General features: G+C 46.7%; 1 protein-coding gene across 4 annotated transcripts; it reads left to right on the top strand.

Moving 5' to 3' along the window:
- Positions 1–19281: 19281 nt before the first annotated feature.
- On the top strand, positions 19282–112919 carry mbd1a (methyl-CpG binding domain protein 1a). 4 transcript variants are annotated; one of them, XM_064922007.1, is made up of 21 exons: positions 19282–19350; positions 21645–22022; positions 22543–22763; positions 26282–26468; positions 29588–29680; positions 30391–31108; positions 44889–44926; positions 46848–46934; positions 47627–47686; positions 47994–48116; positions 48236–48280; positions 48733–48786; positions 53187–53255; positions 53369–53521; positions 57461–57886; positions 59120–59200; positions 61375–61479; positions 68899–69219; positions 69832–69945; positions 108159–108329; positions 108706–112919. In XM_064922007.1, exons 2-21 carry the CDS (start codon positions 21849–21851, stop codon positions 108874–108876), a joined length of 3411 nt encoding a protein of 1136 aa, XP_064778079.1. In that variant the 5' UTR covers positions 19282–19350; positions 21645–21848; the 3' UTR covers positions 108877–112919. The 4 variants fall into 4 exon arrangements, with proteins under 4 accessions (XP_064778079.1, XP_064778076.1, XP_064778078.1 ...); XM_064922004.1 differs by having other exon boundaries at positions 69832–70050; XM_064922005.1 differs by lacking the exon at positions 19282–19350 and adding an exon at positions 19524–19659 and having other exon boundaries at positions 69832–70050.
- The last annotated feature ends 1781 nt before the right edge of the window (positions 112920–114700 follow it).

Genomic DNA, 114700 nt, shown 5'->3' with positions numbered 1-114700 from the left:
TGGAGACTATCTGTCATTACAGGCTACCTGCCACTAGTATCAGCTGTTCCGTTTTAGAATAGGAGAAATTAAAATTGTTAAAATTATTTTAAGATGGTCATATCATGGTCATTTAGCTATTTGATTTGAGCTTGGTGGGGTGGTACCAGCGGTTCATTCCCAACTTCTCAGACCGAGCTGCTGGTCTCACTGGGCTGACCAGGAAGTCAAGCCCACAGAAGGTGAAATTGGTCCCAGAGTGCGAAGCAGCCTTTGAGCATCTGAAACAGTGCATGTACCAGAAGCCAGTGTTGCGGAGTCCTGACATCTCACTGCCTGTGCAGTAGATCAGCCGGACGTTGTTGACAAGACAGACAAGGTATTCAATGACTAACAAGGTATTCAACAGCAGACAAGGTATTCAATGACTAACAAGGTATTCAACAGCAGACAAGGTATTCAATGACTAACAAGGTATTCAACAGCAGACAAGGTATTCAATGACTAACAAGGTATTCAACATCAGACAAGGTATTCAATGACTAACAAGGTATTCAACAGCAGACAAGGTATTCAATGACTAACAAGGTATTCAACATCAGACAAGGTATTCAATGACTAACAAGGTATTCAACAGCAGACAAGGTATTCAATGACTAACAAGGTATTCAACAGCAGACAAGGTATTCAATGACTAACAAGGTATTCAACATCAGACAAGGTATTCAATGACTAACAAGGTATTCAACATCAGACAAGGTATTCAATGACTAACAAGGTATTCAACAGCAGACAAGGTATTCAATGACTAACAAGGTATTCAACATCAGACAAGGTATTCAATGACTAACAAGGTATTCAACAGCAGACAAGGTATTCAATGACTAACAAGGTATTCAACAGCAGACAAGGTATTCAATGACTAACAAGGTATTCAACAGCAGACAAGGTATTCAATGACTAACAAGGTATTCAACAGCAGACAAGGTATTCAATGACTAACAAGGTATTCAACATCAGACAAGGTATTCAATGACTAACAAGGTATTCAACATCAGACAAGGTATTCAATGACTAACAAGGTATTCAACAGCAGACAAGGTATTCAATGACTAACAAGGTATTCAACATCAGACAAGGTATTCAATGACTAACAAGGTATTCAACAGCAGACAAGGTATTCAATGACTAACAAGGTATTCAACAGCAGACAAGGTATTCAATGACTAACAAGGTATTCAACAGCAGACAAGGTATTCAATGACTAACAAGGTATTCAACAGCAGACAAGGTATTCAATGACTAACAAGGTATTCAACATCAGACAAGGTATTCAATGACTAACAAGGTATTCAACATCAGACAAGGTATTCAATGACTAACAAGGTATTCAACATCAGACAAGGTATTCAATGACTAACAAGGTATTCAACAGCAGACAAGGTATTTGGCCAGCAGCATACCACCCTGCATCCCACTGCTGGCTTGCTTCTGAAGATAAGCAGGGTTGGTCCTGGAGGGGAGACCAGATGCTGCCGGAAGTTGTTTCCAAGACAGACAAGGTATTCAACGACAAATAAGGTATTCAACAACAGACAAGGTATTCAACGTCAGACAAGGTATTTGGCCAGCTATCACTAACCTCGATTTGGACGAGTCGGAGGCATATTGATTATCCTGGACCAGGCCCAAATCCTCGACACCCGTAGAAAAAAAAGGGCCCTATAAAGGCCGGTGCGGGGATCCTGATGAGACTATGGCGGCGAATGAATAAATCGCCTCTACCCTCTGTTCTATTGGTGAATGTGCAATCACTGGAGAATAAACTGGACGAGCTCCATTCGAGAATATCCTACACTCTTATAAAAAAGGGTTCTTTGGGTGTCCCCATAAGAGAACCCTTTGAAGAACCACTTTTAGGTTCCAGGTAGAACCCTTTTTAGTTCCAGGTAGAACGCCCTGTGGAAAGGGTTGTGCATGGAACTCAAAAGGGTTCTACCTGGAACAAAAAAAGGGGTTCTTGAAAGGGTTCTCCTATGGGGACACCCAAATAACCCTTTAAGGTTCTAGATAGCACGTTCTTTTTTCTACGAGTGTATCACTGGAGCATTAAGAATTGTAATACACTTCTCGGAGTCATGGTTGAGCAAGGACATGGTTAATACAGCTAGCTGGTTTTTCTATCGGCGGGACAGAATAGGAGAGTCCGGTTAGATCAGGGGTGGCGGTTTGTTAACAACAGCTGGTGCACCATCTCTAATATTAAGGAAGTGTCGAGGTTCTGCTCGCCTGAGGTAGAATACCTTATGATAAGCTGTAGACCACACGATTTACCAAGAGATTTTTCATCCATATATTTCCTAGCTGTCTATTTACCACCACACATCGATGCTGTCACATAGAACGCACTCAACTGAGTCGAATAAGGACATAAGCAAACAAGACAAGGCTTATCCAGAAGCGACGCTTATAGTGGTCTTGATTTCAAATCTGTTATATCTCATTTCTACCAGCATGTCACCTGTGCAACTAGATGTGAAAAAAAAACTCTAGGTCACCTTTACTTCACACACAGAAATGTGTACAAAGCTCTCCCTCTCCCTCCATTTGGTAAATCTGACCATAACTCTATCCTCCTGATTTCTGCTTACAAGCAAAAAGTAAAACAGGAAGAACCAGTGACTCGCTCAATACAGAGGTGGTCCTAAGAAGCCGATGCTAAATTACAGGACTGTTTCGCAGCACAGACTGTAATATGTTCCGGGATTCATTCAAAGGCATTGAGGAATACACCACCTCAGTCATCGGCTTCATCAATAAGTGCATCGACGACGTACATCGTATCCCAACCAGAAGGTACGTACATACCCCAACCAGAAACCATGGATTACAGGCAACATCCTGCAATCCATGAGATTCCTCTCTTACTATGTAAGTGTATTGAGCATCCTGAAAATTGCTATATCAATCAATCAATCAACAGGGTAGCCTAGTGGTTAGAGCGTTGGACTAGAAATCGAAAGGTTGCAAGTTTGAATCCCCGAGCTGACAAGGTACAAATCTGTTGTTCTGCCCCTGAACAGGCAGTTAACCTGTTGTTCCTAGGCTGTCATTGAAAATAAGAATTTGTTCTTAACTGACTTGCCTAGTAAAAAAAAAATCAAAGTGATTTAAAAACATGCACATTTTTGATACCATTCCAAAGTGTTGTTTATAATATTGTTTCATCTCTGAGGCAGAAAGGGTACTTGAAGTTTGGTGCACCTTTTGTGAGTGCGAGACAGAGCAGCAAACTTTGGTCCGTTTTGGACTATGGCCAGCTTCACCACAACGTCCGCAGACAGGCGACTCACTCTGCCTGATGAGACTCTTGTCAGCCCTACAACTAGACTGCGGGGTCTGGCCGCGGCCATTCAAGAGGCCTTTTGCCCGTCTCAGGTATGGCAGAAATATGGAACATTACAACGTAGTGATATTTGTAGTTTTGCTTTGAGCAACAACAAAAAAGATGTTTTACATCTCAAAAGCATTAGCAGCGTGGTGTTCATAGTCAAACATACTATCATTCTCATGTCATTTTTGTAGATGTTTTTAGCTCAGTGATCTTTATGGCATTTTGATAGAAGGATGCTTTGAGTTTCCAGGCTCCCCAACATGGGGAGAGTTTCCAGGCTCCCCAACATGGGGAGAGTTTCCAGGCTCCCCAACATGGGGAGAGTTCCCAGGCTCCCCAACATGGGGAGAGTTTCCAGGCTCCCCAACATGGGGAGAGTTCCCAGGCTCCCCAACATGGGGAGAGTTTCCAGGCTCCCCAACATGGGGAGAGTTTCCAGGCTCCCCAACATGGGGAGAGTTTCCAGGCTCCCCAACATGGGGAGAGTTTCCAGGCTCCCCAACATGGGGAGGGTTTCCAGGCTCCCCAACATGGGGAGGGTTTCCAGGCTCCCCAACATGGGGAGAGTTTCCAGGCTCCCCAACATGGGGAGAGTTTCCAGGCTCCCCAACATGGGGAGAGTTTCCAGGCTCCCCAACATGGGGAGGGTTTCCAGGCTCCCCAACATGGGGAGAGTTTCCAGGCTCCCCAACATGGGGAGAGACAATTTAATTCAAATAGGAAAGAAGATTCCTGAAGAAGAGTTACCAAAATATAAGTATTATAACTTTAAATAAGTTTATGTTCTTTGCTCAACATTTTCAACCACTGCAGAAAAATCCTCTTATCTTTGTCTGTACCGGTCTTAACAAAAGCTTATGTTGCTCCCTAGGGATGTTCAAACTGGAAGTGCTCTTCGTTAGGATTGACAGGCAGGCATGAGACAGTAAATGGAATACCTAACTGACAGTAAATGGAATACCTAACTGACAGTAAATGGAACACCTAACTGACAGTAAATGGAACACCTAACTGACAGTAAATGGAACACCTAACTGACAGTAAATGGAATACCGAACTGACAGTAAATGGAATACCTAACTGACAGTAAATGGAACACCTAACTGACAGTAAATGGAATACCTAACAGACAGTAAATGGAACACCTAACTGACAGTAAATGGAATACCTAACTGACAGTAAATGGAACACCTAACTGACAGTAAATGGTATACCGAACTGACAGTAAATGGAATACCGAACTGACAGTAAATGGAATACCTAACTGAAAGTAAATGGAATACCTAACTGACAGTAAATGGAATACCTAACTGACAGTAAATGGAACACCTAAATGACAGTAAATGGAACACCTAACTGACAGTAAATGGAATACCGAACTGACAGTAAATGGAATACCTAACTGACAGTAAATGGAACACCTAACTGACAGTAAATGGTATACCGAACTGACAGTAAATGGAATACCGAACTGACAGTAAATGGAATACCTAACTGACAGTAAATGGAACACCTAACTGACAGTAAATGGAATACCTAACTGACAGTAAATGGAACACCTAAATGACAGTAAATGGAACACCTAACTGACAGTAAATGGAACACCTAACTGACAGTAAATGGAACACCTAAATGACAGTAAATGGAACACCTAACTGACAGTAAATGGAATACCTAACTGACAGTAAATGGAACACCTAACTGACAGTAAATGGAACACCTAACTGACAGTAAATGGAACACCTAAATGACAGTAAATGGAACACCTAACTGACAGTAAATGGAACACCTAACTGACAGTAAATGGAATACCTAACTGACAGTAAATGGAATACCTAACTGACAGTAAATGGAATACCTAACTGACAGTAAATGTAATACCTAACTGACAGTAAATGGAATACCTAACTGACAGTAAATGGAATACCTAACTGACAGTAAATGGAACACCTAACTGACAGTAAATGGAATACCTAACTGACAGTAAATGGAATACCAAATTGACAGTAAATGGAATACCTAACTGACAGTAAATGGAACACCTAACTGACAGTAAATGGAACACCTAACTGACAGTAAATGGAACACCTAACTGACAGTAAATGGAACACCTAACTGACAGTAAATGGAACACCTAACTGACAGTAAATGGAATACCTAACTGACAGTAAATGGAACACCTAACTGACAGTAAATGGAATACCTAACTGACAGTAAATGGAATACCTAACTGACAGTAAATGGAATACCTAACTGACAGTATATGGAATACCTAACTGACAGTACATGGAATACCTAACTGACAGTAAATGGAACACCTAACTGACAGTAAATGGAATACCTAACTGACAGTAAATGGAATACCTAACTGACAGTAAATGGAACACCTAACTGACAGTAAATGGAATACCTAACTGACAGTAAATGGAATACCTAACTGACAGTAAATGGAACACCTAACTGACAGTAAATGGAACACCTAACTGACAGTAAATGGAATACCTAACTGACAGTAAATGGAATACCTAACTGACAGTAAATGGAACACCTAACTGACAGTAAATGGAATACCTAACTGACAGTAAATGGAATACCTAACTGACAGTAATTGGAACACCTAACTGACAGTAAATGGAACACCTAACTGACAGTAAATGGAACACCTAACTGACAGTAAATGGAATACCTAACTGACAGTAAATGGAACACCTAACTGACAGTAAATGGAATACCTAACTGACAGTAAATGGAATACCTAACTGACAGTAAATGGAATACCTAACTGACAGTAAATCGAACACCTAACTGACAGTAAATGGAATACCTAACTGACCACCATAACTGTCTGAATTCCATTTTATAAAATATCCATTCAGTATTTGGACCTAATCTTTAAACAACTTCTAATCACGTGTCAAGCTCATTCCACGGCGGGCAGAGTGTTTGTGGGTTTTCACTCCACCCTTGATTGATGAATTAAGGTCACTGATTAGTAAGGAACTCCCCTTACTTGGTTGTCTATTGAAAGTTAAAAAAACCTGCAGACACTTGGCCCTCCGTGGAATGAGTTTGACACCCCGGTCTTTAATGGTCATAGCCATGGAGACCTAGGAACCCTGTAGCCAACCCACTGAAGAACACTCTACCACTCTCCGCCTTTACTGTTGATGTGAGATAGGCTACATTGGGCTTGTAGTTGACTTATGGAGCCTCCCGGCAGCCATGTTGGAAGACCACAGCATTAATTCTTCCCGACAACAACAGCCGAGTTGCATGACAACAGTTTCTAAAACCAGTTGATTCATCACCATGGCCTTTTACTGTGGATTATCATTATATCTAACACGGCAGGAAATATGTTTACAGATTCCCCACAATCATGAAACACCAATGAGAGTAGATTCGACAACTGTCAGGAAAAAAAATAAACATTTTTGCCCGTACAAAAGATGTGTGGCTTCTATGTCTACTGCTTCCAGAATGTAATCTGTCAGAGTACCAATATTTACGGTATATTTCATTCAATCTGGATTATGAAAGCAAAGACTGACAGTTTTAAACATATGGCTATGAGCAATACAAAAGATTTACAGCTCCACAGTATTGGGACATTGACACCTTTTTTGACTCTGTACTCCAGCGTTTTGGATTTGATACAATGACTATGAGGTTAAAGTGCAGACTGTCAGCTTTAATTTGAGGGTGTTTATGAGACAGCGTTTGGTGGAGGTACTACTCTTTAATTTGAGGGTGTTTGTGAGACAGCGTTTGGGACCATGTTTTGTGGAGGTACTACTCTTTAATTTGAGGGTGTTTGTGAGACAGCGTTTGGGACCATGTTTTGTGGAGGTACTACTCTTTAATTTGAGGGTGTTTGTGAGACAGCGTTTGGGACCATGTTTTGTGGAGGTACTACTCTTTAATTTGAGGGTGTTTATGAGACAGCGTTTGGGAACATGTTTTGTGGAGGTACTACTCTTTAATTTGAGGGTGTTTGTGAGACAGCGTTTGGTGGAGGTACTACTCTTTAATTTGAGGGTGTTTGTGAGACAGCGTTTGGTGGAGGTACTACTCTTTAATTTGAGGGTGTTTATGAGACAGCGTTTGGGAACATGTTTTGTGGAGGTACTACTCTTTAATTTGAGGGTGTTTATGAGACAGCGTTTGGGAACATGTTTTGTGGAGGTACTACTCTTTAATTTGAGGGTGTTTGTGAGACAGCGTTTGGGACCATGTTTTGTGGAGGTACTACTCTTTAATTTGAGGGTGTTTATGAGACAGCGTTTGGGAACATGTTTTGTGGAGGTACTACTCTTTAATTTGAGGGTGTTTGTGAGACAGCGTTTGGGACCATGTTTTGTGGAGGTACTACTCTTTAATTTGAGGGTGTTTGTGAGACAGCGTTTGGGACCATGTTTTGTGGAGGTACTACTCTTTAATTTGAGGGTGTTTGTGAGACAGCGTTTGGGACCATGTTTTGTGGAGGTACTACTCTTTAATTTGAGTGTGTTTGTGAGACAGCGTTTGGGACCATGTTTTGTGGAGGTACTACTCTTTAATTTGAGGGTGTTTATGAGACCGCGTTTTGTGGAGGTACTACTCTTTAATTTGAGGGTGTTTGTGAGACAGCGTTTGGTGGAGGTACTACTCTTTAATTTGAGGGTGTTTATGAGACAGCGTTTGGGAACATGTTTTGTGGAGGTACTACTCTTTAATTTGAGGGTGTTTGTGAGACAGCGTTTGGGACCATGTTTTGTGGAGGTACTACTCCTTAATTTGAGGGTGTTTATGAGACAGCGTTTGGGAACATGTTTTGTGGAGGTACTACTCTTTAATTTGAGGGTGTTTGTGAGACAGCGTTTGGTGGAGGTACTACTCTTTAATTTGAGGGTGTTTGTGAGACAGCGTTTGGTGGAGGTACTACTCTTTAATTTGAGGGTGTTTGTGAGACAGCGTTTGGTGGAGGTACTACTCTTTAATTTGAGGGTGTTTATGAGACAGCGTTTGGGAACATGTTTTGTGGAGGTACTACTCTTTAATTTGAGGGTGTTTATGAGACAGCATTTGGGACCATGTTTTGTGGAGGTACTACTCTTTAATTTGAGGGTGTTTATGAGACAGCGTTTGGTGGAGGTACTACTCTTTAATTTGAGGGTGTTTATGAGACAGCGTTTGGTGGAGGTACTACTCTTTAATTTGAGGGTGTTTGTGAGACAGCGTTTGGTGGAGGTACTACTCTTTAATTTGAGGGTGTTTATGAGACAGCGTTTGGGAACATGTTTTGTGGAGGTACTACTCTTTAATTTGAGGGTGTTTATGAGACAGCGTTTGGGACCATGTTTTGTGGAGGTACTACTCTTTAATTTGAGGGTGTTTATGAGACAGCGTTTGGGACCATGTTTTGTGGAGGTACTACTCTTTAATTTGAGGGTGTTTATGAGACAGCGTTTGGGACCATGTTTTGTGGAGGTACTACTCCGAGGACTGCAGCATGACAATTGGCTGCCAAGTCTGTCCCTCGGTCTGTCTCCCTGCCCGTCCTTATGTCCCTCCTCCCACCAGCCATATCTGTAAGATATTGCCCCAGCGAATACAGTAGCCTCCCTGTATAGCTCATGTGTCTCTCTCTCACACCCCCCTCTCTCTGTTACCCCCCCTCTCTTTCTCCCAACCAGTCGTATCTATAAGGGCACAAGGCGAAACCCAAATGCAGACACAGGAGGCAGATGGTTGAGCGCTGATATTTATTATAACAAAAGGGGGAGGCAAAAAGCAGGTCTGGGACAAGCGAGAATTCATTAACCCTGTCAGAGTCCAAACAGTACCAGAAGATAGGCAGGCTCGAGGTCAGGACAGGCAGGGGTTCAGTAACTAGGTCAGAGTCCAAACAGTACCAGGCGATAGGCAGGCTCGAGGTCAGGACAGGCAGGGGTTCAGTAACCAGGTCAGAGTCCAAACAGTACCATGCGATAGGCAGGCTCGAGGTCAGGACAGGCAGGGGTTCAGTAACCAGGTCAGAGTCCAAACGGTACAAGATGATAGGCATGCTCGGGGTCAGGGGCAGGCAGAGTGGTCAGGCAGGCGGGCTCAGAGTCAGGACAGGCAAGGGTCAAAACCAGGAGGGCGAGAAAAAGAGAGACTGGGAAAAGCAGGAGCTGAGACACAAAAACGCTGGTTGACTTGACAAACAAGACGAACTGGCACAGAGAGACAGGAATGTGAAATGCTTACTTACAAGCCCTTAACCAACAATGCAGTTTGAAGAAAAATAAGAGTTAACAAAATATTTACTAAATAAACTAAAGTTTAAAAAAATAACCCAATAAAGTAACAATAACAAGGCTATATACAGAGGGTACTGGTACCGAGTCATTGTGTGGGGGTACTGGTACCGAGTCATTGTATGGGGGTACTGGTACCGAGTCATTGTGTGGGGGTACAGGTACCGAGTCATTGTGTGGGGGTACAGGTACCGAGTCATTGTGTGGGGGTACAGGTACCGAGTCATTGTGTTGGGGTACAGGTACCGAGTCATTGTGCTGGGATACAGGTACCGAGTCATTGTGTTGGGGTACAGGTACCGAGTCATTGTGCTGGGGTTACAGGTACCGAGTCATTGTGTGGGGGTACAGGTTTCGAGTCATTGTGTGGGGATACAGGTACCGAGTCATTGTGCGGGGGTACAGGTACCGAGTCATTGTGCGGGGGTTACAGGTTTCGAGTCATTGTGTTGGGGTACAGGTACCGAGTCATTGTGTGGGGGTACAGGTACCGAGTCATTGTGCGGGGGTTACAGGTACCGAGTCATTGTGTGGGGGTACAGGTTTCGAGTCATTGTGTGGGGGTACAGGTACCGAGTCATTGTGTGGGGGTACAGATAAGTTGAGGTAATTTGTACATGTAGGAAGGGGTAAAGTGTCCATGCATAGATAATAAACAGCGAGTAGCGGCAGTGTAAAAAACTGAGGGATCAACGCAAATATTCCGGGTGGCCATTTGACTAACTGTTCAGCAGTTTTATGGCTTGGGGTAGAAGCTGTTAAGGGGCCTTTTGGACCCAGACTTTGTGCTTTGGTACCACTTGCCATGCGGTAGCAGAGAGAACAGTCAATGACTTGGGTGGCTGTAGTCTTTGACAATTTTTAGTGCCTTCAACTGTCATCGCCTGTCACCGCCTGGTACATAGGTCGTGGATGGCAGGAAGCTTGGCTCCGGTGATGTACTGGGCGGTACGCACTACTCTTGGAGGCCGAGCAGTTGCCATACCAGGCAGTGATACAACCGCAACAATGCTCTCGATAGTGCAGCTGTAGAACTTTTTGAGGATCTGAGGACACATGCCAAATCTTTTCAGTCTCCTGAGGTGGAATTGGCATTGTCATGCCCTCTTCACGACTGTCTTGGTGTGTTTGGACCGTGATAGTTTGTTGTTGATGTGGAAACCAAGGAACTTGAACCTGCTCAACTGCAGCCCTGTCGATGAGAACGGACCTCCTTTTTCCTGAAGTCCACAATAATTTCCTTTTGTCTTGATCACATTGAGGGAAAGATGGTTGTCCTGGCACCACGCTGCCAGGTCTCTGACCTCCCCCTATAGGCTGTCTCATCGTTGAGGGAGAGGTTGTTATCCTGGTACCACCAGGTCTCTGACCTCCTCCCTGTAGGCTGTCTCATCGTTGAGGGAGAGGTTGTTGTCCTGGTACCACCAGGTCTCTGACCTCCTCCCTGTAGGCCGTCTCATCGTTGAGGGAGAGGTTGTTGTCCTGGTACCACCAGGTCTCTGACCTCCCCCCGATAGGCTGTCTCATCGTTGAGGGAGAGGTTGTTGTCCTGGTACCACCAGGTCTCTGACCTCCTCCCTGTAGGCTGTCTCATCGTTGAGGGAGAGGTTGTTGTCCTGGAACCACACTGACAGGTCTCTGACCTCCTCCCGATAGGCTGTCTCATCGTTGAGGGAGAGGTTGTTGTCCTGGAACCACACTGACAGGTCTCTGACCTCCTCCCTGTAGGCCGTCTCATCGTTGAGGGAGAGGTTGTTGTCCTGGTCCCACCAGGTCTCTGACCTCCTCCCTGTAGGCCGTCTCATCGTTGAGGGAGAGGTTGTTGTCCTGGTACCACCAGGTCTCTGACCTCCTCCCTGTAGGCCGTCTCATCATTGAGGGAGAGGTTGTTGTCCTGGTACCACCAGGTCTCTGACCTCCTCCCTGTAGGCCGTCTCATCGTTGAGGGAGAGGTTGTTGTCCTGGTACCACCAGGTCTCTGACCTCCTCCCGATAGGCTGTCTCATCGTTGAGTGAGAGGTTGTTGTCCTGGCACCACCAGGTCTCTGACCTCCTCCCGATAGGCTGTCTCATCGTTGAGGGAGAGGTTGTTGTCCTGGTACCACCAGGTCTCTGACCTCCTCCCTATAGGCTGTCTCATCGTTGAGGGAGAGGTTGTTGTCCTGGCACCACCAGGTCTCTGACCTCCTCCCTATAGGCTGGCTCATCGTTGTCGGTGATCAGGCCTACCACTGTTATGTCATCTGCAAACTTAATGATTATGTTGGATTCGTGCTCCAGAGGATACAGAATTGGCATCAGTCGCCCTGTATAGCCGAGGAGCATGCTCCTGAAGCGGACCAGCAGTCAGCCCGCCTGAGACTCACGGACATGAATGAAACTCCTCCACGAGCTGGAGGGGATCACCACCAAGTCCAAACAACAGGTGGTACAACAGGACAAAGAGGTGAGAGACGGAGAGAAAGAAAGCGACACACACACACACACACCTCAAAAGCCCAATCATTCAGTGCCAAACCTGTGTATTACTTATTACTTGAATGAATTGTTTTATTTGTTTTGTTTCTCTCTTCTATGTGAATGAGGTAGAGGGTGGATATATTCTCTCTGTCCTGCAGTTTCTATTGGGCAAATTCAGGTATGTTTATCCCCGTAAACAGTTCACTTTCATAGCAGCCACAAACAACACACCACCATCAACCCCAAGGTGGCTCTAAGACACATAGAGAGATCCTATGCCAGGTCAGTAAGAGAACTGTGCTCATGGCCTTATTTCTATTACAGCATATTGGGCGACTGATGACAATACATCAGCTGTATGTGACGAGGAGAGGAGAAAAAAATCCAAGCCGAATTGCTACACACAGCCTACATCGTTGTCACCATATTAGTAACGTCCTAGTCAACATAGCTACTGGAACTAACGTGTTAGTAAACACGCTACAATCATGTAGTTTGGGCTCCCGAGTGGCGCAGCGGTCTAAGTGCATCTCAGTGCTACAGGCGTCACTACAGACACCCAGATTCGATTCCAGGCTGTATCACAACCGGTCGTGATTGGGAGTCCCATAAGGTGGTGCACAATTGGCCCAGCGTTGTCCGGGCTTGGCCGGGGTAGGAAGTCATTGTAAATACGATTTTTTTTCTTAATTGACTTTCCTAGTTAAATAAAGGTTAACAGTAAGCAGTTTCATCAGTGGGCCCCGGTAACAATACGTTAGTAATATTAAAAGATTACCATGACTTGGAAGAGTTCCAGTGTTGTGTTGGATAGTCATAGCCAGCTAGCTAAGATAGCATCCCTCTGTTATAGCCAGCTAGCTAACATAGCATCCCTCTGTTATAGCCAGCTAGCTAACATAGCATCCCTCTGTTATAGCCAGCTAGCTAACATAGCATCCCTCTGTTATGGCCAACTAGCTAACATAGCATTCCTCTGTTATAGCCAGCTAGCTAACATAGCATCCCTCTGTTATAGCCAACTAGCTAACATAGCATCCCTCTGTTATAGCCAGCTAGCTAACATAGCATCCCTCTGTTATGGCCAACTAGCTAACATAGCATCCCTCTGTTATAGCCAGCTAGCTAACATAGCATCCCTCTGTTATAGCCAACTAGCTAACATAGCATCCATCTGTCATAGCCAGCTAGCTAACATAGCATAACTCTGTTTGAGCAGGGTGTTTCAGTAGGATGCTAAAACTAGCTAGCTGCATTTGCTAGCTAAGTAAGTGAAACTAAAAGTGGGAAAAAATGACAATCTCTCTATATTTTTCTCTTGCGTCTCTTTCATTTTGGAAGAAATGTATTTGTTCAAACCGGTTCAAGTATTGTCTTTCGCTCTCTTTGAGTCATCTACTCACCACATTTTATACACTGTAGTGCTAGCTAGCTGTAGTCTATGTTTTCAGTACTAGATTCATTCTCTGATCCTTTAATTGGGGGGACAACATGTCAGTTCATGCTGTGTTGAGGCACAGATCTGGGGAAGGACCCCAAGAGTACAGTGACCTTCATCAGTCTTAAATAGAAGAAGTTTGGAACCACCAAGACTCTTCCTAGAGCTGGGTGCCCGGCAAAACTGAGCAATCAGGGGAGAAGGGCCTTGGTCAGGCAGATGATCAAAAACCCGATGGTCACTCTGACAGAGTTCCAGAGTTCCTCTGTGGAGACGGGAGAAACTTCTAGAAGGACAACCATCTCTGCAGCACTCCACCAATCAGGCTTTCATGGTAGAGTGGCCAGACGGAAGCCACTCCTCATTAGAAGGTACATGACAGCCTGCTTGAAGTTTGCCAAAAGGCACCTAAAGGACTCAGACAACGAGAAAAAGACTCTCTGGTCTGATGAATCTCTATGGCCTGAATGCCAAGCGTCACGTCTGGAGGAAACCAGCAGCAGATATTCTGGAGACTAGAAAGGATCGAGGAAAAGATGAACGGCGCAAAGTACAGAGAGATCCTTGATCAATACCTGCTCCAGAACGCTCAGGACCTTAGAATGGGGGCGAAGGTTCACCTTCCAACAGGACCAGCACACAGCCAATGGGCTGTGCTTTGGCAAAGTGGGTGAGGTTATATCCTTCCTGTTTGGCCCTGTCCGGGGGGTATCATCAGATGGGGCCACAGTGTCTCCTGACCCCTCCTGTCTCAGCCTCCAGTATTTATGCTGCAGTAGTTCATGTGTCGGGGGGCTAGGGTCAGTTTGTTAAATTTGGAGTACTTCTCCTGTTTTATCCGGTGTCCTGTGTGAATTTAAGTATGCTCTCTCTAATTCTCTCTTTCTCTCGGAGGACCTGAGCCCTAGGACCATGCCTCAGGACTACCTGACATGATGACTCCTTGCTGTCCCCAGTCCACCTGGCCGTGCTGCTGCTCCAGTTTCAACTGTTCTGCCTGCGGCTATGGAATCCTGACCTGTTCACCGGACGTGCTACCTGTCCCAGACCTATTATTTGACTATGCTGGTCATTTATGAACATTTGAACATCTTGGCCATGTTCTGTTATAATCTCCACCCGGCACAGCCAGAAGAGGACTGGCCACCCCTCATAGCCTGATTCCTCTCTAGGTAGAAACCTAGATGTGCAAAACTGATAGAGACATACCCCAAGCGACTTACAGCTGTAATTGCAGCAAAAGGTGGCGCTACAAAGTATTAACTTAAGGGGGCTGAATAATTTTGCACGCCCAATTTTTCAGTTTTTGATTTGTTAAAAAAGTTTGAAATATCCAATAAATGTCGTTCCACTTCATGATTGTGTCCCACTTGTTGTTGATTCTTCACAAAAAAATACAGTTTTATATCTTTATGTTTGAAGCCTGAAATGTGCCAAAAGGTTTCAAAGTTCAAGGGGGCCGAATACTTTCGCAAGGCACTGTACATTTGATTTGATTTTGATTTGAAGACAACGCAGGAGTAGCTTCAGCACAAGTCTCTGAATGTCCTTCAGTGTCCCAGCCAGAGCCCGGACTTGAACCCTATCGAACATTTCTGGAGATCTGAAAATACCTGTGCAGCGATGCTCCTTATCCAACCTGACAGAACGCGAGAGGATCTGCAGAGAAGAATGGAAGAAACTCCCCACATACAGGTGTGCCAAGCTTTTAGAGTCATACCCATTGTGCTGACACAGCACAGAGGAGATGCAGATTTTGCTCCAACTTGTCACTCAATCATTTGAACTTTTTGCTATTTTTATAAAAGGACATAAAACTAAAACTGAAGATTCAACTGAAGGGGCTAATCCCATTTTTTTTCCCTCTGGTGGAGCTGGACCCACCTGGACCTCTCCACCTACAAGGACAGACAGACAGACAGACAGACAGACAGACAGACAGACAGACAGACAGACAGACAGACAGACAGACAGAGTATTTTAGTTGTATTTGTAAATGTTTATAAGGATTTGGACAGTTAAATAACTTGCCTAGTTAAAAAACTGCATCAATGACTGTTGTAGGAGTGGCGCCACCTGTATGAGGACAGCGGTACTGCATTACAGTGTTGCATTGTGCTCTGTTTTATCTGAATAACATCCCCCCCCCCCCAAGACACCTATCCAAATAATGTTCACTACAACCGAGTAGAAAGACTGGGTGTAGGGGTGAAGGATTTTCCCCACTAATGGTTAATTTTTAGGTTTGGGAGAGGGATAGCTGATCCTAGATCTGTACTGTAGGGGAAACTTCAGCACAAAGACTAGGCCTGCACATAACAGGACACAAAACAAGAAGCTGGAAACCTAGACGTTGGATGTTCAACGGTATCCACATCATGTCAGATACTTCACCTGGGGGTGTATTTATAAGGAAACAAATGCAAACAAACAGGGAAAAACGGTGCAAAAAGGGGAAGGACCTACCTGAATTTGTCCATTAGAAACTCGTTTTCATTGCAAAACATTTTGCTACTGGTTTTGTCACGTTCTATACTTATTGATGTTCTGGTCTCTGTATGAGACCTTGTTATCGGTTCTCTGTCTCTGAGAACTAGTTCTGTGTTCTCTCTCTCTGAGAACTAGTTATCTGTTCTCTCTCTCTGAGAACTAGTTATCTGTTCTCTCTCTCTGAGAACTAGTTATCTGTTCTCTCTCTCTGAGAACTAGTTATCTGTTCTCTCTCTCTGAGAACTAGTTCTGTGTTCTCTCTCTCTGAGAACTAGTTATCTGTTCTTTCTCTCTGCGAACTAGTTCTCTGTTCTCTCTCTCTCTGAGAACTAGTTATGTGGGAACACCAGCTGTAGGTAGACCTATACATTTCACATGGGTTACATCCCAAATGGCATCCTACATAGAGCACTACAGGCCCTGGTCAAAAGTAGGGCACTATAAAAGAACAGGTTGCCATTTGGGACACATTCGGTTGAAGTCGGAAGTGTACATACACTTAGGTTGGAGTCATAAAAACTGTTTTTTCAACCACTCCACAAATTTCTTGTTAACAAACTATAGTTTTGGCAAGTCAGTTAGGACATCTACTTTGTGCATGACACAAGTCATTTTTCCAACAATTGTTTACAGACAGATTATTTCACTTATAATTCACTGTATCACAATTCCAGTGGGTCAGAAGTTTATATACACTAAGTTGACTGTGCCTTTAAACAGCTTGGAAAATTCCAGAAAAGTGTGTCTTGGCTTTAGAAGCTTTTGATAGGCTAACTGACATCATTTGAGTCAATTGGAGGTGTACCTGTGGATGTATTTCAAGGCCTATGCTTCAAACTCCCTCTTTGCGTGACATCATGGGAAAATCAAAAGAAATCAGCCAAGACCTCAGAAAATAGATTGTAGACCTCCTTGGGATCATCCTTGGGAGCAATTTCCAAATGCCTGAAGGTACCACGTTCATCTGTACAAACAATATTACGCAAGTATAAACACCATGGGACCACGCAGACGTCATACCTCTCAGGAAGGAGACGCGTTCTGTCTCCTAGAGATTAACGTACTTTGGTGCGAAAAGTGCACATCAATCCCAGAACAACAGCAAAAGACCTTGTGAAGATGCTGGAGGAAACGGGTACAAAAGTATCTATATCCACAGTAAAACGAGTCCTATATCGACATAACCTGAAAGGCCGCTCAGCAAGGAAGAAGCCACTGCTCCAAAACCGCCAGACTACGGTTTGCAACTGCACATGGGGACAAAGATGGTACTTTTGGGAGAAATGTCCTCTGGTCTGATGAAACAAAAATAGAACTGTTTGGCCATAATGACCATTGTTATGTTTGGAGGAAAAAGGGGGATGCTTGCAAGCCGGAGAACACCATCCCAACCATGAAGCACGGGGGTTCCTTGCTGCATGAGAGACTGGTGCACTTCACAAAATAGATGGCATCATGAGGCAAGAAAATTATGTGGATATATTGAAGCAACATCTCAAGACATCAGTCAGGAAGTTAAAGCTTTGTCGCAAATGGGTCTTCCAAATGGCCAATGACCCCAAGCATACTTCCAAAGTTGTGGAAAAATGATTTAAGGACAACAAAGTCAAGGTATTGGAGTGGCCATCACAAACCCCTGACCTTAATCCTATGGAACATTTGTGGGTAGAACTGAAAACGTTTGTGCGAGCAAGGAGGCCTACAAATCTGACTCAGTTACACCAGATCTGTCAGGAGGAATGGGCCAAAATTCACCCAACTTATTGTGGGAAACTTGTGGAAGGCTAACTGAAATGTTTCACCCAAGTTAAAACAATTTAAAGGCAATGCTACCAAATACTAATTGAGTGTATGTAAACTTCTGACCCACTGGGAATGTGATGAAAGAAATAAAAGCTGAAATAAATCATTCTCTCTACTATGTTTCTGACATTTCACATTCTTAAAATAAAGTGGTGATCCTAACTGATCTAAGACAGGGAATCTTTACTAGGATTAAATGTCAGGAATTGTGAAAAAGTGAGTAAATGTATTTGGCGAAGGTGTATGTAAACTTCCGACTTCGACTGTACACAGGGATTCATGGTGTGGACAAAGCAACACGAGGAGCTACATGTGTATGTTTCCTATTTTCCCACAAACTGTCGAAGAGCGTTTTCAAGTGTTGTCTGACATCATGTTACTGCCGGTGTTAAAGTGTTTAATGGTATTTTATTGCCGAAGTCAACATTACATATTTTTCTTCTTTTCTTCGTATTGGAATGGAGTTTAGGAATTATGTGACAAATTAAAACATGCCAATGAGAAATTTGAATGGATATCCTATTCATTTTACAGCATAAATGGTTGGGTGTGATGGCCTACTTCCAGATATTGGTTCATCCATATTTGTTTTCGAATTGGCCCCTTTTTCAAGATCTACAATCAGTTTGCTCCTCGTCAGTTTTGCTGGCTTTTCTGATTGGGGTGGCAGGGTAGCCTGGTGGTTAGAGCGTTGGACTACTAGCCGGAAGGTTGCAAGTTCAAACCCCCGAGCTGACAAGGTACTGCTTTCTGTTCCTAGGCCGTCATTGAAAATAAGAATTTGTTCTTAACTGACTTGCCTGGTTAAATAAAGGTAAAATAAAATTTAAAAACTGACTATGACATGGACTGGGGTTGTCTCGCCTAGCTATCTTACGATGAATGCACAAACTGTAAATTGCTCTGGATAACATAGGCCTTGAAATACATCCACAGAGACATTAAATGACTAAAATGAACAAATCGATTATCATACCAGATAATAATAGTAAAAATAAACGGTATAGGTCCGATTCCATTCATGAGTGTGACCCCTCCCCCAATATATACTATACAACAGAGACCGCGTTTTCTAACGTTCTCACCGACCCTCAAAGGGATTGCGTAGAAGGGAAAGGGTAGCAATGTTTGATCATGGGGTCGGCTAGTTAGTCTTATTAGGGCATTAGTCTTATTGAGTCTAAAAATGTTCGTGATCCTCTGCCATCATTCTTCACTAAGGTAACAACATTTATAATATTCAGAGACATATTCAGAGAAGTCCCATCATGCACTGGTCATAGTGCACATAACTCGGTCACCATTCAAAGTTGGACTCGATGCAAATTGGCCGATACTTTAATTATTATTATTATTATTTAAATTATCTTGCCGATCGCCGTCCCTTCCCGCTCGTTCTGCACATGCCCAGTTCAACACATTAGTCTCCTGAAGAAGAAAAACGGAAACGAGAACAGGAAGACGATCGAACGTGATTTCGGCCGCGATGGAAGAAGCTTTACTGTGTGAGTATTTTCAACGAATTTCTGTCCATTTTAGAGGGTTTGTTTACATTTGTTGCAACGTTGCAAATTAGTGACAAAGATTGGCGCTACATCGCTGACCAAAAAAAAAAATCACGAATGGAGTTTTTTTCAAAACAGAATCATTATAACATGAGAATTAGAAGAAATAAATCTGAGTAGCTCATAACATTCTCCTGCAATGAGCAGTTTTTCAGTAGTAGCGCCGAAGGGAAGACACACGGAGCCGTGGACGGAGAACGGAGAGAGGGGGAGTGAGCAGCAGAGGAGGGTCCTACACAACGAGGAAGGGTATATTCATTACGTTGATTCTGCTGCAAAACGTTTTTTCTGTGGAACAGAAACGTTACTTCAAACGCTTTTGAGTTCCGTTTTGTTCTCAAAAAAATAAGTTGTAGTTCAGTCGTGTCTCTTTAAAAAATAAATAATAATAAATAAACGTATGGAAGAGGTTGAAGAAACCCAGCACCGTGGTCCTCACTTCAGAGACAGCACTTCGCAGACTATTCCGATTGGAATGGCAACGCGTGGAAACCATGCCATTTCAAAGTGAACTACAACTTCCGTTTAAGTACCCAGTTTTTACGTGACGTTGAAGAGCGTTTGCGGGGAGAGAAATAAAAGCGGGTTTCACAAACGTAAACGTTATGCAACAGAATCGGTGTAATGAATACATCCCCTGTTGTTGGGAGTCACATGGATCCGACGACCAGCCTGAATCATGGCGGATGGAACATGAAAGTGTTTTTTTGTTGTTGCTACAGTTCTTCGATGCACGCCTACCCATGTTAATGACTAGCAACAACCAGGCCATGTTTCCAGTTGTTGTTTTTAAGAGTTTGGTAGTTAACAGTTTTGTGGGTCACTAGCTATGTATCAAACGTGTTGGTAATGTTCATCAAAACAACACTACAATCTGATGAAGTTGTAGTGATTTCATTGCTGCAGTTCGAAACAGCTGGCCGTGCTACTAGCTAACTACAGTGTGTTGAGTTTGTCAAGGCAAAATACTGTAACTAACAAGGAGGAGATCAGGCACTAGTCAGTCTTAAATAGCCTAGCAGATAATATTATTACAATAACCCAAACACATTTTCATGATGATAGAGGTTTTTCTCAGTTGTATTTGTATTTTGGACGTCTTAGCAGACACTTTTCCAGGGGGACATAGTGCATTCCTATGCACTCCTGTATACAAGGGGCTGTGCTTCATTGTGATTTGAGCACAGTGCTGCAGTCATTGATTCAGTGTTTCCCCTACCATTCTGTAAGGTAGGGCGGCCCCCCCATTTAAAAAAAAAAAAAAAAAGTTAGATTTGAATTTGACCGTTTATAATGCCAGAAGGTTTGGCTCTTGCTTTGGAGACCGAGAGAAAGTTTGATTTAGGCAAAGACTGAATTGATTAGCAGTGTTGTGAAAAGACACCATACAAACTATTCTGCAAAGCACGTTGACAAATGACTTTTGACAAAAAAAATATACCAGCCAGTTCCCACCTTACTAGCACTGTGTTTAACCTTACTAGCACTGTGTTTAAAGCTTGATGATGTGGGGTTCCTTGTGAGTTTTGTAGTTTCATTAGTCAATATGACTAATTGATTAATTTAAGCCGCCAGGTGATTGGTTGGATTTAAAACATGGGCAGGGTTTAAACTTCAAGAGCAACCCCAAAGGCCTGTAATATTCTAACTCTGCAGGTGTAGGCTTAATAATTTAGGTATTACATTTCCCACGCCCTCCCTGGTAATTATTTTCTAATAAGCTTGTTTATAAATGATCCATTAGGCCTTTTTTCCACTCATGTCCTGTTATCTTGGAAAGTGGTGTCAGCATTACGTTATTATGTTGCTGCATTTCTGCAGACAATTGTTTTTGTTTTGTTCTGCCGGCCCGCCCTCGATCAGTACGCTGTGATCACCATGGCAACCACATTAAAAAAAATATTCTTCTCCAGTGCTAAACATATTGCCAAGGCACCAGCGTGTAGCCTTGGAAACCCACATGGGTGAACGCCAAGCTCCAGATTGATGGTTTCAATCGAGCCAATGTTCATGGTTTCTTGTTGTTTCTATGTTACGTATGCCTTGCATCTTAGTTCACAGTAAATTACCTGTTTAGTCCTAGCAATCGTTGTCAATGGTTGAGATTTTTTGAATTAACAATTTGAATGTAGGTTAAATATTGATAATTTCAGAACTGTCCATTTGTTACCTCGTTCTTTCTATATTATAATAAATAATGATACCGACTGACCTTTTTTGCCCCCTTATTTTAGAGTTTTCCAAACATCAGCTGACCCCACCCAAACCCCTTACCACCACAAATGCCAAGATGAAGAGACTAGAGACTTTGTGTATAGACCTTCATATGTCGTAAGGCTACAGGCGATAACAGGACAGTGTTTGCTGTGAGTCAGTAACGTTACTGAACATGGATGATAAACACTGAGTAGCCTTAACTAGATTACATTCGACCCGACATGGACAGGAAGCGCCCTAAACTGCTCATCCTAAGGAGAGACACAGTAGAGGGTAGGATGGTGGCACGACACATTGCTCTGGAGGAGGACACACCCCTGAGCCACGCGGCCAATCAGGCTCCAGACCTCGGAGAGGGAGCCAATCAGGGAGACCAGGGCGGGGCTGAAGGAGAGGTGAGTGAGGGGTGTTTTCAGTGATCTGGAAGACGGTTTTGAACATTGCAGAAAAAAAAAAAAACAGAGCTCACCCCAGTCCTTATTTTATCCAACAGACAATTGTAACTTTAAAGAAAAGTATTATATATTAACATATGCCATTAGGCAGACACTTTTATCCTAAGCAATTTACAGTCATTTACATAGGAATGACCTTGTATACATTTTACACCATAATTTCAGTTTATTCAGCGATAGCGGGTCTTTTTTTAAAAAAAAAAGTGTTTTTTAAAAAATGTCATCAAATGATTCCAACGTACCTGCAACAAGCCAATTTTTTTCTATATATTTTTTAAGCTATGCTAGCATTTTTTCCTATTTTTAGACACTCATATTTGTTGTACACCCCATTTCTATCTGAATGTTCTGTGGCATTAAATCCTCCTGAACAGTGACTAGAGTTGACACCATGTCCCCTTTTCTATCTGCCAAGACAATCTGTTGTACATTTCTATCTGAACGTTCTGTAACGCGACAGACCCGCGGTGAAGAGGCGCTGATCCAGCTGGAGAGCGACATGCTCCCTCTAGGAGCAGAGGTCCAGATGCACACGGTCTCCAGTGAACGACTGGTTCTGACCCGGGGGACGAGGGAAGGAGGGAGGTGTCTGGATGGGCCGCCTGGAGCCTGGTCTGAGCCCCTGGGGGAGGACGACATTGACAATGGGGAAGAGGTGGAGGAGCGTGATAATGAACAGAGGTATGGAATTTAATTTCTTCACTCACACTTGATCTTCCTGGTAACTGATGTAGCCGATAGTGGCTACTTGTAATGGCCGAATGCTGGTTGTTTTCCCCACTAAATTCTCTGGATTTTTAGAGCGTCTACTAAATGACTAAAATGTAAAATGGTCATCGTTTTTAATTATGGTTACATTTGTTAGTTGTCTGCATTCTGCAACTTTCTTTTGGTTTTTAAGAACAGTTGTGTCATTAACCGAGCATACCAGAACCTGACAGCTTGTTACTTTTTCTGTTCAAATAAAAAGGGATGAATGTCTCTTAGAGCTTGGCCCTGTGATATTTATTTATTTTACCTTTATTTAACTAGGCAAGTCAGTTAAGAAGAAATTCTTATTTTCAATGATGGCCTAGGAACAGTGGGTTAACTGCCTGTTCAGGGGCAGAACGACAGATTTTTACCTTGTCAGCTCGGGGGTTTGAACTTGCAACCTTCTGGTTATAAGTCCAACGCTCTAACCACCAGGCTACCCTGGGCTACCCCATACATGTGTCTGTGTGTGTGTTTTTCTGTGCCACTCAGCATTAAGGAGCTGGATTAGGGGTAAGGGCCAGAGAGATCTAGTCTAGTGTCCAACGCTCTAACCACTAGGCTACCCTGCCGCTCCAGGTGGACTGGTACATCAAGCTGTCTCACTACAGAAACAGGAGACAGACTAGTGTCCTGTCCAGGGGGTGTCCTGGTACATCAAGCTGTCTCACTACAGAAACAGGAGATAGACTAGTGTCCTGTCCAGGGGGTGTCCTGGTACATCACGCTGTCTCTCTACAGAAACAGGAGGTAGACTAGTGTCCTGTCCAGGGGGTGTCCTGGTACATCAAGTTGCCTCACTACAGAAACAGGAGATAGACTAGTGTCCTGTCCAGGGGGTGTCCTGTACATCAAGCTGTCTCACTACAGAAACAGGAGATAGACTAGTGTCCTGTCCAGGGGGTGTCCTGGTACATCAAGCTGTCTCACTACAGTAACAGGAGATAGACTAGTGTCCTGGTACATCAAGCTGTCTCACTACAGAAACAGGAGATAGACTAGTGTCCTGGTACATCAAGCTGTCTCACTACAGAAACAGGAGATAGACTAGTGTCCTGTCCAGGTGGTGTCCTGTACATCAAGCTGTCTCCCTACAGAAACAGGAGAGACTAGTGTCCTGTCCAGGGGGTGTCCTGGTACATCAAGCTGTCTCACTACAGAAACAGGAGATAGACTAGTGTCCTGTCCAGGGGGTGTCCTGGTACATCAAGCTGTCTCACTACAGAAACAGGAGATAGACTAGTGTCCTGTCCAGGGGGTGTCCTGTACATCAAGCTGTCTCACTACAGTAACAGGAGATAGACTAGTGTCCTGTCCAGGGGGTGTCCTGGTACATCAAGCTGTCTCACTACAGTAACAGGAGATAGACTAGTGTCCTGTCCAGGGGGTGTCCTGGTACATCAAGCTGTCTCACTACAGAAACAGGAGATAGACTAGTGTCCTGTCCAGGGGGTGTCCTGTACATCAAGCTGTCTCACTACAGTAACAGGAGATAGACTAGTGTCCTGTCCAGGGGGTGTCCTGGTACATCAAGCTGTCTCACTACAGAAACAGGAGATAGACTAGTGTCCTGTCCAGGGGGTGTCCTGGTACATCAAGCTGTCTCACTACAGAAACAGGAGATAGACTAGTGTCCTGTCCAGGGGGTGTCCTGTACATCAAGCTGTCTCACTACAGTAACAGGAGATAGACTAGTGTCCTGTCCAGGGGGTGTCCTGGTACATCAAGCTGTCTCACTACAGAAACAGGAGATAGACTAGTGTCCTGTCCAGGGGGTGTCCTGTACATCAAGCTGTCTCACTACAGTAACAGGAGATAGACTAGTGTCCTGTCCAGGGGTGTCCTGGTACATCAAGCTGTCTCACTACAGAAACAGGAGATAGACTAGTGTCCTGTCCAGGGGGTGTCCTGGTACATCAAGCTGTCTCACTACAGAAACAGGAGATAGACTAGTGTCCTGTCCAGAGGGTGTCCTGTACATCAAGCTGTCTCACTACAGAAACAGGAGATAGACTAGTGTCCTGTCCAGGGGGTGTCCTGGTACATCAAGCTGTCTCACTACAGTAACAGGAGATAGACTAGTGTCCTGGTACATCAAGCTGTCTCACTACAGAAACAGGAGATAGACTAGTGTCCTGGTACATCAAGCTGTCTCACTACAGAAACAGGAGATAGACTAGTGTCCTGGTACATCAAGCTGTCTCACTACAGAAACAGGAGATAGACTAGTGTCCTGTCCAGGGGGTGTCCTGTGCATCAAGCTGTCTCACTACAGAAACAGGAGAGACTAGTGTCCTGTCCAGGGGGTGTCCTGGTACATCAAGCTGTCTCACTACAGAAACAGGAGATAGACTATTATATATTATATATTTATTATTATTATATTATTAGACTAGTGTCCTGTCCAGGGGGTGTCCTGGTACATCAAGCTGTCTCACTACAGAAACAGGAGATAGACTAGTGTCCTGGTACATCAAGCTGTCTCACTACAGAAACAGGAGATAGACTAGTGTCCTGTCCAGGGGGTGTCCTGTGCATCAAGCTGTCTCCCTACAGAAACAGGAGAGACTAGTGTCCTGTCCAGGGGGTGTCCTGTACATCAAGCTGTCTCACTACAGAAACAGGAGATAGACTAGTGTCCTGTCCAGGGGGTGTCCTGGACATCAAGCTGTCTCACTACAGAAACAGGAGATAGACTAGTGTCCTGTCCAGGGGGTGTCCTGGTACATCAAGCTGTCTCACTACAGAAACAGGAGATAGACTAGTGTCCTGTCCAGGGGGTGTCCTGGTACATCAAGCTGTCTCACTACAGAAACAGGAGATAGACTAGTGTCTTGTCCAGGGGGTGTCCTGGTACATCAAGCTGCCTCACTACAGAAACAGGAGATAGACTAGTGTCCTGTCCAGGGGGTGTACTGGTACATCAAGTTGTCCCTCTACAGAAACAGGATATAGACTAGTGTCCTGTCCAGGGGGTGTCCTGGTACATCAAGCTGTCTCACTACAGAAACAGGAGATAGACTAGTGTCCTGTCCAGGGGGTGTCCTGGTACATCAAGCTGTCTCACTACAGAAACAGGAGATAGACTAGTGTCCTGTCCAGGGGGTGTCCTGGTACATCAAGCTGTCTCACTACAGAAACAGGAGATAGACTAGTGTCCTGTCCAGGGGGTGTACTGGTACATCAAGCTGTCTCACTACAGAAACAGGATATAGACTAGTGTCCTGTCCAGGGGGTGTCCTGGTACATCAAGCTGTCTCACTACAGAAACAGGAGATAGACTAGTGTCCTGGTACATCAAGCTGTCTCACTACAGAAACAGGAGATAGACTAGTGTCCTGTCCAGGGGGTGTCCTGGTACATCAAGCTGTCTCACTACAGAAACAGGAGATGGACTCCTGCTATATGGGTTGTTCTGGCTCAGACGTACGTTATCCTTTGTCCAGTCCGGCTCCTAAGCGCAAGTGGAGGTGGAAGGTTCCGGTGCAGGCTGACGACGACTGGGAAGATTGCTCCTCTTTAGGGCCGGGCTGGAAACGCAAAGTGGTGTTCCGGCGCTCAACCACCCAGCCCGCTAAGAGGAAGTGGGACACGTACTACTGCAGTCCTTGTGGGGACCGCATGAGGAGCAAGGTGAACACATCTAAATACTTCTACAGCGAGAGAAAGGGTAGCGGTCAGTTATGAATTAACGTTTGAAGTGGATTTAACAGGCGACCTCGGTAAAGGGATTCATAGCTTTCACCTGGATTCACCTGGTCAGTCGATGTCGTAGAAAGAGAAGGTGTTCATCATGTGGTAAAGAGTCCTGAATGCTGATTGGCTGAAAGTCGTGGTATACCCAGATCGTATACCACGGGTGTGACAAAAACCATGTCTTTTTTTTTTTTTTTTTTTTTTTTTACTGTTCTACTTACATTGGTAACCAGTTTATAACAGCAATAAGGCACCTCGGGGGGGTTGTGGTATATGGCCAATATACCACCGCTACGACTCAACGCAGAGTGCATGGACGCTGCCATTAGCCGTGGTATATTGGCCATATACCACAAACCCCCAAGGAGCCTAATTGCTATTACAAACTGTCTACCAATTTTAATAAATGTTTTTTTTTTTTCATACCCGTGTTACAAAATGCTGATATACCACGGCTGTCAGCCAATCAGCATTCAGGACTCGAACCACCTAGTATATATTAATATTCCTAACTCATTACGATGTCTTCTTTCTTTTCTTTTTTTGAACAACTTTTTAGGATTCTGTGTGTGTATAGTTATTTATATTAGTAGATATTGCTACACTGTTGGAGCTGTTGGAGCTCTGCACCTGCGATAACTTCTACAAAAGGGTGTATGTGACCAATGAACTGATTCTTAAACTCTGGTCCTTTAAAACCCTGCATTGTGTAAAATATTGGGTGTTATAGCGTGTAAACATACATGCATGTGGTTTTGAAGCAAGGAGATACTGGTATGGTGATACTGGTATAGAGATACTGGTATGGTGATACTGGTATGGTGATACTGGTATAGAGATACTGGTATGGTGATACTGGTATGGAGATACTAAGAAGTGGGGTGATACTGGTATGGAGATACTGGTATGGAGATACTGGTATGGTGATACTGGTATGGTGATACTGGTATGGAGATACTGGTATGGTGATACTGGTATGGAGATACTAAGAAGTGGGGTGATACTGGTATGGAGATACTGGTATGGTGATACTGGTATAGAGATACTAAGAAGTGGGGTGATACTGGTATTGTGATACTGGTATGGTGATACTGGTATGGAGATACTGGTATGGTGATACTGGTATGGAGATACTAAGAAGTGGGGTGATACTGGTATGGAGATACTGGTATGGTGATACTGGTATAGAGATACTAAGAAGTGGGGTGATACTGGTATGGTGATACTGGTATGGTGATACTGGTATGGAGATACTAAGAAGTGGGGTGATACTGGTATGGTGATACTGGTATGGTGATACTGGTATGGTGATACTGGTATGGAGATACTAAGAAGTGGGGTGATACTGGTATGGAGATACTGGTATGGTGATACTGGTATGGTGATACTGGTATGGAGATACTGGTATGGTGATACTGGTATGGTGATACTGGTATGGTGATACTGGTATGGAGATACTGGTATGGAGATACTGGTATGGTGATACTGGTATGGAGATACTGGTATGGAGATACTAAGAAGTGGGGTGATACTGGTATGGTGATACTGGTATGGTGATACTGGTATGGAGATACTGGTATGGAGATACTGGTATGGTGATACTGGTATGGTGATACTGGTATGGTGATACTGGTATGGTGATACTGGTATGGAGATACTAAGAAGTGGGGTGATACTGGTATGGAGATACTGGTATGGAGATACTGGTATGGTGATACTGGTATGGAGATACTGGTATGGTGATACTGGTATGGTGATACTGGTATGGAGATACTAAGAAGTGGGGTGATACTGGTATGGTGATACTGGTATGGTGATACTGGTATGGAGATACTAAGAAGTGGGGTGATACTGGTATGGTGATACTGGTATGGTGATACTGGTATAGAGATACTGGTATGGAGATACTGGTATGGAGATACTGGTATGGTGATACTGGTATGGAGATACTAAGAAGTGGGGTGATACTGGTATGGAGATACTGGTATGGAGATACTGGTATGGAGATACTGGTATAGAGATACTAAGAAGTGGGGTGATACTGGTATGGAGATACTGGTATGGAGATACTGGTATGGTGATACTGGTATGGTGATACTGGTATGGAGATACTAAGAAGTGGGGTGATACTGGTATGGTGATACTGGTATGGTGATACTGGTATGGAGATACTGGTATAGAGATACTGGTATGGTGATACTGGTATGGTGATACTGGTATGGTGATACTGGTATGGAGATACTGGTATGGTGATACTGGTATGGAGATACTGGTATGGTGATACTGGTATGGAGATACTAAGAAGTGGGGTGATACTGGTATTGTGATACTGGTATGGTGATACTGGTATGGTGATAGTGGTATGGAGATACTGGTATGGTGATACTGGTATGGTGATACTGGTATGGTGATAGTGGTATGGAGATACTAAGAAGTGGGGTGATACTGGTATTGTGATACTGGTATGGTGATACTGGTATGGTGATACTGGTATGGAGATACTGGTATGGAGATACTAAGAAGTGGGGTGATACTGGTATTGTGATACTGGTATGGTGATACTGGTATGGTGATACTGGTATGGAGATACTGGTATGGAGATACTAAGAAGTGGGGTGATACTGGTATGGTGATACTGGTATGGTGATACTGGTATGGTGATACTGGTATGGAGATACTGGTATGGAGATACTGGTATGGAGATACTGGTATGGTGATACTGGTATGGAGATACTGGTATGGTGATACTGGTATGGTGATACTGGTATGGAGATACTAAGAAGTGGGGTGATACTGGTATTGTGATACTGGTATGGTGATACTGGTATGGTGATACTGGTATGGAGATACTGGTATGGAGATACTAAGAAGTGGGGTGATACTGGTATGGTGATACTGGTATGGTGATACTGGTATGGCCCATGATACTAAGGAGTAGGGTGATACTGGTATTGTAGGCTGCATGTGTATGATCTGTGTGTGTGATGTTTTACATTGATGCTAAATAACGTTGTCTTGCCTTGGGTGGTCAATAAAGTTATATTCTATATTCTAAGGTTGAACTGGCCAAATACCTCCGTGGTGGCATGGACCTCTCTCGTTTTGACTTCCAGTCAGGACTCTTCTTGGATGAGAAGAGCAGGTTGAAGGTAAAAACACTTCCTTACTTCCTGGTGCCATTGTTATTCCTGGTGCCATTGTTATTCCTGGTGCCATTATTATTCCTGGTGCCATTGTTATTCCTGGTGCCATTATTATTCCTGGTGCCATTATTATTCCCGGGGGCCTTACTTCCTGGTGCCATTGTTATTCCTGGTGCCATTATTATTCCTGGTGCCATTGTTATTCCTGGTGCCATTGTTATTCCTGGTGCCATTGTTATTCCTGGTGCCATTGTTATTCCTGGTGCCATTGTTATTCCTGGTGCCATTGTTATTCCTGGTGCCATTGTTATTCCGGGTGCCATTATTATTCCTGGTGCCATTGTTATTCCTGGTGCCATTGTTATTCCTGGTGCCATTATTATTCCTGGTGCCATTGTTATTCCTGGTGCCATTGTTATTCCTGGTGCCATTATTATTCCTGGTGCCATTGTTATTCCTGGTGCCGTTGTTATTCCTGGTGCCATTATTATTCCTGGTGCCATTGTTATTCCTGGTGCCGTTGTTATTCCTGGTGCCATGTGTCTTATTCATTAGTGAATAAGGAAGAACCGTCCCTGTTTTCAGCCCGCTTGCTTCTGATTGGTTCCTAGTGATCAACCCTGGTTTCCACCCCCGATATTGCTGTGTATGTACACAGTAGTTATGTAAAAAAACAAAACAATATATATATATTTAGGTTTATTTCCTCACCACAGCATTTGAACCACTTGGAGGAAGTTCACTCCTCTAGTACGAGCACCTCCAGGGCTGGTACCCCTATGACCGACACCCCCAGGACAGGCACTCCAGACCTGGACCGGAACCACACCCTCGATGGCTTCCCTGGAACTCCCCAGCGCACACCACAGAGTCAGGTCAGCTTCCCGCACATCACACAGTCCCCCACTGCTGTTATCCACAACAGCCTCCCCACCACCCCTAAGCCATCCCTGGCCAGTGGCTCCCCCTCTCTCCGTCTGGAGCAGATCTCCCCACAGAGACTCGGTGCCGTGGCCTCTTCAAGCCGAGACGTGGTAATCCCTCATCTGTCTCAGTCTCTCCTGCCTCTCAGCCCGACCAACAACCAGCTCCTTCAGTCAGGACTACAACCACCTAGCCCAACCAAGAATCCGCTCTCTCAATTAGGACTCCAACCCCCAGAGAGGCACAGGAAGGTAGTAGTGATCCATCGGCCGGATGTGGATTTGGACCCAATCACCTCCCCTCCCCCTCAGCACCGTTCCCTGGTAACCCAGTGGACCCAACAGTGGAGTGGATCTAATATTGTGCTGAATGGACACAGAGAAATGGACACCGAGAAACCAACTTGTACAGGTAGACGTGGACAGGCAGAGTCAGTGGAAGTAACGTCCCTTAGGCCAGGCTCCTACGGTGAGAGGATTCAGCAGATGAAAACAGCCAATGACAAAGATGGTGAGTCCTTTTTTTTCTTCTTTTCTCTCCATTCTTTTGTATTCAACAAGCCAGGATAGTCCGCTCAGTAACACTGGCTTATCTTCCTCAGAGGGCTAGACTACAAAACAGGATCAAGGAGTTAGCCAGCCAGCTTCCCTGAATATTCTGAACAGAGTGGCTGCAGATCAGACTTTTCCCAGAACCCCCCTCCAAAAAAACCCTCAAGATTCCGAAGCTTCTGCACACGTGTTGCTTCTGTACTTTAGGCGGTAGAGGGCGACTCTGGTGAATGGTGCTCGTTTTAATACAGTTTTATAGAAGCTGAGATCACATAATGATAGGCTTCTACGTAACAGAGTGAATATAATAGCACAGTATAACTGTCAGACACAAAATAAAAAAACACACGACAGCGCGTCCCACTAGGCATAATACACAGGTAGGCTATGCTACGGTCTGTTAGCAACGTAGCTCTAATGAGTTCCGAGAACCAATCCGTTACCCAACAAAATAACATGAATATATTTTATTTAGCCTAATTGCTTTTATGACTACAAGACAGTAGGCTATTATTCCTATTTTTTTTCCCTACGTTTCATTTAAATTGTCTGCATGTCTATTCAACATTTTGGCTAAAAAAATAAACCAACGCATGCATGCAATGAGGCACATTTTGACAACTCAAATCGCATTTTAAAGAGCCTTCTAATATTAGACAACAAATAAGTCTCTGCAACCACACAGCCGTCCATAGGTTTATCCTTTAGAACCAGGTTAGAGGAAATGAACAAGATTCATAAGTATTCTTTCACAGTAGCTGGCCTCGTGTTCTTTCACAGTAGCTGGCCTCATGTTCTTTCACAGTAGCTGGCCTCATGTTCTTTCACAGTAGCTGGCCTCGTGTTCTTTCACAGTAGCTGGCCTCGTGTTCTTTCACAGTAGCTGGCCTCGTGTTCTGTCACAGTAGCTGGCCTCGTGTTCTGTCACAGTAGCTGGCCTCGTGTTCTGTCACAGTAGCTGGCCTCGTGTTCTGTCACAGTAGCTGGCCTCGTGTTCTGTCACAGTAGCTGGCCTCGTGTTCTGTCACAGTAGCTGGCATTGTGCTCTGTCACAGTAGCTGGCATCGTGTTCTGTCACAGTAGCTGGCCTCGTGTTCTTTCACAGTAGCTGGCCTCATGTTCTTTCACAGTAGCTGGCCTCGTGTTCTTTCACAGTAGCTGGCCTCGTGTTCTTTCACAGTAGCTGGCCTCGTGTTCTGTCACAGTAGCTGGCCTCGTGTTCTGTCACAGTAGCTGGCCTCGTGTTCTGTCACAGTAGCTGGCCTCGTGTTCTGTCACAGTAGCTGGCCTCGTGTTCTGTCACAGTAGCTGGCATCGTGTTCTGTCACAGTAGCTGGCCTCGTGTTCTGTCACAGTAGCTGGCCTCGTGTTCTGTCACAGTAGCTGGCCTCGTGTTCTGTCACAGTAGCTGGCCTCGTGTTCTGTCACAGTAGCTGGCCTCGTGTTCTGTCACAGTAGCTGGCCTCGTGTTCTGTCACAGTAGCTGGCCTCGTGTTTTCTGCAGTTTTGAGCTGCGACGTCCCACTGGTGGATAACTTCCACTCTTCTTTACGTAATGAGCTGTAAGGCACAAGTATCCTATTTTTCGAAAATCATCAGTCCACATGTCAAGTGTAATTGCGCCATTTTGTATTTACCGAAGTTCTCTCTCAACTCTGGGACGACCCGCCAGCTGATGTTTTTTGCCTGATGCAGGACTCTAGTGCGGTAGGAGAGAGACTGACTGAAACATTCACACCTCCAGTAATTTTACAAAAGGATAGTCTGATAGCTCGGCGTGGAAAATCCCCCAATTTTTGTGCCACAGTTCAGGCTACTGATAGATGCTGCGGTCAGTCCGAGTTGAGTCCTATTGTAACGTGTAGCATAAAGGTTAAAAAAAGGACAAACTTCAAATCAAACCTTATTTGTCACATGTGCTGAATACAACAGGTGTAGACCTCACCGTGAAATGCTAACTGAAATGCTAACGTGAAATGCTAACAAGTGAATCACTCAGCCCTATGCTGTTCCTGCTTCTTTTGACTATTTGAGTGTTTGTTTAATATCCTACTGATTCTGTGATCACCAAGCCTCACGCAACCGGAAACAGTCGGGATAAAACAATTTCTCAAATCCGTCTGTTTTTCAACTTTGCTGTGCTCTATTATAAAAGGCTTCACAAATGTTTTTCATTAGAACAGACTCACTGGTATTACTTATTTAGTGTTTACACTGTTCCAAACAGGCAGATACACCTGTTTGTCGTGCAACAGGGTCTCTTGCACTTTTGACAATGATTTGACATGAGGCCTAATTCACATAATATTTCTAAAATACTTAATAAATAAATAATAAAAAATAAATCCACTAATACATAATCACCCCCTCCCCCCCTTTTTTATGATTTAATTAACTATATCATGTTATCCCTTTTGGAGCGCATACAAACGCGATTTGGAGTCGTTGAACAGGAGAGACAAAATGTATTACATTTGAATGAACCGAATGATGAGGATGAAGAAGAAGGTGAATGAATTTAAAACAACAGTGTAAGAATTGCTCTTCCTCTGTCCTGTGTGCGCACCTGTAAAAATACACTTTTTTTTTTGCTTTTGTTGATTTTTCTTTGTCACAAGAATCTGTAACTGAACCAGTAGCTTTTTACTTACTAAAACTGTTACATTAAGGTTTTTTTATTCTAAGAGAAACTAAAATGTAATTTAAAAAAAAATATTCTTAAAATATGTGTTGACTGAAGTGATGTCTGCTAAATGAACATGTTGCTGGTGAAGCCACCTCCGCTACTGAGCACAGACAAAAGGGCTTCACGTATTTTCCAGATCTATTTAATGTATGTTTTATTTATTACATTTACTTGTGGAATGTTACCAACTCGATAACAACAATCGAAAGAAACATCTGGTGGCTTTGGTAGATTTAAAGCAGTAGCAATGTTTCGCCCTGCTTTGAGATTATCATGGTGACTGGTCTTGAGAAATCAAATCAGTTTTTTGTAAAAATAATAATTATAATATATATATATACTTTTCACTCTATATATCTGGATATTGGTTAGCCTACAATTACACTTTGGAAATGTTAGGATTATTTTGCTTTTCACTCGCAGTCGCTTAGTAGCCTTGGCCTACTCCCGACCGGTCACGTTGTACAGCGCCATATTTTCCTAACGGAAACCCTGAGGAAACACAGACTAATGTAAAATGCCTTTTCGTTTTTCTTGGAATAGAAACACCATAATACTAATCAATTTAATTAAGCTACATTTCTAACTGTGTAAACAGCACAACAAATACAATCATTTTAAAACACATAATCAACCCTATGTTCTAACAAGAAAAGGTTTAAAAGTCTATTCCAGCCAATATTAAAATCAACAGTGGCTTATATTATAAAAATGTGCGCAGTCTCTTTAACCAGTAATGACGTCATTCATGAGGCAAGGGGGGGAGCCGTCTGAGCCTTAGCTATTTACACGCGCACACACACATACTCAGTTTGCTGAGGCAATATATAATCTTTCGGCGAGATGACAGAATAAGTTAAAATATAGTGGTGAGAGGAAGCCCAGTGGCCGGCAGTGGGAGAAGGGAGATGGATTTTGGCCGACATTCCGCTCATTTTCTCATCGACAAGATCAAAACTGTTTTCTGTTTTCAAAACTAGAATCTGTTACGAACAGCGTGCACCAAGTTTTTGTAGACTTTGCTAACGTTTAAAAAAAATGGTGTTCATCAGGAGTGAAGGGACTTAATTGAGTTACTGCCACTTCAGAGTAGGCGTTCCCTAATGGAAATATGGAAATGCATGATAGAACGGACCAATAGCCTGTCGCCAGCTCGTGTTTGGCTCTGCCCACTATGATCAATTTTCTCCAATTGGAAACGACAGGTTGTGGTCTATCTTGGGTTAATTATGCAAATATATTAAAATAAATTAATAAATAACCCATCTCTAAAGCTTGTTAGGGCTAGGGTTTCCGCTAGCGGGCATCCGCTAAAAAGGCAGAGCACGAAATTCAAGTATATATATTTTTAAATATTTAACTTTCATACATTCACAAGTGCAATACAATAAATGAAAGCTTAACTTCTTGTTAATCTACCCATCATGTCCGATTTCAAAAAGGTTTTTCTGCGAAAGCACACCATATGATTATGTTAGGTCAGAGCCTAGTCTCAAAAAACACACAGCCATTTTCCAGCCAAAGAGGGGTCACAAAAAGCAGAAATAGCGATAAAATTAATCACTAACCTTTGATGATCTTCATCAGATGACACTTATAAGACTTCATGTTACACAATACATGTATGTTTTGTTCGATAAAGTTCATATTCATATCCAAAAACATTGGCGCTTTATGGTCACTAAAGTTGTGCCTCGAAAACATCCGACAAATATTCAGAGAGCCACATCAATTTACATAAATACTAATAATAAACTTTGATAAGAGATACAAGAATTATAGATATACTTCTCCTTCTCCAAAAATTTAAAAAAAGTTTCACGGAAAAAGCAAACCATGCAATAATCTGAGTACTGCGCTCAGACACAAAAAGAAGCCATGCAGATACCCGCCATGTTGTGGAGTCAGTAAAAGTTATAAATAGCGTTATAAATATTCACTTACCTTTGATCTTCATCAGAATGCACTCCCAGGAATCCCAGTTCCACAATAAATGTTTGTTTTGTTCGATAAAGTCCATAATTTATGTCCAAATAACTCCTTTTGTTAGCGTGTTTAGTAAACAAATCCAAACTCACGAGACGCGGGCAACTCCAGGCGAAAGTTCAGACAAAGTTCAAAAAGTTATATTACAGTTCGTAGAAACATGTCAAACGATGTATAGAATCAATCTTTAGGATGTTTTTAACATTAATCTTCAATAATGTTCCAACTGGAGAATTCCTTTTGTCTTTAGAATTGCAATGGAACGCAACTACCTCAGGTGAGTGCGCGTTATCAGCTCATGCCACTCTGGCAGACCGCTTACTCATTGGTTGCAAGAATTTTGTATAGTAATTTAAATTAAAAAATGTGCAGTTTTGAATACGGCATTGTTTTCCATGTCAGTTCATAAACCATGTGCCATGGAATGGGTACATCGCAAGTCTCTTCCCAACTATTTTGCAATTTATTTGGCACAGCTGTCAATTTTTTGGTCCTTAAATTAAAATGGTATATGTTTTTATTTATCACACTTTTCTTTAACCATCTATGTTCTTTAATGCAGGGCTGACGGACGGGTTGCTTACATTTTGCCCCTTCTCTTCCATTTTTGTGGTAATGCTGCAATTAGTTGATTGTACTTTTGGGTAGAGCAGACATTTCCATATGTCTATGTTAGCTGCATGTGTGACAACTCCACCAGTCCTATTTATGATATCATTCACTAAAATTATACCTATTTTAAACATTTCATTGAATTTTTTTTTTTTTTTATCAATTAGTATATTTGAGTTTAACCACATTGTATTATTTGTTCTGTCTTTTCAGGTGTGTTGAATTGAAATTGCAACCAACTTTTTTTATTTAAAAATAACAATATTTTGGATATTATTTCCTTTCCTAAGAGGTCTCCAATTGTTTAAATGGACTGGATCTTTATATATACCACTTGGGTCCTGTTTCAGTAATAATGATATCAGACCTTGTTGTGTGCCCGATAATCTACCATTTATATAGGAGTGGTTAAAACAGGCTAATAACGGTCCTCTCAATATATATTTAAAAAATGTTTGTTATACTTCCACTGGTATGCCATCCAGCCCTGGACTTTTCCCAGACTTAAAGGCATCAAGAAGTTTCTCCCCTGTAATTTGGCCTTCACATGAGTCTTTCTGTACATATGTTAATTTTACATTTTTATTATTATTTGGAAAAAAATCCATGCAATTAGCTTCGGTTAGTAGAGATGGAGGAGACAAACAAACAACATATTCTTAAAGTACTTCCTCTCTCAAAATATCATTCAGTGAATCATGCGTGACTCCATAATTTGTAACAAGTTTCCTTACATTTTTTTTGGTCGCATTTCCATATTGAAGATTGGAAAATAATTTGCATTTTTTCCCCATATTCCATCTAGTTCGCTTTATTTTTAATAATATATTACACTGGATCTTTCTTGAATAAGTTCCTCCATTTCTTTGTGTTTTTCCTCTAACTTATTCTGTGCCTCTATGGTACAGTTTTTATTGCTATCTAACTGTACTGTTAGTCCTTCAATTTCCTTTGTTAATATGGACTCTTGATCTAAATTGCTTTTGTTTTATTGATGAGTACTGACTTGCATGGCCTCTAAAGGCACATTTAAAAGTGTCCCATACAATAAGGGGATCTGCTGTACCTAATGTTATGTCTGAAAAAGTCAGTTATACATTTTTCTGACCTCGTTTTAACAATTTACCATCTAGTAGGCTTTGATTAAAAGTCCAATATCCTCGCCCTCGTGGAAATTCTGTAAGAGTTATTTATTTAATTATATCACATATACATGGTGGAGGCTTAATCAAGCTAGTCATCTTCATTCTCTCTTGCACCAAAGGTTTTTAAGTGTTGATAGGGGACAGTTTGCGGACAGATCCTCACATAATTGGCATACATATATATATACGCACACATTGTTGAATGAGTTTCCTGTCGACAATAGATATTATATTCCTTCTCTTTTAGCCAGGTAAACACTGATCGTCTTTTCTTATTATCAGCTAAACCATTACAATTATAACTGGCTATACTTATTTCACCACTTACCATAATGAGACACAACTGTCAATTCTATTTATCACAATATATGTTTGTAAACGTAACATGACGATTGTGTGTCTATATAGCTGTACCATGATATTTGCATTGCTACTAAGTAAAACCTCCAATTGGTCCCCACTATTCCACCCGTTAAAAGCCCTGCTCATCCCGAGTTGGGTTGTCATCCCACTACCCGGCAGACCACCCCCGACCCCCCGTATCCCATGGCCCTGAAGAGACTGGGATCCATCCTTTGAAAAGAGCACACAGTGCCATTTACAGAACAAAAGTAGATCAACCGCCAAATGTATTTCCATCACCCTCACCTCAATTTGTATATACTGTATATATATATATATATATGCCATCAAAAATAAATGTATATATTTAAAACAAATCCTGTATATCTTATTTTCCATAATTAGCTATTACTATTTGTGGTAATGTGGGCAATTTATGCAAAGGATTTTACCTTTCGCCATGACCAAAGTTACCTCATTGCAAGCAATTATTATATTAGCAAACAATTATTGTGAATCATCCTATATTGTCCCTAACATCTTTTACTCCTTCGCAACAGTTGTGGGACACCCACACACACTCGTACACACTCAACCCCTTTCCCCCACAACAACCATAGACTCACATTCTCAACAGTTGCACCGTGCCAGAGCCCAACTCAAGAAAGGTCTTGAATTACGAATGCATGTACAGTTGCAGCTGTATGAGAAGGCCTGCAAAACTGTGCAAAAACATGGACTGAAAGGGGAGATTTGATTAACCATTGTGACGTCCTTGATGAGGGAGGTCAGATATACAGTAGGGCAAAAAAGTATTTAGTCAGCCACCAATTGTGCAAGTTCTCCCACTTAAAAAAGATGATAGAGGCCTGTAATTTTCGTCACAGGTACACTTCAACTATGACAGACAAAATGAGAATCTTTTTTTCTCCAGAAAATTACATTGTAGGATTTTCAATGAATTTATTTGCACATTATGGTGGAAAATAAGTATTTGGTCACCTACAAACAAGCAAGATTTCTGGCTCTCACAGACCTGTAACTTCTTCTTTAAGAGGCTCCTCTGTCCTCCACTCATTACCCGTTACTTTTTTGCCCCACTACCCCCTTCCCCTGAAACACCCACAACACGGTCTCCCTTATTGGCCATATTCCCAAGCATCTCCATGCAGTCAGACTTTCGATTTTGTACCACCAGGGCCACAATAATATACCCCCTCTCTGAATGTCCGAGTGTGACCCCCTCCCTATGGGTTACTGTAGCTAGTGTTGCCAGCACTGCCACTGCCTGGGTGGGGGCACCCCACTGGAATCCCCACCGGCTAGGTACAAGGTCGTCAAGGTTCTCATCAGCAGCTTTTGAGAATTATATTTTATCGAACGGGCAGCAACCCGAAGTCTAAATATTGCTATTACATTGCACAAACTTCAATGTTATGTCATAATTATGTAAAATTCTGGCAAATTAATTAGTCTTTGTTAAGAAGAAATGGTCTTTAAACAGTTCGCAACGAGCCAGACGCCCCAAAATTCTGCCAAAATGCTAGCTCTGCTTGCACAGAACGCAAGAGAAGTGACACAATTTCCCTAGTTAAAATATATTCATGTTAGCAGGCAATATTAACTATATATGCAGGTTTAATTTGTTTTACTTGTGTATTGATTATAAGAAAGGCGTTGATGTTTATGGTTAGGTACGTATCGGTGCAACGACAGTCATTTTTTCACGAATGCACATGTTAAATCACCCGTTTGGCAAAGTAGGCTATGATTCAATGATAAATTAACTGGCACCGAATTAATTATATGCAACACAGGACAAGCTAGATAAACTAGTAATATCATCAACCATGTGTAGTTAACTGGTGATTATGTTAAGATTGATTGTTTTTCTTACAAGATAAGTTTAATGCTAGCTAGCAACTTACCTTGGCTCCTTGCTGCACTCGCGTAACAGGTGGTCAGCCTGCCATGCAGTCTCCTCGTGGAGTGCAATATAATCGGCCATAATCGGCATCCAAAAATGACAAATACCGATTCATAAAAACTTGAAATCGGCCCTAATTAATCGGCCATGCCTATTAATCGGTTGTCCTGTAGTCTAAAGGGTTTCAGGTAGATATAGAACTCAGTTATACCGTGTTTAACACGGAACCCAAACCGGCTGCGTGCGTGCGCCATCGTGCATAGATGTATTTTGTCCCCCCACACCAAACGCGATCACGACACGCAGGTTAAAATATCAAAAGAAACTCTGAACCAATTACATTTAATTTGGGGACAGGTTGAAAAGCATTCAACATTTATGGCAATTTAGCTAGCTAGCTTGCACTTGCAGTCATCTCACCTCCTTCCAGGCTTTTTCTTCTCTTGACTTTATATTGTGATTTGGCAACTTTCATAAATTAGGTGCATTACTGCCATCGACATCGTTCGTTTTTCAGTCACCCACGTGGGTATAACCAATGAGGAGATGGTACCTGCTTCTATAAACCAATGAGGAGATGTCACGTGGGTACCTGCTTCGATAAACCAATGAGGAGATGTCACGTGGGTACCTGCTTCGATAAACCACTGAGGAGATGTCACGTGGGTACCTGCTTCGATAAACCAATGAGGAGATGTCACGTGGGTACCTGCTTCGATAAACCGACGAGGCAGGACATGCAGCAAGATCTGCGTCACAAATAGAACTGACTTTTATTTTAGCCCTTGGCAATGCAATAATTGAATAATATAAATTTCTACATTTATTTTGCAATGCTCGCGCACGCGACGCGAGCAGTGTTTTCAGCCTGTAAAGGGTTTCAGTAGATGTCGAACTCAGTTATACTGTGTCTAAAGGGTTTCAGGTAGATATCACTTCATCGCCCTAGTTGTCATATATAAGTAGTAAGACCATTATTCTATTTTTCACGTTGTTTTAAAGGAAAACCGATAAAATAATGGCAGTTTCAACATCTCTACATGCCGTATCACATTATTCAAGCATGTTAACTTCTGTGCAGCATGAGAGGGGAGCTAACATGATGCAGTCCAGACTCCCAGGCTAGCAGTGAGTTAGTGAAGCTAACATGATGCAGTCCAGACTCCCAGGCTAGCAGTGAGTTAGTGGAGCTAACATGATGCAGCCCAGACTCCCAGGCTAGCAGTGAGTTAGTGGAGCTAACATGATGCAGTCCAGACTCCCAGGCTAGCAGTGAGTTAGTGGAGCTAACATGATGCAGTCCAGACTCCCAGGCTAGCAGTGAGTTAGTGGAGCTAACATGATGCAGTCCAGACTCCCAGGCTAGCAGTGAGTTAGTGGAGCTAACATGATGCAGTCCAGACTCCCAGGCTAGCAGTGAGTTAGTGGAGCTAACATGATGCAGTCCAGACTCCCAGGCTAGCAGTGAGTTAGTGGAGCTAACATGATGCAGTCCAGACTCCCAGGCTAGCAGTGAGTTAGTGGAGCTAACATGATACAGCCCAGACTCCCAGGCTAGCAGTGAGTTAGTGAAGCTAACATGAAGCAGTCCAGACTCCCAGGCTAGCAGTGAGTTAGTGGAGCTAACATGATGCAGTCCAGACTCCCAGGCTAGCAGTGAGTTAGTGGAGCTAATATGATGCAGTCCAGACTCCCAGGCTAGCAGTGAGTTAGTGGAGCTAACATGATGCAGACCAGACTCCCAGGCTAGCAGTGAGTTAGTGGAGCTAACATGATGCAGTCCAGACTCCCAGGCTAGCAGTGAGTTAGTGGAGCTAACATGGGGCAGTCCAGACTCCCAGGCTAGCAGTGAGTTAGTGGAGCTAACATGATGCAGTCCAGACTCCCAGGCTAGCAGTGAGTTAGTGGAGCTAACATGATACAGCCCAGACTCCCAGGCTAGCAGTGAGTTAGCGGAGCTAACATGATGCAGTCCAGACTCCCAGGCTAGCAGTGAGTTAGCGGAGCTAACATGATGCAGTCCAGACTCCCAGGCTAGCAGTGAGTTAGCGGAGCTAACATGATGCAGTCCAGACTCCCAGGCTAGCAGTGAGTTAGCGGAGCTAACATGATTCAGTCCAGACTCCCAGGCTAGCAGTGAGTTAGCGGAGCTAACATGATGCAGTCCAGACTCCCAGGCTAGCAGTGAGTTAGTGGAGCTAACATGATGCAGTCCAGACTCCCAGGCTAGCAGTGAGTTAGTGGAGCTAACATGATACAGCCCAGACTCCCAGGCTAGCAGTGAGTTAGTGAAGCTAACATGATGCAGTCCAGACTCCCAGGCTAGCAGTGAGTTAGTGGAGCTAACATGATGCAGTCCAGACTCCCAGGCTAGCAGTGAGTTAGTGGAGCTAACATGATGCAGCCCAGACTCCCAGGCTAGCAGTGACTTAGCGGAGCTAACATGATGCAGTCCAGACTCCCAGGCTAGCAGTGAGTTAGCGGAGCTAACATGATGCAGTCCAGACTCCCAGGCTAGCAGTGAGTTAGTGGAGCTAACATGATGCAGTCCAGACTCCCAGGCTAGCAGTGAGTTAGTGGAGCTAACATGATACAGCCCAGACTCCCAGGCTAGCAGTGAGTTAGTGAAGCTAACATGATGCAGTCCAGACTCCCAGGCTAGCAGTGAGTTAGTGGAGCTAACATGATGCAGTCCAGACTCCCAGGCTAGCAGTGAGTTAGTGGAGCTAACATGATGCAGCCCAGACTCCCAGGCTAGCAGTGACTTAGCGGAGCTAACATGATGCAGCCCAGACTCCCAGGCTAGCAGTGACTTAGCGGAGCTAACATGATGCAGTCCAGACTCCCAGGCTAGCAGTGAGTTAGCGGAGCTAACATGATGCAGTCCAGACTCCCAGGCTAGCAGTGAGTTAGTGGAGCTAACATGATGCAGTCCAGACTCCCAGGCTAGCAGTGAGTTAGTGGAGCTAATATGATGCAGTCCAGACTCCCAGGCTAGCAGTGAGTTAGTGGAGCTAACATGATGCAGACCAGACTCCCAGGCTAGCAGTGAGTTAGTGGAGCTAACATGATGCAGTCCAGACTCCCAGGCTAGCAGTGAGTTAGTGGAGCTAACATGATGCAGTCCAGACTCCCAGGCTAGCAGTGAGTTAGTGGAGCTAACATGATGCAGTCCAGACTCCCAGGCTAGCAGTGAGTTAGTGGAGCTAACATGATACAGCCCAGACTCCCAGGCTAGCAGTGAGTTAGTGGAGCTAACATGATGCAGTCCAGACTCCCAGGCTAGCAGTGAGTTAGCGGAGCTAACATGATGCAGTCCAGACTCCCAGGCTAGCAGTGAGTTAGCGGAGCTAACATGATGCAGTCCAGACTCCCAGGCTAGCAGTGAGTTAGCGGAGCTAACATGATGCAGTCCAGACTCCCAGGCTAGCAGTGAGTTAGCGGAGCTAACATGATGCAGTCCAGACTTCCAGGCTAGCAGTGAGTTAGTGGAGCTAACATGATGCAGTCCAGACTTCCAGGCTAGCAGTGAGTTAGTGGAGCTAACATGATGCAGTCCAGACTCCCAGGCTAGCAGTGAGTTAGTGGAGCTAACATGATGCAGCCCAGACTCCCAGGCTAGCAGTGAGTTAGTGGAGCTAACATGATGCAGTCCAGACTCCCAGGCTAGCAGTGAGTTAGTGGAGCTAACATGATGCAGTCCAGACTCCCAGGCTAGCAGTGAGTTAGTGGAGCTAACATGATACAGCCCAGACTCCCAGGCTAGCAGTGAGTTAGTGGAGCTAACATGATGCAGTCCAGACTCCCAGGCTAGCAGTGAGTTAGTGGAGCTAACATGATGCAGTCCAGACTCCCAGGCTAGCAGTGAGTTAGTGGAGCTAACATGTTGCAGTCCAGACTCCCAGGCTAGCAGTGAGTTAGTGGAGCTAACATGATGCAGTCCAGACTCCCAGGCTAGCAGTGAGTTAGCGGAGCTAGCATGATGCAGTCCAGACTCCCAGGCTAGCAGTGAGTTAGTGGAGCTAACATGATGCAGTCCAGACTCCCAGGCTAGTGGAGCTAACATGATACAGTCCAGACTCCCAGGCTAGCAGTGAGTTAGCGGAGCTAACATGATGCAGCCCAGACTCCCAGGCTAGTGGAGCTAACATGATGCAGTCCAGACTCCCAGGCTAGCAGTGAGTTAGCGGAGCTAACATGATGCAGTCCAGACTCCCAGGCTAGTGGAGCAGACCGGCGGATCCATAGTCAGGAGTCTGCTGCACTGATACGCAGCCTTGATCCGTGAGACACATTTTGACAGAAATACCGAAAGTAACAAATTCTAGAACCCGTTTTTCAAGGCTCTAGTATCAACAAAGTACTGACGTTTCGGTATACCGTGCAACACTAGCGTGTGCACATGCTGCTCCAGAGACAGTGCTGTTCTTCCTTCAGACAAGCATGCGTTAAAACTTTGTTCATTTGCACAATGTCTCTCATTCACATTGGCTTGTAAATATCCAACCTCCCAAAAAAATTACATTCTACCTATAGATGTATAACTTTATGAGCTGGATTGCCTGTCTTTGCAATTTGTTTACTTACCTTTGCATATTTGCTAGCAGCCGCTATGGAAATTCACTAGCACTTGTACAATTTATTTTTTATTCTGGTAAAGATAAAAAACACAAATGCAGATGCTTCGGGACCTTTAGTCCGGGAAACATAGGTCTTAAAGTCGGATCCATTATTCTGAAATAACCTTAATGAATCAAAAAATCACCAAAGTTAGCTGGTACACTCTGTAGTGTACCCCCAGGGATGCTGGGATTCCTGACCATGGTGTGTGTGTGTGTGTGTGTGGAGCACTTGAAGGTGTGGCAGTTATATCTAGAAGACAACAGTCAACTGTAAATCTTTGTCGCTTGTTGGTTCAGATGAGTCTCGAGGAAAAGAGTCACTTTGAGTGGCTGTAGTTTGTATTATATTATATACAGTCCTCGGGGCATCTTTCTGTCTGTTTGGTTGAAGTATTTGTGTTTTTTTTTGTGTTCTCCAGCTGAGAAGAAACAGTCCCCAAGTATTGTGTTCAGAAAGGTAAGACCAACCTAACATGATCCATCTCTGCCCGCCGAACTGTCTTTCACTCTGCATGTGTTGGCTACTCCTGTTCTGCTAGTCTGATTGGATAAAGCATCCTTTAATTTCTGTAGCTGTTTACTATCGTCTGTAGTATTCTCCCTGTTCTATGTTAGTGTAAGGTGAAGTTGCACCTAAGACACTGATCCTGAGTCAGTTTAGCATTTTCTCCACTAATGGCTTGGTGGAGAGGAAGCTGATCCTGGATCACCCTACAATGTCCTGTGTTGGTCCTGATGCACATTTCTTTTAGTTGCAGCAGAGTCAGGGTCTGTCAGTTGGCCCAGTCGTTATACGGCCACCGGTCTGGCAGGGTCTGTCAGTTGGCCCAGTCGTTATACGGCCACCGGTCTGGCAGGGTCTGTCAGTTGGCCCAGTCGTTATACGGCCACCGGTCTGGCAGGGTCTGTCAGTTGGCCCAGTTGTTCTAAATCTGGCAGGGTCTGTCAGTTGGCCCAGTCGTTATACGGCCACAGGGTCTGTCAGTTGGCCCAGTCGTTATACGGCCACCGGTCTGGCAGGGTCTGTCAGTTGGCCCAGTCGTTATACGGCCACCGGTCTGGCAGGGTCTGTCAGTTGGCCCAGTTGTTATAAATCAATTAAAAGTAACACAATAAGAATAACATAACGAGGCTATATACAGGGGGCCCTGTTACCGAGTCAGTTGAGGTAATTTGTACATGTAGGTGGGGGCGATGTGACTATGCTATAGGTAGATAGATATATATATACAGTGCCTTGCGAAAGTATTCGGCCCCCTTGAACTTTGCGACCTTTTGCCATTTATCAGGCTTCAAACATAAAAATATAAAACTGTATTTTTTTGTGAAGAATCAACAACAAGTGGGACACAATCATGAAGTGGAACGACATTTATTGGATATTTCAAACTTTTTTAACAAATCAAAAACTGAAAAATTGGGCGTGTTTCTAAGGCAAGTGCAGCACAAGCATTGGGCTATTTGCGCTGCAGGAATCGTTGTCAGCTCACTAATGAGAGGGTCTAGAACTGAGCCTTGCGGGACGCCACAATAGTTGTAGAATAGAATAGTTCTTAGCATAGCGATGCAAACCTCATGGTTTTTACCTTTTTAAAATGTATAAATCAAGGTGATTAATTTAGGCCGATGGTAACGGGGTCGTTATCTGGTAACGAGATAGGGTTACAACAATGCTAATAACTTTCCCAGGTTTTCTGGAAATCCCGGTTAATGGGGGATTACTTTACTTAATTTCCTCCTGATTTTACTGGAATGTTGGGAAATGTAGTCACATTCTGCAACCCTACTAGAAGTACATTAGTAGATGGCACCCTATTCCCTATATAGTGCACTACACTGTGAGCCTGGTCAAACGTAGTGCACACTATACGGATTCGAGTGCCATTTGGAACTCAAACATAGTGTGACTGTGTTGTGCTGGTCGGTCTGTCCTTCCCTTCCCGTAGTGTGCTGTAGTGACTGTGTTGTGCTGGTTGCTATGTCCCTCCCTTCCCTTCCCGTAGTGTGCTGTAGTGACTGTGTTGTGCTGGTTGCTCTGTCCCTTCCCTTCCCTCCCTTCCCGTAGTGTGCTGTAGTGACTGTGTTGTGCTGGTTGCTCTGTCCCTTCCCTTCCCGTAGTGTGCTGTAGTGAGTGTGTTGTGCTGGTTGCTCTGTCCCTTCCCTTCCCGTAGTGTGCTGTAGTGACTGTTGTGCTGGTCGGTCTGTCCCTTCCCTTCCAGTAGTGTGCTGTAGTGACTGTGTTGTGCTGGTCGGTCTGTCCCTCCCTTCCCTCCCTTCCCGTAGTGTGCTGTAGTGACTGTGTTGTGCTGGTCGGTCTGTCCCTTCCCTTCCCGTAGTGTGCTGTAGTGACTGTGTTGTGCTGGTCGGTCTGTCCTCAGGTGGGAGGGGATAAATGGGTTCTAGGGGGGAAACAACTGGAGTTCAAAGAAGAGGAATTCGGCGGCACGACTCCACTTTACGCTAAGGTACGCTTTTTAATCTGACTCCACTTTACGCTAAGGTACGCTTTATAACCTGACTCCACTTTACGCTAAGGTACGCTTTATAACCTGACTCCACTTTACGCTAAGGTATGCTTTTTAACCTGACTCCACTTTACGCTAAGGTACGCTTTATAACCTGACTCCACTTTACGCTAAGGTATGCTTTATAACCTGACTCCACTTTACGCTAAGGTACGCTTTTTAATCTGACTCCACTTTACGCTAAGGTACGCTTTATAACCTGACTCCACTTTACGCTAAGGTACGCTTTATTACCTGACTCCACTTTACGCTAAGGTACGCTTTATAACCTGACTCCACTTTACGCTAAGGTACGCTTTATTACCTGACTCCACTTTACGCTAAGGTGGTTTTTAATGTATACCATATTTTCCGTGTGCATCCCAAATGGCACCCTATTGCCTATTTATTGCACTACTTCTGATCAGGGCCCATATGGTTCTGGTAGAAAGTAGTGCACTATATAGGGAAAGTGTTGCCATTGGGGAGGCATACTAAATGAATGAAATTGACAGCACTCCAAAAATATACTTTTTAAATTTTTTTTATTTTTTTTATAAATATTAATTCCACATGGAATTAGCATGCTTTTTATGATATGTTTTTTGATAAGGTACTCCTCATCTGCTCTTGGTTTGCGCTTTGTTTTTCAGATGAAGCGTAAGCGGTTTGGACACAAATCAACCAAGGTCACCAGGAGACCTAGTATATCGGTAAGATATATTTCAAACTTTTTTAACAAATCAAAAACTGAAAAATTGGGCATGCAAAATTATTCAGCCCCTTTACTTTCAGTGCAGCAAACTCTCCAGAAGTTCAGTGAGGATTTCTTTCGCAAGGCACTGTGTGTGTGTGTGTGTGTGTGTGTGTGTAACACTTTGTTGGAAGACATCCTGCATTCAGGATGGAATTAGCAGGAAATCCATGAATCCTCCAATCGGGATTTGGGGAAAGTTAAAACAATTTTGCGACCTTATATAGGCCACAGATAAGGTCAAGATTGTTCTGTTGTCCCCACAGAGAAAAGCCAAGATGAAAGAATCTGTGAAAGAACTGGAAGAAGAGGAGGAAGAAGAAGAGGAGGAGGAGGAGGAGGAAGAAGTAGAAGAAAAGCCACAGAAGAAGATGAGGACTCCTCAACAGGTATTTGTTGATTGACTGAATTGATGGTAATTGATTGGTTTTGGTTGTCACTGTCCTTGCGTACAAAAAGCATTTGGATGATATGTCAATTCAATTTCTCATGATGTGTAATCTTCCAGAAGGTTAAAGAGGAAGAAAAACAAGAGTTGAAACCACAGAGAAAGGTTTGTATTTATTCATTTATTTTAATATGGGTGTTTGTCAATTTTGTTTTGTATTTAAACGCCACTTTAAACATGTACTTGACACTGCAACAAAATGTCCCCATGGGGACAATTAAGTCAGTTGGTGTATGGGTGGGTCTAATCCTTAGATTTGGGGCGGCAGGGTAGCCTTGTGGTTAGAGCGTTGGACTAATAACCGGAAGGTTGCAAGTTCAAACCCCTGAGCTGACAAGGTACAAATCTGTCATTCTGCCCCTGAACAGGCAGTTAACCCACTGTTCCCAGGCCGTCATTGAAAATAAGAATGTGTTCTTAACTGACTTGCCTGGTTAAATAAAGGTAAAAAAAAAAAAAAAAAAAAAATATGAATTTGGCGTAAGAGGGGTGTAAACACACACATACTCGGCAAATAAAAAAATTGCATGGGCTTGCAAACCCATGTCTTTTTACAGAAGGTACGGGTGAAAGAGAAGGAGGAGGAAGTAAAGTGGAAGCCAGAGAAAATTGTAAGTTTAATAAAAATATTAAACATATTTATTTAACCAGGAAGTCCCATTCAGAGTTCAGAAGACTTCTTTCTAATGGGAGGCGTTGTCTGTCGTCACCTATATAATGGGTATGCCACTCAATTATATAAATAATGACACGCAGAGGACCTAGAGTAGAGCCTTGAGGGACACCACCCACATGGATACAATGCATTATTATTAGGTGTGTGGCTGTGCCCCAACTGACACCATATTCCCTATATAGTGCACTATATACAGTGCCTTCAGAAAGTATTCATACCCCTTGACTTATTCCACATGTTTTGGTGTTAGTCTGAATTAAAAAATGGATTCAATATTTTTTTTCGCCCATCTACACACAATATCCCATAATGACAAAAGTAATAATTTTGGGGGGAATGTTTGCGAATGTATTTTTAAAATGAAATGCAAAAATATGTCATTTACAGAAGTATTCACACCCTTGAGTCAATACATGTTAGAATCAGCTTTGGCAGCGATTACAGCTTTGGGTCTTTCTTGGCAAATCTCTAAGAGCTATCCCCCCCAGGATTATACAATATTTGGCCATTTATTATTTTCAAAATTCTTCAAGCAGGGTAGCCTAGTGGTTAGAGCATTGGACTAGTAACCGAAAGGTTGCAAGTTCGAATCCCCGAGCTGACAAGGTACAAATCTGTCGTTCTGCCCCTGAACAGGCAGTTAACCCACTGTTCCTAGGCCGTCATTGAAAATAAGAATTTGTTCTTAACTGACTTGCCTAGTAAAATAAAGGTAAAATTAAAAAATAAATAAATAATTAAAAAGCAAATTGTTTGTTGGTCATTTCTAGGCAACCATCATTTCTTGCCATAGATTTTCAAGCAGATTTAAGCCAAATACTATAACTCGGCCACTCAGGAACATTCCCTGTCTCCTTGGTAAGCATCTCCAGTGTATATTTGGCCTTGTGTTTTAGGTTATTGTCCTGCTGAAAGGGGAATTAACCTCCCAGTGTCTGGTGGACAGCAGACTGAACCAGGTTTTCCTCTAGGATTTTGCCTCTGCTTAGCTCCATTCCATTTGGGTTTTTTTATCCTTAAAAGCTCTTACAATCCTTACATTTTTGTATTTAACCTTTAACCTAACTAGGCATGTGAGTTCAGAACAAATTCTTATTTACAATGATGGCCTACCCTGGCCAAACATGGAAGACGCTGGGCCAATTGTGCACCGCCCTGTGGGACTCCCAATCACGACCAGATGTGAACCAGGGACTGTAGTGACGCCATTTGCACTGAGATGCAGTGCCTTAGAACGCTGCGCCACTCGGGAGCCCTTAACGATTACAAGAATACTCATAACATGATGCAGCCACCACTACGCTTGAAAATATGGAGAGTGGGACTCAGTAACGTGTTGAATTTGCCCCAAACATGATACTTTGTATTCAGGAAAAAAGGTGAATTGCTTTGCCACATTTTTTGCAGTTTTACTGTAGTGCCTTGTTGCAAACAGGATGCATGTTTTGGAATATTTTTTATTCTGTGCTTCCTTTGTTTCACTCTGTCATGTCGGTTAGTATTGTAGAGTCACTGTATAATGTTGATCCATCCTCAGTTTTCTCCTATCACAGCATTTAAACTGAGCGATATTCAATGTCTGCTATTTTAATTTTGTACCCATCTACCAACAAGTATCCCTTTGCAAGGCATTGGTCAACTTCCCTGGTCTTTGCGGTTGAATCTGTGTTTAAAATTCACTGCTCGACTGAGGGACCTTTACAATTATCTGTATGTGTGTGGGGTACAGAGTTGGTAGTCATTCCTCATGTCACCTGAATGCATAGTGCCAACTTTAAAGCTTGGTGGAGGAGGAATAATGGTCTGGGACTGTTTTTCATGGTTCAGGCCCCTTAGTTCCAGTGAAGGGAAATCTTAACGCTACAAGCGTCTAGATGATTCTGTGCTTCCAACTTTGTGGCAACAGTTTGGGGAAGGCCCGTTCCTGTTTCAGCATGGCACAAAGCGAGGTCCATACAGAAATGCTTTGTTGAGATCGGTGTGGAAGCATATTATTATTATTATTATTATTATTATTATTATTATTTTTATTTTACTCCTTCTCCCCAGTTTCGTGGTTTCCAATTAGTAGCTAGTCTTGTCTCATCCCTGCAACTCCTGTACGGACTCGGGAGAGGCGAAGATCAAGAGCCATGCGTCCTCCGAAACACGACCCAACCAAGCCACACTGCTTCTTGACACAATGCCCGCTTAACCTGGAGGCAATTGTGCACCGCCCCATAGGTCTCCCGGTCGCGGCCGGCTGCGACCGAGCCTGGACTCGGAACCAGGATCTCTAGTGGCACAGCTAGCAATTGCGATGCAGTGCCTTAGACCACTGCACCACTCGGGAGGCCCCCGTGGAAGAACTTGACTGACCTGCACAGAGCCCTGACCTCAACCCCCATCGAACACCTTTGGGATGAATTGGAACGCCGACAGCGAGCCAGTTCTAATTTCCCAACATCATATAATATAGCCCGACCTCACTAATGCTCTTGTGGCTTCCAATGGAAGCTAGTTCCAGCAGCAATGTCTAGTGGAAAGCCTTCCCAGAAGAGTGGAGGCTGTTATAGCAGCAATGTTCCAACATCTAGTGGAAAGCCTTCCCAGAAGAGTGGAGGCTGTTATAGCAGCAATGTTCCTACATCTAGTGGAAAGCCTTCCCAGAAGAGTGGAGGCTGTTATAGCAGCAATGTGTTCCAACATCTAGTGGAAAGCCTTCCCAGAAGAGTGGAGGCTGTTATAGCAGCAATGTGTTCCAACATCTCGTGGAAAGCCTTCCCAGAAGAGTGGAGGCTGTTATAGCAGCAATGTTGTAACATCTAGTGGAAAGCCTTCCCAGAAGAGTGGAGGCTGTTATAGCAGCAAAGGGGGGACCAACTACATATTAATGCCCCTGACTTTGGAATGAGATGTTCGACAAGTAGGTGTCCACATTGTATATACAGAGATTTCGGAAAGTATTCAGACCCCTTCCCTTCCACATTTTGTTACGTTAATCTTATTCTAAAATTGATTAAACTATACAACAAAAATTCTCATCCATCTACACACACAATACCCCATAATGACAAAAAGCGAAAACGGGTGTTTAGAAATGTATTTTTAAAAATACCGTATTTACATAAGTTTTCAGGCCCTTTGCTATGAAATTGAGCTCAGGTGCATCCTGTTTCCATTGATCGTCCTTGAGATGTTTCTATAACTTGATTGGAGTCCACCTGTGGTAAATTCAATTGATTGGACATGATTTGGAAAGGCACACGCCTGTCTATATAAGATCCCACAGTGCATGTCAGAGTAAAAACTAAGCTTTGAGTTCGAAATAATTGCCCGTTGAGCACAGAGACGGGATTGTGTCGAGGCACAGATCTGGGGAAGGTTACCAAAAAATGTCTGCAGAATTGAAGGTACCCAAGTGGTCTCCATCATTCTTAAATGGAATAAGTTTGGAATCACCAAGACTCTTCCTAGAGCTGACCAATCTGTGAAGGACTTTGGTACTGGTCGTAGAAAAAATAACTTCACTGGATTTTGGAATACTAAAATAGATTCTAGAACAGCCAAACCCTTCTTTGTGAGGCATTGGAAAACCTCCCTGGTCGTTGCTGTTGAATCTGTGTTTGAAATTCACTGCTTGACTGAGGGATCCTACAGATGCACAGTGGGGCAAAAAAAGTATTTAGTCAGTCACCAATTGTGCAAGTTCTCCCACTTAAAAAGATGAGAGAGGCCTGTAATATTCATCATAGGTACACTTCAACTATGACAGACAAAATGAGAAAAAAAAATCCAGAAAATCACATTGTAGGATTTTTAATTTATTTATTTGCAAATGATGGTGGATAATAAGTATTTATTGGTGGCCGACTAAATACTTCTCTGTCTGTGTGGGGTACAGAGATGAGGTAGTCATTCAAAAATCATGTTAAACACTATTTTTGCACACAGAGTGAGTCCATGCATTTTATTATGTGACTTGGTAAGCACATTTCTACCCCTGAACTTATTTAGGCTTGACATAACAAAGGGATAGAACATTTGACAAGACATTTATGCATTTTCATTTTTAGTTAATTTGTCAAAAAAAAAAAAAAAACACAATTCCACTTTGGGGGTGTGTGTGTGTGTGTGTGTGTGTGTGTGTGTGTGTGTGTGTGCGTGTGTGCGTGTGTGCGTGTGTGGGCCAGTGACCACAAAATCTAAATGTAATCCGTTTTTAATTCGTACTGCAATCCCAAAATGTGTAAAAAAAAGTCACAGTAGGGAATGCGGTGCTACTCGGGATGCATCCAAGCTAACTCCCTAGATGTTTTGTTGGGTGACATTTCTCTTCCTGTTGTCACCCGACAGGTGTATAACCACAGCGAGGGAAGTGACTCTGCAGAACCACATGAACCGAATAACATCTCACGTATAACGGTGAGTCAGTGGAAGACTGAGTCCCAGATGGCATTCTTTACCCTTCTCTTTTTCCCTGCTCACTCGCCCAGGTACGACGACGACTTTACGCGTTTCTCCCTTTCTCTCGCAAGGGTAAATTGAAGAAGCGGACTCAGGGCTGTGGTCAGTGTGCTCCCTGTCAGCGTACAGACTGTGGTAAATGTATCTACTGCCTGGACAAGCCCAAGAACGGCGGGGCCAACAAAAAGAAACAGAAGTGCAAGTACCGCCGCTGTCTTAATATGGTACATATGGTTCTGGTGTATGGTTCTGGTGTATGGTTCTGGTGTATGGTTCTGGTGTATGGTACATATGGTTCTGGTGTATGGTTCTGGTGTATGGTTCTGGTGTATGGTTCTGTATGGTACATATGGCTCTGGTGTATGGTTCTGGTGTATGGTTCTGTATGGTACATATGGTTCTGGTGTATGGTTCTGGTGTATGGTTCTGGTGTATGGTTCTGTATGGTACATATGGTTCTGGTGTATGGCTCTGGTGTATGGTTCTGGTGTATGGTTCTGGTGTATGGTTCTGTATGGTACATATGGCTCTGGTGTATGGTTCTGGTGTATGGTTCTGTATGGTACATATGGTTCTGGTGTATGGTTCTGTATGGTACATATGGTTCTGGTGTATGGTTCTGGTGTATGGTTCTGTATGGTACATATGGTTCTGGTGTATGGTTCTGGTGTATGGTTCTGGTGTATGGTTCTGTATGGTACATATGGTTCTGGTGTATGGTTCTGGTGTATGGTTCTGTATGGTACATATGGTTCTGGTGTATGGTTCTGGTGTATGGTTCTGTATGGTACATATGGTTCTGGTGTATGGTTCTGGTGTATGGTTCTGTATGGTACATATGGTTCTGGTGTATGGTTCTGTGTGGTACATATGGTTCTGGTGTATGGTTCTGGCGTATGGTTCTGTATGGTACATATGGTTCTGGTGTATGGTTCTGTGTGGTACATATGGTTCTGGTGTATGGTTCTGTATGGTACATATGGTTCTGGTGTATGGTTCTGTATGGTACATATGGTTCTGGTGTATGGTTCTGTATGGTACATATGGCTCTGGTGTATGGTTCTGGTGTATGGTTCTGTGTGGTGCATATGGTTCTGGTGTATGGTTCTGTGTGGTGCATATGGTTCTGGTGTATGGTTCTGTGTGGTACATATGGTTCTGGTGTATGGTTCTATATGGTGCATATGGGTCCGGTGTATGGTTCTATATGGTACATATGGTTATATATGGTACATACATTTTTACGGTACATATGGTTATTTGCGGTACATATGGTTATGGTACGTGTTGTTCTGGTGTATTTGATCTGGTTTATGGTGCATATGGCCCTTTACAGTACATATGGTTATTTATGGTACATATGGTTATTTATGGTACATATGGTTATTTACGGTGCATATTATTCTTTACGGTATATATGGCTATTTATGGTACATATGGTTATTTACGGTATATATGGCTATTTATGGTACATATGGTTCTTTACGGTACATATGGTTATTTACGGTACATATGGTTCTTTACAGTACATATGGTTCTTTACAGTACATATGGTTCTGGTACGTGTTGTTCTGGTGTATTTGATCTGGTTTATGGTACATATGGTTATGTTATATGGTACAGTTGTCGTCGGAAGTTTACATACACTTTAGCCAAATACATTTAAACTCAGTTTGTCACAATTCCTGACATTTAATCCTAGTAAAGATTCCCTGTCTTAGGTCAGTTAGGATCACCACTTTATTTAGTATTAAAAATACATGTTTTACCTCCTTTTCATGGTATCCAATTGTTTAGTAGTTACTATCTTGTCTCATCGCGACAACTCCCGTACGGGCTCGGGAGACCAAGGTCGAAAGCCATGCTTCTAAACACAGCGCGCATCCAACTCGGAAGCCAGCCGCACCAATGTGTCGGAGGAAACACCATGCATCTGGCGACCATGGTTGGTGCGCACTGCGCCCGGCCCGCCACAGGGTCGAGATGAGACAAGGATATCCCTACCGGCCAAACCCTCCCTAACCCGGACGACGCTCGGCCAATTGTGCGTTGCCCCACGGACCTGCCGGTCGCGGCCGGCTGCGACAGAGCCTTGGTGCGAACCCAGGGTCTCTGGTGGCACAGATAGCGCTGCGATGCAGTGCCCTAGACCACTGCGCCACCCGGGAGGCCCCACCACTTTATTTTAAGAATGTCAGAATAATATTAGAGAGAATTATTTATTTCAGCAATTATTTATTTCATCACATTCCCAGTGGGTCAGAAGTGTACATACATTTACTCAATTAGTATTTGGTAGCATTGCCTTTACATTGTTTAACTTGGGTCAAATGTTTCGGGTAGCCTTCCACAAGCTTCCCACAATATGTTGGGTGAATTTTGGCCCATTCCTCCTAATAGAGCTGGTGTAACCAAGTCAGGTTTGTAGGCCTCCTTGCTCGCACACGCTTTTTCAGTTCTGTCCACAAATGTTCCATAGGATTGAGGTCAGGGCTTTGTGATGGCCACTCCAATACCTTGACTTTGTTGTCCTTAAGCCATTTTTCCACAACTTTGGAAGTATGCTTGAGGTCATTGTCCATTTGGAAGACCCATTTGTGACCAAGCTTTAACTGATGTCTTGAGATGTTGCTTCAATATATCCACATAATTTTCTTGCCTCGTGATGCTATCTATTTTGTGAAGTGCACCAGTCCCTCCTGCAGTCCCCCCACAACATGATGCTGCCACCCCCGTGCTTCACGGTTGGGATGGTGTTCTACGTCTTGCAAGCCTCTCCATTTTTCCTCCAAAAATAACAATGGTCATTATGGCCAAACAGTTCTATTTTTGTTTCATCAGACCAGAGGACATTTCTCCAAAAAGTATGATCTTTGTCCTCATGTGCAGTTGCAAACCGTAGTCTGGCTTTATTATGACGGTTTTGTAGCAGTGGCTTCTTCCTTGCTGTGTGGCCTTTCAGGTTATGTCGATATAGGACTCGTTTCACTGTGGATATAGATACTTTTGTACCTGTTTCCTCTAGCATCTTCAGAAGGTCTTTTGCTGTTGTTCTTGGATTGATTTGCACTTTTCGCACCAAAGTACGTTCATCTCTAGGAGACAGAATGCGTCTCCTTCCTGAGCGGTATGATGACAGCGTGGTCCCATGGTGTTTATACTTGCGTACTATTGTTTGTACAGATGAACATGGTACCTTCAGGTGTTTGGAATTTGCTTGTGGAAGTGTAAAAAAAAATTCTGGAGTCTTGGCTGATTTCTTTAGATTTTCCCATGATGTCAAGCAAAGAGGCACTGATTTTGAAGGTAGGCCTTGAAATACATCCACAGGTACACCTCCAATTGACTCAAATGATGTCAATTAGCCTATCAGAAGCTTCTAAAGCCATGACATAATTATGACGTCATTTTCAGGAATTTCCCAAGCTGTTTAAAGGTCTGTAAACAATTCTAGGAAAAATGACTAGTGGAATGCACAAAGAAGATGTCCTACTTTGACAAGACATTTGTGGAGTGGTTGAAAAACGAGTTTTAATGACTCCAACCCAAGTGTATGTAAACTTCCGACTTCAACTGTATATGGTTCTTTATGGTACGTGGTTATTTTTTGTTTATGGTTCCTTATGGTATTTGGTTCTTTATGGTACTTGGTTCTTTTTGGTTTATGGTTCTTTATGGTATTTGGTTCTTTATGGTTCTTTTTGGTTTATGGTTCTTTATGGTATTTGGTTCTTTATGGTTCTTTTTGGTATTTGGTTCTTTATGGTTCTTTTTGGTGTATGGTTCTTTATGGTTTTGTATGGTATTTTGTTCATGGTTCTTTATGGTATATGGTTCTTTTTGGTTTATGGTTCTTTATGGTACTTGGTTCTTTTTGGTTTATGGTTCTTTATGGTATTTGGTTCTCTTTGGTTATGGTATGTGGTGGATAAGAGAATGTGTTTTCAATTTGTTAGTTTATTTAGCTAAATCTCGTGACATTGTTTTTCATAGATGATTTAAATTGTATTACACACACACACACACACACACACACACACACACACACACACACACACACACACACACACACACACACAAACTCTGAATGCCTCTTATAGATTATAGACGTTATGCTGTCAGTAGTATGTATGTATTTGTAATTAAAAGCCTTCTCTCTCCAGCCCACCAAAAGGGACTTAATGGGAAGCTACTTTAAGAAACACCTGACAGAAGACCCAGGAAGTGCACTTCCAGGAAGTGTTCCTGTTTCACCAGGAAGTGTAGTAGGACGTGGAGCAGGATATGTACTATTAGGAAGGACACTTTCAAAATGGCGTATGGTAAAACCAGGAAGTGGATCAACAGTTGGGACAGGGAGGGGACGTGGTCTGCCCCCTAAACACTTCACCAAACGAAGGAGACGAGTATGGAGCCAGGTCTCCTCGAGTGATACGACAGAGACGGACGAGACTGAGGAGGAAGAGGAACCCGTCTACACCGTTACCACCCAGTCGTTGGAACACAGCCCCGGGGGAGGGGGAGAGGATGGAGAGGGATGGGCGGAACTACAAGAGTACGACGACGACATGCCTGAACAAATACCTCAGGTAAGTCTGACGGTCTCTGTGGTTGAGTCCCAATAACCTAGCCTTTCTCCTGAAGTGTGCACTTTCCTTCATGGATTTGAAAGGAAATGGTCGGTAATACGGACACCCCTAGCCCATGCCTATACCTATCCAATAATTTTACATTTTGGGTAGTAGTGAACGAGTGCACACTTCAGGAGGAAGGAGAGCTTATTGGGACACACCCCCCATATGTTTGTTCTGTCCTTTAACGGGGCATGTTAAATTAGCTTACAAGCCCCGTCTGGCCCATGGGCCGCCAGTTAGAGACCTCTGTTGTAGATCAAACCTCTCGGTTGGGGGGGGGCTCTCTCGGTTGGGCCCCGGAGGGGGGGGCTCTCTCGGTCGGGCCCCAGAGGAACTTTTAATCTTGATTTTTAAAAATGTAACTTGTAAATGTGACCGGTGGAATGCACATATAATTGAGACTTGGGAGCGTCAGGTAATACATTAAATAGCATGTGGTGACATCTGTATCGCTGTGTCCAGTCCAGTGTGCTCAGGCTGCTGTTACATTAGGATCATTTGAGGTACAAAGGGGAGAACCATTAGCACAGGCAAGTCTGACTTTAGGCTTAGCTGTGCCATAGCCTCTGCCATAGAAACAAATGGAGCATTGCTTTGTGTCCACGGTTGCACCTTTTTAAGAGAAAACCATCTGGTCTCAAATGTTTCATAACTAAACAGCTATTTTACTGAAGCTTTGCTTTTTTAAATTTGTGGAACCCTCTTAAAGGTGTACACACGTAATTATCATGAGTAAGGAACTGTCCCAACTATTAAAATAGTTCAAATAACTCCCATTTAATATATTTATTTATATATACATTTAATATATTTAAATATTTATTTCTATATATTTATTTATATATATATATATGTATATGTGTGATATATATATATATGTATGTATATATATGTATATGTATGTATATATGTGTATATATGTATATATATGTATGTGTATATATATGTATGTGTATATATATATATATATATATATGTGTATATATATATGTGTGTGTGTATATATATATATACATATATGTATATATATGTGTGTATTTCTTTTTTAAATGTCACAAAATGGATGATTTGCAGTATGGATCAGATGAGATGGAGGTCACTGAATTAATTAATAAGGACATTTTAGTTGTGCCGCAGAATTTGTTATCCAGCACAATATGATGTTTCTTTATCTTCCTCTGGTTCTAGATGTCTCCATCCTATATGCCTGTAAACCCCAGTAGTGGTGTATCATGTTCGGAGGAACCCTACCCCAGCAGCTGTGGCCAGGTAAGGACCAACAACGCAAAATACAAATGTACAGTTGGAGTCATTAAAACTCGTTTTTCAACCACTCCACTAATTTCTTGTTAATTAACAAACTATAGTTTTGGCAAGTCAGTTAGGATATCTACTTTATACATGACACAAGTCATTTGTCTAACAATTGTTTAGGGACAGATTATTTCACTTATAATTCACTGTATCACAATTCCAGTGGGTCAGAAGTTTACATACACTAAGTTGACTGTGCCTTTAAACAGCTTGGAAAATGATGTCATGGCTTTAGAAGCTTCTGATAGGCTAATTGACATCATTTGAATCAATTGGAGGTGTACCTGTGGATGTATTTCAAGGCCTACCTTCAAACTCAGTGCCTCTGCTTGACATCATGGGAAAATCAAAAGAAATCAGCAAAGACCTCAGAAAACAAACTGTAGACCTCCACAAGTCTGGTTCATCCTTGGGAGCAAATTCCAAACGCCTGAAGGTACCACGTTCATCTGTACAAACAATAGTACGCAAGTATAAACACCATTGGACCACGCAGCAGTCATACCGATCAGGAAGGCGACGCGTTCTGTCTCCTAGAGATGAATGTACTTGTGCGAAAAGTGCAAATCAATCCCAGAACTGTAGTTGTCGAGGGTGCAGCAAGTCAGCACCTCAGGAGTAAATGTCAGTTGGCTTTTCATAGCCGATCATTCAGAGTATCTCTACCACTCCTGCTGTCTCTAGAGAGTTGAAATCAGCAGGTCTGGGACAGGTAGCACGTCCGGTGAACAGGTCAGGATTCCATAGCTGCAGGCAGAACAGTTGAAACTGGAGCAGCAGCATGGCCAGGTGGACTGGGCACAGCAAGGAGTCATCATGCCAGGTAGTCCTGAGGCATGGTCCTAGGGCTCAGGTCCTCAGAGAGAGAGAAAGAAAGAGAGAATTAGAGAGAGCATACTTAAATTCACACAGGACACCGGATAGGACAGGAGAAGTACTCCAGATATAACAAACTGACCCTAGCCCCCGACACACAAACTACTGCAGCATAAATACTGGAGGCTGAGACAGGAGGGGTCAGGAGACACTGTGGCCCCATCCGATGATACCCCCGGACAGGGCCAAACAGGAAGGATATAACCCCACCCACTTTGCCAAAGCACAGCCCCCACACCACTGGAGGGATATCTTCAACCACCCACTTACCATCCTGAGACAAGGCTGAGTATAGCCCACAAAGATCTCCACCACGGCACAACCGAAGGGGGGGCGCCAAGTATTCAGACCCTTTACTCAGTACTTTGTTGAAGCACCTTTGGCAGCGATTACAGCCTTGAGTCTTCTTGGGTGTGACGCTACAAGGTTGGCACACCAACAGTACCAGTCAACGGTTTGGACACACCTATCCATTCCAGGCTTTTTCTTCATTTTTTAAAAACGATTTTCTACATTGTAGAATAGTACTGAAGACATTACAACTATGAAATAACACATGGAATAATGTAATAACCAAAAAAAAGTGTTAAACAAATCAAAATATATTTCATATCGGAGATTCTTCAAGGTAGTCACCCTTTTTGCCTTGGCAGCTTTGCACGTATCCCTAATTGCTCATGTAATTCGCTCTTGATAAGAGCATCTGCTTAAATGTAAAGGTAGCAACTGCTTGTAGAACACTTTCTTATTTTATTTTTTTCCCCACCTGTGATCGAGAACCTCTCCATCACTCCGTCTTTTAGTTTTGGATGTCATGGTTGGCTATCGCTGGCACTCCATGTAATTCCAGGCAGGGCAGGTCTGATGGAAACGCCAGCAACGGGGATTTAGACAGCCACAAAGCCCGGGACATTCCGCAGGCCCGCAAGGGCTAAACGTGTTGCAGGCTGTGTTCAAGCTGTCAAGGAAACCCTTGCTAGCTTGATATCGAGTTAGCAGCTAAGCTAGCTGAGCTACCAAGCAGCTCTTCAAACTATTAGTTGACAGGATCCCTGGACAGATGGAGCGGTCCCAGCAACTGAGGTTAACCGTGTCGCTAGTAACCAAACTTTTTTCAATAGAACACTTTTTTTTGCAGAGACTTTCAACAAACTCCCTCGTTCCGCATTCAGCATGCATGACACCAATTCCAATTGACCATAATGCTGAATGTATGCATCTATAGTATAACCCTAACCCTGCCCTATCCCCAGCCCTACCCGCAGAGCTGTTACCAGGGCGACCATGGCAACCTCCAGTTCATCAGGATGAATGGCAACCAAATTACCATCACCCCTGGCCCCAGCCTGGCTTCTCAGGTAGTGGGTCACACACACATCATCATCACCGTATTCACAAATTCGCTAGCTGGTGCTGAATGGGACTTTTCACTGGACATCTATTGCATTGTCCCAGCTTGGAGTGTAAAACCAAGCTAGTCCATCTATTTTGGTAAAACCAGCTAGTCCATTGATTTAGTAAAACCAAGCTAGTCCATCTATTTTAGTAAAACCAGCTAGTCCATTGATTTAGTAAAACCAGCTAGTCCATTGATTTAGTAAAACCAGCTAGTCCATTGATTTAGTAAAACCAGCTAGTCCATTGATTTAGTAAAACCAGCTAGTCCATCAATTTTAGTAAAACCAAGCTTGTCCATCTATTTTAGTAAAACCAAGCTAGTCCATTGATTTAGTAAAACCAAGCTTGTCCATTGATTTAGTAAAACCAAGTTTGTCCATTGATTTAGTAAAACCAGCTAGTCCATTGATTTAGTAAAACCAGCTAGTCCATTGATTTAGTAAAACCAGCTAGTCCATCGATTTTAGTAAAACCAAGCTTGTCCATCTATTTTAGTAAAACCAAGCTAGTCCGTTGATTTAGTAAAACCAAGCTAGTCCATTGATTTAGTAAAACCAGCTAGTCCATTGATTTAGTAAAAACAGCTAGTCCATCAATTTTAGTAAAACCAAGCTAGTCCATCTATTTTGTAAAACCAGCTAGTCCATTGATTTAGTAAAACCAGCTAGTCCATTGATTTAGTAAAACCAGCTAGTCCATCAATTTTAGTAAAACCAAGCTTGTCCAACTATTTTAGTAAAACCAAGCTTGTCCAACTATTTTAGTAAAACCAAGCTTGTCCATCTATTTTAGTAAAACCAAGCTTGTCCATCTATTTTAGTAAAACCAAGCTAGTCCATTGATTTAGTAAAACCAGCTAGTCCATCAATTTTAGTAAAACCAAGCTAGTCCATCTATTTTTTGTAAAACCAGCTAGTCCATTGATTTAGTAAAACCAGCTAGTCCATCAATTTTAGTAAAACCAAGCTAGTCCATCTATTTTAGTAAAACCAAGCTAGTCCATTGATTTAGTAAAACCAGCTAGTCCATCAATTTTAGTAAAACCAAGCTAGTCCATCTATTTTGTAAAACCAGCTAGTCCATTGATTTAGTAAAACCAGCTAGTCCATTGATTTAGTAAAACCAGCTAGTCCATCAATTTTAGTAAAACCAAGCTTGTCCAACTATTTTAGTAAAACCAAGCTTGTCCAACTATTTTAGTAAAACCAAGCTTGTCCATCTATTTTAGTAAAACCAAGCTTGTCCATCTATTTTAGTAAAACAAGCTAGTCCATTGATTTAGTAAAACAAGCTAGTCCATTGATTTAGTAAAACCAGCTAGTCCATTGATTTAGTAAAACCAGCTAGTCCATCAATTTTAGTAAAACCAAGCTTGTCCATCTATTTTAGTAAAACCAAGCTTGTCCATCTATTTTAGTAAAACCAAGCTAGTCCATTGATTTAGTAAAACCAAGCTAGTCCATCTATTTTTTGGAAAACCAAGCTAGTCCATCTATTTTTTGTAAAACCAAGCTAGTCCATTGATTTAGTAAAACCAGCTAGTCCATTAATTTTAGTAAAACCAAGCTTGTCCATCTATTTTAGTAAAACCAAGCTAGTCCATTGATTTAGTAAAACCAAGCTAGTCCATTGATTTAGTAAAACCAAGCTAGTCCATTGATTTAGTAAAACCAAGCTAGTCCATCTATTTTTTGTAAAACCAAGCTAGTCCATTGATTTAGTAAAACCAGCTAGTCCATTGATTTAGTAAAACCAGCTAGTCCATTGATTTAGTAAAACCAGCTAGTCCATTGATTTAGTAAAACCAGCTAGTCCATTGATTTAGTAAAACCAAGCTAGTCCATCTATTTTTTGTAAAACCAAGCTAGTCCATCTATTTTTTGTAAAACCAAGCTAGTCCGTTGATTTAGTAAAACCAGCTAGTCCATTGATTTAGTAAAACCAAGCTAGTCCATCTATTTTAGTAAAACCAAGCTAGTCCATCTATTTTTTGTAAAACCAAGCTAGTCCATCTATTTTTTGTAAAACCAGCTAGTCCATTGATTTAGTAAAACCAGCTAGTCCATTGATTTAGTAAAACCAAGCTAGTCCATTGATTTAGTAAAACCAAGCTAGTCCATATATTTTAGTAAAACCAAGCTAGTCCATCTATTTTTTGTAAAACCAGCTAGTCCATTGATTTAGTAAAACCAGCTAGTCCATTGATTTAGTAAAACCAAGCTAGTCCATCTATTTTAGTAAAACCAAGCTAGTCCATCTATTTTTTGTAAAACCAAGCTAGTCCATCTATTTTTTGTAAAACCAGCTAGTCCATTGATTTAGTAAAACCAGCTAGTCCATTGATTTAGTAAAACCAAGCTAGTCCATTGATTTAGTAAAACCAAGCTAGTCCATTGATTTAGTAAAACCAAGCTAGTCCATCTATTTTTTGTAAAACCAAGCTAGTCCATCTATTTAGTAAAACCAGCTAGTCCATTGATTTAGCAAAACCAGCTAGTCCATTGATTTAGTAAAACCAAGCTAGTCCATCTATTTTAGTAAAACCAAGCTAGTCCATCTATTTTTTGTAAAACCAAGCTAGTCCATCTATTTTTTGTAAAACCAGCTAGTCCATTGATTTAGTAAAACCAGCTAGTCCATTGATTTAGTAAAACCAAGCTAGTCCATCTATTTTTTGTAAAACCAAGCTAGTCCATCTATTTAGTAAAACCAGCTAGTCCATTGATTTAGTAAAACCAGCTAGTCCATTGATTTAGTAAAACCAGCTAGTCCATTGATTTAGTAAAACCAAGCTAGTCCATCTATTTTAGTAAAACCAAGCTAGTCCATCTATTTTTTGTAAAACAAAGCTAGTCCATCTATTTTTTGTAAAACCAGCTAGTCCATTGATTTAGTAAAACCAGCTAGTCCATTGATTTAGTAAAACCAAGCTAGTCCATCTATTTTAGTAAAACCAAGCTAGTCCGTTGATTTAGTAAAACCAGCTAGTCCATTGATTTAGTAAAACCAGCTAGTCCATCTATTTTTAGTAAAACCAAGCTAGTCCATTGATTTAGTAAAACCAAGCTAGTCCATTGATTTAGTAAAACCAAGCTAGTCCATTGATTTAGTAAAACCAAGCTAGTCCATTGATTTAGTAAAACCAAGCTAGTCCATTGATTTAGTAAAACCAAGCTAGTCCATTGATTTAGTAAAACCAAGCTAGTCCATTGATTTAGTAAAACCAGCTAGTCCATTGATTTAGTAAAACCAGCTAGTCCATTGATTTAGTAAAACCAAGCTAGTCCATCTATTTTAGTAAAACCAGCTAGTCCATTGATTTAGTAAAACCAAGCTAGTCCATTGATTTAGTAAAACCAAGCTAGTCCATTGATTTAGTAAAACCAAGCTAGTCCATTGATTTAGTAAAACCAAGCTAGTCCATTGATTTAGTAAAACCAAGCTAGTCCATTGATTTAGTAAAACCAGCTAGTCCATTGATTTAGTAAAACCAAGCTAGTCCATTGATTTAGTAAAACCAAGCTAGTCCATTGATTTAGTAAAACCAAGCTAGTCCATTGATTTAGTAAAACCAGCTAGTCCATTGATTTAGTAAAACCAAGCTAGTCCATCTATTTTAGTAAAACCAAGCTAGTCCGTTGATTTAGTAAAACCAGCTAGTCCATTGATTTAGTAAAACCAGCTAGTCCATCTATTTTTAGTAAAACCAAGCTAGTCCATTGATTTAGTAAAACCAAGCTAGTCCATTGATTTAGTAAAACCAGCTAGTCCATTGATTTAGTAAAACCAGCTAGTCCATTGATTTAGTAAAACCAAGCTAGTCCATCTATTTTAGTAAAACCAGCTAGTCCATTGATTTAGTAAAACCAAGCTAGTCCATTGATTTAGTAAAACCAAGCTAGTCCATTGATTTAGTAAAACCAAGCTAGTCCATTGATTTAGTAAAACCAAGCTAGTCCATTGATTTAGTAAAACCAGCTAGTCCATTGATTTAGTAAAACCAAGCTAGTCCATTGATTTAGTAAAACCAAGCTAGTCCATTGATTTAGTAAAACCAAGCTAGTCCATTGATTTAGTAAAACCAGCTAGTCCATTGATTTAGTAAAACCAAGCTAGTCCATCTATTTTAGTAAAACCAAGCTAGTCCGTTGATTTAGTAAAACCAGCTAGTCCATTGATTTAGTAAAACCAGCTAGTCCATCTATTTTTAGTAAAACCAAGCTAGTCCATTGATTTAGTAAAACCAAGCTAGTCCATTGATTTAGTAAAACCAAGCTAGTCCATTGATTTAGTAAAACCAAGCTAGTCCATTGATTTAGTAAAACCAAGCTAGTCCATTGATTTAGTGAAACCAAGCTAGTCCATTGATTTAGTAAAACCAAGCTAGTCCATTGATTTAGTAAAACCAGCTAGTCCATTGATTTAGTAAAACCAGCTAGTCCATTGATTTAGTAAAACCAAGCTAGTCCATCTATTTTAGTAAAACCAGCTAGTCCATCTATTTTTTGTAAAACCAAGCTAGTCCGTTGATTTAGTAAAACCAGCTAGTCCATTGATTTAGTAAAACCAAGCTAGTCCATCTATTTTTTGTAAAACCAAGCTAGTCCATCTATTTAGTAAAACCAGCTAGTCCATTGATTTAGTAAAACCAGCTAGTCCATTGATTTAGTAAAACCAGCTAGTCCATTGATTTAGTAAAACCAAGCTAGTCCATCTATTTTAGTAAAACCAAGCTAGTCCATCTATTTTTTGTAAAACAAAGCTAGTCCATCTATTTTTTGTAAAACCAGCTAGTCCATTGATTTAGTAAAACCAGCTAGTCCATTGATTTAGTAAAACCAAGCTAGTCCATCTATTTTAGTAAAACCAAGCTAGTCCGTTGATTTAGTAAAACCAGCTAGTCCATTGATTTAGTAAAACCAGCTAGTCCATCTATTTTTAGTAAAACCAAGCTAGTCCATTGATTTAGTAAAACCAAGCTAGTCCATTGATTTAGTAAAACCAAGCTAGTCCATTGATTTAGTAAAACCAAGCTAGTCCATTGATTTAGTAAAACCAAGCTAGTCCATTGATTTAGTAAAACCAAGCTAGTCCATTGATTTAGTAAAACCAAGCTAGTCCATTGATTTAGTAAAACCAGCTAGTCCATTGATTTAGTAAAACCAGCTAGTCCATTGATTTAGTAAAACCAAGCTAGTCCATCTATTTTAGTAAAACCAGCTAGTCCATTGATTTAGTAAAACCAAGCTAGTCCATTGATTTAGTAAAACCAAGCTAGTCCATTGATTTAGTAAAACCAAGCTAGTCCATTGATTTAGTAAAACCAAGCTAGTCCATTGATTTAGTAAAACCAAGCTAGTCCATTGATTTAGTAAAACCAGCTAGTCCATTGATTTAGTAAAACCAAGCTAGTCCATTGATTTAGTAAAACCAAGCTAGTCCATTGATTTAGTAAAACCAAGCTAGTCCATTGATTTAGTAAAACCAGCTAGTCCATTGATTTAGTAAAACCAAGCTAGTCCATCTATTTTAGTAAAACCAAGCTAGTCCGTTGATTTAGTAAAACCAGCTAGTCCATTGATTTAGTAAAACCAGCTAGTCCATCTATTTTTAGTAAAACCAAGCTAGTCCATTGATTTAGTAAAACCAAGCTAGTCCATTGATTTAGTAAAACCAAGCTAGTCCATTGATTTAGTAAAACCAAGCTAGTCCGTTGATTTAGTAAAACCAGCTAGTCCATTGATTTAGTAAAACCAAGCTAGTCCATCTATTTTTTGTAAAACCAAGCTAGTCCATCTATTTAGTAAAACCAGCTAGTCCATTGATTTAGTAAAACCAGCTAGTCCATTGATTTAGTAAAACCAGCTAGTCCATTGATTTAGTAAAACCAAGCTAGTCCATCTATTTTAGTAAAACCAAGCTAGTCCATCTATTTTTTGTAAAACAAAGCTAGTCCATCTATTTTTTGTAAAACCAGCTAGTCCATTGATTTAGTAAAACCAGCTAGTCCATTGATTTAGTAAAACCAAGCTAGTCCATCTATTTTAGTAAAACCAAGCTAGTCCGTTGATTTAGTAAAACCAGCTAGTCCATTGATTTAGTAAAACCAGCTAGTCCATCTATTTTTAGTAAAACCAAGCTAGTCCATTGATTTAGTAAAACCAAGCTAGTCCATTGATTTAGTAAAACCAAGCTAGTCCATTGATTTAGTAAAACCAAGCTAGTCCATTGATTTAGTAAAACCAAGCTAGTCCATTGATTTAGTAAAACCAAGCTAGTCCATTGATTTAGTAAAACCAAGCTAGTCCATTGATTTAGTAAAACCAGCTAGTCCATTGATTTAGTAAAACCAGCTAGTCCATCTATTTTAGTAAAACCAGCTAGTCCATTGATTTAGAAAAACCAAGCTAGTCCATTGATTTAGTAAAACCAAGCTAGTCCATTGATTTAGTAAAACCAAGCTAGTCCATTGATTTAGTAAAACCAAGCTAGTCCATTGATTTAGTAAAACCAGCTAGTCCATTGATTTAGTAAAACCAAGCTAGTCCATCTATTTTAGTAAAACCAAGCTAGTCCGTTGATTTAGTAAAACCAGCTAGTCCATTGATTTAGTAAAACCAGCTAGTCCATCTATTTTTAGTAAAACCAAGCTAGTCCATTGATTTAGTAAAACCAAGCTAGTCCATTGATTTAGTAAAACCAAGCTAGTCCATTGATTTAGTAAAACCAAGCTAGTCCATTGATTTAGTAAAACCAAGCTAGTCCATTGATTTAGTGAAACCAAGCTAGTCCATTGATTTAGTAAAACCAAGCTAGTCCATTGATTTAGTAAAACCAGCTAGTCCATTGATTTAGTAAAACCAGCTAGTCCATTGATTTAGTAAAACCAAGCTAGTCCATTGATTTAGTAAAACCAAGCTAGTCCATTGATTTAGTAAAACCAGCTAGTCCATTGATTTAGTAAAACCAAGCTAGTCCATTGATTTAGTAAAACCAAGCTAGTCCATTGATTTAGTAAAACCAAGCTAGTCCATTGATTTAGTAAAACCAGCTAGTCCATTGATTTAGTAAAACCAAGCTAGTCCATCTATTTTAGTAAAACCAGCTAGTCCATTGATTTAGTAAAACCAAGCTAGTCCATTGATTTAGTAAAACCAAGCTAGTCCATTGATTTAGTAAAACCAGCTAGTCCATTGATTTAGTAAAACCAGCTAGTCCATTGATTTAGTAAAACCAGCTAGTCCATTGATTTAGTAAAACCAGCTAGTCCATTGATTTAGTAAAACCAAGCTAGTCCATTGATTTAGTAAAACCAAGCTAGTCCATCTATTTTAGTAAAACCAGCTGATCAAAGTTTTTTATTTTATTTTTCTCCCAAGGCCTCCGCAGTCCTGGAACCTGCAGTTGAACCCCCGTCTGTTAACTACATGACATCTGAACCAACCGCTGTGCAGCATCTAGGTCCACCTCTGCACCAGCCCCTTGCTGAGCCCTCGTCACCGTACAGCATGAGCAGGACAGAGACGGTCGCACTGGACTACACCGAGGAGGAACAGCTCGTAGAGCTGTACGCCGAGATACCCCGAACCGTCATCCACCTCGGACCACCTGACCTGCCAGAGGTCACGGGGTCAAAGGTCATGCCTGGGTTGACCACCGAGGTCATCCATGATGTCACTCTTGATGATGTCACTCCAGAGGTGAGCTGTCCGTCAGTCCCTCTCTTTTAATCTCTCACCCTTTGTTCTTTACTCTATCTAGCATGGAGAGAGAGAACATTGATTTTCTCTCTCCATCGATCATGGACATGATTGGATTGGTTCTCTCTCCATCGATCATGGACATGTTTGGATTGGTTCTCTCTCTCCATCGATCATGGACATGATTGGATTGGTTCTCTCTCTCCATCGATCATGGACATGATTGGATTGGTTCTCTCTCTCCATCGATCATGGACATGATTGGATTGGTTCTCTCTCTCCATCGATCATGGACATGATTGGATTGGTTCTCTCTCTCCATCGATCATGGACATGATTGGATTGGTTCTCTCTCCATCGATCATGGACATGATTGGATTGGTTCTCTCTCTCCATCGATCATGGACATGATTGGATTGGTTCTCTCTCTCCATCGATCATGGACATGATTGGATTGGTTCTCTGTACAGGGCAAACTAAATTAACCTCGGATCAAGTGTTTGGGAGTATTTTGACATGTGTATTTAACCCAGTTTTTGATCTCTCCTCACATTCATCTCTGTCATTACTCTCTCTCTCTCACTCCTCCCTCTACCCCCACCGTCCCTCTAGATCACAGAGACCTTCAGTCTGGCCGACGGCAGCGAGTCCTGTCGTGACGAGAGGGAGGCAGCTCTGTTTGGGTTCCTGAGGGCCCTGCGCCGCACGGTGCTACCAGCCCACTGGGTAGGGGTCATGGCCAGGGGACCTCTAATACAACTCCTCCAGTGCTCTAAACTCTCTACCATGGCTGACACAGTTCTCCAGATCCAACCTGGCTTCTGCTTCCAGGTAGGGAAAAGGAGACTCCAGGTAGGGGGGCAGAGACTTCCAGGTAGGGGGAAAAGGAGACTTCCAGGTAGGGGGAAAGAGACTTCCAGGTAGGGGGGACAGAGACTTCCAGGTAGGGGGGACAGAGACTTCCAGGTAGGGGGAAAAGGAGACTTCCAGGTAGGGGGAAAAGGAGACTTCCAGGTAGGGGGAAACAGACTTCCAGGTAGGGGGGACAGAGACTTCCAGGTAGGGGGAAAGAGACTTCCATGTAGGGGGAAAGAGACTTCCAGGTAGGGGGAAAGAGACTTCCAGGTAGGGGGGAAAGAGACTTCCAGGTAGGGGAAAAAGAGACTTCCAGGTAGGGAAAAAGAGACTTCCAGGTAGGGGGGAAAGAGACTTCCAGGTAGGGGAAAGAGACTTCCAGGTAGGGGGAAAGAGACTTCCAGGTACTTCCAGGGGAAAAAGAGACTTCCAGGTAGGGGGGAAAAGAGACTTCCAGAAAGAGTCCAGGTAGTGGGGAAAGAGACTTCCAGGTAGTGGGGAAAGAGACTTCCAGGTAGGGGGAAAGAGACTTCCAGGTAGGGGGAAAGAGACTTCCAGGTAGGGGGGAAAGAGACTTCCAGGTAGGGGGAAAGAGACTTCAGGTAGGGGGAAAAGAGACTTCCAGGTAGGAAAGAGACTTCCAGGTAGGGGGGAAAGAGACTTCCAGGTAGGGGGAAAGAGACTTCCAGGTAGGGGGAAAAAGAGACTTCCAGGTAGGGGGAAAGAGACTTCCAGGTAGGGGGAAAGAGACTTCCAGGTAGGGGGAAAGAGACTTCCAGGTAGGGGTAAAAAAGAGACTTCCAGGTAGGGGGAAAGAGACTTCCAGGTAGGGGGGAAAGAGACTTCCAGGTAGGGGGAAAAAGAGACTTCCATGTAGGGGGAAAAGACTTCCAGGTAGGGGGAAAGAGACTTCCAGGTAGGGGGGAAAGAGACTTCCAGGTAGGGGGAAAGAGACTTCCAGGTAGGGGGGAAAGAGACTTCCAGGTAGGGGGGAAAGAGACTTCCAGGTAGGGGGAAAGGACTCCATTGTAGGGGGAAAGAGACTCCAGGTAGGGAAAAAAGACTTCCAGGTAGGGGGGACAAAGAGACTTCCAGGTAGGGGGAAAGAGACTTCCAGGTAGGGGGAAAGAGACTTCCAGGTAAAAAGACTTCCAGGTAGGGGGAAAGAGACTTCCAGGTAGGGGGAAAGAGGTAAAAGAGACTTCCAGAGACTTCCAGGGGGAAAAAGAGACTTCCAGGTAGGGGGAAAGAGACTTCCAGGTAGGGGGGAAGAGACTTCCAGGGGGGACTTCCAAGGGGGAAGAGACTTCATGTAAAGAGACTTCCAGGTAGGGGAAAAAGAGGGGAAAGAGACTTCCATGTAGGGGGAAAGAGACTTCCAGGTAGGGGGAAAGAGACTTCCAGGTAGAGGGGGGGGACAGAGACTTCCAGGTAGGGTAAAGAGACTTCCAGGACTTCAGGGGGGAAAAAGAGACTTCCAGGTAGGGGGGACAGAGACTTCCATGTAGGGGAAAAAGACTTCCAGGTAGGGGGAAAGAGACTTCCATGTAGGGGGGGAAAGAGACTTCCAGGTAGGGGGAAAGAGACTTCCATGTAGGGGGGAAAGAGACTTCCAGGTAGGGGGAAAGAGAAGGGGAAAGAGACTTCCAGGTAGGGGGAAAGAGACTTCCAGGTAGGGGGGACAGAGACTTCCAGGTAGGGGGGAAAGAGACTTCAGGTAGGGGGACAGAGACTTCCAGGTAGGGGGAAAGAGACTTCCAGGTAGGGGGGAAAGAGACTTCCATGTAGGGGGAAGAGACTTCCAGGTAGGGGGAAAGAGACTTCCAGGTAGGGGGAAAGAGACTTCCAGGTAGGGGAAAAGAGACTTCCATGTAGGGGGACAGAGACTTCCATGTAGGGGGGAAAGAGACTTCCAGGTAGGGGGAAAGAGACTTCCAGGTAGGGGGGAAAGAGACTTCCAGGTAGGGGGGAAAGAGACTTCCAGGTAGGGGGAAAGAGACTTCCAGGTAGGGGGAAAGAGACTTAGGGGAAAAGAGACCAGGTAGGGGGGGACAGGTAGAGACTTCCAGGTAGGGGGAAAGAGACTTCCAGGTAGGGGGAAGAGAAAAAGAGACTTCCAGGTAGGGGGGAAGAGACTCCAAAGAGACTTCCATGTAGGGGGAAAGAGACTTCCAGGTAGGGGGAAAGAGACTTCCATGTAGGGGGAAAGAGACTTCCAGGTAGGGGGGAAAGAGACTTCCAGGTAGGGGGGGGGGACAGAGACTTCCAGGTAGGGGGAAAGAGACTTCCAGGTAGGGGGGACAGAGACTTCCAGGTAGGGGGGACAGAGACTTCCAGGTAGGGGGGAAAGAGACTTCCAGGTAGGGGGGACAGAGACTTCCAGGTAGGGGGGAGACTTCCATGTAGGGGGGAAAGAGACTTCCATGTAGGGGGAAAGGACTTCCAGGTAGGGGGGGGGAGACTTCCAGGAAAAAAGAGACTTCCAGGTAGGTAGGGGGGACAGAGGGAAAGAGACTTCCAGGTAGGGGGGGAAAAAGAGACTTCCAGGTAGGGGGACAGAGACTTCCAGGTAGGGGGGAAAGAGACTTCCAGGTAGGGGGGAAAGAGACTTCCAGGTAGGGGGGAGACTTCCAGGAAAGAGACTTCCAGGTAGGGGGGACAGAGACTTCCAGGTAGGGGAAAAGAGACTTCCAGGTAGGGGGGAGACAGGGGGGAAGAGACTTCCAGGTAGGGGGAAAGAGACTTCCAGGTAGGGGAAAAGAGACTTCCATGTAGGGGGGAAAGAGACTTCCAGGTAGGGGGGAAAGAGACTTCCAGGTAGGGGGAAAGAGACTTCCAGGTAGGGGGGAAACTTCCAGGTAGGGGGAAAGAGACTTCAGACTTCCAGGTAGGGGAAAAAGAGACCATGTAGGGGGAAAGAGACTTCCAGGTAGGGGGAAAGAGACTTCCAGGTAGGGAAAGAGACTTCCAGGTGGGGAAAGAGACTTCCAGGTAGGGGGGACAGAGGGGACAGAGACTTCCAGGTAGGGGGGGGACTTCCAGGTAGGGGGGACAGAGACTTCCAGGGAAAAGAGACTTCCATGTAGGGGGAAAGAGACTTCCAGGTAGGGGGAAAGAGACTTCCAGGTAGGGGGGGAAGAGACTTCCAGGTAGGGGGAAAGAGACTTCCAGGTAGGGGGAAAGAGACTTCCAGGTAGGGGGGAAAGAGGGTAAAAAGAGACTTCCAGGTAGGGGGGGAGAAGAGACTTCCAGGTAGGGGGAAAGAGACTTCCAGGTAGGGGGGGGGGAAAGAGACTTCCAGGTCCAGGGGGAAAGAGACTTCCATGTAGGGGGAAAGAGACTTCAGGTAGGGAAAGAGACTTCCAGGTAGGGGGAAGAGACTTCCAGGTAGGGGGAAAAAGAGACTTCCAGGGGGAAAGAGACTTCCAGGTAGGGGGGGGAAAGAGACTTCCAGGTAGGGGGAAAGAGACTTCCAGGTAGGGGGGACAGAGACTTCCAGGTAGGGGGGAAAGAGACTTCCAGGTAGGGGGGGACTTCCAGGTAAAAGAGACTTCCATGGGGGAAAGAGACTTCCAGGTAGGGGGAAAGAGACTTCCAGGTAGGGGGGAAAGAGACTTCCAGGTAGGGGGAAGAGACTTCCAGGTAGGGGGAAAGAGACTTCCAGGTAGGGGGGAAAGAGACTTCCAGGTAGGGGGAAAGAGACTTCCAGGTAGGGGGAAAGGGGGGAAAGAGACTTCCAGGTAGGGGGAAAGAGACTTCCAGGTAGGGGGAAAAGAGACTTCCATGTAGGGGAAAGAGACTTCCATGTAGGGGGAAAGAGACTTCCAGGTAGGGGGAAAGAGACTTCCAGGTAGGGGGGGACAGAGACTTCCAGGTAGGGGGAAAGAGACTTCCAGGTAGGGGGAAAGAGACTTCCAGGTAGGGGGGAAAGAGACTTCCAGGTAGGGGGGAAAGAGACTTCCAGGTAGGGGAAAAAGAGACTTCCAGGTAGGGGGAAAGAGACTTCCATGGGGGGAAAGAGACTTCCAGGTAGGGGGAAAGAGACTTCCAGGTAGGGGGAAAGAGACTTCAGGTAGGGGGGGGACAGGACTTCCAGGTAGGGGGAAAGAGACTTCCAGGTAGGGGGACAGAGACTTCCAGGTAGGGGGACAGAGACTTCCAGGTAGGGGGGACAGAGACTTCCAGGTAGGGGGGAAAAAGAGACTTCAGGTAGGGGGGACAGGACTTCCAGGTAGGGGAAAGAGACTTCCAGGTAGGGGGGAAAGAGACTTCCATGTAGGGGGGAAAGAGACTTCCAGGTAGGGGAAAAAGAGACTTCCAGGTAGGGGGACAGAGACTTCCAGGTAGGGGGAAAAGACTTCCATGTAGGGGGGGACAGAGACTTCCATGTAGGGGGGAAAGAGACTTCAGGTAGGGGGAAAAAGAGACTTCCAGGTAGGGGGGACAGAGACTTCCAGGTAGGGGGAAAAAGACTTCAGGTAAGGGGGAAAGAGACTTCCAGGTAGGGGGGGACAGAGACTTCCAGGTAGGGGAAAGAGACTTCCAGGTAGGGGGGACAGAGACTTCCAGGTAGGGGAAAGAGACTTCCAGGTAGGGGGAAAGAGACTTCCATGTAGGGGGAAAGAGACTTCCAGGTAGGGGGAAAGAGACTTCCAGGTAGGGGGAAAGAGACTTCCAGGTAGGGGAAAAAGAGACTTCCATGTAGGGGGGAAAGAGACTTCCAGGTAGGGGGAAAGAGACTTCCAGGTAGGGGGAAAGAGACTTCCAGGTAGGGGGAAAGAGACTTCCAGGTAGGGGGACAGAGACTTCCATGTAGGGGGAAAGAGACTTCCAGGTAGGGGAAAAGAGACTTCCAGGGGTAGGGGGGAAAGAGACTTCCAGGTAGGGGGAAAGAGACTTCCAGGTAGGGGGAAGAGACTTCCAGGTGGGGGGGGGGGGAAAGAGACTTCCAGGTAGGGGGACAGAGACTTCCAGGTAGGGGGAAGAGACTTCCAGGTAGGGGGGGGAAGAGACTTCCATGTAGGGGGGACAGAGACTTCCATGTAGGGGGGAAAGAGACTTCCAGGTAGGGGAAAAGAGACTTCCAGGTAGGGGGGACAGAGACTTCCAGGTAGGGGGAAAGAGACTTCCAGGTAGGGGGAAAGAGACTTCCAGGTAGGGGGAAAGAGACTTCCAGGTAGGGGGAAAAAGAGACTTCCAGGTAGGGGGAAAGAGACTTCCAGGTAGGGGGAAAGAGACTTCCAGGTAGGGGGAAAGAGACTTCCAGGTAGGGGGAAAGAGACTTCAGGTAGGGGGGGAAAAGAGACTTCCATCCAGGGGGAAAGAGACTTCCAGGTAGGGGGGGGAAGAGACTTCCAGGTAGGGGGGACAGAGACTTCCAGGTAGGGGGGAAAGAGACTAGGGGGGAAAGAGACTTCCAGGTAGGGGGGACAGAGACTTCCATGTAGGGGGAAAGAGACTTCCAGGTAGGGGGAAAGAGACTTCCAGGTAGGGGGGACAGAGACTTCCAGGTAGGGGGGAAAGAGACTTCCAGGTAGGGGGGAAAGAGACTTCCAGGTAGGGGGAAAGAGACTTCCAGGTAGGGGAAAAGAGACTTCCAGGTAGGGAAAAAGAGACTTCCAGGTAGGGGGACAGAGACTTCCAGGTAGGGGGAAAAAAAAAGACTTCCAGGTCCAGGGGGAAAAGAGACTTCCAGGTAGGGGGGAAAGAGACTTCCAGGTAGGGGGAAGAGACTTCCAGGTAGGGGGACAGAGACTTCCAGGTAGGGGGAAAGAGACTTCCAGGTAGGGGGAAAAAGAGACTTCCATGTAGGGGGAAAGAGACTTCCATGTAGGGGGAAAGAGACTTCAGGTAGGGGGGAAAGAGACTTCCAGGTAGGGGGGGACAGAGACTTCAGGTAGGGGGGAAAGAGACTTCCAGGTAGGGGGGAAGAGACTTCAGGTAGGGGGGACAGAGACTTCCATGTAGGGGGAAAGAGACTTCCAGGTAGGGGAAAAGAGACTTCCATGTAGGGGGGAAAGAGACTTCCATGTAGGGGGAAAGAGACTTCCATGTAGGGGGAAAGAGACTTCCAGGTAGGGGGGGAAAGAGACTTCCAGGTAGGGGGGACAGGGGTAGGGGGACAGAGACTTCCAGGTAGGGGGACAGAGACTTCCAGGTAGGGGGACAGAGACTTCCAGGTAGGGGGGACAGAGACTTCCAGGTAGGGGGGACAGAGACTTCCAGGTAGGGGGGACTTCCAGGTAGGGGGGACAGAGACTTCCAGGTAGGGGGAAAAGACTTCCAGGTAGGGGGAAAGAGACTTCCATGTAGGGGGAAAGAGACTTCCAGGTAGGGGAAAAAGAGACTTCCAGGTAGGGGGACAGAGACTTCCAGGTAGGGGAAAAAGACTTCCATGTAGGGGGGACAGAGACTTCCATGTAGGGGGAAAGAGACTTCCAGGTAGGGGAAAAGAGACTTCCAGGTAGGGGGACAGAGACTTCCAGGTAGGGGGAAAAAGACTTCCAGGTAGGGGGAAAGAGACTTCCAGGTAGGGGGAAGAGACTTCCAGGTAGGGGGGACAGAGACTTCCAGGTAGGGGGACAGAGACTTCCAGGTAGGGGGAAAAAGACTTCCAGGTAGGGGGAAAGAGACTTCCATGTAGGGGGAAAGAGACTTCCAGGTAGGGGAAAAAGAGACTTCCAGGTAGGGGGAAAGAGACTTCCAGGTAGGGGGAAAGAGACTTCCATGTAGGGGGGAAAAAGACTTCCAGGTAGGGGGAAAGAGACTTCCAGGTAGGGGGGAAAGAGACTTCCAGGTAGGGGGAAAGAGACTTCCAGGTAGGGGGGAAAGAGACTTCCATGTAGGGGGAAAGAGACTTCCAGGTAGGGGGAAAAAGAGACTTCCATGTAGGGGGAAAGAGACTTCCATGTAGGGGGAAAGAGACTTCCATGTAGGGGGAAAGAGACTTCCAGGTAGGGGGAAAGAGACTTCCAGGTAGGGGGGGGGACAGAGACTTCCAGGTAGGGGGGACAGAGACTTCCAGGGGGGGACAGAGACTTCCAGGTAGGGGGACAGAGACTTCCAGGTAGGGGGACAGAGACTTCCATGTAGGGGGGACAGAGACTTCCATGTAGGGGGACTTCCAAGGGGGAAAAAGAGACTTCCAGGTAGGGGGAAAGAGACTTCAGGTAGGGGAAAAAGAGACTTCCAGGTAGGGGGAAAGAGACTTCCAGGTAGGGGGGAAAGAGACTTCCAGGTAGTAGGGGGAAAAGAGACTTCCATGTAGGGGGAAAGAGACTTCCAGGTAGGGGGGAAAAGAGACTTCCAGGTAGGGGGAAAGAGACTTCCAGGTAGGGGGGAAAGAGACTTCCAGGTAGGGGAAAAAGGACTTCCAGGTAGGGGGAAAGAGACTTCCAGGTAGGGGGAAAGAGACTTCCAGGTAGGGGGGACAGAGACTTCCAGGTAGGGGGAAAGAGACTTCCAGGTAGGGGGGGAAAGAGACTTCCAGGTAGGGGGGGACTTCCATGTAGGGGGAAAGAGACTTCCAGACTTCCAGGTAGGGGGGAAAGAGACTTCCATGTAGGGGGGAAAGAGACTTCCAGGTAGGGGGAAAGAGACTTCCAGGTAAAGAGACTTCCAGGTAGGGGGGAAGAGACTTCCAGGTAGGGGGGAAGAGACTTCCAGGTAGGGGGGGACAGAGACTTCCAGGTAGGGGGACAGAGACTTCCAGGTAGGGGAAAGAGACTTCCAGGTAGGGGGGACAGAGACTTCCAGGTAGGGGGAAAAAGACTTCCAGGTAGGGGGAAAAAGACTTCCAGGTAGGGGGAAAGAGACTTCCATGTAGGGGGGAAAGAGACTTCCAGGTAGGGGAAAGAGACTTCCAGGTAGGGGGGACAGAGACTTCCAGGTAGGGGGAAAAGACTTCCATGTAGGGGGGACAGAGACTTCCATGTAGGGGGAAAGAGACTTCCAGGTAGGGGAAAAAGAGACTTCCAGGTAGGGGGACAGAGACTTCCAGGTAGGGGGAAAAGACTTCCAGGTAGGGGGAAAGAGACTTCCAGGTAGGGGGGGACAGAGACTTCCAGGTAGGGGGACAGAGACTTCCAGGAGACTTCCAGGTAGGGGGAAAGAGACTTCCAGGTAGGGGGGAAAGAGACTTCCATGTAGGGGGAAAAGAGACTTCCAGGTAGGGGAAAAAGAGACTTCCAGGTAGGGGGAAAAAGAGACTTCCATGTAGGGGGAAAGAGACTTCCAGGTAGGGGGGAAAAAGACTTCCAGGTAGGGGGGGAAAGAGACTTCCAGGTAGGGGGGAAAGAGACTTCCAGGTAGGGGGACAGAGAGACTTCCAGGTAGGGGGGAGACTTCCAGGTAGGGGAAAAAGAGACTTCCATGTAGGGGGAAAGAGACTTCCATGTAGGGGGGAAAGAGACTTCCAGGTAGGGGGAAAGAGACTTCCAGGTAGGGGAAAAGGACTTCCAGGGGGGAAAGAGACTTCCAGGTAGGGGGGAGAAAGAGACTTCCAGGTAGGGGGAAAGAGACTTCCAGGTAGGGGGGACAGAGACTTCCAGGTAGGGGGGAAGAGACTTCCAGGTAGGGGGGACAGAGACTTCCAGGTAGGGGGGAAAGAGACTTCCAGGTAGGGGGAAAAGAGACTTCCAGGTAGGGGGAAGAGACTTCCAGGTAGGGGGAAAGAGACTTCCAGGTAGGGGGGAAAGAGACTTCCAGGTAGGGGGAAAGAGACTTCCAGGTAGGGGGAAAGAGACTTCCAGGTAGGGGGACAGAGACTTCCAGGTAGGGGGAAAAAGACTTCCATGTAGGGGGGACAGAGACTTCCATGTAGGGGGGAAAGAGACTTCCAGGTAGGGGAAAGAGACTTCCAGGTAGGGGGACAGAGACTTCCAGGTAGGGGGAAAAAGACTTCCAGGTAGGGGGAAAGAGACTTCCAGGTAGGGGGGACAGAGACTTCCAGGTAGGGGGGACAGAGACTTCCAGGTAGGGGGAAAAAGACTTCCAGGTAGGGGGAAAGAGACTTCCAGGTAGGGGGAAAGGACTTCCAGGTAGGGGGAAAAAGAGACTTCCAGGTAGGGGGGACAGAGACTTCCAGGTAGGGGGAAAAAGACTTCCAGGTAGGGGGAAAGAGACTTCCAGGTAGGGGGGGAAAGAGACTTCCAGGTAGGGGGGGAAAGAGACTTCCAGGTAGGGGGGGAAGAGACTTCCAGGTAGGGGGAAAGAGACTTCCAGGTAGGGGGGAAAAAGAGACTTCCATGTAGGGGGGAAAGAGACTTCCATGTAGGGGGGAAAGAGACTTCCATGTAGGGGAAAGAGACTTCAGGTAGGGGGAAAGAGACTTCCAGGGGGGGGGACAGAGACTTCCAGGTAGGTAGGGGGGACAGAGACTTCCAGGTAGGGGGAAGAGACTTCCATGTAGGGGGACAGAGACTTCCATGTAGGGGGGAAAGAGACTTCCAGGTAGGGGGAAAAGAGACTTCCAGGTAGGGGGGACAGAGACTTCCAGGTAGGGGGAAAGAGACTTCCAGGTAGGAGGGGGAAAGAGACTTCCAGGTAGGGGGGACAGAGACTTCCAGGTAGGGGAAAAAGAGACTTCCATGTAGGGGGAAAGAGACTTCCAGGTAGGGGGAAAGAGACTTCCAGTAGGGGGGGAAAGAGACTTCCAGGTAGGGGGGGGGGGACAGAGACTTCCAGGTAGGGGGGACAGAGTAGGGGGACAGAGACTTCCAGGTAGGGGGGACAGAGACTTCCAGGTAGGGGGGACAGAGACTTCCAGGTAGGGGGGAAAGAGACTTCCAGGTAGGGGGGAAGAGACTTCCAGGTAGGGGAAAAAGACTTCCAGGGGGGAAAGAGACTTCCAGGTAGGGGGGAAAGAGACTTCCATGTAGGGGGGAAAGAGACTTCCAGGTAGGGGGGAAAGAGACTTCCAGGTAGGGGGACAGAGACTTCCAGGTAGGGGAAAAGAGACTTCCATGTAGGGGGGACAGAGACTTCCATGTAGGGGGGAAAGAGACTTCCAGGTAGGGGAAAAGAGACTTCCAGGTAGGGGGACAGAGTCCAGGGGGAAAGAGACTTCCAGGTAGGGGGGAAAGAGACTTCCAGGTAGGGGGACAGAGACTTCCAGGTAGGGGGGACAGAGACTTCAGGTAGGGGGGAAAAGACTTCCAGGTAGGGGGAAAGAGACTTCCATGTAGGGGGAAAGAGACTTCCAGGTAGGGGAAAAGAGACTTCCAGGTAGGGGGGAAAAAGAGACTTCCATGTAGGGGGACAGAGACTTCCATGTAGGGGGAAAAAGAAAAGACTTCCAGGTAGGGGGGGACTTCCAGGTAGGGGGAAAGAGACTTCCAGGTAGGGGGACAGAGACTTCCAGGGGGGGGAAAGAGACTTCCAGGTAGGGGGGGAAAGAGACTTCCATGTAGGGGGGAAAGAGACTGTAGGGGGAAAGAGACCAGGTAGGGGGGAAAGAGACTTCCAGGTAGGGGGGAAAGAGACTTCCAGGTAGGGGGAAAAAGAGACTTCCATGGGGGGAAAGAGACAGGTAGGGGGAAAAGAGACTTCCAGGTAGGGGGAAAGAGACTTCCAGGTAGGGGGGAAGAGACTTCCAGGTAGGGGGAAGAGACTTCCAGGTAGGGGAAAAAGAGACTTCCATGTAGGGGGGAAAGAGACTTCCAGGTAGGGGGAAAGAGACTTCCAGGTAGGGGGAAAGAGACTTCCAGGTAGGGGGAAAGAGACAGGTAGGGGAAAGAGACTTCCAGGTAGGGGGGAAAGAGACTTCCAGGTAGGGGGGGAAAGAGACTTCCAGGTAGGGGGGACAGAGACTTCCAGGTAGGGGGAAAGAGACTTCCAGGTAGGGGGGAAAGAGACTTCCATGTAGGGGGGAAAGAGACTTCCATGTAGGGGGAAAGAGACTTCCAGGTAGGGGGAAAGAGACTTCCAGGTAGGGGGAAAGAGACTTCCAGGTAGGGGGGACAGAGACTTCAGGTAGGGGGGACAGAGACTTCCAGGTAGGGGGGACAGAGACTTCCAGGTAGGGGGACAGAGACTTCCAGGTAGGGGGGACAGAGACTTCCAGGTAGGGGGGAAAAAGACTTCAGGGGGGAAAGAGACTTCAGGTAGGGGGAAAGAGACTTCAGGTAGGGGAAAAAGAGACTTCCAGGTAGGGGGACAGAGACTTCCATGTAGGGGAAAAAGACTTCCATGTAGGGGGACAGAGACTTCCATGTAGGGGGAAAGAGACTTCCAGGTAGGGGAAAAAGAGACTTCCAGGTAGGGGGACAGAGACTTCAGGTAGGGGGAAAAGACTTCCAGGTAGGGGGAAAGAGACTTCCAGGTAGGGGGACAGAGACTTCCAGGTAGGGGGGACAGAGACTTCCAGGTAGGGGGAAAAAGACTTCCAGGTAGGGGGAAAGAGACTTCCATGTAGGGGGAAAGAGACTTCCAGGTAGGGGAAAAAGAGACTTCAGGTAGGGGGAAAAGAGACTTCCATGTAGGGGGGAAAGAGACTTCCAGGTAGGGGGAAAAGAGACTTCCAGGTAGGGGGGAAAGAGACTTCCAGGTAGGGGGAAAGAGACTTCCAGGTAGGGGGAAAGAGACTTCCAGGTAGACTTCCAGGGGGGACAGAGACTTCCAGGTAGGGGGAAAAAGAGACTTCCATGTAGGGGGAAAGAGACTTCCAGGTAGGGGGAAAGAGACTTCCAGGTAGGGGGAAAGAGACTTCCAGGTAGGGGGGGGAAAGAGACTTCCAGGTAGGGGGAAAAGAGACTTCCATGTAGGGGGAAAGAGACTTCCAGGTAGGGGGAAAGAGACTTCCAGGTAGGGGGAAAGAGACTTCCAGGTAGGGGGGGGGGACAGAGACTTCCAGGTAGGGGGAAAGAGACTTCCAGGTAGGGGGGAAGAGACTTCCAGGTAGGGGGGGAAAAGAGACTTCCAGGTAGGGGGAAGAGAAAGAGACTTCCAGGTAGGGGGGGGAAAGAGACTTCCATGTAGGGGGAAAGAGACTTCAGGTAGGGGAAAGAGACTTCCAGGTAGACTTCCAGGGGGGGGACAGAGACTTCCAGGTAGGGGGACAGAGACTTCCAGGTAGGGGGACAGAGACTTCCAGGTAGGGGGAAAAGACTTCCAGGTAGGGGGAAAGAGACTTCCATGTAGGGGGAAAGAGACTTCCAGGTAGGGGAAAAGAGACTTCCAGGTAGGGGGACTTCCAGGTAGAGACTTCCAGGTAGGGGGGAAAGAGACTTCCATGTAGGGGGGAAGAGACTTCCAGGTAGGGGGAAAAGACTTCCAGGTAGGGGGAAAGAGACTTCCAGGTAGGGGGGAAAAGAGACTTCCATGTAGGGGGAAAGAGACTTCCAGGTAGGGGGGAAAGAGACTTCCAGGTAGGGGGAAAGAGACTTCCAGGTAGGGGGGGGGAAAGAGACTTCCAGGTAGGGGGGAAAGAGACTTCCAGGTAGGGGGGGGGAGACTTCCAGGTAGGGGGAAAGAGACTTCCATGTAGGGGGGGGGGAAAGAGACTTCCATGTAGGGGGGAAAGAGACTTCCATGTAGGGGGAAAGAGACTTCCAGGTAGGGGGGAAAGAGACTTCCAGGTAGGGGGGGGGACAGAGACTTCCAGGTAGGGGGACAGAGACTTCCAGGTAGGGGGACAGAGACTTCCAGGTAGGGGGACAGAGACTTCCAGGTAGGGGGACAGAGACTTCCAGGTAGGGGGGACAGAGACTTCCAGGTAGGGGGGGAAAAAGAGACTTCCAGGTAGGGGGGACAGAGACTTCCAGGTAGGGGGAAAAAGACTTTCAGGTAGGGGGAAAGAGACTTCCATGTAGGGGGAAAGAGACTTCCAGGTAGGGGAAAAAGAGACTTCCAGGTAGGGGAAAAAGAGACTTCCAGGTAGGGGGACAGAGACTTCCAGGTAGGGGGGGGAAAAGAGACTTCCAGGTAGGGGGGACAGAGACTTCCATGTAGGGGGGAAAGAGACTTCCAGGTAGGGGAAAAAGAGACTTCCAGGTAGGGGGACAGAGACTTCCAGGTAGGGGGAAAAAAGACTTCCAGGTAAGGGGGAAAGAGACTTCCAGGTAGGGGGGACAGAGACTTCCAGGTAGGGGGAAAAGAGACTTCCAGGTAGGGGGGAAAGAGACTTCCATGTAGGGGGAAAGAGACTTCCATGTAGGGGGGACAGAGACTTCCATGTAGGGGGAAAAAGACTTCCAGGTAGGGGAAAAAGACTTCCAGGTAGGGGGGAAAGAGACTTCCAGGTAGGGGGAAAGAGACCACCAGGTAGGGGGACAGAGACTTCCATGTAGGGGGAAAGAGACTTCCAGGCAGGGGAAAAAGAGACTTCCATGTAGGGGGGAAAGAGACTTCCATGTAGGGGGGAAAGAGACTTCCATGTAGGGGGGAAAGAGACTTCCAGGTAGGGGGGAAAGAGACTTCCAGGTAGGGGGGGGGACAGAGACTTCCAGGTAGGGGGGACAGAGACTTCCAGGTAGGGGGACAGAGACTTCCAGGTAGGGGGACAGAGACTTCCATGTAGGGGGGACAGAGACTTCCATGTAGGGGGGAAAGAGACTTCCAGGTAGGGGGGAAAAAGAGACTTCCAGGTAGGGGGGACAGAGACTTCCAGGTAGGGGGAAAGAGACTTCCAGGTAGGGGAAAAAGAGACTTCCATGTAGGGGGAAAGAGACTTCCATGTAGGGGGAAAGAGACTTCCAGGTAGGGGGAAAGAGACTTCCAGGTAGGGGAGGGGGGGGACAGAGACTTCCAGGTAGGGGGAAAGAGACTTCCAGGTAGGGGGGAAGAGACTTCCAGGTAGGGGGGACAGAGACTTCCAGGTAGGGGGAAAGAGACTTCCAGGTAGGGGGAAAGAGACTTCCATGTAGGGGGAAAGAGACTTCCATGTAGGGGGGGAAAGAGACTTCCAGGTAGGGGGAAAGAGACTTCCAGGTAGGGGGAAAGAGACTTCCAGGTAGGGGGGAAGAGACTTCCAGGTAGGGGGGGAAAGAGACTTCCAGGTAGGGGGAAAGAGACTTCCAGGTAGGGGAAAAAGAGACTTCCAGGTAGGGGGAAAGAGACTTCCATGTAGGGGGAAAGAGACTTCCAGGTAGGGGGAAAGAGACTTCCAGGTAGGGGGGGGGGGACAGAGACTTCCAGGTAGGGGGACAGAGACTTCCAGGTAGGGGGGACAGAGACTTCCAGAGACTTCCAGGTAGGGGGGACAGAGACTTCCAGGTAGGGGGGACAGAGACTTCCAGGTAGGGGGACAGAGACTTCCAGGTAGGGGGAAAAAGAGACTTCCAGGTAGGGGGACAGAGACTTCCAGGTAGGGGGAAAGAGACTTTCAGGTAGGGGGGAGACTTCCATGGGGGAAAGAGACTTCCAGGTAGGGGGGAAAGAGACTTCCAGGTAGGGGAAAAGAGACTTCCAGGGGGGGACAGAGACTTCCAGGTAGGGGGAAAAAGACTTCCATGTAGGGGGACAGAGACTTCCATGTAGGGGGAAAGAGACTTCCAGGTAGGGGAAAAAGAGACTTCCAGGTAGGGGGGACAGAGACTTCCAGGTAGGGGGAAAAAGACTTCCAGGTAAGGGGGGAAAGAGACTTCCAGGTAGGGGGGACAGAGACTTCCAGGTAGGGGGAAAGAGACTTCCAGGTAGGGGGAAAGAGACTTCCAGGTAGGGGAAAAGAGACTTCCATGTAGGGGGGACAGAGACTTCCATGTAGGGGGGAAAAAGACTTCCAGGTAGGGGGAAAAAGACTTCCAGGTAGGGGGGAAAGAGACTTCCAGGTAGGGGGGAAAGAGACTTCCAGGTAGGGGGGAAGAGACTTCCAGGTAGGGGAAAGAGACTTCCATGGGAAAAAGAGACTTCCAGGCAGGGGGAAAAGAGACTTCCATGTAGGGGGAAAGAGACTTCCATGTAGGGGGAAAGAGACTTCCAGGTAGGGGGAAAGAGACTTCCAGGTAGGGGGGGAAGAGACTTCCAGGTAGGGGGGGACAGAGACTTCCAGGTAGGGGGGACAGAGACTTCCAGGTAGGGGGGACAGAGACTTCCAGGGGGGGGGACAGAGACTTCCAGGTAGGGGGACAGAGACTTCCAGGTAGGGGGAAAAGAGACTTCCAGGTAGGGGGACAGAGACTTCCAGGTAGGGGGAAAGAGACTTCCAGGTAGGGGGAAAGAGACTTCCATGTAGGGGGAAAGAGACTTCCAGGTAGGGGAAAAAGAGACTTCCAGGTAGGGGAAAGAGACTTCCAGGTAGGGGGGACAGAGACTTCCAGGTAGGGGAAAAGAGACTTCCATGTAGGGGGGACAGAGACTTCCATGTAGGGGGAAAGAGACTTCCAGGTAGGGGGAAAAGAGACTTCCAGGTAGGGGGGAAGAGACTTCCAGGTAGGGGGAAAGAGACTTCCAGGTAAGGGGGGGAAAGAGACTTCCAGGTAGGGGGACAGAGAAGAAGAGACTTCCAGGTAGGGGGGAAAGAGACTTCCAGGTAGGGGGGAAAGACTTCCATGTAGGGGGAAAGAGACTTCCATGTAGGGGGGACAGAGACTTCCATGTAGGGGGAAAAAAGACTTCCAGGTAGGGGGAAAAAGACTTCCAGGTAGGGGGAAAGAGACTTCCAGGTAGGGGGGAAAGAGACTTCCAGGTAGGGGGGAAAGAGACTTCCATGTAGGGGGAAAGAGACTTCCAGGCAGGGGAAAGAGACTTCCATGTAGGGGGAAAGAGACTTCCATGTAGGGGGAAAGAGACTTCCATGTAGGGGGAAGAGACTTCCAGGTAGGGGGAAAGAGACTTCCAGGTAGGGGGGGGACAGAGACTTCCAGGTAGGGGGGACAGAGACTTCCAGGTAGGGGGGACAGAGACAGGTAGGGGGACAGAGACTTCCATGTAGGGGGGACAGAGACTTCCATGTAGGGGGAAAGAGACTTCCAGGTAGGGGGGAAAAAGAGACTTCCAGGTAGGGGGACAGAGACTTCAGGTAGGGGGGAAAGAGACTTCCAGGTAGGGGGGAAAAGAGACTTCCATGTAGGGGGAAAGAGACTTCCATGTAGGGGGGAAAGAGACTTCCAGGTAGGGGGAAAGAGACTTCCAGGTAGGGGGGGACAGAGACTTCCAGGTAGGGGGAAAGAGACTTCCAGGTAGGGGGAAGAGACTTCCAGGTAGGGGGGAAGAGACTTCCATGTAGGGGGAAAGAGACTTCCAGGTAGGGGAAAAAGAGAAGAGACTTCCATGTAGGGGAAAGAGACTTCAGGTAGGGGGAAAGAGACTTCCAGGTAGGGGGGGGGGGACAGAGACTTCCAGGTAGGGGGGGGACAGAGACTTCCAGGTAGGGGGGACAGAGACTTCCAGGTAGGGGGACAGAGACTTCCAGGTAGGGGGGACAGAGACTTCCAGGTAGGGGGGACAGAGACTTCCAGGTAGGGGGACAGAGACTTCCAGGTAGGGGGGACAGAGACTTCCAGGTAGGGGGGACAGAGACTTCCAGGTAGGGGGAAAGAGACTTCCAGGTAGGGGGACAGAGACTTCCAGGTAGGGGGAAAGAGACTTCAGGTAGGGGGAAAGAGACTTCCATGTAGGGGGAAGAGACTTCCAGGTAGGGGAAAAAGAGACTTCCAGGTAGGGGGAAGAGACTTCCAGGTAGGGGGAAAAAGACTTCCATGTAGGGGGGACAGAGACTTCCATGTAGGGGGAAAGAGACTTCCAGGTAGGGGGGAAAAGAGACTTCCAGGTAGGGGGGACAGAGACTTCCAGGTAGGGGGAAAGAGACTTCCAGGTAAGGGGGAAAGAGACTTCCAGGTAGGGGGGACAGAGACTTCCATGTAGGGGGAAAGAGACTTCCAGGTAGGGGAAAAGAGACTTCCAGGTAGGGGAAAAAGAGACTTCCATGTAGGGGGGAAAGAGACTTCCATGTAGGGGGAAAGAGACTTCCAGGTAGGGGGAAAAGACTTCCAGGTAGGGGGGAAAGAGACTTCCAGGTAGGGGGGAAAGAGACTTCCAGGTAGGGGGACAGAGACTTCCATGTAGGGGGAAAGAGACTTCCAGGCAGGGGAAAAAGAGACTTCCAGGTAGGGGGAAAGAGACTTCCATGTAGGGGGAAAGAGACTTCCATGTAGGGGGAAAGAGACTTCCAGGTAGGGGGAAAGAGACTTCCAGGTAGGGGGGGGGACAGAGACTTCCAGGTAGGGGGGACAGAGACTTCCAGGTAGGGGGGACAGAGACTTCCAGGTAGGGGGGACAGAGACTTTCAGGTAGGGGGGACAGAGACTTCCATGTAGGGGGACAGAGACTTCCATGTAGGGGGAAAGAGACTTCCAGGTAGGGGAAAAAGAGACTTCCAGGTAGGGGGGACAGAGACTTCCAGGTAGGGGGGAAAAAGACTTCAGGTAGGGGGAAAAAGACTTCCAGGTAGGGGGGAAAGAGACTTCAGGTAGGGGGAAAGAGACTTCCAGGTAGGGGGGAAAAGAGACTTCCAGGTAGGGGGGAAAGAGACTTCCAGGTAGGGGGGAAAGAGACTTCCAGGCAGGGGAAAGAGACTTCCATGTAGGGGGAAAGAGACTTCCATGTAGGGGGAAAGAGACTTCCATGTAGGGGGGGAAAGAGACTTCCAGGTAGGGGGAAAGAGACTTCCAGGTAGGGGGGACAGAGACTTCCAGGTAGGGGGACAGAGACTTCCAGGTAGGGGGGACAGAGACTTCCAGGTAGGGGGACAGAGACTTCCAGGTAGGGGGACAGAGACTTCCATGTAGGGGGAGCAGACAGAGACTTCCATGTAGGGGGAAAGAGACTTCAGGTAGGGGAAAAAGAGACTTCCAGGTAGGGGGACAGAGACTTCCAGGTAGGGGGAAAAAAGACTTCCAGGTAGGGGGGGAAAAAGACTTCCAGGTAGGGGGAAAGAGACTTCCAGGTAGGGGGAAAGAGACTTCCAGGTAGGGGGAAAGAGACTTCCAGGTAGGGGGAAAGAGACTTCCAGGTAGGGGGAAAGAGACTTCCAGGTAGGGGGAAAGAGACTTCCAGGTAGGGGGAAAGAGACTTCCAGGTAGGGGGAAAGAGACTTCCAGGTAGGGGAAAAAGAGACTTCCAGGTAGGGGGGAAAGAGACTTCCAGGTAGGGGGAAAGAGACTTCCAGGTAGGGGGAAAGAGACTTCCAGGTAGGGGGAAAAAGAGACTTCCATGTAGGGGGAAAGAGACTTCCAGGGGGGAAAAGAGACTTCCAGGTAGGGGGAAAGAGACTTCCAGGTAGGGGGGAAAGAGACTTCCAGGTAGGGGGGAAAAGAGACTTCCAGGTAGGGGGGGGAAAGAGACTTCCAGGTAGGGGGAAAGAGACTTCCAGGTAGGGGGAAAGAGACTTCCATGTAGGGGGAAAGAGACTTCCAGGTAGGGGGAAAGAGACTTCCAGGTAGGGGGAAAGAGACTTCCAGGTAGGGGGAAAGAGACTTCCAGGTAGGGGGAAAAGAGACTTCCATGTAGGGGGAAAGAGACTTCCATGTAGGGGGAAAGAGACTTCCAGGTAGGGGGAAAGAGACTTCCAGGTAGGGGGGGGGAAGAGACTTCCAGGTAGGGGGAAAGAGACTTCCAGGTAGGGGGGAAGAGACTTCCAGGTAGGGGGGACAGAGACTTCCAGGTAGGGGAAAGAGACTTCCAGGTAGGGGGGACAGAGACTTCCAGGTAGGGGGGACAGAGACTTCCAGGTAGGGGGACAGAGACTTCCAGGGGGGGACAGAGACTTCCAGGTAGGGGGGACAGAGACTTCCAGGTAGGGGGACAGAGACGAGACTTCCAGGTAGGGGGACAGAGACTTCAGGTAGGGGAAAAAGAGACTTCCAGGTAGGGGGACAGAGACTTCCAGGTAGGGGGAAAAAGACTTTCAGGTAGGGGGGGAAAGAGACTTCCATGTAGGGGGGGGAAAGAGACTTCCAGGTAGGGGAAAAAGAGACTTCCAGGTAGGGGGGACAGAGACTTCCAGGTAGGGGGAAAAGACTTCCATGGGGGGACAGAGACTTCCAGGTAGGGGGAAAGAGACCTCCAGGTAGGGGAAAAAGAGACTTCCAGGTAGGGGGGACAGAGACTTCCAGGTAGGGGGAAAAAGACTTCCAGGTAAGGGGGAAAGAGACTTCCAGGTAGGGGGGACAGAGACTTCCAGGTAGGGGGGACAGAGACTTCCAGGTAGGGGGAAAAAGACTTCCAGGTAGGGGGGAAAGAGACTTCCATGTAGGGGGGAAAGAGACTTCCAGGTAGGGGAAAAAGAGACTTCCAGGTAGGGGAAAAGAGACTTCCATGTAGGGGGGACAGAGACTTCCATGTAGGGGGGAAAAAGACTTCCAGGTAGGGGAAAAAGACTTCCAGGTAGGGGGGAAAAGAGACTTCCAGGTAGGGGGGAAAGAGACTTCCAGGTAGGGGGACAGAGACTTCCATGTAGGGGGAAAGAGACTTCCAGGTAGGGGAAAAAGAGACTTCCATGTAGGGGGGAAAGAGACTTCCATGTAGGGGGGAAAGAGACTTCCATGTAGGGGGAAAGAGACTTCCAGGTAGGGGGAAAGAGACTTCCAGGTAGGGGGGGGGACAGAGACTTCCAGGTAGGGGGGACAGAGACTTCCAGGTAGGGGGGACAGAGACTTCCAGGTAGGGGGAAAGAGACTTCCAGGTAGGGGGAAAGAGACTTCCATGTAGGGGGAAGAGACTTCCATGTAGGGGGAAAGAGACTTCCAGGTAGGGGAAAAAGAGACTTCCAGGTAGGGGGGAAGAGACTTCCAGGTAGGGGAAAAAGACTTCCAGGTAGGGGGAAAAAGACTTCCAGGTAGGGGGAAAGAGACTTCCAGGTAGGGGGAAAGAGACTTCCAGGTAGGGGGAAAAGAGACTTCCAGGTAGGGGGGAAAGAGACTTCAGGTAGGGGGAAAGAGACTTCCAGGCAGGGGAAAAAGAGACTTCCATGTAGGGGGAAAGAGACTTCCATGTAGGGGGAAAGAGACTTCCATGTAGGGGGAAAGAGACTTCCAGGTAGGGGAAAGAGACTTCCAGGTAGGGGGGGAAGAGACTTCCAGGTAGGGGGAAAGAGACTTCCAGGTAGGGGGGGACAGAGACTTCCATGTAGGGGGACAGAGACTTCCATGTAGGGGGAAAGAGACTTCCAGGGGGGGAAAGAGACTTCCAGGTAGGGGAAAAAGAGACTTCCAGGTAGGGGGAAAGAGACTTCCAGGTAGGGGGAAAGAGACTTCCAGGTAGGGGGAAAGAGACTTCCAGGTAGGGGGGAAAGAGACTTCCAGGTAGGGGGAAAAGAGACTTCCAGGTAGGGGGAAAGAGACTTCCAGGTAGGGGGAAAGAGACTTCCAGGTAGGGGGAAAGAGACTTCCAGGTAGGGGGAAAGAGACTTCCAGGTAGGGGGGAAAGAGACTTCCAGGTAGGGGGAAAGAGACTTCCAGGTAGGGGGAAAGAGACTTCCAGGTAGGGGGAAAGAGACTTCCAGGTAGGGGGGAAAGAGACTTCCAGGTAGGGGGAAAAGAGACTTCCAGGTAGGGGGAAAAAGAGACTTCCATGGGGGAAAGAGACTTCCAGGTAGGGGAAAGAGACTTCCAGGTAGGGGGAAAGAGACTTCCAGGTAGGGGGAAAAAGAGACTTCAGGTAGGGGGAAAGAGACTTCCAGGTAGGGGGAAAGAGACTTCAGGTAGGGGAAAGAGACTTCCAGGTAGGGGAAAAAGAGACTTCCATGTAGGGGGAAAGAGACTTCCAGGTAGGGGGAAAAGAGACTTCCAGGTAGGGGGAAAGAGACTTCCAGGTAGGGGGAAAGAGACTTCCAGGTAGGGGGAAAAAGAGACTTCCATGTAGGGGGAAAGAGACTTCCATGTAGGGGGGAAAGAGACTTCCAGGTAGGGGGAAAGAGACTTCCAGGTAGGGGGGGGACAGAGACTTCCAGGTAGGGGGAAAGAGACTTCCAGGTAGGGGGGGGGGAAAGAGACTTCCAGGTAGGGGGGACAGAGACTTCCATGTAGGGGGGAAAGAGACTTCCAGGTAGGGGAAAAGAGACTTCCATGTAGGGGGAAAGAGACTTCCATGTAGGGGGAAAGAGACTTCCAGGTAGGGGGAAAGAGACTTCCAGTTAGGGGGGGGGGGGGACAGAGACTTCCAGGTAGGGGGACAGAGACTTCCAGGTAGGGGGACAGAGACTTCCAGGTAGGGGGACAGAGACTTCCAGGTAGGGGGACAGAGACTTCCAGGTAGGGGGAAAAAGAGACTTCCAGGTAGGGGGGGGACAGAGACTTCCAGGTAGGGGGGAAAAAGACTTCCAGGTAGGGGGAAAAAGACTTCCAGGTAGGGGGAAAGAGACTTCCATGTAGGGGGAAAGAGACTTCCAGGTAGGGAAAAAGAGACTTCCAGGTAGGGGGGACAGAGACTTCCAGGTAGGGGGAAAAAGACTTCCATGTAGGGGGGACAGAGACTTCCATGTAGGGGGGGGGAAAGAGACTTCCAGGTAGGGGAAAAAGAGACTTCCAGGTAGGGGGGACAGAGACTTCCAGGTAGGGGGAAAAGACTTCCAGGTAGGGGGAAAGAGACTTCCAGGTAGGGGGGACAGAGACTTCCAGGTAGGGGGACAGAGACTTCCAGGTAGGGGGAAAAAGACTTCCAGGTAGGGGGAAAGAGACTTCCATGTAGGGGGAAAGAGACTTCCAGGTAGGGGGAAAAGAGACTTCCAGGTAGGGGAAAAAGAGACTTCCATGTAGGGGGACAGAGACTTCCATGTAGGGGGGAAAAAGACTTCCAGGTAGGGGGAAAAAGACTTCCAGGTAGGGGGGAAAGAGACTTCCAGGTAGGGGGAAAGAGACTTCCAGGTAGGGGGACAGAGACTTCCAGGTAGGGGGAAAGAGACTTCCAGGTAGGGGGAAAAGAGACTTCCATGTAGGGGGAAAGAGACTTCCATGTAGGGGGAAAGAGACTTCCAGGTAGGGGGGAAAGAGACTTCCAGGTAGGGGGGGGGGGACAGAGACTTCCAGGTAGGGGGAAAGAGACTTCCAGGTAGGGGGGGGGGGGAAGAGACTTCCAGGTAGGGGGGACAGAGACTTCCATGTAGGGGGAAAGAGACTTCCAGGTAGGGGAAAAAGAGACTTCCATGTAGGGGGGAAAGAGACTTCCATGTAGGGGGAAAGAGACTTCCATGTAGGGGGAAAGAGACTTCCAGGTAGGGGGAAAGAGACTTCCAGGTAGGGGGGGGGACAGAGACTTCCAGGTAGGGGGGACAGAGACTTCCAGGTAGGGGGACAGAGACTTCCAGGTAGGGGGGACAGAGACTTCCAGGTAGGGGGGACAGAGACTTCCAGGTAGGGGAAAAAGAGACTTCCAGGTAGGGGGGACAGAGACTTCCAGGTAGGGGAAAAAGACTTTCAGGTAGGGGGAAAGAGACTTCCATGTAGGGGGAAAGAGACTTCCAGGTAGGGGAAAAAGAGACTTCCAGGTAGGGGGGACAGAGACTTCCAGGTAGGGGGAAAAAGACTTCCATGTAGGGGGACAGAGACTTCCATGTAGGGGGGAAAGAGACTTCCAGGTAGGGGAAAAAGAGACTTCCAGGTAGGGGGGACAGAGACTTCAGGTAGGGGGAAAAAGACTTCCAGGTAAGGGGGAAAGAGACTTCCAGGTAGGGGGACAGAGACTTCCAGGTAGGGGGGACAGAGACTTCCAGGTAGGGGGACAGACACTTCCAGGTAGGGGAAAAAGACTTCCAGGTAGGGGGAAAGAGACTTCCATGTAGGGGGAAAGAGACTTCCAGGTAGGGGAAAAAGAGACTTCCAGGTAGGGGAAAAAGAGACTTCCAGGTAGGGGAAAAAGAGACTTCCATGTAGGGGGAAAAAGACTTCCAGGTAGGGGGAAAAAGACTTCCAGGTAGGGGAAAGAGACTTCCAGATAGGGGGAAAGAGACTTCCAGGTAGGGGGGACAGAGACTTCCATGTAGGGGGAAAGAGACTTCCAGGCAGGGGAAAAAGAGACTTCCATGTAGGGGGAAAGAGACTTCCATGTAGGGGGGAAAGAGACTTCCATGTAGGGGGAAAGAGACTTCCAGGTAGGGGGAAAGAGACTTCCAGGTAGGGGGGGGGGGACAGAGACTTCCAGGTAGGGGGGACAGAGACTTCCAGGTAGGGGGGACAGAGACTTCCAGGTAGGGGGACAGAGACTTCCATGTAGGGGGACAGAGACTTCCATGTAGGGGGAAAGAGACTTCCAGGTAGGGGAAAAAGAGACTTCCAGGTAGGGGGGACAGAGACTTCCAGGTAGGGGGAAAAAGAGACTTCCAGGTAGGGGGAAAGAGACTTCCAGGTAGGGGGAAAGAGACTTCCAGGTAGGGGGAAAAAGAGACTTCCATGTAGGGGGAAAGAGACTTCCAGGTAGGGAAAAGAGACTTCCAGGTAGGGGGAAAGAGACTTCCAGGTAGGGGGGAAAGAGACTTCCAGGTAGGGGGAAAAAGAGACTTCCATGTAGGGGGAAAGAGACTTCCATGTAGGGGGAAAGAGACTTCCAGGTAGGGGGAAAGAGACTTCCAGGTAGGGGGGGGGACAGAGACTTCCAGGTAGGGGGAAAGAGACTTCCAGGTAGGGGGGGAAAGAGACTTCCAGGTAGGGGGGACAGAGACTTCCATGTAGGGGGAAAGAGACTTCCAGGTAGGGGGGGACAGAGACTTCCAGGTAGGGGGACAGAGACTTCCAGGTAGGGGAAAAAGACTTCCAGGTAGGGGGAAAGAGACTTCCATGTAGGGGGGAAAGAGACTTCCAGGTAGGGAAAAAGAGACTTCCAGGTAGGGGAAAAAGAGACTTCCATGTAGGGGGACAGAGACTTCCATGTAGGGGAAAAAAGACTTCCAGGTAGGGGGAAAAAGACTTCCAGGTAGGGGGAAAGAGACTTCAGGTAGGGGGAAAGAGACTTCCAGGTAGGGGGACAGAGACTTCCAGGTAGGGGGGAAGACTTCCAGGTAGGGGGAGACTTCCATGTAGGGGGGAAAGAGACTTCCATGTAGGGGGAAAGAGACTTCCAGGTAGGGGGGAAAGAGACTTCCAGGTAGGGGGGGACAGAGACTTCCAGGTAGGGGGAAAGAGACTTCCAGGTAGGGGGGGGAAGAGACTTCCAGGTAGGGGGGACAGAGACTTCCATGTAGGGGGAAAGAGACTTCCAGGTAGGGGAAAAAGAGACTTCCATGTAGGGGGGAAAGAGACTTCCATGTAGGGGGGAAAGAGACTTCCATGTAGAGGGGAAAGAGACTTCCAGGTAGGGGGGAAAGAGACTTCCAGGTAGGGGGGGGGGGGGACAGAGACTTCCAGGTAGGGGGGACAGAGACTTCCAGGTAGGGGGACAGAGACTTCCAGGTAGGGGGGACAGAGACTTCCAGGTAGGGGGGACAGAGACTTCCAGGTAGGGGAAAAGAGACTTCCAGGTAGGGGGGACAGAGACTTCCAGGTAGGGGGAAAAAGACTTTCAGGTAGGGGAAAAAGAGACTTCCATGTAGGGGGGAAAGAGACTTCCAGGTAGGGGGAAAAAGAGACTTCCAGGTAGGGGGGACAGAGACTTCCAGGTAGGGGGAAAAAGACTTCCATGTAGGGGGACAGAGACTTCCATGTAGGGGGAAAGAGACTTCCAGGTAGGGGAAAAAGAGACTTCCAGGTAGGGGGGACAGAGACTTCCAGGTAGGGGGAAAAAGACTTCCAGGTAAGGGGGGAAAGAGACTTCCAGGTAGGGGGGACAGAGACTTCCAGGTAGGGGGGACAGAGACTTCCAGGTAGGGGGGACAGACACTTCCAGGTAGGGGGAAAAAGACTTCCAGGTAGGGGGGAAAGAGACTTCCATGTAGGGGGGAAAGAGACTTCCAGGTAGGGAAAAAGAGACTTCCAGGTAGGGGGAAAAAGAGACTTCCAGGTAGGGGAAAAAGAGACTTCCATGTAGGGGGGAAAAAAGACTTCCAGGTAGGGGGAAAAAGGGGGGGAAAGAGACTTCCAGATAGGGGGGAAAGAGACTTCCAGGTAGGGGGGACAGAGACTTCCATGTAGGGGGGAAAGAGACTTCCAGGCAGGGGGGAAAAAGAGACTTCCATGTAGGGGGAAAGAGACTTCCATGTAGGGGGGAAAGAGACTTCCATGTAGGGGGAAAGAGACTTCCAGGTAGGGGGAAAGAGACTTCCAGGTAGGGGGGGGGGGACAGAGACTTCCAGGTAGGGGGGACAGAGACTTCCAGGTAGGGGGGACAGAGACTTCCAGGTAGGGGGGACAGAGACTTCCATGTAGGGGGGACAGAGACTTCCATGTAGGGGGAAAGAGACTTCCAGGTAGGGGGGAAAAGAGACTTCCAGGTAGGGGGACAGAGACTTCCAGGTAGGGGGAAAAAGAGACTTCCAGGTAGGGGGAAAGAGACTTCCAGGTAGGGGGAAAGAGACTTCCAGGTAGGGGGAAAAGAGACTTCCATGTAGGGGGGAAAGAGACTTCCAGGTAGGGGGAAAAAGAGACTTCAGGTAGGGGGAAAGAGACTTCCAGGTAGGGGGAAAGAGACTTCCAGGTAGGGGGAAAAAGAGACTTCCATGTAGGGGGAAAGAGACTTCCAGGTAGGGGGAAAGAGACTTCCAGGTAGGGGGAAAGAGACTTCCAGGTAGGGGGGAAAGAGACTTCCAGGTAGGGGGGAAAGAGACTTCCAGGTAGGGGGGGGAAAGAGACTTCCAGGTAGGGGGACAGAGACTTCCATGTAGGGGGAAAGAGACTTCCAGGTAGGGGGACAGAGACTTCCAGGTAGGGGGGACAGAGACTTCCAGGTAGGGGGAAAAAGACTTCCAGGTAGGGGGGAAAGAGACTTCCATGTAGGGGGGAAAGAGACTTCCAGGTAGGGGAAAAAGAGACTTCCAGGGGGAAAAAGAGACTTCCATGTAGGGGGGACAGAGACTTCCATGTAGGGGGAAAAAAGACTTCCAGGTAGGGGGAAAAAGACTTCCAGGTAGGGGGAAAGAGACTTCCAGGTAGGGGGAAAGAGACTTCCAGGTAGGGGGGACAGAGACTTCCAGGTAGGGGGGAAAGAGACTTCCAGGTAGGGGGGGAAAAAGAGACTTCCATGTAGGGGGAAAGAGACTTCCATGTAGGGGGAAAGAGACTTCCAGGTAGGGGGAAAGAGACTTCCAGGTAGGGGGGGGGACAGAGACTTCCAGGTAGGGGGAAAGAGACTTCCAGGTAGGGGGGGGGGAAGAGACTTCCAGGTAGGGGGACAGAGACTTCCATGTAGGGGGGAAAGAGACTTCCAGGTAGGGGAAAAAGAGACTTCCATGTAGGGGGAAAGAGACTTCCATGTAGGGGGGAAAGAGACTTCCATGTAGAGGGGAAAGAGACTTCCAGGTAGGGGGAAAGAGACTTCCAGGTAGGGGGGGGGGGGGGACAGAGACTTCCAGGTAGGGGGACAGAGACTTCCAGGTAGGGGGGACAGAGACTTCCAGGTAGGGGGGACAGAGACTTCCAGGTAGGGGGGACAGAGACTTCCAGGTAGGGGAAAAAGAGACTTCCAGGTAGGGGGGGGGGGACAGAGACTTCCAGGTAGGGGGAAAAAGACTTTCAGGTAGGGGGAAAGAGACTTCCATGTAGGGGGAAAGAGACTTCCAGGTAGGGGAAAAAGAGACTTCCAGGTAGGGGGACAGAGACTTCCAGGTAGGGGGAAAAAGACTTCCATGTAGGGGGGACAGAGACTTCCATGTAGGGGGAAAGAGACTTCCAGGTAGGGGAAAAAGAGACTTCCAGGTAGGGGGACAGAGACTTCCAGGTAGGGGGAAAAAGACTTCCAGGTAAGGGGGAAAGAGACTTCCAGGTAGGGGGACAGAGACTTCCAGGTAGGGGGACAGAGACTTCCAGGTAGGGGGACAGACACTTCCAGGTAGGGGGAAAAAGACTTCCAGGTAGGGGGAAAGAGACTTCCATGTAGGGGGGAAAGAGACTTCCAGGTAGGGGAAAAAGAGACTTCCAGGTAGGGGAAAAAGAGACTTCCAGGTAGGGGAAAAAGAGACTTCCATGTAGGGGGGAAAAAAGACTACCAGGTAGGGGGAAAAAGACTTCCAGGTAGGGGGGAAAGAGACTTCCAGATAGGGGGAAAGAGACTTCCAGGTAGGGGGGACAGAGACTTCCATGTAGGGGGAAAGAGACTTCCAGGCAGGGGAAAAAGAGACTTCCATGTAGGGGGAAAGAGACTTCCATGTAGGGGGGAAAGAGACTTCCATGTAGGGGGGAAAGAGACTTCCAGGTAGGGGGAAAGAGACTTCCAGGTAGGGGGGGGGACAGAGACTTCCAGGTAGGGGGGACAGAGACTTCCAGGTAGGGGGGACAGAGACTTCCAGGTAGGGGGGACAGAGACTTCCATGTAGGGGGGACAGAGACTTCCATGTAGGGGGGAAAGAGACTTCCAGGTAGGGGAAAAAGAGACTTCCAGGTAGGGGGGACAGAGACTTCCAGGTAGGGGGAAAAAGAGACTTCCAGGTAGGGGGGGAAAGAGACTTCCAGGTAGGGGGGGAAAGAGACTTCCAGGTAGGGGGAAAAAGAGACTTCCATGTAGGGGGAAAGAGACTTCCAGGTAGGGGGAAAAGAGACTTCCAGGTAGGGGGGAAAGAGACTTCCAGGTAGGGGGGGAAAGAGACTTCCAGGTAGGGGGAAAAAGAGACTTCCAGGTAGGGGGGAAAGAGACTTCCATGTAGGGGGAAAGAGACTTCCAGGTAGGGGGGGGGACAGAGACTTCCAGGTAGGGGGAAAGAGACTTCCAGGTAGGGGGGAAAGAGACTTCCAGGTAGGGGGACAGAGACTTCCATGTAGGGGGGAAAGAGACTTCCAGGTAGGGGAAAAAGAGACTTCCATGTAGGGGGGAAAGAGACTTCCATGTAGGGGGGAAAGAGACTTCCAGGTAGGGGGGAAAGAGACTTCCAGTTAGGGGGGGGGACAGAGACTTCCAGGTAGGGGGACAGAGACTTCCAGGTAGGGGGGACAGAGACTTCCAGGTAGGGGGGACAGAGACTTCCAGGTAGGGGGGACAGAGACTTCCAGGTAGGGGAAAAAGAGACTTCCAGGTAGGGGGACAGAGACTTCCAGGAAGGGGGAAAAAGACTTCCAGGTAGGGGGAAAAAGACTTCCAGGTAGGGGGAAAGAGACTTCCATGTAGGGGGAAAGAGACTTCCAGGTAGGGGAAAAAGAGACTTCCAGGTAGGGGGGACAGAGACTTCCAGGTAGGGGGAAAAAGACTTCCATGTAGGGGGACAGAGACTTCCATGTAGGGGGGAAAGAGACTTCCAGGGGGAAAAAGAGACTTCCAGGTAGGGGGAAAAGAGACTTCCAGGTAGGGGGGGGAAAGAGACTTCCAGGTAGGGGGGGAAAAGAGACTTCCAGGTAGGGGGGGGAAAGAGACTTCCAGGGGGGGGACAGAGACTTCCAGGTAGGGGGGACAGAGACTTCCAGGTAGGGGGAAAAAGACTTCCAGGTAGGGGGAAAGAGACTTCCATGTAGGGGGAAAGAGACTTCCAGGTAGGGAAAAAGAGACTTCCAGGTAGGGGAAAAAGAGGGGGACAGAGACTTCCAGGTAGGGGGAAAAAGACTTCCAGGTAGGGGGAAAAAGACTTCCAGGTAGGGGGGGAAAGAGACTTCCAGGTAGGGGGGAAAGAGACTTCCAGGTAGGGGGGAAGAGACTTCCAGGTAGGGGGGAAAGAGACTTCCAGGTAGGGGGGGGTAGGGGGGAAAGAGACTTCCAGGTAGGGGGGAAAGAGACTTCCAGGTAGGGGGGAAAGAGACTTCCAGGTAGGGGGACAGAGACTTCCAGGTAGGGGGAAAGAGACTTCCAGGTAGGGGGGAAAGAGACTTCCATGTAGGGGGAAAGAGACTTCCAGGTAGGGGGAAAGAGACTTCCAGGTAGGGGAAAGAGACTTCCAGAGACTTCCAGGGGGGGACAGAGACTTCCAGGTAGGGGGGACAGAGACTTCCAGGGTAGGGGGGACAGAGACTTCCAGGTCCAGGGGGAAAAAGAGACTTCCAGGTAGGGGGGACAGAGACTTCCAGGTAGGGGGAAAAAGACTTTCAGGTAGGGGGGAAAGAGACTTCCATGTAGGGGGAAAGAGACTTCCAGGTAGGGGGAAAAAGAGACTTCCAGGTAGGGGGACAGAGACTTCCAGGTAGGGGGAAAAAGACTTCCATGTAGGGGGGAAGAGACTTCCATGTAGGGGGGAAAGAGACTTCCAGGTAGGGGAAAAGAGACTTCCAGGTAGGGGGACAGAGACTTCCAGGTAGGGGAAAAAGACTTCCAGGTAAGGGGGAAAGAGACTTCCAGGTAGGGGGGACAGAGACTTCCAGGTAGGGGGACAGAGACTTCCAGGTAGGGGGAAAGAGACTTCCAGGTAGGGGGAAAGAGACTTCCAGGTAGGGGGGAAAGAGACTTCCAGGTAGGGGAAAAGAGACTTCCAGGTAGGGGAAAAAGAGACTTCCAGGTAGGGGAAAAAGAGACTTCCATGTAGGGGGAAAAAGACTTCCAGGTAGGGGGAAAAAGACTTCCAGGTAGGGGGGAAAGAGACTTCCAGATAGGGGGAAAGAGACTTCCAGGTAGGGGGGACAGAGACTTCCATGTAGGGGGAAAGAGACTTCCAGGCAGGGGAAAAAGAGACTTCCATGTAGGGGGAAAGAGACTTCCATGTAGGGGGAAAGAGACTTCCATGTAGGGGGGAAAGAGACTTCCAGGTAGGGGGAAAGAGACTTCCAGGTAGGGGGGGGGACAGAGACTTCCAGGTAGGGGGGACAGAGACTTCCAGGTAGGGGGGACAGAGACTTCCAGGTAGGGGGGACAGAGACTTCCATGTAGGGGGGGGGACAGAGACTTCCATGTAGGGGGAAAGAGACTTCCAGGTAGGGGAAAAAGAGACTTCCAGGTAGGGGGACAGAGACTTCCAGGTAGGGGGAAAAAGACTTCCAGGTAGGGGGAAAGAGACTTCCAGGTAGGGGGGACAGAGACTTCCATGTAGGGGGGAAAGAGACTTCCAGGTAGGGGAAAAGAGACTTCCATGTAGGGGGAAAGAGACTTCCATGTAGGGGGAAAGAGACTTCCAGGTAGGGGGAAAGAGACTTCCAGTTAGGGGGGGACAGAGACTTCCAGGTAGGGGGGACAGAGACTTCCAGGTAGGGGGGACAGAGACTTCCAGGTAGGGGGACAGAGACTTCCAGGTAGGGGGGACAGAGACTTCCAGGTAGGGGAAAAAGAGACTTCCAGGTAGGGGGGACAGAGACTTCCAGGTAGGGGAAAAAGACTTCCAGGTAGGGGGAAAAAGACTTCCAGGTAGGGGGGAAAGAGACTTCCATGTAGGGGGAAAGAGACTTCCAGGTAGGGGAAAAAGAGACTTCCAGGTAGGGGGACAGAGACTTCCAGGTAGGGGGGAAAAAGACTTCCATGTAGGGGGGACAGAGACTTCCATGTAGGGGGGAAAGAGACTTCCAGGTAGGGGAAAAAGAGACTTCCAGGTAGGGGGGACAGAGACTTCCAGGTAGGGGGAAAAAGACTTCCAGGTAGGGGGGGAAAGAGACTTCCAGGTAGGGGGGACAGAGACTTCCAGGTAGGGGGGACAGAGACTTCCAGGTAGGGGGAAAAAGACTTCCAGGTAGGGGGGAAAGAGACTTCCATGTAGGGGGGAAAGAGACTTCCAGGTAGGGGAAAAAGAGACTTCCAGGTAGGGGAAAAAGAGACTTCCATGTAGGGGGGACAGAGACTTCCATGTAGGGGGGAAAAAAGACTTCCAGGTAGGGGGAAAAAGACTTCCAGGTAGGGGGCGGAAAGAGACTTCCAGGTAGGGGGGAAAGAGACTTCCAGGTAGGGGGACAGAGACTTCCAGGTAGGGGGGAAAGAGACTTCCAGGTAGGGGGAAAAAGAGACTTCCATGTAGGGGGGAAAGAGACTTCCATGTAGGGGGAAAGAGACTTCCAGGTAGGGGGAAAGAGACTTCCAGGTAGGGGGGGGGACAGAGACTTCCAGGTAGGGGGAAAGAGACTTCCAGGTAGGGGGGGAAAGAGACTTCCAGGTAGGGGGACAGAGACTTCCATGTAGGGAAAGAGACTTCCAGGTAGGGGAAAAAGAGACTTCCATGTAGGGGGAAAGAGACTTCCATGTAGGGGGAAAGAGACTTCCATGTAGAGGGGAAAGAGACTTCCAGGTAGGGGGGAAAGAGACTTCCAGGTAGGGGGGGGGGACAGAGACTTCCAGGTAGGGGGGACAGAGACTTCCAGGTAGGGGGGACAGAGACTTCCAGGTAGGGGGGACAGAGACTTCCAGGTAGGGGGGACAGAGACTTCCAGGTAGGGGAAAAAGAGACTTCCAGGTAGGGGGGACAGAGACTTCCAGGTAGGGGGAAAAAGACTTTCAGGTAGGGGGGAAAGAGACTTCCATGTAGGGGGAAAGAGACTTCCAGGTAGGGGAAAAAGAGACTTCCAGGTAGGGGGGACAGAGACTTCCAGGTAGGGGGAAAAAGACTTCCATGTAGGGGGGACAGAGACTTCCATGTAGGGGGGAAAGAGACTTCCAGGTAGGGGAAAAAGAGACTTCCAGGTAGGGGGGACAGAGACTTCCAGGTAGGGGGAAAAAGACTTCCAGGTAAGGGGGAAAGAGACTTCCAGGTAGGGGGGACAGAGACTTCCAGGTAGGGGGACAGAGACTTCCAGGTAGGGGGGACAGACACTTCCAGGTAGGGGGAAAAAGACTTCCAGGTAGGGGGGAAAGAGACTTCCATGTAGGGGGGAAAGAGACTTCCAGGTAGGGGAAAAAGAGACTTCCAGGTAGGGGAAAAAGAGACTTCCAGGTAGGGGAAAAAGAGACTTCCATGTAGGGGGGAAAAAAGACTTCCAGGTAGGGGGAAAAAGACTTCCAGGTAGGGGGAAAGAGACTTCCAGATAGGGGGGAAAGAGACTTCCAGGTAGGGGGGACAGAGACTTCCATGTAGGGGGAAAGAGACTTCCAGGCAGGGGAAAAAGAGACTTCCATGTAGGGGGAAAGAGACTTCCATGTAGGGGGAAAGAGACTTCCATGTAGGGGGAAAGAGACTTCCAGGTAGGGGGGAAAGAGACTTCCAGGTAGGGGGGGGGGGACAGAGACTTCCAGGTAGGGGGACAGAGACTTCCAGGTAGGGGGACAGAGACTTCCAGGTAGGGGGGACAGAGACTTCCATGTAGGGGGACAGAGACTTCCATGTAGGGGGGAAAGAGACTTCCAGGTAGGGGAAAAAGAGACTTCCAGGTAGGGGGACAGAGACTTCCAGGTAGGGGGAAAAAGACTTCCAGGTAGGGGGAAAGAGACTTCCAGGTAGGGGGACAGAGACTTCCAGGTAGGGGGGACAGAGACTTCCAGGTAGGGGGAAAAAAGACTTCCAGGTAGGGGGGAAAGAGACTTCCAGGTAGGGGGGGAAAGAAACTTCCAGGTAGGGGGAAAAAGAGACTTCCATGTAGGGGGACAGAGACTTCCATGTAGGGGGGAAAGAGACTTCAGGTAGGGGGACAGAGACTTCCAGGTAGGGGGACAGAGACTTCCAGGTAGGGGAAAAAGAGACTTCCATGTAGGGGGGACAGAGACTTCCATGTAGGGGGAAAGAGACTTCCAGGTAGGGAAAAAGAGACTTCCAGGTAGGGGGACAGAGACTTCCATGTAGGGGGGACAGAGACTTCCATGTAGGGGGAAAGAGACTTCCAGGTAGGGGAAAAAGAGACTTCCAGGTAGGGGGACAGAGACTTCCAGGTAGGGGAAAAAGACTTCCAGGTAGGGGGACAGAGACTTCCATGTAGGGGGGACAGAGACTTCCATGTAGGGGGAAAGAGACTTCCAGGTAGGGGAAAAGAGACTTCCAGGTAGGGGGGACAGAGACTTCCAGGTAGGGGGAAAAAGACTTCCAGGTAGGGGGGGGAAAGAGACTTCCAGGTAGGGGGGACAGAGACTTCCAGGTAGGGGGACAGAGACTTCCAGGTAGGGGGAAAAAGACTTCCAGGTAGGGGGAAAGAGACTTCCAGGTAGGGGGAAAGAAACTTCCAGGTAGGGGGAAAAAGAGACTTCCATGTAGGGGGACAGAGACTTCCATGTAGGGGGAAAGAGACTTCCAGGTAGGGGGGGACAGAGACTTCCAGGTAGGGGGGACAGAGACTTCCAGGTAGGGGAAAAAGAGACTTCCATGTAGGGGGGACAGAGACTTCCATGTAGGGGGGAAAGAGACTTCCAGGTAGGGGAAAAGAGACTTCCAGGTAGGGGGGACAGAGACTTCCAGGTAGGGGGAAAAAAGACTTCCAGGTAGGGGGAAAGAGACTTCCAGGTAGGGGGACAGAGACTTCCAGGTAGGGGGGACAGAGACTTCCAGGTAGGGGGAAAAAGACTTCCAGGTAGGGGGAAAGAGACTTCCAGGTAGGGGGAAAGAAACTTCCAGGTAGGGGGAAAAAGAGACTTCCATGTAGGGGGGACAGAGACTTCCATGTAGGGGGAAAGAGACTTCCAGGTAGGGGAAAAAAGACTTCCAGGTAGGGGGAAAAAGACTTCCAGGTAGGGGGAAAGAGACTTCCAGGTAGGGGGAAAGAGACTTCCAGGTAGGGGGGGGGGGACAGAGACTTCCAGGTAGGGGGGAAAGAGACTTCCAGGTAGGGGGGGGGGAAGAGACTTCCAGGTAGGGGGGACAGAGACTTCCATGTAGGGGGAAAGAGACTTCCAGGTAGGGGAAAAAGAGACTTCCATGTAGGGGGAAAGAGACTTCCATGTAGGGGGGAAAGAGACTTCCAGGTAGGGGGAAAGAGACTTCCAGGTAGGGGGGGGGGGACAGAGACTTCCAGGTAGGGGGGACAGAGACTTCCAGGTAGGGGGGACAGAGACTTCCAGGTAGGGGGGACAGAGACTTCCAGGTAGGGGGGACAGAGACTTCCAGGTAGGGGGGACAGAGACTTCCAGGTAGGGGGACAGAGACTTCCAGGTAGGGGAAAAAGAGACTTCCAGGTAGGGGGACAGAGACTTCCAGGTAGGGGGAAAAAGACTTCCAGGTAGGGGGAAAAAGACTTCCAGGTAGGGGGAAAGAGACTTCCATGTAGGGGGAAAGAGACTTCCAGGTAGGGGAAAAGAGACTTCCAGGTAGGGGGGACAGAGACTTCCAGGTAGGGGAAAAAGACTTCCATGTAGGGGGGACAGAGACTTCCATGTAGGGGGAAAGAGACTTCCAGGTAGGGGAAAAAGAGACTTCCAGGTAGGGGGACAGAGACTTCCAGGTAGGGGGAAAAAGACTTCCAGGTAGGGGGAAAGAGACTTCCAGGTAGGGGGACAGAGACTTCCAGGTAGGGGGGACAGAGACTTCCAGGTAGGGGGAAAAAGACTTCCAGGTAGGGGGAAAGAGACTTCCATGTAGGGGAAAGAGACTTCCAGGTAGGGGAAAAAGAGACTTCCAGGTAGGGGAAAAAGAGACTTCCATGTAGGGGGATAGAGACTTCCATGTAGGGGAAAAAAGACTTCCAGGTAGGGGGAAAAAGACTTCCAGGTAGGAGGGGGAAGAGACTTCCAGGTAGGGGGGAAAGAGACTTCCAGGTAGGGGGGACAGAGACTTCCAGGTAGGGGGGAAAGAGACTTCCAGGTAGGGGGAAAAGAGACTTCCATGTAGGGGGAAAGAGACTTCCATGTAGGGGGAAAGAGACTTCCAGGTAGGGGGAAAGAGACTTCCGGGTAGGGGGGGGACAGAGACTTCCAGGTAGGGGGAAAGAGACTTCCAGGTAGGGGGGGAAAGAGACTTCCAGGTAGGGGGGACAGAGACTTCCATGTAGGGGGGAAAGAGACTTCCAGGTAGGGGAAAAAGAGACTTCCATGTAGGGGGAAAGAGACTTCCATGTAGGGGGAAAGAGACTTCCAGGTAGGGGGAAAGAGACTTCCAGGTAGGGGGGGGACAGAGACTTCCAGGTAGGGGGGACAGAGACTTCCAGGTAGGGGGGACAGAGACTTCCAGGTAGGGGGGACAGAGACTTCCAGGTAGGGGAAAAAGAGACTTCCAGGTAGGGGGGACAGAGACTTCCAGGTAGGGGGAAAAGACTTTCAGGTAGGGGGGAAAGAGACTTCCATGTAGGGGGAAAGAGACTTCCAGGTAGGGGAAAAAGAGACTTCCAGGTAGGGGGGACAGAGACTTCCAGGTAGGGGGAAAAAGACTTCCATGTAGGGGGACAGAGACTTCCATGTAGGGGGGAAAGAGACTTCCAGGTAGGGGAAAAAGAGACTTCCAGGTAGGGGGGACAGAGACTTCCAGGTAGGGGGAAAAAGACTTCCAGGTAAGGGGGAAAGAGACTTCCAGGTAGGGGGGACAGAGACTTCCAGGTAGGGGGACAGAGACTTCCAGGTAGGGGGAAAAAGACTTCCAGGTAGGGGGAAAGAGACTTCCATGTAGGGGGAAAGAGACTTCCAGGTAGGGAAAAAGAGACTTCCAGGTAGGGGAAAAAGAGACTTCCATGTAGGGGGACAGAGACTTCCATGTAGGGGGAAAAAGACTTCCAGGTAGGGGGAAAAAGACTTCCAGGTAGGGGGAAAGAGACTTCCAGGTAGGGGGGAAAGAGACTTCCAGGTAGGGGGGACAGAGACTTCCATGTAGGGGGAAAGAGACTTCCAGGCAGGGGAAAAAGAGACTTCCATGTAGGGGGAAAGAGACTTCCATGTAGGGGGAAAGAGACTTCCAGGTAGGGGGAAAGAGACTTCCAGGTAGGGGGGGGGACAGAGACTTCCAGGTAGGGGGACAGAGACTTCCAGGTAGGGGGACAGAGACTTCCAGGTAGGGGGACAGAGACTTCCAGGTAGGGGGGACAGAGACTTCCATGTAGGGGGGACAGAGACTTCCATGTAGGGGGAAAGAGACTTCCAGGTAGGGGAAAAAGAGACTTCCAGGTAGGGGGGACAGAGACTTCCAGGTAGGGGGAAAAAGAGCCTTCCAGGTAGGGGCGAAAGAGACTTCCAGGTAGGGGGACAGAGACTTCCAGGTAGGGGGGACAGAGACTTCCAGGTAGGGGGAAAAAGACTTCCAGGTAGGGGGAAAGAGACTTCCAGGTAGGGGGGAAAGAAACTTCCAGGTAGGGGGAAAAAGAGACTTCCATGTAGGGGGACAGAGACTTCCATGTAGGGGGAAAGAGACTTCCAGGTAGGGGGGACAGAGACTTCCAGGTAGGGGGGACAGAGACTTCCAGGTAGGGAAAAAGAGACTTCCATGTAGGGGGGACAGAGACTTCCATGTAGGGGGGAAAGAGACTTCCAGGTAGGGGAAAAAGAGACTTCCAGGTAGGGGGGACAGAGACTTCCAGGTAGGGGGAAAAAGACTTCCAGGTAGGGGGGAAAGAGACTTCCAGGTAGGTAGGGGGGACAGAGACTTCCAGGTAGGGGGGACAGAGACTTCCAGGTAGGGGGACAGAGACTTCCAGGTAGGGGGAAAAAGACTTCCAGGTAGGGGGAAAGAGACTTCCAGGTAGGGGGAAAGAAACTTCCAGGTAGGGGGAAAAAGAGACTTCCATGTAGGGGGGACAGAGACTTCCATGTAGGGGGAAAGAGACTTCCAGGTAGGGGAAAAAGACTTCCAGGTAGGGGGAAAAAGACTTCCAGGTAGGGGGAAAGAGACTTCCAGGTAGGGGGGACAGAGACTTCCAGGTAGGGGGAAAAAGACTTCCAGGTAGGGGGAAAGAGACTTCCAGGTAGGGGGAAAGAAACTTCCAGGTAGGGGGAAAAAGAGACTTCCATGTAGGGGGGACAGAGACTTCCATGTAGGGGGAAAGAGACTTCCAGGTAGGGGAAAAAAGACTTCCAGGTAGGGGGAAAAGGAGCCTTCCAGGTAGGGGGGAAAAGAGACTTCCAGGTAGGGGGAAAAAGATACTTCCAGGTAGGGGGGGACAGAGACTTCCAGGTAGGGGGGACAGAGACTTCCAGGTAGGGGGAAAAAGAGACTTCCAGGTAGGGGAAAAAGAGACTTCCAGGTAGGGGGGACAGAGACTTCCAGGTAGGGGGAAAAAGAGACTTCCAGGTAGGGGAAAAAGAGACTTCCAGGTAGGGGGGACAGAGACTTCCAGGTAGGGGGGACAGAGACTTCCAGGTAGGGGGAAAAAGGAGACTTCCAGGTAGGGGGAAAGAGACTTCCAGGTAGGGGGGACAGAGACTTCCAGGTAGGGGTGGAAAGAGACTTCCAGGTAGGGGGAAAGGAGACTTCCAGGTAGGGGGGATAGGAGACTTCCAGGTAGGGGGACAGAGACTTCCAGGTAGGGGGGAAAGAGACTTCCAGGTAGGGGTGGAAAGAGACTTCCAGGTAGGGGGGAAAGGAGACTTCCAGGTAGGGGGAAAGGAGCCTTCCAGGTAGGGGGAAAGAGACTTCCAGGTAGGGGGGAAAGGAGCCTTCCAGGTAGGGAAAAAGAGACTTCCAGGTAGGGGGTACAGAGACTTCCAGGTAGGGGAGGGGCAGAGACTTCCAGGTAGGGGGAAAAGAGACTTCCAGGTAGGGGGGAAAGAGACTTCCAGGTAGGGGGAAAAAGAGACTTCCAGGTAGGGGGAAAGAGACTTCCAGGTAGGGGGGGAAAGAGACTTCCAGGTAGGGGGGAAAGAGACTTCCAGGTAGGGGGAAAGAGACTTCCAGGTAGGGGGAAAAGAGACTTCCAGGTAGGGGGGAAAGAGACTTCCAGGTAGGGGGAAAAAGAGACTTCCAGGTAGGGGGGAAAGAGACTTCCAGGTAGGGAAAGTTCGATTCAACTTAGGCCGTGTTCCAGATGACACCCTAATTCCCTAAAATGAATGCACTACTTTTGACTCGTCCTTTTGGTCTCGTTACTGATGAAGGGCAGAAACACCATCCATAACTGTGACACCTCCTTGTTTTTGCATCAGTCTGATTTTCCTTTTGGGCCAACGGCACCCAAAGCCTCCAAAGGATTTTACAACTCAATGTTAGAATGGTTCCTCGCAAGTTTTCAAGTGTCTGTTTACAGAAAACCGAAGGATTACAGTTTGTCCAGGCCCATTGAGTACTTTTCAGGGTGAGGAACCATCTAACATCGTTGTAAAATACTGAACTCCCCCCCCCCCCTTTTTAAGCTTGTGAACTACTGAAGGAGGAGTTGAGCTTGTTTTTGTGCATCATCTTCAACCAGGTGACGGTACAGGGCCAGCCCCTGCTGCTGACCCACCCCCTGTACGAGGTCCACCCTCCCCGCCTCGGAACCATCACCCAGCTGGTGACTCTGCTGCTGGATCTGGAGACCCTGATGGTCTGCCCCGGCTTCCCTGTCAGGCTGCCCGCCCTGGGGGACAGGGGCATGGAGGTGAGAGCCAGAAAGACTCCTGCCCTATGGGTCGATCTCCTGTTTCTGTAGTGAGACAGCTTGATGTACCAGTCCACCTGGGGCGACAGGGTAGCCTAGTGGTTAGAGCGTTGGACACTAGACTATCCCTCTGGCCCTTACCCCTAATCCAGCTCCTTAATGCTGAGTGGCACAGGTCCCAGTTTGATAACCTTTTTCCAATGCATTCAATATTTAAGAACTACAAATGCACTCCAAACTATATCTTCAGGTGTTTGTAAAAGCAGACTAAAGTCTCTAGAATGCATCTTTTAACATGTCATTGTGCAATACCTTTTATTTTATTTTTTATATATTTTTTCTTTTTCTTTTTTACAATGTCCCGTTTTACCGGTAGGTGATGGAGCCGGTTCTTTGTGTGAGGGCGGCCATCTGTGAACTGCTGGTCCCTCTGAAGGAGGAGAGGTGTGAGAGGTGTCGAGACAACATCGTGGAGGAGGACCTGGAACTTATAGAGGAGGAGGACCTGGAATTTGAGCTGGAGTTGGGGGAGGATGGGTGGGTGTGACTGGAGTGGGTTTGAACCCCTGGGACAAGACTGTGTTAGCCTGCTGAGCTAAATCCTAAACTTGTGTTAGCCCACCAAGCCATAACTCTAGGCAGGTTTACTTGTTATGCAAGTGTGGTTCACGGAACCAACTAAATACAGGGACCCAAGGCCAGGTTGCTCATCATGCTCGGTTCACCGTACAGGACTTTGTTTTTGGAGAACCAGGACGTGGATTGGTGCGCCTCCAACCAACGCAGAAGTGCCTGCGTGGGATTGACATTTCAATTTGGTGCTTTTAGAAATAGAACGGCTAGAACAATCATTCTATTCATTGTATTTCTATGACTACAATTTTGACTTTAGTTATGGACATGACTGAAAAATGTCTTCCAACACATCACTGGTAGTTTACCATTAGATCAGTGCTGCTTTGTACTTCTGCATTTTATTTTATTTTGTTGGCATTAAAACAAATGAAAGTTCTCAACACGGGGCAACTGGGATATCAACATGACTACTTGTCTTTGGTTTCTGGACCAGCTGTTTGTTTTTTTAAAACGTTTGTTTATCAGTCATCACTGTATTGCATAGACTACGTAACACGCGCAGACTAGTAGCAATGTGTGTATGGAAGATTGGCTGCTTAACGTTCATTTATGATCTAGTAACGTTATACATACAATACCAGCCAACCGTTTTGGACACAGCTACTCATTCAAGGAGTTTTTCTTTATTTGTGAAGTGTTCTACATTGTAGAATAATAGTGAAGACATCAAATCAATGAAATGACACATACGGAATCATGTAGTAACCAAAAAACTGTTTAACATGTATTTAATGTTTGAGATTCGTCAAAGTAGCCACCCTTTGCCTTGATGACAGCTTTGCACGCAGATCACCCCTACCTTCTTCTGTATATTACCCCTACTTTGTCACAACACAACTGATTGGCTAAAATGCATTAAGAAGGACATAAATTCCACAAATTAACTTTTAACAAGGCACACCTGTTAATTGAAATGCATTCCAGGTGACTACCTCATCAAACTGGTTGAGAGAATGCCAAGAGTGTGCAAAGCTGTCATCAAGGCCAATGGTGGCTACTTTGAAGAATCTCAAATATGAAATATAATTTTGATTTGTTTAACACGTTTTTGGTTACTACATGGTTCCATATGTGTTCATTTCATAGTTTTGATGTCTTCACTATAATTGTACAATGTCGAAAATTTTACAAAATAAAGAAAACCCCTTTGAATGAGTAATTGTGTCCAAACTTTTGACTGGTACTGTATCAATGTGTGTATGGAAGAATGTCTGCTTAACGTTAGGACTACATAGTCTGTTCATTTAAAAAAGATAATGGAACTTCTGATATCTTCCAGTTGCAGGAACATTTTTTTGCACATTTTAAGAACGGAGCGAGCTAGTTAGTTCGTCTTTTTAAGAACTGTGAACTGCCACAGTGACGTTACAAAGTAGAAGTAGTAGGCTGCTTTATCCCTTTTCAGGTTAACTTCCACATTAACATCTCTCTCTCTGTCTCTCTCTGTCTCTGTCTCTCTCTCTCTGTCTCTCTCTCTCGCTCTCTCCCTGTCTGTCTCTGTCTCTCTCTCTGTCTCTCTCTGTCTGTCTCTCTGTCTCTCTCTATCTCCCTCTCTCTCTCCCTCTCTCTCTCTCTCTCTCCCTCTCTCTCTCTCTCTCTCTCTCTGTCTCTCTCTCTCTCTGTCTCTGTCTCTGTCTCTCTCTGTCTCTGTCTCTCTCTCCCTCTCTCTGTCTGTCTCTCTCCCTCTCTCCCTCTCTCTCTGTCTCTCTGTCTCTCTGTCTCTCTCTGTCTCTCTGTCTCGCTCTCTGTCTCTCTCTCTCTGTCTCTCTGTCTCTGTCTCTCTGTCCCTCTCTCTCTCTCTCTCTCTCTGTCTCTCTCTGTCTGTTTCTGTCTCTCTCTGTCTCTGTCTCTCTGTCTCTGTCTCTCTGTCACTGTCTCTCTGTCCCTCTCTCTCTCTCTCTCTCTGTCTGTTTCTGTCTCTCTGTCTCTCTCTGTCTCTCTCTCTGTCTCTGTCTCTGTCTCTCTCTCTCTGTGTCTCTGTTTCTCTCTCTCTCTCTGTCTCTCTCTCTCTGTCTCTCTGTCTCTCTCTGTCTCTATCTCCCTCTCTCTCTCTCTCTGTCTCTCTCTCCCTCTCTTTCTCTGTCTCTCTCTGTCTCTGTCTCTGTCTCTCTCTCTCTGTCTCTCTCTCTGTCTCTCTCTCTCTCTCTCTGTCTCTCTCTCTGTCTCTCTCTGTCTCTCTGTCTCTGTCTCTCTGTGTCTCTCTCTCTCTGTCCCTCTCTCTCTCTCTCCCTGTCTCTCTCTCTCCCTCTCTCTGTCTCTCTCTCTGTCTCTGTCTCTCTCTCTCTCGCATTATACTTGCTTTTCTGGTTCAAAGTTCAGTTATTTTATTATTTCTGGTTCTATGTGAATTCAAATGCATTTTTTTCCCAAAACATTTTTTTTAAACCGTTTTACAGAACTGGACCATCACTATCTACACTCCCTGACTGAACAAAGCTCACAGGCTGGCTTACCATTGCTCCCAATATTTCACAGTTGTGGTGTTGGAATGAAGGTCTGTGTTGGTAAGAAATGGTTTGATTATGTCAATACACTGGACTGGATAGTCAGTGAGAAATGAGATATTAGCTTTGTTTAAAAAAAAAATAAATAAAAAAAAAAATGTTTTCATAGATTTTATATGTTGTTCACGGGAACAACATGGTCCATAACAAGGACCACTCTGTCTGAGTGGAAGACACATTTTTGCTACGACAACAATCTTGTCTTTTTTTATAAATTGGAATTTTATTTTACCTTTATTTAACTAGGCAAGTCAGTTAAGAACAAATTCTTATTTTCAATGATGGCCTAGGAACAGTGGGTTAACTGCCTGTTCAGGGGCAGAATGACAGATTTGTACCTTGTCAGCTCGGGGGGTTTGAACTTGCAAACTTTCGGTTACTAGTCCAACGCTCTAACCACTAGGCTACCCTGCCACCTCTACACTCTAACCACTAGGCTACCTGCCTCCCCTACACTCTAACCACTAGGCTACCCTGCCGCCCCTACACTCTAACCACTAGGCTACCTGCCGCCCCTACACTATAACCACTAGGCTACCTGCCGCCTCTACACTCTAACCACTAGGATACCTGCCTCCCCTACACTCTAACCACTAGGCTACCTGCCGCCCCTACACTCTAACCACTAGGCTACCTGCCGCCCCTCCACTCTAACCACTAGGCTACCTGCCGCCCCTCCACTCTAACCACTAGGCTACCTGCCGCCCCTACACTCTAACCACTAGGATACCTGCCACCCCTCCACTCTAACCACTAGGCTACCTGCCTCCTCTACACTCTAACCACTAGACTACCTGCCGCCCCTCCACTCTAACCACTAGACTACCTGCCGCCCCTACACTCTAACCACTAGACTACCTGCCGCCCCTCCACTCTAACCACTAGGCTACCTGCCGCCCCTCCACTCTAACCACTAGACTACCTGCCGCCTCTACACTCTAACCACTAGACTACCTGCCGCCCCTCCACTCTAACCACTAGACTACCTGCCGCCCCTACACTCTAACCACTAGGCTACCTGCCGCCCCTCCACTCTAACCACTAGACTACCTGCCGCCTCTACACTCTAACCACTAGGCTACCTGCCACCTCTACACTCTAACCACTAGGCTACCTGCCACCTCTACACTCTAACCACTAGGCTACCTGCCACCTCTACACTCTAACCACTAGGCTACCTGCCACCTCTACACTCTAACCACTAGGCTACCTGCCACCTCTACACTCTAACCACTAGACTACCTGCCGCCCCTCCACTCTAACCACTAGGCTACCTGCCGCCCCAGCAGGGTATAATTAAAGGTAATGGTCTGTGGAGATGCTCCAGAAACCTACTGTATCCTACTGGGAATGTCAGTTTGTTATGGTAAAGAAGTACTGGTTTACTTTTTATGGTGTGAGTATTTGTATCAAAACTTGTAAAAGTATTAAACTTTAACTTTTATGGTTGTTGATCTCTCTGCTTTCCCTGTCATGATCTCTGCTTTCCCCGTCATGATCTCTCTGCTTTCCTCGTCATGATCTCTGCTTTCCCCGTCATGATCTCTCTGCTTTCCCTCGTCATGATCTCTCTGCTTTCCTCGTCATGATCTCTGCTTTCCCTGTCATGATCTCTCTGCTTTCCCTCGTCATGATCTCTCTGCTTTCCCCGTCATGATCTCTCTGCTTTCCTCGTCATGATCTCTCTGCTTTCTTCGTCATGATCTCTCTGCTTTCCCCCGTCATGATCTCTCTGCTTTCCTCGTCATGATCTCTCTGCTTTCCTCGTCATGATCTCTCTGCTTTCCTCGTCATGATCTCTGCTTTCCCTCGTCATGATCTCTCTGCTTTCCTCGTCATGATCTCTCTCCTTTCCTCGTCATGATCTCTCTGCTTTCCCCGTCATGATCTCTCTGCTTTCCCCCAACATGATCTCTCTGCTTTCCTCGTCATGATCTCTCTGCTTTCCCTATCATGATCTCTCTGCTTTCCTCGTCATGATCTCTCTGCTTTCCTCGTCATGATCTCTCTGCTTTCCTCGTCATGACCTCTCTGCTTTCCTCGTCATGATCTCTCTGCTTTCCTCGTCATGATCTCTCTGCTTTCCTCATCATGATCTCTCTGCTTTCCCCCGTCATGATCTCTCTGCTTTCCCCGTCATGATCTCTCTGCTTTCCTCGTCATGATCTCTCTGCTTTCCTCGTCATGATCTCTCTGCTTTCCCTCGTCATGATCTCTCTGCTTTCCCCCGTCATGATCTCTCTGCTTTCCCCGTCATGATCTCTCTGCTTTCCCCGTCATGATCTCTCTGCTTTCCTGGTCATGATCTCTCTGCTTTCCTCGTCATGATCCCTCTGCTTTCCCCCGTCATGATCTCTCTGCTTTCCCTCGTCATGATCTCTCTGCTTTCCCTCGTCATGATCTCTCTGCTTTCCCCCGTCATGATCTCTCTGCTTTCCCCGTCATGATCTCTCTGCTTTCCCCGTCATGATCTCTCTGCTTTCCCTCGTCATGATCTCTCTGCTTTCCTCGTCATGATCTCTCTGCTTTCCTCGTCATGATCTCTCTGCTTTCCCTCGTCATGATCTCTCTGCTTTCCCTCATCATGATCTCTCTGCTTTCCCTCGTCATGATCTCTCTGCTTTCCCCGTCATGATCTCTCTGCTTTCCCTCGTCATGATCTCTCTGCTTTCCCTCGTCATGATCTCTCTGCTTTCCCTCGTCATGATCTCTCTGCTTTCCCCCGTCATGATCTCTCTGCTTTCCCTCGTTATGATCTCTCTGCTTTCCCTCGTCATGATCTCTCTGCTTTCCCTCGTTATGATCTCTCTGCTTTCCCTCGTTATGATCTCTCTGCTTTCCCTCGTCATGATCTCTCTGCTTTCCCTCGTTATGATCTCTCTGCTTTCCTCGTCATGATCTCTCTGCTTTCCCCCAGACTAGTAGTCATTTAGGCTGTGTTTACACAAACAGACCAATTCTAATCTTCTGTCCAATTATTGGTCTTTTGACCAATCAGATCTTTTGCCAATAATTGTGCAAAAAGATCAGCATTGGGCTGCTGGTGTAAAAACATCTTTAGATTCTGTGTGAAAGAGTGCTTGGTAGACTTTGTACACGCCGTGGACTGGCTGCAACCAACGTATGTTGAGGCTGTACCTCAGCCTCCCCTGTAGTGCTCGTCTCGGCCACCAGATGGCGGCGTCGTCTCTTCTTAGCCAGTGGAGCAGTGAACCGCTTGACTGAGCACAT

The sequence above is a fragment of the Oncorhynchus masou genome, chromosome 18 (assembly GCF_036934945.1).
Source record: "Oncorhynchus masou masou isolate Uvic2021 chromosome 18, UVic_Omas_1.1, whole genome shotgun sequence".
NCBI classification, from domain to species: domain Eukaryota; kingdom Metazoa; phylum Chordata; class Actinopteri; order Salmoniformes; family Salmonidae; genus Oncorhynchus; species Oncorhynchus masou.
The sequence above is the reverse complement of the archived record's forward strand: the minus strand, read 5'-3'. Positions and strand labels throughout refer to the sequence as shown.

Coding starts and splice junctions, on each gene's coding strand:
- mbd1a (XM_064922004.1), top strand. CDS start 21,849: ATGGACAGGAAGCGCCCTAAACTGCTCATCCTAAGGAGAGACACAGTA. Junction 22,023..22,542: donor AGGGCGGGGCTGAAGGAGAG/GTGAGTGAGGGG, acceptor GTAACGCGACAG/ACCCGCGGTGAAGAGGCGCT. Junction 53,522..57,460: donor ACCGCCGCTGTCTTAATATG/GTACATATGGTT, acceptor TTCTCTCTCCAG/CCCACCAAAAGGGACTTAAT.